This window comes from Arvicola amphibius, chromosome 10, assembly GCF_903992535.2.
Source record: "Arvicola amphibius chromosome 10, mArvAmp1.2, whole genome shotgun sequence".
NCBI classification, from domain to species: domain Eukaryota; kingdom Metazoa; phylum Chordata; class Mammalia; order Rodentia; family Cricetidae; genus Arvicola; species Arvicola amphibius.
In genome coordinates, this window is record NC_052056.1 from 82,361,356 (window position 1) to 82,485,937 (window position 124,582).

At 44.9% G+C, this 124,582-nt stretch overlaps 3 protein-coding genes and 2 pseudogenes across 3 annotated transcripts; 2 read left to right on the forward strand and 3 right to left on the reverse strand.

Moving 5' to 3' along the window:
• Positions 1-6,563: 6,563 nt before the first annotated feature.
• On the reverse strand, positions 6,564-72,588 carry Mphosph9 (M-phase phosphoprotein 9; the record flags this gene model as incomplete). The annotated part of the gene is given in 27 exon segments (XM_038344455.2): positions 6,564-8,258; positions 11,451-11,519; positions 12,632-12,879; positions 13,485-13,588; positions 15,027-15,147; positions 16,200-16,346; positions 18,239-18,414; positions 19,300-19,434; positions 27,303-27,407; positions 36,958-37,022; positions 37,828-37,875; positions 41,548-41,577; positions 41,579-41,764; positions 43,224-43,311; positions 47,232-47,387; positions 48,280-48,463; positions 48,466-48,670; positions 48,672-48,740; positions 52,479-52,582; positions 54,599-54,643; positions 54,646-54,694; positions 59,010-59,136; positions 61,988-62,514; positions 62,861-62,953; positions 69,147-69,300; positions 72,508-72,551; positions 72,553-72,588. Coding segments are annotated over 27 exon segments (3,417 nt in total), but the record flags the coding sequence as incomplete, so codon positions are not given.
• A 2,551-nt stretch (positions 72,589-75,139) lies between these two features.
• Mtrfr (mitochondrial translation release factor in rescue) lies at positions 75,140-89,301 on the forward strand. The gene is made up of 3 exons (XM_038345281.1): positions 75,140-75,276; positions 86,472-86,780; positions 88,187-89,301. Exons 2-3 carry the CDS (start codon positions 86,499-86,501, stop codon positions 88,448-88,450), a joined length of 546 nt encoding a protein of 181 aa, XP_038201209.1. The 5' UTR covers positions 75,140-75,276; positions 86,472-86,498; the 3' UTR covers positions 88,451-89,301.
• LOC119824802 lies at positions 78,708-78,960 on the forward strand (annotated as a pseudogene).
• Positions 89,302-99,659: 10,358 nt separating the features above from the next.
• Positions 99,660-108,702, reverse strand: Cdk2ap1 (cyclin dependent kinase 2 associated protein 1). The gene is made up of 4 exons (XM_038346816.2): positions 108,546-108,702; positions 104,551-104,645; positions 103,103-103,229; positions 99,660-100,389 (listed from the first exon to the last, which is right to left on the reverse strand). The coding sequence occupies exons 1-4, from the start codon at positions 108,598-108,600 to the stop codon at positions 100,322-100,324; spliced, it is 345 nt and encodes a 114-aa protein (XP_038202744.1). The 5' UTR covers positions 108,601-108,702; the 3' UTR covers positions 99,660-100,321.
• Positions 108,703-112,826: 4,124 nt separating this feature from the next.
• Positions 112,827-113,249, reverse strand: LOC119824331 (annotated as a pseudogene).
• Positions 113,250-124,582: the final 11,333 nt, after the last annotated feature.

The following is a 124,582-nucleotide window of genomic DNA, read 5'->3' on the forward strand; positions in this document are numbered from 1 at the left end:
TAGCAGGAAGTGTGCCGCGTGTACGTGGGCCCCGCGTACAAACTGGGTGGTGCGGAGGACATAAACAGTACAATACTGCCTTCCCCACGGCCCTTCTTGTTATCAAAGAAAAAGCAGCCTAGTTTCCCAGGGAAGACAAAAAAATTTCCCTGCATTCTAAAAAAGCAAAAACAAACAAACCCACCGGGACTGGAAAGATGGCTCAGAGGTTAAAAGCACTTGCTTCTCTTCCAGAGGATCCAGGTTCAAGTCCCAGCACCCACATGGCTGCTCACAGACATCTGTAACTTTAGTTCCAGGGGAATCCAATGCCCTCTTCTGGCCTCTGTGGGCACAAGACATGCATATGGCACATATGCAGATATGCAGGCAAAACACCCACAGACATGAAAAAATTAAATACACCTTTATAAAAGAACCACAAACATAATTTTTTCGTGTGAGACACTGTAAGATGCTGTCGATAGATGGGTAAAGTAGGTTTTAGAACAAATCAGGTGAGAATCTGGCCTGGCTCTAGTCAAAAAGATCCCTGGGTACCCAGTAAAATTTTAATAAACATCAGTCACTTGACCTAAAGAGAAACTGTGCAAAGACCACCTGGCTGTTGGGGGACTAGAGGTTGGGGGTCCTGGGAAGCAGTTTCAAGGTGACTGTGTGCAAAGGGATCAAACTCTTCTCTGCAAAGCTACAAACTGACCTGCGGACACCCAATGGATCCCTCAGGTGGCCTGCCTGGGCATCAACATCAGCCTCTCCTGCTGGTGGCAAATGGCACTGCTCAGGAGCCTATCCTTGCCCTTCAGACAGGAGCCCATGGTGCCTGGGCTCTTCCCAAAGCAACAAGGCAGAGATCTCGAAGCAACAGATGCTTCCTCTGCTAATCTCTACAAATAACTGCACATACTTCATTACTGGCTCTTCTTAAAGATTAAGTTGAGAAACCTCAAATGGATGGGCTGTTTAGGAAATCTGCCTGGTAGGAAAACAGGCTTCTGGACACAGAGGAAGGCAGTGTGAGAGGGAAGAGGCCAACGTGAACTATAAAAAGGAGGGCTCTTGGAGGTCACTATCTCACCATCTAGACAATATTTTCCTAAGTGCCTACTGGGTGTGAAACACTGGCACAGAGAAATAGGATTTAGCCTGACCATCTGGGAAGTTACAGTCCAGCAGGGAGGCCTGTGGAAACAGAAGCCTCATTTCACCTGAAGTCAGATTAGGCCAAAGCAAAGCTGGAGGGCAGGGATCAAGCCCAGCCAAGTCCTGGGAAGACAGATAGCTCAGCCTACCACAGGGAAGAGGTGAAAAGGCGCAGAGACTAGGAAATGCCCAAGGGAATCTAGCAAGCTGGAGGAATGTGTGAGCAACCACAAGTCAGAGAGGAGCTGGGATAACTAGGAGCCAGATGCCCAAGAGCCATATACATGCTGAGGAGTGTCGATTCCACAAGAAACGTTCAAGACCAACTTTTTAACTCACACAGCAAATTCAGGGAAAGCCAAGCACGGGATCCAGACCTCTGGGCTCCCCAACTCCCATTCTCTACTCTTGGAAGCTCTCAAGCTCACAGGCAGGGAAGGGAAGCGAGAAGAGAGTTAGCTGTCCGTGCAACATTCACCTGCTGGAGAATCACAGCCAGGCCTTGGTCATCTCCCCAGCAGGGAATGTGCTGTCCCAGTCATTTGGCAAAGTCACTCCCTCCGAGATCAGCCCTTCCAAGTCACTGTGCTTCTCTGCAGTGGGAGTGGTCTGGGCATCTCGTCCATTCCCAGAACAGTCTCTGCACGGGACAACACGAGCCTGACTACAGCAGTCCAGAGCCGGACAAAGCCAGGGTCTGTCAGGGAGGCAAGTGTCAGAAGGAATTCTGTGCAGGAGGGATGCTGGCTGCACACAGTGGAGTTGAGGGAGTGGGAGACCAGAGGGAATCAAACTCCACCTGGGAGCACGCAAGTCAGCAGGGGAGATAAGCTGCACACAAAAGTAGAAGGCAGACAGGGCTAAGAGTCAGCAGATAAAAGCGCAGTGGGGGTTCACAGCTGAGAGAGGAGCCCAGGGGCTGGGTGGTGGCCGCCAGACGCCTGAAGAGGAACACTGGCTACCTGCGGGAGGGCTGCCCTATCAGTTGGGGCGGCGGTGAGAACTGGCAATGGACAAAGGCCGATGCGTGGTTGAGGTCTCTTGAAGAATCTAGAACTGGGAGGCAGGTAGGCCCAAGAGTTCCAGAGATACAGAGGGGAAGAAAGGGAGGGATTTCAAAGCAAAAGCAGGAAGGCTACTTTAAAAGGGGACAAAGCTAGAGGCCTTGCTTAAAATGACATTTGTACAGAAATTTTTCTTAGGATAAGCATTTAGGATGGGGGGGGAGGTGAAAGCTGTGTACATTGCGGGGAGGGGAACATTGTTTCCCTCTGGCAAGCTCCCCATCAGTCTTTCCACTGGTGGGAAAGAATATGAGGTGGTGGAAGAGGAGGCCTCCCTCCCCCCCGCCACACACACACCTTCAGAATCTAGCATCTCTCAGGACATCCAGAAAGGGAGTTTTGGGATAGAGAAGGGCCACACCCCATCCTTAGGCCCCAATGCCCACCCAGCCAAGCAAGGCTGCAGGGATGTCCCGCTGTACGGATGCAGGAGAAGCCCAGACCATGGCTCTGCCCTGCACTTCCTGCCAGCCCCAGGGAGTGGTGGTCTCCTGGGGCAAGCCCTGCCCTGGCACTGCAAACACACCTGCTCCGTGACCTGCTGTGACACTTGTCACTGGGGGAAGGGGGGTCGGTCCCTCCACAACCGAGGAATTGAGGAATCAGCATTGATAGTCCGAATGGGGAGGCAGGGGTCCCGAGCCTCACACGCTTCTCCCGCGCGGCGTCCCGAGGGCCCAATAGGCCGCGCGCACCGCTGCCCGGCACTGCGGGCTCCCCCGGCCCCGGAAGGGCCGCCGTCCGCCCGCCGTCCTCCCGCCCGCCCGCCACCGGCTCACTCACCCCGCTCGGCCGGCCGCACTCCAGGCTCCTCGGCCGCCGCCTCAAGCCGCGTCCCGGGTAGCGCGGGCCCCACGGCCCGGCCCGGCCGGCTGCACCCCGTGGCCCCGCGCGCCCCCGCACGCCAGCTGGCCCCGCGCGAGCGTCCCGAACGGCAGCGGGCATGCTCCGGGCCGTCGGCGGCGGCGCACGTGCTGGCGCGGGACTCGGGCCGCCGACCGCTGTGGCCTCTGGTGAGCGCGGGCTGAGGGGGACGCGGGCCGGGCCGGCAGGAGCGCCCTGAGTCCTGGCGCCGCCGTGCCCCACGCGCCTCAGCGGCCGCTGCCTCCCGCGCGCGCCGGCCCGGCTCGCATTCCCTCAGTCGCGGCGGCGGCGGGCGGCGCCTCCTCAGGCCGCGCGGGGGAGCGGCGGGGGCGCAACGCGGAGGAGCCGGGCCGCCGCCTGCGCCGGAAGAGCCGCTCCGACTCTGCCCCGCACCGCCGGGCCCGCGCGCGGGAGGTCGAGAGGCGACCGCTCGGGGAGGGACCCCGGAGCTGGCGGAGCTAACGGCTTCGGGGGTTTGTTTCTGACTAAACTCCTCAGGAGTCAGACGACACACTTAAGGAAACAAGCTGTGGCGACAGCCATGGGGCGCTGGGAATACAGGGGCAGGCCCCGCGCCGAGTCCGTGTGGAACCGTGGTCTTTGCCTACAGCCGTCGAGTCCTTTGCACAAGGCTCCGGGCGGGAAAAAGCCATCAGCGGCGGGAGTAGTGGCCGCCTGACAGCGTGTGCAGCTCAGGTCCCCACCTCCCAGAGAGCAGGCTCGGGTCCAGAAATAGCTTCATCGTGATGCACCTCTCCCATAGGAAGCTCTGGTTGCCACATTGAGTCAAAGAAAAGGTTACGGGTTTTTGTGGGTTACACAAGGACAGCCCTGCTTGCCAAAAGTTTATGTCGTGGACCTAAATTAAAGCACACACCTAACACCTAGTGATGGCTGACTATACGGGCTAGAGAGAGGAGCCCAGTGTCCAGATAAAAGCCGAGGAGCAGGGGACCATACTATGTATTCATCTCCTCGGGCCGAGTAGAGACTGAGAGGGCAAGAGATGCAGTTTACAGAACGTGATGCCCACACCCAGACAACTGAAGGTGTCCATCAAATACTCCAACCCTGGAATCACCAAAAGGTGCCCTAAGGTGCTTTCTAATTTTTTAATTTTTTTTTTTTTTTTTGGTTTTTCGAGACTAAGGTGCTTTCTAGACACACCCACATCTCCAGGGTGCTATTGATTGCTTGGAATTGACTTCCTTTATTAATTTTAGAATCTCCATGACTGCTAACCGAACAGACAACTCCTGGGAATTAAGACCACCATTAAAAGCTGGCTGTTACTGACACCATGAATAAACTCACAAATACCACGAGACAGCTCAGATCCACAAATATTTATTGAGTGCCTAGATGCAAGATGACATGGTCCCTGCTCTCACGGAGCTTACAACTTCATTATTCCAGTGTTTGACCAGATTTTAAAGAACAACCATGACAAGCACTTGCCTGACCAACAGCAGCAATGTATAAGCAACTGTTTTCCACATTATGGGTTGCAGTCAAAGTGTCCAATGTAAGTAAAATACAATTAACCTTTGAAATCTTATAGAGAAGGCATGGCAGGTAATGTTCAGCAAATGCAAAGTTATGGCTTGCTTGGTTCCTCGTGTATTTGAGGTCTCCAGTGAAATAAAGGGCGAATATGTGGGGAAAGGGTTTTAGTGAGGTCCTAAAGCACTGGACTAGTTCGACAAGGTGTTAAACTTCCGTGTTGCTCTTGGCAGAGCAGGAAATAACTCCTGTCAAAATCTGTGCAATACCAGGGTTTAGCCAGGCTTGCAACATCCAGAAGTGTGCATGACCCATTGATGAATGCTCTCCCTTCATTCCTAAAGGTCTCTACGTGCCACTTATTTTAAGGGTTTTAAAGACCTGCAGTACAAAGTGGCACATTTAAAATTAATGGAAACTGTTGAGTCATGTGATACTAAGATGATGAAAATGTCTGATTTCACTACTAGTTGGGTGCGGGCTTCACAGGACAAGCAGCGTTTTGGCAAAGCACCTGGCTTTTATATGTTAAAAGATTCCATTAGTCTCTCGATGCTTGTAAATCCATATAAATCTAAGGCTTGGTGGCAGGCACTTCTTCCAGGTGGTCCATCCTCTTTAGAGGTCTAATCATAAAACATTTGAGGGAAAAATTATTTTGGTTAAACTTGCAGTAAACTATAATGGAAAAAGCCAATATTTATGCCCAGTAATACCCTTCCATCCATTAAGATCAAAATGCTTTCTGAATTTACATTTGATGGGTTAACGTTTTATAATTTTAGTCAACCAATAAATAACATACCAAGGAAATTCATTTACAATCCAAGAAAACCCTTGACTTTTATCAAAGAGCAAAGACAACATAGACCACCTAACACAAATGATAACCAAATGGAGTGACTGGGACAAAACCCATCAACTTAAAAAAAGAAAAAAACCCACTGGGTTGGGAATATAGCTCAGTGGTGTCGTTAGCATGTGCCTTTAAAAAAAAAAAACCACTACCTCAAAATCCCAGGAACTGATGAATCTGAAACACGCTATTTGGTACACACTTAAGGAAGCACTGGCCTATCGGCCCCCCTCTGCTGAAAGGGACAATCCCCTATCATTTGGTCTATAAAGCGAGGAAAGCCAGCTTGAGCCAGGGTGTAACCAGGTCTGTCTGGCTCACCTGGAGCCATCCCTCCAAGCTCTGTAGCTGGCCTCTGAGAAGGAAGGGCAGATCTCCACATTTCAAAGGCACTTCCCAGAAGCCTCAGACTCACTGGGGTTCTTGGTGGTTTGTTTTTTACTAGCTGCAGCATAACCTCAGCACAGAAACAGTTTGCCTCCCTTGGGCAGCAGATGCTCTTTAAGACTGCTACCTTCCCCACTTTGAGGCAAACGATTGTTATTCAAGTGTTCTTAAGATATGCATTACTAAGGGGAAAGGCGGCTACAAGAATTTTCCTTGGTGTCTTGCTTCATAGCTATGAAGAATAAAATTTCTTCTTCAAATAAGTAATTGATAGTTTAAATCTATTACACACTTCAAAAACCAAAGCATATGCTTTCTGAGAAGCACAGAAGATGTTTTGATGGAACTTAATGCCTTTTTTGGAATAAGCCAATTATAGGCACCTAAGAAGATAACTCCTTGGCAAGATAAAGCTACCATCTCTTCTGAAGTGACAATCTCCTGCTTCTTGAGAATATAGTAGACTGTACAATAAAAGGAGAGAACAATGAGATAAACAAAAACACGGTGGGCTTTTTCGAGTTGTCTTGTTTGTTGACCTCACATGCAAGGCAAGCACTCTACCACTGGGTGTACTATACTCCAGCCGTGAATGCTGCATGTCACCTACAAGGACATCTTAAGAAATAGTCTATCCCCTTTTATAAGCTCTAGACACAAGCTGTACAGGAGCTTGATTAAAATGAATCTTGTTTTACTGTAACATAATTTTTAAAAGGCTAAAAGAAAAACCAAGAATAAAGGCATCTTGATTATGTCTTCAATTGGTTACTGAATGTGAACTCCAAGGTTTAGTCCTATCCCAAGGATGCCCCTCCTACCTGAGAGTCCCCACAAGTAGGACAGGGTCCAGGCCAATCGATCACCAGGTAAAGCTTTGATCAGAAGATGCATGAAGACCACCTGATGTTCTGCTGAGGCATACACACCTTAATGGGATTGCTGGCATGTCTTGGTTCGATATAAATATATATGAAGAGCTACATATGTGGAAAGAACTCAGAAGCAAACCAAAATCAAAACCTTGAGCACTAGCCCTGGAAATCAACTATGAGAGCTCAGATTCCAAGAACATGGGTGTTGAGTTCGGACTGGTCACCAGAAGTGAGGGGTGAGCAGTGCAGATATTACCAACAGTCCCAACACAAACAGATACGTGCTGCTCCTCGACCAGAAAAGCTTCTCCTGCCACACAGTGCTCTCAGAGAGAGCTAGGGAGTGCCACCCATATGGTGGGCTATGGGCCACAGCAGGGCCCTGGGAAAGACACCAGGCTCTATCTTGACATAAACCCTGTCCTTTATCAGGCAGAGCAGAGTACTCTGAGCCCAGACCAACAGCTATCACAGCAGCTACTATGCAGGTCTTTTTCTTTTTGGCAAGGGTGGAGTGGTAGGTCAGTGAGGTTAAGAGGGTGATGGCTTTGGGAGCTAAAGCTTTATGTTTAATAGAAACTGGAGCTACCCTGGGAACTGTCCAAGCTGTGACATAACTTACATCCTGGATGGGGGCAGAAAACCCCAGCTCTCCACCTGCTGCTCTCCATCTTTAATTGTTTTCTTTCCTTAAAAATATTTTCAGGGAAATCAAACAAGTTATGTGTAGTTTTTAAACTCTCCAGTGTTCAAGTCTTATTAATTTTTATGTTCAATTATTTATTGGAGTGTGAACGTGCTGAAGTGTATATGTAGAGCTCAGAAGACAACTTACAAAAGTCATTTCTTTCTCATATGTGGGTCCTGGAACTCAAAATGGTCCTCAGGCTTGGTGGCAAGCACTCTACCTGCTAAGCCATCTTGCTGGCTTAACCGTTCTACTATTCACTACAAGGCATAAGTTTAACATAGAAACTGTGTTATCACTTCTAAAACACTTCTACAGAATCTAAATGCAAATTGTACTATAATTTTTTAATATTCAACATGTTAGCCTATCCTTATGGAAGCTGTGAAGCCTTTATTTTAAAAATGAATTATATTTACAATGTAGAACAAGTTTATAAAATCGGTGTGCAAAGTTCATTGTAAAAGGATAACACTATTTCCTTAGCAACAAGCCACCTCCTGTTTACATTTCCTTATTGTTGACAGAAATTGAAGACATACGCTATTTAAAAATAATGCTTTTTAAATAGTAAAATATACAAGAGGTTCCTGAGCATAACAAAAATATCTTGAAAATATGTGGCCATCTGAGTATAAAATAGCAAGTGTAAGAATAACATGATTGTAAAACTACTGTTTGAAGTCTTATAAACAGTACAAAAAGCTTGTCTTTTCTGAGTGCAGAACTGTACATCAGTGCAAACAAAAACGTCTCAGATTTAATGGCTACCAATCTCAAAGGTTTGCAGAGCTGCGCAAGATATGAAACTTCTTGAGTGTCATTCGAACTGAACCCAGTTCACGATTGATCCTTTCCAAACGATCTTCCAAGGCTTCCTAGGTAAAAGTAATGGGAAAGGTATCATGAGAATCCACACCAAGTCTTCTGGTCTACAGCCAACTGCCACCTACAGACCTCTGATTGGAGCATGAAAGCAAGTATAAAATCAAAACAGCAGATTTTTCTTTCTATATAAATCATCATACTGACATTATTATTCTTTTTGTTTGTTTTGAGACAGGTTTTTCTCTGTGTAGCCCTGGCTATCCTGGAACTTGCTATGTAGATTAGTCTACCCTTTAACTCAGAGATCTGCCTGCCTCTGCCTCCCAAGTGCTGGAATTAAAGGTGTGCACCACCACCACCTGGCCAATACTATTTTTCTTAAACTGAACAATGAATTGGCTTCTCAACCCTTCTAAAAAAGCACAGCACTTTAACCATCCTTGGTCTGTTTTGGCACTCTTGGCATATGGGAATTCTGCAGTGCAGCCACAGGCAGGGGTGGTGGTAATGACTTGAGATCAGTATTTTGAAGCCTAAATGTGCTCTCCATGGGTCACCAGAGAAGTGTGCATACTGAGTGCAGCTGTAGCCAAATAATCTGACAAAACTTCTCCCTTAAAAACATTATTGAAGCTGGGCATGGTGGCTCAGGGCTATAATAACAGTTCTTGGGAGACAGAGGCAGGTGGGTTGTGAGTTTGAGGCCAGTCTGGTCTACAGAGTGAGTTCCAGGACAGTCAGGGTTGTACAGAAAAATCTTGTCTTGGAAGAGAGAGAGAGAGAGAGGAGAGAGGAGAGAGAGAGAGAGAGAGAGAGAGAGAGGAGAGAGAGAGAGAGAGAGAGAGAGAGAGAGAGAGAGAGAGAGAGAGAGAGAGAGAGAGAGAGAGAATAGTAGAGACTTCAGGAGAAAAGAGTTCACAGTTATAATGAAGAAGTATAGTTAATGATACCTGGAATATATATTTACCATTCTAGATCATTTATTCTGTATTGACACAAATGGCATCCCAAACAGAACTTTATCCTCTGGCCCCTTGAGACAGGGTTTCTCTGTATAGCCTTGCCTGTCCTCAAACTCTGTAGACCAGGCTGGTCTCGAACAAGAGATCCGCCTGCCTCTGCCTCTTGAGTGCTAGGATTAAAGTCATGCACCACTACTGCCCAGCTTAGAACTTGAAATTTTTATATTTAACAATTTTAGTAAAAGGATTATATATACATTATGAACACTGAGAAGATAGAGGAGCAATGGGAAGGACCAACACCCTCTTCCCTGTTTCTCTTACATATATGCATATCCTTTTTAGAAAGGAAAAACTCAGAATGGAATATTTCAAATAGTTTCCTTTGAACTTTCTTGGCATATTATAAAGTATCTTCCAACAATATCCTCCTAAATTAATGCACAATATTCCTTCACAAGTAACACGTTTAACCAGGAATCTTTCAGTAGAAATTTAGGTTGCTTCTAATTTTAGACACTATAAATAAGGCCGCAGTACATTTCTTAAACATATCTCTTTGCAGTATCTATAAATACTGACTTTGCAATCACTGGCAGACAGAAAAAAGAAGTGCTTCAGTTCAAAGAAATGCAAAATAAATTCTGCATTCCAGAAAGTCTATGTTAATTTCTACTTGCATCTGCATTGTCTATACCCTACATGAGTTGTTTTAAAAACAAAACACCTGATAATTGGACATGCTGGTGCACACTTATAATCCCACAACTCCTGAAGCTGAGACAGGAGGCTAATGAGTTCAAAGTCAGTCTAGAACCTATCTAAAAGACCAAAACCAAAACCACTAATGTAGAGGGAAAAAAGAAAAGAAAAAACTTAAAAAATTTATTGTTAGCAGGTTATTTCTCTTTTCATTAACATAATCTTTGTAGGGATGAAAAAATGGCTCAGTAGTTAAGAGCATTTCCTGCTCCTGCAGAGGACTTGGATTTAATGCCCAGCACCTACATGTTAGTTCACAATGAGTTTTAACTCCAGTTCCAGGGTATATGATGCCCTTGTCTGGCCTCCTTAAGCACCAGGCACACATGTAGTGCACAGACATATGTGCAGTGCACAGACATATATATAGGAAAACATTGGTACATATGAAATAATTTTTTAAAGGATTAAATATAAATAAAGTCTCGAGTAGTCCATGCCAATGTTGAATTCAATACATGGCTGGTGATGACTTTGAACTTCTGATCCTGTCTCCATCTCTCAAATACTGGGACCATATATGTGCATCTCTATATCTTATATTTCAATTTATTATTACTGTGTGTTACTGGGGAATGAACATGGGCCTTGCATATGCTAGGAAATGCTCTGCCACCACTGGGCCATACCTTCAGTCCTTATACCCAGTTTTGTGTGGCACTGGGAATGGAACTCAGGGTTTTATATAACAGGCAAGTACTCTCTACCTAGCTAGATCCCAAATCTGTTTTATTTTTTGAGACAGGATCTAACAGCCTAGCCTGGCTTCCAAATTGGAATCCTACTACCTCAGCCTGCAAAGCGCAGGGATGGCATGTGTTGAGCCACAATCTCCACTTCAGTGCATGATTCTTTGTTTTGTTTTGTTTTAAAGAGATGTTATTTATTTATTATGTATACAGTGTTCTATCTGTATGTATGCCTTTATGCCAGAAGAGGGCACCAGGTCCCACTGTAGATGGTTGTGAACCACCACGTGGTTGCTGGGAATTGAACTCAGGACCTCTGGAAGAGCAGCCAGTGCTCTTAACCTCTGAGGCATCTCTCCAGCCCCCAGTGCATGATTCTTAATAACAGGATGGGTGCTCTTTTTGTTTGTTTGTTTTTTGAGATGGTCTCTCTGTGTATGTAGCCTTGGCTGTCCTGGAACTTGCTCTATAGACCAGTCTGGCCTTGAACTCAAAAGATCTACCTGCCTCTGCCTCCTGAGTGCTGGGGTTAAAAGTGTGCACCACCACTGCTCAGTGAAGATGGGCCTTCTTTAATCACTGGGGCAGGACTAAAAGCCAGCACCTTGTGCATGTTACACAGATAACTACCACCTTTCACTTTGCCATCACAAACTAACACTCTGAACCATAAGCCAAGATGAATGCTTCCATCTATAAGTTGCTTTGGTTGTGATATTTTATCACAGCACTAGAAACGTAACTAACACAGTCCACCGTGCCCTACGATGCTTCTTAGAGCACCGAATCTATCTAGTCCCTAATGCAGCTCCCAGCTAAACTGCCTCACCTGATTTAGTCTTGTTTGTAGAGTGATTCTTCCTCCAGGAGAAGGCATCCGGCTTAATGCTGCCTCAATCTGTTAACAAGACAAAGTATTCAAATAAAAACAAAAGAATTCTAATTATTGGCACTGAGCTTTCTGACACAGAAGGGAAAGAAAAGATTTCAGCTTAGCATTTTCTTGTCCATCTTGGCTTAACATAGTTCCCTATGTACTCAGTTAATACAATCGTGTGGCTCAAGGGCATGTCTAGTGGAGTTTTGGTGTTCAATGTACAAGGCGAATTCCTTATGACAAGTCTGACACAGTGATGTCCTTTGTGGTGCTTTGAATAAGAATGGCTTCCACTGGTAGTGAAGCATGCCTTTAATCCCAGCACTCAGGAGGCAGAGGTAGGTGGATCTCTCTGAGTTTGAGGCCATCCTGGTTTACAAAGTGAGTTGCAGGACATGCTCCAAAGCTACAAAGAAACCCTGCCTTGAAAAAAATGACAAAAAAACCCCCAAAACACTAAGAAAAAAAAAAAAAGAATGACCCCCATTAGGCTCACATATTTGAATGCTTAGTCTTCAGGATTGGCAGTACTTGAGAAGGATTAGGAGGTGTGGGCTTACTGAAGGAAGTGTGTCACTAGGAAAGGGCTTTCAAAAGCCCAAGCCAAGCCCAGAGTTGCTCTTCCTGCTGCGTGCAGATCTAAATGTACATAGAACTCTCAGCTACTTCTCCAGCACCTTCCTGCTTTTTATATGCCCCCATGCTCCCTGTCATGATGACAGACTAACCCTTTGAAACCATAAGCAATCCCCAATTGTTTTTTTGTTTGTTTGTTTATCAGAGCTGCCTTGGTCATGGTATCTCTTCCCAGTAATTGAACAGTAACAGGATACCTTCCTATAATTTGACTTTTTTTCTGCTAGTGGTTTGTGGTTGTGTGTTTGATTTGTTATTTGTTTTGGAGACAGGGTCTCACCATATAACCCAAGCTGTAACTTATGATCCTCATGCCTCAGCCTCCCAAGGGCTGAAACATAGGCATATGCCACCACGTCCAGATCAGTAATTTCCTTCTGACTATTCCCTCTAGACATAAGCATCAGGTTCAGGAAAAGTTATATATATATATATATATATATATATATATATATATATATATATATATATATATATATATATATTCTTAGTTTTACCTGGTCTTTTTCTTTGGTAAGTTCATCAAAGAATCGCTCCGTTTCAGCTAGGGTCCTAATTTTTGCTGTATATTCAAAATCGTTACCCTGTAGTGCTGCTGGCACCGGCTTACACTGCTCAAGGCTAACTGATTTACTCTTCTCCCAGGCTTGTCGTGCGGACACTTTCTTCACTCCGCTTGGCAAGGGTTCAGGGCAAGAGCTATGATTAACAGGGTTGTCACTGGCTTTTTCTGAATACTTTTGTTCTGTCAGAAAAGAAAGAAATTTCTTATGTTTCTTACTAATTTTTTTAATAGACTGAATACATATCTTGCTCAACCTCACTTCCTGAAAGGAATTGCTATATGGCCTATATCTTTTCTTTCCTCCCCCATGCCAGTTTCTTGAGACAGAGTCTCACACTAATCCAGGCTGCTCTAGAACTCACTAAGTAGCCCAAAATGACCTCAGAGTCATAGTAATCCCCCTGCTGCAGTCACCTGCGTGCTGGGATAAAAGATGTGTGCCACCACCCCCAGCTGAAGAATATTTACAGTTAACATTATTAGGACCTAACCAAGTGACTTTATACACCTTATAAATTTATTCCAGGTTTGAAGTTGTTAAATGAAAATTACCCACAGCCTGAGTAGCTTATCAGCTACACAGTGTGAGGGGAGCTGAGTAGCACTGTCCTGCTGATGACAATCAGCACCCCACACCTCTGCTTACCATCCTGTCCATGAACACACACACAGCAAGCACACTGTGAGTGCGCAGGCACAGGGAGTCTTCAGAGCTATGCAAAGACACTCGAATCTTGGAAAACAAATGCCTCTCACTCTAACTAGTAATTTTTAGGAAAAGATACCTTCCGAGTCATCTAGAGGAAGAAACTGGAGCTGTTTCCTTGCACTGGTTTGTTGTAGTGTAGACACAGGAACAGTATCTAAATCATCCAAAAGGATATCAAATCTAGTAAATGAAGCAAGTTACTTGTGAGAAAAGCATGAAGTAAGTTTTCCTGCCTCACTAGAGAGCTGAGCTGGCTCATATAGTTACTCAGTGGCCTATATAGTTACACTTTCTTTTATTTTTTTAGCTTTTTTTTTTTTCGAGACAGGGTTTCTCTGTATAGCTTTGGCGCCTGTCCTGGAACTAGCTCTTGTAGACCAGGCTGGCCTCGAACTCAGAGATCCGCCTGCCTCTGCCTCCCAAGTGCTGGGACTAAAGGCGTGCGCCACCACCACCACCTGGCTATCACATATTTTCTTTAAAAAAAAAAAAAAGCTACTTGTGTGGTTTTCTTTCTTTTTTTTTAAATTTTACTTATTATGTATATAATGTTCTGTCTCCATGTATGCCTGCAGGCCAGAAGAGGGCACCAGATCTCATCTCAGATGGTTGTGAGCCACCATGTGGTTGCTGGGAATTGAACTCAGGACCTTTAAACGAGCAGGCAGTGCTCTTAACCGCTGAGCCATCTCTCCAGCCCTACTTGTGTGGTTTTCAAAGCTGAAACTGAACGTCTTTCCTGACATGAAGTTCTGTTTCCACATTAGAAACTGAAGGCACTGACTACCGTGTCTCATCCAACCTCTCTGGAACAGCAGGAGAGGTGCTCGGAAGGGGAAAGTGAGGCTCTCCGTGCTTAGGCCACTGGGTCTAGAACCAGGAGGCGGTTCTTCCTAGTTCATGCTCAGTGCTGGGCTACTTCAAGAAGGGTTCACTGCATCTTGAGACAGGCACCTGCCACCCTCACACCCACCATCTGGCAACAAAATGTCCCTGTATCACATGCCTTGTCAGAAGCACAAAGAACCCTTCTACATCTAAAATCTGAAGATATGCTGAAGCAGCATTTAAGAGCTAGCAGTAGCAAGTTTCCATAGTGAAAAACTATTTTCTCCAGGCAGTTGTGGCACACGCCTTTAATTCCAGCACTCGGGAGGTAGAGGCAGCTGGATCTCTGTGATTCAAGGCTAGCTCTGGTCTACAGAGAGAGTTCCAGGACACTCATAGCTATACTGAGAAACCATGTCTCAAACAAACAAACAAACAAACAAACCTATTTTCACATATGATACTTTATGTTACATATGATATTCACATAAATGACCTAAGGCCACAGATTCCCAATGACAACTGAAGAATCAGTAATAGCTAAAGCTATATTGATGGTTCAAAATCAATAACAAAGCCAATAGGATGACTCAGTAGGTTGCCTCCAAACCTGATGCCCTGCGTTCAATATCTGAAACCCACATGTTGGAAGGAGAAAATCACTCCCACAAGTTATCATCTGACGTGCACACATGCTCACACATGCAAACACACACAGTAAATCAATGAAATGTTTTGAAAACGAATAATTTTTTTAAAATTTAAAATTCAACAACTTTACAGAACTTACCGAATAGGACTGCTTTCATTTTTGCTAAGTAGATGACTAAATCCTGGGGACAAATTTTCTTTAGGGGATCGCTTAGGACTATAAGCCACAGTCACTGGTGTTAACATAATCTCTCTTTTTGCTAAAGAGGAAAACAGAGAAGAAATATGATTTTCACCTATATTTGTGCTGGCAGAACTTATTCCTAATTTTAAAAATAATGAAATTTGCCAGGTAGTGATAGGGCAAGCCTTTAACATCAGCACTCAAGAAGCAGAAGCAGACAGATCTCTGCAAATTTAAGGTCAATCTGGTCTACAGGGCAAGTTCCAGGACAGCCAGGGGGACACAGAAAAACCCTGTCTCGAAACACCAAAAAAAAAAAAGAAAAAGAAAAAGAAAAGAAAAGGAAAAAAAAGGAAGAAAGAAATTCCTTGGCAAAACCTGATGGTACTGAAGAGGACAAAAAGTGAAAATAAAACCACCCATAACTCTACTATCTACAGGCAATCCCTGCTGACACTTTAGTATCCAGACTACAGTCTCAGCACTGTAGCTCAAAACTGGTTCTTCAGGATTTTAGAAGTCAAGTGGAAATAAGACAGAAACGTGGTGCAGCCATGCCTGCTCCTGAACACAGGAGATACAGACTCCCCTGAGCGGGTACGAAAGGGAGTATGAAAAGTCGATGCTTAAGCTTTAGAACAGCCTGGAACTGTGAGGAGGAAAAGTTAGGGAAGACAGACACATCAGATATGTAAGAAGCATCTTCTCACCTCTGTAATTGTCTCAATTAGAGCTCAAAAGAGATCAACCCGCTCTAAATTTCAAAAGCAACTTCTTATGGAGCTAAGGACCACATCCATGCTAGGCCAGGGCTCCACCACTGAGCTACATCCCAAGCCCTTTCTACTTTTTATTTTAAGTTAGGGTCTCGCAAAGCTGCAGGCTAGCCTTGAATTTATGCAGTAGATCAGGCAGGCCTTGATCCTTGATCAAGATAGCTGGGATGACAAACCTCCACCACAACCCTGGCATAAAATGAAGTATCTGTACTCTGACAATCTCATTCTCTGGTTGTTCTCAGGGACCCTGTACTCAGACATCCTCTGTTGGGGCGGAAAGCAAACTGAAACCTGAAAAGCGCATGGGAAAAGCCACTCCCCCCCAGCCCAAGGCACACACATCTCTTACTTGGAGTGTTGGCTTTACGACTGGAGGGTGGGAGAGACGACGATCTTTGTGATGCTGAACTCTGTCTCTTTGGTCTCTGCTGGGCACATTTCTCTGGGGAACAGCCTGTATTGACTGAAGGTTCAGTTTTCCGAGGATTCACTAATTCTGTATCAGAGAAACACAAAAAAATAAGGCAGACCTGGTTTCCACCATCTGCTCTGTCACAGCTGTCACCCTACAAGCCCTCCACTGAGTGCACGCTCAAAGCACTTCTTCTATCTAGGCTGTAATAGGATCTGCACATGTCCCGCACTGTAGTGGTAGCAGTGCTGGAGGGGAGGCTTCCTGTCACAGCTGCACTCAAGGTGAGTGCTCATGGAGAGCTTATCTTTAGGAAGCAGGGTATTAACTTATTTACTAGGGGACCCGCTGTGGGGTGCAGCACCACAGATCTGAGGGTGTGCCTGGCAGGTCTGAGAAGCGAGCATGGCAGGAAGTAGAGGAACAAGGGAGCAAGGCACAGTGTTCAACACCTGTCAGCCCAGCACTGGGGAGGGGAGGCAGATCAGAAATCAAGGTCACCCTCAGCAACACAGTAAGTCCCAGGCTATGTGAAATCTTGTCTCAGAGAGAGAGAGAGATGGAGGGCAAAGAGAAAATGCTGCAGGGTGAAGAGCTAGGGATAGAGGGCAGAAACAGAGAGAAGCACCTAGACCTGGGGGAAAGAACACCTTGAAAGATATTTCTCTTACTCTCTAGAGATGCTCAGTAACCAGGAAAAAGAAGGAAGATAGGAAAAATTTTTGGTTTTTTCTCTATTTTTGACACTCTGGATCTTGCTGCCTCAGCCTTTGAATGCTGGGACAATGGGCATGCACCCCCTGGCCATCTTACTCCCTTGTTTTATGAACATCAAATGACTGCCACAATTTCCCAACACGTACAAATTAGACAAAGAGATGCAGACAAACTCACTCTGTAGCCCAGGCAGGCTGTGATTTCAATTCCCCTACCTTAGCACATAGAAGTGAGATGATACGCCTGCACGGCCCAGCTCACCTGGACCTTATTTTCTTTATTATTTTTAATTATATGCAGATGTGTATATCAGCATATGGGTATGTGCATATGACTGCAGGTGCCAACAGATGCTAGAGGCATCAGATCCCCTGGAACCGAAGTTAACAGTTGTAAGCTACCATGTAGATGCTAGGAACTGAAAAACAAGTGCAGCTAACCACTGAGCCATCTCATTAGGCCTTTTAAATAATCAAACACAATATGCAGTTCGCTTCGTATGAAAGGTACATGATATGCCAGGACAAAGATAAATTATTATTAAGGATCAGTTATCTATGAAATGGGGTTGGAGCAGTATCATAAATCAGGACTTAATTTCATTACCTGAGAATTTTATCTTATTTTTTGAAGCAGGTTCTCACTATGGAACATGTAGACCAGGCTCAAGCTCCTGCCTCTGCCTTGGAAGTGTTGGGATTAAAGATGCACACTGCCTTGCTTGGCTGAAAATTTAATTTTAAAGACTATAACATAAATTAAGGAAAGGGGGCCAGATGGTGGTGGTGCATGCCTTTAATCCCAGCACTCAGGAGGCAGCGGTAGGCCTATGAGTTTGAGGCCAGTCTGATCTATAGAGTGATTTCCAGGACAGCCAGGGCTATTACTCAGAGAAATCCTGTCCCAAAACACAAAACAAACAAATGTACAACAAAAAAAAAAGAAAGAAAGAAAAAGAGAAATTTTTAAAAATTAAGGAAAAGGGCAGATACCTCTTCCAATATCAAATAAGGAACAAAATACTACTTAGGGGGGTTAGAAAGATGGCTCATCAGAAGTACGTACTGCTCTTGTAGAGGGCTTGGGTTCAGTTCTCAACATCCACACAGCGGCTCACAAACATTCATAACCCCAGGTTCAGAGGATCTGATACCTGCATGGGTACCAGGTTTACATGTGCACATTCAAACATGCAGGCAAAACACTCATTGATGTAAAATAAAATCAATAAATCCTAAAATTAAAAATAAAATACTTACTACTTGAGGTATCCTCTTTTTCTGTCTGTGTCCCCCAATTCTTAAATATTCTTTCATCATCAAGTTCCTTTAAAGCTTTCACGATTGGTGCGTCTGGAGCATCCCTCTGCTTTTTAATCAATAAGCTTGAAGGTGAACATCCAAGGGAAGAGTCCTTTTCTGGAGGAGAATGGTATCTAAAACAGTAGCTGCAATTTTAACTGCTGTGGACTGAACATTTGCATGTCCCTATCCCATAATGTACAGATAACAGCCTAACCTTAGCTGGAAGCACTTGGAATTGGGGGCCTTTAAAAAGAAATGAAGATCAGACAGGTCATAAGGAGGTGCCCCACAATGGGCTGGTCCTTATGAAAAGAGGGAGTCAGGCCTGATGACACACACATGCCTGCAACCCCAGCATTCAGGAGGCTGAAGCAGGAGGCCTGGTCAAGATTTTGAGAGTACACAGTTGAGCTTGCTATGTCAAGAGTGACAGGATTATCCCACTGTCCTAACAAGCCTGCACTATGCCCTGGGCATACAGAGAAGCACTGCAGAACCTATGAAGGTAAACATCCTAAAAAAAAAAAAAAAGCATAGCCTCTCAGGGATGGGGAGATGGATCCACTGCTACAAGTGCTTTCTATGCAAACAAAAAAGAAATGCCTAAACCAGGCTTGAAGTTAAAATAGTAAAAATTAATGGTCCTAGAATTCCAGCACAGGGTAGGGGTGGAGTAAAAAGCGGAAAATCAGGAGTTCGACCAAGGCGTCCTGTCTACCCTCACAGCTGAGCTTTGCTGGAAGACAGTCACCCAGCTGCATCTACTATTCAACACTATCTAGAGTGGGGCCCCCCTTTCCACAGCGGGGAAGCCCTACTTCTGAAAGACAGTTGAGTTGTCCACTCTCCTAATCCAGGAAGAACTCAGGTCCATCTTCAAAGAGAAGGCAGAAACCCGAAAACAACTGTTTCTTGACCCCGCCTCCTCCACAGCCCAACTTTTGACTAGTTCCTTTACAGAAGACAGTTCTGTCTCTATGAAAGCACTCCTCAACCGACCTCAGCGGTTCTCTCACCCAGGAAAACGGGATTCCTCCAGCTGATTATCTGTCTTCCTGTCCCTGGTCTCCAGAGGCTGCCCAGTAAAAATGGAATACTCTGCTCCTGGAATCAGCCACTTCCTCCTACTGACATCTGAGGTCGCCAGTGTGCTGTAAGGATAGAAAACATTCCACGGCATCACAAGTTTGCACTTCAATTTAAAGAAATTTATGTATATAAAACATGGGTGGATGTTTTGTCTGTGCATATGTGTGTGTGGTGCCCAACAAGGTCAAAACAGGGCATTAGATGCCCTGGGACTGGAGTTAGAGATAACTATGAGCCACCATATAGGTGCTGGGAATTGAATTCAGATCTACTGGAAGAGCAACTAGTGCTTTTAAACCACAGAGCCATCTCTCCAACCCCCTTGCACTTCAATTTAGAATGTTTATATCAGAACAACCCATTTCCAAGTTGACTTACAATTTGCACAGTGACTTAGAAACCACATATGAATCTTATTTTAAAGGTTTCTGGCTGTCTTGGAACTCACTTTATAGACCAGGCTGGCCTTGAACTCAGATCCATCTGTCTCTGCCTCTTGAGTGCTGGGATTAAAGGCGTGCGCCACAACCTCCCTCGATTTTCACTTTAAACCCCCAGGTCACTCTTGTCCTTTTAAAAAAGATCTCTGGGTGAGCTGGGACCTGCCCCAGGGCCTTGTGCACTGTTAAGCAGGCTCTCGGCCACAGCTATACCCCAGCCCCTTCCCTCAATTTTTAAATGAAGAAACATTATGAACATTCTTAGAAAATCACAGAGAATACAACAAGCACCCACCTACCTACTCTCAGTTTTAACAGATGCTTAGATCTTGGCCATATTTGTTTTAATTATGAGACATAACATTGTATACATATGTATAGCTGCTTTTGTTAAACAAGGGCACACTATCCACACCCTTCAATACGTCTTCTCGGCAACAGCATGTTCATGATTTATTCATGTTTGCATGCAGAGCTGTCAGTCATTTCTCCAGTCTGATTGTGTCTCCTGATGGTAGATGCTGTTCCAATAATGCTACAATTAAAATGTGGAAGAAGTGACCTAAATTTCTAAAAACACAACCATAAAATGTGGGGTGCAGCCATCACCATCAGTCCTTCTGACAAATCATCCTCTAGACAGCCCTATAGCCTGCAGTCGGCATTGGTCTCTGCGTTCCTTTCTTCACCTTTGCCAAACTTTGGAACAAATTAAGTCTGGCCTGTCTAATGATGGGAATGGTACATACTATTACTTTAATTGGCATTTTCCTGGTTTCTTAGGACAATAAGCATCTTTTCACTGCTATTGGCTGTTTTGTTTTCTTTTCCTGTGCAGCTTCACATTCCATCACCATTTTTCTGTGGAGGAAATTGTCTCTTTCTTACTGAATTGTGATAGATCTTTTTTTTTTTTTGGTTTTTCGAGACAGGGTTTCTCTGTGGTTCTGGAGCCTGTCCTGGAACCAGCTCTTGTAGACCAGGCTGGTCTAGAACTCATAGAGATCCGCCTGCCTCTGCCTCCCGAGTGCTGGGATTAAAGGCGTGCGCCACCACCGCCCGGCCATGATGATCTTTTATATTCTGAATACTCATCCTTTATTTTTCTTGTTCATTAAAATAAAAGTCACACACAGGCACAGAACACACATACGAACGAGCCAGTGAGATGGCTCAGTAGTAAGAGTGATTGCCCACCAACCCTGAGACCTGAGTCTGATCCCCATGTGGTGGAGGAAGGGAACTAACTCTGGAAAGCTGCCCTCTGGTCACCACACAGAAGCAGTGCACACACAATTTTAAAATGTACGGATTTCCTGTAAAGGTTTCAAGCATGTATGGACACACAGGTAATGCTCAGCATGGTCTTCACTCTGCTCCACACCCCTTAGATTTTTACTACAAATACAATTAAATCCTGCTGAGCCTCTTCAGTCCTGTAGTTCCCTGCTCACAGAAGCTACTATTCTCAACTCGTCCTTAACACTCCCGCACACGATCTTAAGACTGCATTTGTAAGTTCCCAAGAGACACTCAGAGCTCTTGTACATGCTGAGTTGGTATTAGCTCTTTCCTATCGGGGGGTCAGGAAGATGCAGCTCATTAGTAACACTGGTTATCAGCAATTTCCAGGCCCTAGGTCTCATCACCAGCACTTTAGTGATTTTGCTGTAATATTTTCAGGTTACTTTACTAATAACAGAAGAAACAGTTACAGCTTACCTGGAAAGCATGCCAACTTGACTTAGTATAGACTTAAAAGAACATGTGGTTATCTTATAATGTGGGAAGATCACTGACATACAAAAACCCTAGTAAACTGTGTTTCCCGAAACAATGCTTGTGCATTTTCTTTTTCAGGAATTTACTTTGTTTATAGATGTATGTATTGGGGAGGGTATGCACATGCCATGGGGCACTTGGGAAGCTCAAAGTACAACTTCCAGGATTCGGTTTTCTCCTTCCACCATGTGGGTCTGGGGTTCAAATTCATTTCAGGCTTGGCGGCAAGGGCCTTTAACCCACTGAGCCATCTCGCCGACCCCAGTCACCAGCACTTTGAAAAGAAAAAAAGTATTCTATTTCTTCCTCAACCAGTTTTTTATTGTTCTATATTATACTCTTAAAATTAATACAAATTGATAGTCCAGATAAGATATTTGTAACACCTTTTTCTACAGAAGGCAAAAGAAAAAATATTATTCTAGGTTTTACAGGACAAACAATATTCATCACCATCTACTCAACTTCATTGTTGTCATGCAAAGGCAGAAAGATATGTAAATGAATCAATTTTTTTCCTTACGTCAACATCAAAATATAGATAGCTCTTTAGGTTGACCTAGAAGCTCATGATATAGATCAGGCTGGCCTTGAATTCAGAGATCTGCCTGTCTCTGCCTCCTGAGTGCTGGGATTAAGGACGTGCCCCAAATATTCTTTTTCTTTTTTCTTCTTTTTTTATTTTGGTTTTTCAAGACAGGGTTTCTCTGTGTAACAGCCCTAGATGGTCCTGGAACTAGCTCTATAGACCAGGCTAGCCTTGAACTCACAGAGATCCGCCTGCCTTCCAAGTGCTGGGATTAAAGGTGTGCACCACCACTGCCTGCTTCCCAAATATTTCTTATGCATGTATGTATATTCACATGGATGGCAAGGACAACCCCTGATGTCATCCTCAAAAAGGCTTGTTCACCTCCTTGAGACAGGGCCTTCATTGGCTGAGAATTCAATTAGGTTAGAGCGACAGCCAGTGAGTACCAGGGATCTTCCTATCTCCAACTTCCCATTGCTAGAATTAAAAGATACACTATCACATCTGGCATTTTTAAATTTTATTATTTTATTTTATATGCATTGAGTGTTTTTGTCTGCCTGTATGTCATGCACCATACGCATGCCTGAGAAAAGGGTGTCAGCTCTCCTAGAACTGAAATTACAGACGGTTGTGAACCATCATGTGGATGCCCAGGTCCTCTGAAGGAGATGCCAGTGCTCTTAACTGCTGAGCCCTCTCTCCAGCCCCACACCTAGCATTTTCATGTGGGCTCTGGGGCTCTAACTCAGGCCCTTCAGCTTGTAAAGTAAGTGCTTTACCAACTGAGCCACACAAGTCCCAGTCCTGACCAAATACTTAAAATTCCTCAGTCATACACATCACAAAAAATGATGGTGTAGCCTGGCTTTCACACATGGCCACCCTGAATAAAGCATATCACAGCATATGCACTTCCAGCTGCTCCATGTGCAGGCTGTCTGCAATACACCTCAAACACTTCTCCACTATCCACACTCTCCTGAGTCACAGAAGCCCCCAGCTTGTGAATCCAGAGGCCTTTCCAGTCCTTGCTCTCACTGACGGCTGCTTCAATTTCCCTCCTCACCCCCAGCAGCAGTTTCACAGGCTCCTTTGCCAAACTCCTCTACCCAGCACAGAAGCAGGATTCCTGGGAGCTCTGTCCTGTGCCCACTCCACTGACACTCAGTTCCTATCAATCCTGTAGCTGTAAGCACCACTGGCAAATAACTGACTCCAACATTGTACCTCCAACTTAGGAATCTGGATCTCCAAGCCTAAGTTTACTATTGCCCACTTGATTTCTGCTTCAAGTCTGTGGGAATCCCAAGCAAAAATTCCCATGCCAGGCACTCTGATCTTGTCTTCAGTTCAACACATGGCAGCTTTTGTGTTCTCAATCTCCCACCAGCCAAGACCACAACAATGTTCTGTGGATTACAACCTCCAAAAACCTTTCAAATTCTTTTTTCTTGTAATTAAAAAAAATTCTTATTACATTTATTTATTTTGTGTGTGCAATAACATGCCACGGTGCGTGTGTAGAAGTGAGAGGACAACTTTTGGAAGTTGGCTCTCTTCCACCATGAGGATGTGAGACCTGGTGGCAAGCACCTTTGTGTACTGAGCTGCCCTCCTTGGCCTCATCCTTACAGATCTAGATACCCAGAAACCTGCTCTCCTCGCAATGAAATGGCCTAACTCATCTACTGTTTCCATGCTCTCCTGTTTCATCTCTTTCTCATGGCAAGAATTTTAAGAAAGCAAAAGTCAGATGGCATTGTTTTCTAATAAAAACTTCAGGGACCAAGGTCATAGCTCGGTACATAAGGTCCTTACCTCAAAAGACTAATGGCCTGGGTTTGAGCCCCGGAATCCATGTACAGGTAGAAACAGAACTGCTTCCAGAAAGTTATCCTCCAGCCTCCATATAAACAATGGCAAGTGGACACACACACACACACACACACACACACACATAATATAGATCTTTAAAATCCTTGTCAGATACAATGGCACATGCCTTTAATTCCAGCACTCAGGATAAAGAAGTAAAAGGACCAGATTGAGGCCAGCAGCCAAGTCTACATAGTAAGTTCTAGGATAGCCAGGACTACACAGACAGACCCTACCCCCAAAAATCTAAATAAAATAAAAATCTTTGAGAGGATTCTCAATGGACTTTGGGTAAAATCCACATGCCTGACGGTGACTTAGACAGTTCACGGAGGGCGGCCTAACTTCCTGCTGTGGCTGTCTGCGCCATGCATAGTGGCATAAATATCAACACCCTACAGGGTCATGTGCTTTCACAGCTGGTCCTGAGATGCTGGCACTGTGTGGGAGATTATGGAAACTCAGGGGTATGGGGCCTAGCTGGTGGGAAGAGTCACTGGGGTCAGGCCTTTGAAGGCCTCTCACTCACTCTGCTTCCTGCCTGTAACAATACGAATGAACAGTGCCCACAAAATCCTAGCATCTTGCATCCCAACCCACTGAAGGACTCTCCTCCTACCCAACCTTATGCCTCTTCTTTTGCTTATTCTCAGAAATTCAGTTTTTACCTTTGTTTTCGTTTGGTTTGGTTTATGCTTTTATTTCTTTGAGACACCGTCTTACATAGCCCAGGCTTGGTATCAACTGGATGACCCTGAACTGCTAATCTTCCTATCTCCACCTCCCAAGAGCTGGGACTGCAGTGTATACACCACCACATCTAGCTAATTTTTCTGTTTTAACACTTATTAATTTTTAAATTGTGAGGTGGGTACAAATGCATGTAGTGGCTCACATGTGGAAGTCAGAAGGCAACTTCTAGGAGTTGGTTCTTTCCTTCCACCATGTGGGTTTAAGCTCAGGTCATCATACTTTGTGACAATTGTCTTTACCTGCTGAGACAAACCATAGAGTCCAATATTTCTTTCCTTTGTGTGTATATGTATGTGTGTGTGTGTGTGTGTGGTTCTTTGAGACAGGGTTTCTGTGTAGCTTTGACCCCTGTACTGAAACTTGCTCTGTAGAACAGGCTGGTCTCAAACTCATATAGATCTGCCTGCCTCTGACTCCCGAGTGCTGGGATTAAAGGCGTGCACCATCACCATCTGGCTATTTCTTTACTTTTTAAAAAAAATTTTAAAATATAGATTTAAAATAAAAAATTAATTTTTTTATTATAGATATATGAATGTAGGCTCATGTATATGAGTGCAGTTCCCACAGGAACTCAGAAGAGGGTGTCATATCTCCCAAAGGTGGAGTTACAAGCAACTGTTTGCTGCCAACATGGATGTTAAGAACTCAGGTTCTTCTGGAGTTGTGAGTGCCCTTAATTACTACATCATCTCTCCAGTACCTAACCTTTCTTTTAAATATAAGAATCCATTATATTCTATTATAATTGCTAAACAAAGATCTAGATAGTGTTTTAACAATTATGGCTTAGAAAGGCTAGAAATCACAACTTAATTTCTTTCTGACAGATAATTATGAAATAATGATCTACTTGTTAATATAGTTTACATAAAAATCATAATTAAAAACCAAATTGTGCTAGTTAAAACCCTTCTTCTGTAAATGCGTCATCCAGGTAGTGTTGTGCTAGGCAGCATATTCCTGTAATCCTAGCATCTGGAGGCAGAGTGAAGAGCATCACTGCAAGCATGAGGCCACCTGAGCTACAAAGTGCGTGCAGGGCCAACCAGGGGAAAATGAGCACTAAACCAAAGATTACAGTAAAGCTAATTCTGAAAGAACTAACACAGAAAAACCCCAGCTTAATAAAGATCCATCCTCAAAGTTCTCTCCACTAGCAGAAGAAAATCGTGCGGGGGGTTTTAGTGCTAAAGCTTTAAAAACGCTCTCTAGTCCAGTGTCCGTGTTCTTACAGGTAAACTGTGCTCCCTCTGCAGCTGTGGCCATAGGGACAGCTGCCAAAATGAAGTTCCACCCTGCACAACTTTGAATGAAGCAGAAACCATAAAATAAACCAAGGCTACGTCCCACACTTGAGGGTTTTTCTTCGTTTTTCTTTCCTTTCCTTTCTTCCTTCCTTTCTTTTTTTTCTTTCTCTCTTTTTTTTTTCTGAGACAGGGTCTCTTATGTAACTCTGGCTGTCCTGGAACTCACTATGTAGACCAGGCTGGCCTTGAATTCACAGAGACCCATCTGCCTTTGCCACCCAAGTACACCACTATTCCCAACTACTTCTCTTCTTTTCAAAGATCTGGGAGGCAGGGCGATGTCTTTTACATCCATCAGAAAAAAATGATAGGGTTCAGGTTGTGGGGAGGATACTACAAAGGTCAGCAGATTAGCAAATCTGTTGAGTTTATAGAAAAAAAAATGCTATTCACATTGGTGTTTTGCTGTTCTGTTTTTGAGACAGGGGTCTCTCTATGTAGCCCTAGCTGGAATGAAACTTGCTATGCAGACTAGCCTCAAACTCAAAGAGATCAACCTGCTTCTGCTTCTAAATACTGAGATTAAAGAGGCATATGCCACCATGCCAGCTGTCATCCACACTGAAAGGGGACAGTGGAGAGTAGGTTAATGGCACAGCTGTCCATATGGGAATTTACCTCAGCAAAGAACAAGGAACACAAAAAGATTCTGGAACGGAGAGCCAAATCTCACCAAGCAGGAAAATGATGGAAAGCAAATATAAGGAAGAAACACTTGAAAAGACATAGAATAACCTCATCTATAACTCTCATTAAAAATGGCTTAGGGCTGGAGATATGCTTCAGAGGATAAAGGTGCTCATAGCTCTTTCACAGGGACCTGAGTTTAGCTCCTAGGACCCATGTCAGGTGGCTCACAGCTTCCAGGAATTCCAGCTCCAGGAACCTGTCACCTGCTTTCGGACTCAAGTTCATATACCCGCACAGACACATAATTAAAAACAATAGAAATAAATCTTTTTAAAAAGTTGCTTACATGGAAAAAGAAGGTCTTTTTAAAAAGTAAGAGATGTGGAGAGCACTGGAGACAGCATCAAGAACACAATGCCCACCTAACTCTGTGCTTTTCTAAGCCTTGAAACTGCTTCTTTGTAGGGCTCTGAATGACATCCAGCACTGTGACTTTAATGCACATCTAAGACCATAAGGATATTTAGCTCTGGCTTCCTAATTAACAGAGGGCCTCATTAGAGGTATGCACTACTTCTTGTTGCAAGGACACTATGTGAAGTCACTTACTTGCCCGGGATGGCCTTGTGGGAGCTTCAGCGCTGTGACGAAGACGCAGCGTATTCTCATGCTCTACTTGTTTCACCTGAAGCTTCGGTTTTGAGATCATCCTAGATCAAAACAGTAAGACAAACACATCACCACAGATTGAAAATGGAGCTAAACTACCAGGTGTTACTTAATTGTCCCTCTTTAGGAAGGCAATAATAGCCTGCTCTCCAGAAACTTCCTTCACAGTAAAATGGCACCATTAAACTTTGAAAAAGCTAAAAGAAAGAAAAGGGGGCAGGGGACAGGGGAATAAGCAGGACAGCAAGGACACTGGCCTCTGCAAAGCCGCATTGCCTAGACTATCACTAAGGAAGGAAGCATTAGCAGGCATCTATGAAGTATGCAGGACAGAAATTAAATTTAAAAAACAGCATCCTAATTTTTATAAGAGACTAGACTATTCCTAACAACTCTCACCCCAGAGATGAGGCAGCAATTCATCTCATTTACTCCATGTTCAGAAATAAAAGCCTCCCTTCGATTCTCTCACCAGATTAACTACCCCAAACAACTGTTTCCAATTAGCATGGCCCTTGCTTTTCTTTGAATGTATTAATTTGATTCATTTATTTCAGTTAGTGTGTGAGTGTGCGAGTATGTGAGTATAAGCTAGTCACTGTGGGTATGTGGAAGTCAGAGGCCAACTCTCAGGAGTTCTCTCCTGCTACCTTGTGGAATCTGGGGAGTGAACTCAAGTTGTTGGGCATGTGTACAAGTGCTCATCTGCCCCTCTTTTCTTGCTTTAAACTTATGTATGGAGGCCAGCAAAAGGGACTTCCACTAAGCTTGAGAAGGAATGGCTCTTAACATGACAGGTAATCCCTCCAACATGGCAGGCAGGGTGGCACATCTAGACACTCCGCTATTCTGCTCTGTGTAAATTCTTCACATTGCAGTACATTTCTAAAATTAGGGTATTATTTGATCCAAAACATAACTATTAAAAAATATGTGTGGAAATTAATTTAGATATAGATATCCCTTTTAAAAAAGATTTAGTGTTAATAATGTGTATGGATACATGTCTTTGTGTAAGCATCTGCTGTGGGTGCAGGAACAGAGGCTAAGAGAGGAAGCTGGATTCCCTGGAGCTGGAGTTACAGGAGGTTGTGTGCACCTTACATGGGTGCTAGAAACTGAACTCATGTGCTCTGGAAGAGTGAAGTGTGTTCTTAATCACCGAGCCATTTCTCCAGTCCAAATTAAGACATTTATGATCATTTGCAATATAGATCATATCTGTAAGATAATATGCTAGACAGTTTGAAACCAGAATGGTTAAATGGAGAAGAGATCTAATTTAGATGTAATTTATGTAATTTCAATTGTAAACATTATCAGCTTTATCATTTTTATTGTATCACTAAAGAAGTTGGTTAATTTGAGGGCTAAAGATACAGGCCTTCAAAAAACTTAATAAAACAGATCCCAGAGATATTCAAATCCAGACAGAGGAATTTAATGAAAAAACCAATTTCAGCGTTGCATTTTAAGAACAGAGAGGAACATCCTAAGGTTTTCACACCAACTTTAATACATCCAGTAACTTTACAGGAACTGACAGTGACAGAGGCTCTGTAAGAGCTGCATGGACTCTGTGCCGATGTCAGAGTTAAGGAGATTCAGGGAAGCAACAGTCTCATGTGGCAGGCATTCATCTTTTGTGAAGCAAATGTTAAACTCACAGTCAATTTGTAATAGAATTATCCCTAAAGACTGAATAGAATTGGTTAAACATGTTTTAGAGGCCTGGTCCACAATTACAATGGGCATACCTGGTTCAGAGAAGAAGCTAAGACTATTAACAGAGTAAGCTAGAGGTATGGAAATCTCCAAAGATCAAATTCTTGAAGAATGAAATTATGCTACTGTAGAAAGACAATCTCTCAATGATGGTCACAATGCTGGCTTATGCCATGTAGCAGTTTTGAATGCTTGGGACAGAACTAAAGAAGCAGAAAAAAAGACTGAATCATTTATTAAAATCATACATGGCCCCAAAAGAAAACCTTCACAGATTCTTATAAAGATTGACATCAGCAGTAAATAAAATGATACCAAATTCAGAAGCTAGACAAATAAATATTGAATCTCTGGCTTTTGAAAATGCCAGTTGTCTATACAAAAAGATAATTAGGCCATTGAAGGCAAGACCAACATCTTTGAAGAAATGGATTCAAGACACAATTAATATTAAATCTCATGAACATGATGATACATGGATAGGAGAGGTGATTTCTAGAGATTTGAGGAAAAATAGAAATGTCAAGTGTTATAATTATGGCACACAAGGTCACCATAAAAGGGACTGTAGACAGGATGTTCCTAGAAACAATGTTTTTCCAAAGAATGAACCATTTAGAAGACCCCTTCCTTCTGGATTATGCAGAGGTGTGACAAAGGCAAGCACTGAACTAATGAATGTAGGTCAACAAGGAACAGTCAAGGTAGTCTTTTGTTGTTGTGGAAGCTCTGTGTAGGGCCTCTTGCAGGCTCCCATGTCAAATACAGTTAGCTTACTTACTGCCATTGTAGAGGAAACTACTTGCCAGAGCAATTAAAGAACCTAATGTCTATTGTAAGAAACCATATTGCTCTGGATGATAGAACAGCTATAGAAGAGAAAACAAAATATTCAAGAGAAACCATAAAGTGAGTATTTTGGCAAACTTCTATAAATAAACAAGACCCAAATTAAAATTACGAATAATAATGTTGTCATTGAAAGTCTGATAGACACAGGTGCGGATATAAAAATAATTTCATCAGACTCTTGGCATCCAAACTGGCCTCTTCAGGATCTAAATGTTCAGTTTGTAAGGGATCAGAACTTTATCTCAGGTAAAGCAGAACATGAAATGGGCTGAATGTATGGGGCCAGAAGGTCAGAAGGAAATTAAAACCATATGTGGCTAACATAGCAATGAATTTGTGTGGATGTGGTTTGTTACAGCCAATGGGAACACTCACATTAACATTACCCCCCATATTAGAAACAAACTATTAAATTAATGTATGCTTCTGGGAAAAATATTAGAAGACTTAATAAAGAACAGTCATTGACCATTCAGGGTTGCACAAGAACAGGGCACAACAGCTGCTGATCTTTCAAAGGCATCAACAGCCCCTCCTTTAAAATGGTTGACAGAACAAGGTCAAACTCTACCACTAGACCAGTCGCCTTTCAACGAATTAGGTAACTATAGCCAGATATGGTGGTACAAACGCCTTTAGTCCCAGCATTTGGGAGGCAGAATCAGGTGGTTCTCTGAATTTGAGGCCAGCCTGGTAGGTCTGAGGCAGGAGGACTGAAGACTGAAAACAGCCCAGGCTACACACTGAGACCTTCATTTCAATAAACAAAACAATGCCAGCAAGAGAGCTCAGCAAGTAAAGGGGCTTTACTGCCAAGCCTGGAGAGACCTCAGCTCATGACCAGAATCCACATGGTGGAAGCAAAGAATTGACTCTTGCAAGTTGTTCCCTAACTGCCCTGCCACTCTGTTCCCACCCCAAAATAAATTTAGACATATTAAAAAATAAATAAATAAAACAAGGGGCTGGAGAAATGGCAAAAAAAAAAAAAATAAAATAAAATGGTTGACAGACAAACCTGTATGGGTTAAGCAATGGCCTTTAACAATAGAGAAACTGCAGGCTTCAGAACAGCTGGTACAGGAGGACTAGATGCCCAGCATATTGAATCTACCAGCTCTTAGAATTTTTCTGAATTTGTTGTTAAAAAGAAATCTGGAAAATGGAGAATGGTGACAGATCTAAGAGCTTGTTAATAAGGGTGATTCAGCCAATAGGCTCTCTACAGTCCGGCATTTCTTTGCTTTCTCTATTGCCTAAAGGATGGCCCTTACAGGTATTGATTTAAAAGATTGTTTCTTCACTATACCTTACAAGAAAAAGACCAAAAAAAATTGCCTTCATAGTGCCTACTTAAAATAATTCCTCGGCCAGGCGGTGGTGGCGCACGCCTTTAATCCCAGCACACAGGAGGCAGAGGCAGGTGGATCTCTGTGAGTTCTAGACCAGCCTGGTCTATAAGAGCTAGCTCCAGGACAGGCTCTAAAGCTGCAGAAAAACCCTGTCTCGAAAAACCAAAAATAATAATAATAATAATAATTCTCAACCTGCTAACAGACATAAATGGAAGGGTCTCCCACAGGAAATGTTAAATAGTGCCACCCTGTGCCACTATTTAATATTTTGTAAGTCAGCCACTGGAAATGATACATAAGCAATTTTCTCACGCTATAGTTTACCATTACATGGACAGCATTTTGCTATCTGATTCAATTATAGATACTTTAGAAAAAATGTTTGAAGAAGTAAAAAAAAAAAAAAATTGCCTTGCTGGGGATTACAAATTGCTCCTGAAAAAATACAAAGAGAAGATTCTATTAATTATTTAGGCTATAAAATAGGTTTACAAAAAATCAGACCCCAAAAGATACAAATTAGAAGAGAAAGACTGCAGACTCTTAATGACTTTCAAAGACTGCTAGGAGACATTTCCCATCTACAGAGCCCTGTTGGAATAGGTCCTGACGACCTGATTAATTTAAACAAAACCTTAAGTAGTCCCAGGGAATTATCAGCTGAAGCTGAGAGAAAATTGGCTTTGATTGTAGAGAAATTACAGAAGACACATATGGATTGTGTGAATCCAAATTTTAACTGCATTCTGATCATATTACCCTCCAAATATTTCCCTACAGCAATTTTAATGCCGAGGGAAGACATTAGCTTAGAATGGATCTTTTTAACCACATACACTAAGTAAAAAATTAAAAACTTACATGGAAAAGGTCTCTGAGTTAATTCTGAAAGGAAAACTGTGACCTTGCCAATTAGCAGGAATAGACAAATGGGTGAAATTCACAAAGTGCGGGAAGAAAGGGAGCCCTGGTAAAGAGCTTCTAGTAATTTTTTGGGAGGGATTAACAACAACTATCCCAAAAGCAAGAAAAATCTGACTCATAAAAAGAACTAATTGGACAATTCCTTACATTGTAGGGGACACATCAATAACTGGAGGCCCTACACTCTATCCTGATACAAATAAATCAGGAAAGGAAGGTTATGAATCAGAGAATCTAAATTAAGCCCTTATGATTCTATACAATTCAGAATTATATGCTATTCTCATGATATTAAGGGATTTTAAAGAACCTCTCAACATAGTTAACTGATTTGCAATACTCAGGAGTTGTTTTGCATATTGAAACCACTGAATTTATATGAGATACAGAATTGACTTCATTATTTATTCAGTTACAAGATATAACCAGGAATTGGCATCATCCCATATATATAACACACATCTGATCCCATACGGGTCTGTCAGGTCCTCTAGCACAAGGTAATACAGAAATTGATCGATTATTGATTGGAAATGTGCAGAAGGCCTCAGAATTTCATTTTTAAAAACTGTCAATAACAAAGATTAAAAAAAAAATACTTGTTCTATCACACGGCAACAAGTCAAGGAATGTCCTACTTGTTCTTTATACAACCAAACACTTCTACCAGTCGAAAGTAACCCAAAGGATACTGGAATGAAATCTGGAAGATGGATGTATTCTAATTTGTAGAATTTGGAAAACTAAAATACATACACCACACCACTGATTACTATTCAAGTTTTCAACGGATAACTTATAGACAATGCTCCAGCATATATCTCTAAGAAAATGAAACACCTTTTTGCTTATATAAAGTATATTATAGGTATACCACACAATCCTGCAGGTCAGGCAGTTATAAAAAGATCAAATCAAACTCTAAAAGATATGTTAAATAAACAGAAAGAGTGGACAGAAAGGTCAAATCGAACTCTAAAGGCCATGTTAAATAAACAGAAGGGGAGGATAAATACTCCTAGAAATAGAATGCATAATGCTTTAGAAACTTTGAATTCTCTAAATGCTAATGAGAAACAAACAGTAGCCACAGAGAGACACTGTATAGTAAGAAAAATCTATGGAAGGAAATCAGCCGATATACTTTAAAGATGTATTGACCTCAGAATGGAAACCAGGAACACATGTTATGTTGGGGAAGAGATTTTGCTTTTGATTCCCCAGGAGAAAAATCAGACACATCAAAATTGATAAAGATTCGATTTGAACAAGAGACACCTCTTAATTAGAAGAGATGATAGTCCATCAAACAACATGGCCATTTAATCTAAACTAACATATAAAACTAACAAGTGCATTTCATTTGATCAGATATAACTTGCCAAAATAGAATCTTCCCACAATTAGGGTTAAGAAAGATTTTCTTTTCATCTTTTCAGGGAATGAAGACTCCAGCTAAGGAATCTCAAGACCACTGGACAAATGAGACATCAAAAGGACAAATCATCCCAAAACAATGTCTGAAGAAAGAGTAAATTGGCCTATTGATATATCACATTTTCAACAGAATAATATTTTATAAATCTTCCCAATTATTTGTTTCTGCTGTTCTCTACAGATATATAATGCAAACGTTCTTCTTTGGAGTTGGAGGGTGGCTCTCTCCTTCCCTAAACCCAAGCAGGCTTATTAAAATGAAATCTAAAATCTCTGTCTAATGTCCAAAGAACCACCTACTATGGGACAGAAGAAAAACAAATATTTAAGGACTATTTTATTGCCACTAATCTCATAATTGTTTGGTTTTATATTGACTCTTTGAGGTATAAATTTTCTAAGATTAATACATATATTCTAAATTTTTGTCATGATATTAATGGTCATATAGGTACTAACTAATTCTAGAAAAAGGTTTCATCTGCCTTCCTGTACATGATTTCAGGTTTGAGTCTCTATCAGTTTTCTGCAATGAACCATGAGCATGCCTAACAGCGACCTTTGAAGTCTCCATAAGGGGGATGGTGCCCCACAATGACAATTCCTCCAGGACCATGATAACACCACTAAGCTGAAAAACACCACTTAAAGATCAGCTTTGGACTACAAACTGCTCAGAATAATTCAGGTGGGTAGCTGAGACAATCCAACCTAACAGACTACTCTGAGCCCTGCACGTTCCTATTACACACAGACTAGATAGCAAATGATACAGCCACCTCTCCCAGGACTTGACAATTGACACAAATTTCTCTTTTTAGGATCCCCTAAAGATGCTGTCACCACCAGCAGCAGGAAGTAAATTTAATATGCTGTCTACATTCCCAAGAGGTGGGGTGGTAGTTTTTGGTCGTCAGTGGGTTACAGATATTTGTCATTTTTAAGGGGATTGGTTACAAGTTGCTATTGGTAATGGTCAGGAGCAGGGAAAAAAAGCTAAACAAAGGAAATTAGATTCAAGGTTCTTGTTTGAAAAAAAAAGGGGAGGACATAGATATGGTAAGATAAAAAGGTATATTACTGAATCTACTTTTAAAAAGCAATTACTAGTTTTAAAGGTTTTGTATACTGTGTATCAATTTTGTATATTGATACAAATTTGAGATTAATTTTGTTAGAACATACTATACATATATTTCTACTTTCTCATTGAAGGTATTGTACTTATATAACTCATTTAGCAATGTAATGCAAATTTCTAGTCCTTGAAAATTATTATTACCAACTGTTTAGGGTAATAAGGAAATGCAGGTTAGTAGTTAAATCACCTATAATTGAACTTTTAGCCGGGCAGTGGTAGTGCACACCATTAATCCCAGTACTGTGGAAGCAGAGGCAGACGGATTTCTGTGAGTTTGAGGCCAGCCTGGTCTACAAGAACTAGTTCCAGGCCAGGTTCCAAAGCTACAGAAAAACCCTGTCTCGAAAAAAAAAAAAAAAAAAAAAAACCCTCTGAGATTCCATCTTACAGCTGTAAGAATGGAAGATCAAAAATACTGATGACAACTTATGCTGGAGAGGTTATGGGTACCCTCTCTAGTGCTAGTGGGAGTGCAAACTCGTACAGCTGCTTTGGAAATCAGTATGGCGATTTCTCAGAAAATTAGGATACAACCTACCTCAAGACCCAGCAGGACCACTTTTGGATATTCACCCAAAGGATGCTCAATCATGTCACAAGAACATGTGCTTAACTATGTTCATATAGCATTGCTTGTCATAGCCAGAACCTGGAAACAACCTAAATGCCTCTCAACTGAAGAATGGATAAGGAAAATGTGGTATATTTACACAGAAGAAAAAATGAGGCTATCTTGAAATTTGCGAGCAAATGGATTGATCTAGAAAACATATTGAGTGAGGTAACACAGATCCAGAAAGACAATTATCCTATGTACTCACTGATAAGTGGCTTTTAGATATAAACAAGGAAAACAAGCCTACAATTCACAATCCCAGAGAACCTAGACAACAAAGAGGACCCTAAAAAAGATATACATGGATCTAATCTACATGGGAAGTAGAAAAAGACAAGATCTCCTGAGTAAATTGGGAGCATGGGGACCATGGGATAGGGTAGAAGGGGAGGGGAGAGGAAGGCAGGGGAGCAGAGAAAAATATATAGCTCAATAAAATCAATAAAAAAATTTTTTTAATTATAAAAAGAAAAAAAAGAATATCCTGCTTCACAGAGAAGTGTATCAGCTATGCTAGGCCTGCAGGCAGAAAATGGATGCTCTAACATTGCAGAAGAACTTTGGGTGACTGTCAAGGGAGCCAGCTGTTTCTGTCAATTCTCACATATTTTGGAAGTAGTTTGCTTGCACTTTCTGCTTACTCAGTTAATATTATTTTCTTCTTGGGTCTCTGAGGGAGTTGAAGACTAGAGATTTATAGTTTTCCTTGTTTACCAGACACTAAAACAAGTTAAGATATAAAGTAAATTAGGTACAAGACTTTAGACTCACCAGGACAGGATGGATATGGTGTATTTTCTCTGAATTTGTAAAACCCAAAAGTACTAGACGTTGTTAATATATTTATTGGCTGTATATATTGTATATAGTAATTGGACTTAGTGTATGTATTTTTTCTTATATTAGTTATAGCCTTTTTAAATTTTAGACAAAAAGGGGGGAATATAGTGGATATTTCATTTGTATTTTAATAAATAAAGTTTGCCTAAACATCAGAACACAAAACAGCCACACTAGTCAGTCATACAGGTCAGGCAATGGTGCCACACCTTTAATCCCAGAAGCCACACTAGTTAGCCATAGGAGCCTGGCGGTGATGGTGGTGCATGCCTTTCATCCCAGCACTAGAGAGTAATATAAGGCAAGATGAGACAGGAACTCACTCTCTTTCAGTCTGAAGATTTTATAGAGGTAAGATCTCTCTAGTGTTTTTTTTTTTGTTTGTTTGTTTTTTAATTTTTTTTTTCTCTAGTGGTTTTTTGCTTTGCTTTTCTGATCTTCAGCTTGAACTCTAATATCTGTCTCTGGGCTTTTATTATTCGTGCTACAAACCACCAATATATTCTAATCACTTAAGTATCTCCTGAGCTAAAATGTAATGTATTTCCATGTCCAAGGATTAGGATAAAACTAGCTGTCAATTTTAAACACCCTCAAGAGAGTTTATTTTCCTCATTATCAATACAAACATAAAGGACGATTAGCAGCATATTTTATTATTGCAGTAAGAATTTACACAGAAGAATAAAAAGGACATTTACCTTTTCAAATCAGAAATCTGAGTGTGTGCATCAAGCAATTTGTTCTCAGTTGTGTTTAATGTATCCTAAGGGGAGAAAAAAATTCCGTAACTGAAGAGAAGCATGCAGATGGAAACTTTTACTTCAAAGTGTGTAATAGAAAGCTAATGTAAGGCTAAACAACCAGCTGTCAATCACCATGAAACTCAGCAAGGATGGCATCAGTGTGGAACCAATCCAGGCAACTCAAGGGGGAAGTGATAGCATGAACTCTGGCCTATACCCGGGACTCTAACAGATGCGACCCATTGCCTGCTTAACTAGAAACAACCCAACACTAAGAAGGATCTATTTTAGCTACGACCGTGACTGAAGGCTTAGCAGAATGGCATAACAAAAACCTGAAGTGGTGTTTCAGACACTGTGGTTTATTTCTGAACCCAGTCTCAGCTGTAGCTTTTCACTAACCTTACAAGTGCACGATCTCCTCCTGCATGCAGCACACTGGCTGGAAGCACTTCCTGCCTACTCCCTGTGGAGCTTCACTAAGTTCAGCTATACACCTGCAAACAGTGCGTCAGCTACCATCAGACGCAAAGGGTAAATCCTTACAACTCCATTAAAGAATAATGCTTTGAAAATGTTAACTTTATATGTACAGGGATTACAACCTATGCATTACTTAAATTCTGCCTAGTTTCATCTCAACTCACATCAAATATAACAGCCATTCAATAATATTTGGCAAATTAGCAGATCTCACAAAGGTTCAGCCAAGTAGGGCAGACATCTGAAAATAAAGGTATTAACTCAGGAAGGGTAAATACATGAACTGGTTCAAACTGCTCCAGACAGAGAGATGATGAGGAAGGTCAGGTCTTTGCCCATTACCTTTACACGCCCGTGCTCTTTTCCGAGGGACTCGTACTCGCCTAAGAGCTGCAAAGAAAACAGAAGAGTTGTACCACAGGACTGAACAGGTAACAGAGGAACAGCACCCTTCAACTGCCAGTGTCAGGAAAGGAAGGCCAACACAGAACCAGTGGTTCTGGAAAAAGGAATGGGACAAACCCTGATAAAATGTTTGAAGGCACTTTAAGTACGAAACAATTTTAAAGGTAAAACAGAGGGCTGGAGAGATGGCTCAGCGGTTAAGAGCATTGCCTGCTCTTCCAAAGGTCCTGAGTTCAATTCCCAGCAACCACATGGTGGCTCACAACCATCTGTAATGACATCTGGTGTCCTCTTCTGGCCTGCAGGCAAACATGCAGACACAATATTGTATACATAATAAATAAATAAATATTTTTTTTTAAAAAGTAAAACAGAGCAATAGCAAATCGAGTCCTCAATGTACTAGTAAAATGTATTTGTATTGTCTTTTAAAAATTTATTACATAAAATTCATATTATGCTTTCCTACATTTATTCTATAACATAAAAATGTGATGCAAAAAAACCTAGTATTATTTAAAAATATATATGATGGTACACCCCGCAATCCAGTATTCAGGGGCTGCAGGAGAAAGACGGCAAATTTGAGGCCAGTCAGACCTCCATAGTGAGAAACCCAGAAAGGCCCAGGATGAGGACAGAACACACTGCTATGGCAGAAGGTATAGGAATGGTTCTTAAAATAACAAAAACAAGTTGGGCGGTAGTGGCACACACCTTTAACCCTAGCACTCAGCAAGCAGAGGCAGGTAGAACTCAGTGAGTTTAAGGCCAGCCTGGTCTACAGAGAGTTCCAGGACAGGGAGGACTGTTACAGAGAAACTCTGCTTCAAAACACCACCCCCCCCCCAAAAGAAAATCTATAAAGAACAGAAAGAAAAACAAACTTACAAAACAAAATTCCCAGAGTGAACAGTCTCTTAGGTGCTGCAATGAACAGAGAACCAAACTGCATCATTTCCAATGGGGCACGGCCCCAAAGCCCCCAGAGTGGGGGAAAAAACGGTGACAAAGACCAGCTGACCATAAGAGCACTGCTGGAAGGCAGAAGTCACAGGCCATGACCAAACTTATTAGAGCAACTAGAAGCTGTGGAATTAGTTACTACAGTGTCTGAGAGTCTCACCACCAGCCCTGTCCTCATTCAGACTTGAGGAACACTTCTATTTAACTCCACGACAATAAAGTCTAGGAACAAAGGAAGAAGCACAATCAAAGCTACCAGAAAGACTTCAAGACAAAGTGACTTCAGATCATTTAAGTAACATAACTTAAGAATCCAGATATTAAAAAATAATAACAATCTTAGAGAGCCAGCAAGATGGCAAGTAAAGCCCCTGCCTAAAAGCAAGACAACCTGATTTTGATTTCCAGGACCCACAAGTTATCCTCTACACATGTGCCATGGTATATGTGCATGCATGTATGCACACACAGATAGATAGACAGATAGATAGATAGATAGATAGATAGATAGATAGATAGATGATAGATAGATAGATGATAGATAGATAGATAGATGATAAAATAGAAAAAGAAACCTTATTAAAAAATACAACCTAGAAACCAATCCATTATCAATGTTTTATTAATCCAATTTCAAGTGAAATTAAACCAAAATAAAAAATTCAAAGCTAGGGTCTAGAAAGACAGCTCAGTGGCAAGAACATTGGCTGCTCTTCTAGAGGATCTGGGTTCAACACCTACACTCGCTGGCAGCTCACCACCATCTGACTGCAGTTCCAAGAGAGCTGACGCCATTTTACAGCCTCTGTATATATTAAGCTTGCACACCGTGCACATGCATGCAGGCAAAATACTTATACACCCAAAATAAAAATAAATAAATCTTTTTAAAAAAATTCAAACCTGAGTTGAGCAGACAGCTCAGGGAGCAAAAGCTTTTGATATGTAAGCCTGAGTTCAATCCTTGGAATCCACAGTGGAAGAAGCAACTCCTCAAAATTGTCTTCTGACCTCCATACACATATCAACACTCACACATACACACACATAATAAAGTTTAAAAAAAAATCGCCAGGTGGTAGTGGCGCACGGCTTTAATCCCAGCACTTGGGAGGCAGAGGCAGGCAGATCTCTGTGAGTTTGAGGCCAGCCTGGTCTACAAGAGCTAGGTCCAGGATAGGCTTGATAGTTACAGCAAAACTCTGTTTCAAAAAAAAAAAAAAATCAAACAGTACTGGAAAGATGGCTCAACGGTTAAGAGCATTGTGTGCTCTTCCAAAGGACCTGAGTTCAATTCCCAGCAACCACATGGTGGCTCACAACCATCTGTAATGAGGTCTGGTGTCCTCTTCTAGCCTGCAGGCATAGATGCAAACAGAATATTGTATCCATAATAAATAAGTATTAAAAAAAAAAAAAAAAGTACTGGTGCTATTCCAGCGAACCCAGGTTCAATTCCCAACACCTACATGACAGCTCATTACTGTAACTCCAGTTCGAGGGGATCCGATACCCTCACACAATATATGCAGGTAAATACCAAAGCACATAAAATAAAAAAAATTTTAAAAATCAAACTGAACTGGGAAGTGGTCACACATGCCACATGCCTTTAATCCCAGCACTCAGGAGACAGGCACACTCAGGAGGTTAATCTCTGAGTTCAAGGTCAGCCTGGTCTACAGAGCAAGTTCTGGAACAGCCAGGACTACACGGAGAAACCCTGTCTTGAAACAAAGCAAACAAAAAACAATCTATCTCTAAAGGACCATGGACACAGCTCTATTGGTAGCATACCTTGAACATTGTTCTAGACTCTATCCTAGCACCCCGGGCAGGGAATAGGGAATGGATAATAATGGAACACCACAGACAGCACACACACACACACACACAAGCAATGATACCATTAGGGTTCTAGACTATAACTGCAGAATGGAATGTGGGGAGGGGGCTGGCAACACTTAAAAACAATAACAAATAGCCAGGCATGGGTATGAACACCTATAACTACAGCACACAAGAGACTGGGACAAGGGAATTACAAGTTCAAGACCAGTGCGAGCAATAAAGCAAGGCCCTCTCTCAAAAAAGCCCTGTCCTGAATCTGGCTTATATCATTTTACCCTATCACCCACAGGTGCTATGACAACTCAAAAGGTGACACACTAGAAAAGAAAAGTGAGGGACTTCAGCCATCTTTCTACAGCTCTGACGCAAGGTGCCAGGGACCGCTGCCACCAGTAGGGTATGCGGAGCTACAAGCAGCTTAGACCAAAATGTACCTAGAAAGTCACCACAGCTTCTGAGGGCACACTAGCTTCAGACGTTACTTTTGGCCAGCTGTAGTTGGGGAAAAATGGCCCCCACAGGCTTCCGTTTGAACACTTGGTCCCAAGCTGTTGGCATTGTTTGGGAAGGTTGTGGAGACTTCCTAGAGGAAACGAGTCACAAGGGCTGGGCCTTGAAGTTTTATGGCCTGAAAGAACTTTCTAGTCACTCTGCTTCTCGTATGACGTATGTAATGTGACCACACAGCCTCCTACTCCTGCCACCACACTTCCCCCGCCTGCAGCCATTCCCATGACAGAAGACTGTCCTTCTGGAGCTGAAGCCAAATTAACCCTGTCTCCTCAAGCAGCTTTTGTCAGAGGACTCAAGACAAGCAGCCACAGTGCACTGGGTACTTACATCCTGAAACATTTTGTTTTCTTGTTTCAAGCCTAGCTTCTTTATCATCTGAGAGTTTGTAAGCATTCTCAAATGCTTCTTCCAGATCCTGCAGCCGACATTTTAGCCGAATGATGGTGTTATCTTTTTCTTTATTGCTTGTTCTCATTTCCTCAATTCGTTCCTGCAAAATTTTGGAGGCACTGCTGGCTGCACTGAAGCGTTCTCTCAAATCATTCTACACAGTAAAGACAGAGATAAATCATTCCAAGTGAAAACAGTGCTTCCGTATTAGCTGATCAATTATGGATATTAAAATTAAAAAAAAACGCATACAATGGAAATAAGCTATTTGACATCCTGTTGTGTCCTGGGACAAAGACTAGAGAGGACCACTCTAATGGAGATACTCCATGAGATTATCCAAAGGTGGAAACAGAAAACAGCACATAGGGGTACAAGGGTTCTAGGACTTGCATAGACAGCACTGTCTGTGGATCAACCTAATGAAGAAAAAAAACAACTACAAGCATGAGAGGAATTCTGAAACTGTGACTAGAATCAACTGTTTAATATTCATATGCTGAGGGCTGGGGATTCTCTATACTCTATAGAAACACAAAATTAAAAATGTACCTCATGTGTTAACATTCGTTCAATGGTGATTTCTGAAATACCAAATAGGTGCCATGCCACAGGATGCCAAAATGTAAGATGAAGGTTGAGCGCAAAGCCTCCTGCCTGCAGTCTAGCTGATTAGAAGGCTGAACTGCAATGGCTGCTTATGCACAAGTCCAAGACCACCCTGAGCTAGAACAGAGCAAGACCCCATCTCTAAACAAAGCAAGAAAGCAAGATAGCCAAAATACTAGTCCCTAACTTCATGGTAGAGTTTATCATTTAGATAAAGCCAACAAAATGACTCAATTATTAGACACTGGCCTAGCTTGGTTAGGACCTAAATTCTACTCAGAAGGGAGCTAGGCATCAAAGCAGAGGCAATGCATAGAACAAAACAGGTATTTTTCCCCAAAATTTTGCTTATAAGGTAATATATAAAGAATAAAAAGAAAAAGAATAAAACTTATTGCTGGGTGGTGTGGCACATGCCTTTAATCCTAGCACTTGGGAAGCAGAGGCAGACAGATCTCTGTGAATTCAAAGCCAGCCTGGTCTAGTGAATAAGTTCTTGGACAGCTAGGACTAAACACAGAGAAATCCTGTTTCAAGAAAAACGAAAAAAAAAAGAAAGAAAAAGAAAAAAATAACATAAAAGTATAAAAGTTTAAGTCAGGCCGGGCGGTGGTGGCGCACGCCTTTAATCCCAGCACTCGGGAGGCAGAGGCAGGCAGATCTCTGTGAGTTCGAGACCAGCCTGGTCTACAAGAGCTAGTTCCAAGACAGGCTCCAAAAGCCACAGAGAAACCCTGTCTCGAAAAACCAAAAAAAGTTTAAGTCAGGCATAGTAGTGCATGCCTTTGATCCTAACACTTGGAAGGCAGAAGCAGGTGGGCCTCCATGAGTTCAAACCCAACCTGGTCTACACAGCAAGTTCTAGGAAAGCAGGAGCTACACACTTTTTAAAATAAGCTTTTGCACAACGCGCTATACATCCAGTAAACAAAATTAAAAGTTGTGATGATACATACCTTTTAGACATTATGACACTAGAACCAGCCATATAAAACAATACTTACCACTTCTACTTCTAGCAAATTATTCTTGTTCTCAAGTGATCGCATACGACTAGTAGCTTCATTCAACGCACTGTCCAGCTGGCCACATCTAAAAAAGGCAAATTTAGAATCAGTTAGGAAAGAAAATAATTTCTCTTTTTTTGTTGGTTTTTGTTTTTCTGGTTTTTTGGGACAGGGTTTCTCTGTGTAACAGTCCTAGTCCTGAAACTAGCTCTTGTAGACCAGGCTGGCCATGAACTCACAGATCCCCCTGCCTCTGCCTCCTGAATGCTGGGATTAAAGGTGTGTGCCACAACCACCAACAAAGAGGAAATTCTAATACCATGGACCAGTCTTGGGGATGTGCTGAGTGAAATGAGTCTGCCACTACATGTCAGTAGCAAAATACATATCCCTAGTCTCTGCAAGAGCCAGGGTTCCATTCCCAGTACCAAAAGAAGAAAAAGAAAAAGAAAGATAAATACTGTGATTCCACTTGCAGAGTATTTGTTCAAATTCATGGAGACAAACAGGACAGAGGTAACCAATGTCAGGGGAAAGGTGGTGGAGTGGGGATAAGGGTCTAATGAGAACTGGGCTTCAGCTCTTAATTGCTCTTTGTATTTCATTATTCTTTTCCCAATATTTATCTATTGACACTGAGTGGGAAGTGCCTACTGGGGACTGAACCCAGCACCTCACACATGCTAGGCAAGCCTTCTACTAACTGATCTACATCTCCAGACCAGAATTTCAGGAGTTAGTTTTATTCCCATGTGTTTGCTTGTTTGTTTGGTGTGTGTGTACAGACAACTTGCAAAAATCTCCTCTTTTCTTCCTCCACCACGTGGGTTCCAGGAATAGAACTCAGGTTGCCAGGCCTGGCAGCAGGCACTTTTACCAGAGTTTGTTTACAAGAGGAGATGGTTCTGAAGACGGACGGTGCTGGACGGCTACACAGTAGTGTTAATGTATTTCAGCTGCTGGACTGCACACTTACAACAGTGAATTCATTATACACAATTTGATATTTAAATCTTTTTTAAATAGAGAAAACTGTACAAAATAGCTTGATGTTAGCATGGGAAAATCTGGTTGAACACACACGTGTCCAGGATATATAGAGCTGGGCTATATGGAGTCAGGGCACAGCATCTTTCTGAACTGTTTCAAACTCAACATTAATGCACTGTTCTTTTTATTAAATGTATACATGTGTGTAGACGTTCGAAGGATCAGCTGTCACATGTAGGAACAATACCTGCTTCCTCTGAGAAATGGTATCTTTGGCCTGGAGCTCACCAATTCAGCTAATAATGAGCCTTGGGAGCCTTCTGAGTCCAACTCCATGGTACTGGAATACAAGTGCCCAGCTCTTTTTCACACAGGCCATGGGATCAATCCCATGTCCTCACACTTACAATTGAAGTGCTTTGCCAACTGAACCATCTCCCCAGCCCTGAAATACTATTTTTTTTTCATTTCTTTTTGAGACACAGTTTCTCTGTGTACCCTGGCTGTGCTGGAACTCATTTTATAGACCAGGCTGGCCTCAAACTCAGAGATCTGCCTATCTTAGCCTCCCCATGTGCTACAATTGAAAGTTTACGACACCATGTCCAATGTTTATTTTTTTTTTTTTAGCTAAACTCTTCTGAGATTTTATTTTTGTGTGTGGGTATTTTGCCTGCATGAGCATCTGTTCACCACGTAAGTACTGCAGTGCCTGGGAGGGCACTGGCTCACCTGAGACTAGAATTACATAGAATTGCATAGACTTACAGACAGTAACTAGCTGCTGTGAGATTCCCTAGAAGTGCTCTTACATGCTAAGCCATCTCCAGGACAATGGTTTATTTTCTTTTTAATCGTGTGTGTGTGTGTGTGTGTGTGTGTGTGTGTGTGTGTGTGTGTCTATACCATCAGAGACCAGAGGTAGGAAATCTCAGGAGCTAGAGTTACAGGCAGTTATGTGTTACCTGTAATGGGTGCTGGGAAGTGAACTTGGAATCTTCTGGAAGAGAAATATATGCTCTTAACTTCTGAGCCATCTCTCCAGCCCCTAAATTACGATTTCTTTAAAGAATTCTTTGCAAGTTATCGCAGACCTCAACAAGGTCCACAAAATTCAGCTACCATCTGACTCAGTGTTTAATGATAAATCAGGTTAACCGATTTACATGCCAGGTCTACATTAAACACTTTACATTCAGTCTCACAATCTTTCTTTTAAAATGTATGTGTGTGTCTGTGTGTGTGTGTCTGTCTGTGTCTGTGTGTGTGTGTGTGTGTGTGTGTGTGTGTGTGTGTGTGTGTGTATGTGAGGGAGAGAGAGAGAGAGAGAATCACACATGTCCACAGGTATCCGCAGTTCATAAGCAGGCACCAGATTGTGAAGGGGAAAGACAGTACAGAAGTTCCTCCATCTTATATTCTTCCAGAGGCTGTTTCTAGATTTAACTAGAATCCCATGGAAAACTACCCATCTCTATGTCAGGATGTACTAGCTAACTCATCTTAGCCTATGTTAAAACTGCTTGTTTGTATGGAACCTCCTTCACCTAATTGCTTATGTTAGTTTCTGCTTCACCAGACAGCAGTGGCACATGCCTTTATTCCCAGCACTCGGGCAGCAGATCTCTGTGAGTTCGAGGCCACAAAAGCTAGTCCCAGGATAGGCTCCAAAGCGACAGAGAAACCCTGTCTCAAAAAAAAAACAAAACAAACAAACAAAAAAAACCCCACAAATCCCAGCACTCAGGACTGCACTCAGGCAGGCAAATCTCTTTTGAGTTTGAGGTCAGCCTGGTCTACAAAGCTAGTTCCAGGACAGGCTCCGGAGAAACCCTGTCTTGAAAAACAAACAAACAAAACAAAAAAGCAAAAACTGCTTGCTTCAAACTGCCTATTTTTGCAGCTTCCAAAAGAGATTACTAGATGAGGTCTCTGCCCTTAAAAACCATGTTCTGGACACTTGGGGCCTCACCTAGGTCTATGGACACTTTGGATGTGGTTCCAGCCAGTTGGAATAAAGACTTTCAACTGGCTATACTGTATCCAAGTGGTTATCTCTAGTGGGCTCCCCCTACCATTATTCCCTGGAGCTAGAATTAATGGCAACTGTAATCCACCTGATATCAGTGCTGGGAACTAAACTCAGGACCTCTGGAAGAGCAGTATGCATCTCTTCAGATGGTTATTTAAATTTGTTCTTTGCCTGTACCATACATGTATATGATATAGTCTTTACCCGTCCCTTGTCTGCCCCCCCTCTACCACACACAAAAGTTGTCACATTCTCTTTCTTTCTTTTTCGTTATAAAGCTAGGGTTAAAACACAAGGTCTCATGACACTAAGCCCAATACTCTACTAATGAGCTACACTCCTAGCACTCAAAGTCCCAGAATTCTTCATCTTCCCCGCTCCCCCCCACCCACATACACAGGGTTTCTCTGTGTAGCCCTGGCTGTGCTGGAACTCACTTTGTAGACCAGGCTGGCCTTGAACTCACAGAGATCCGCCTGCCTCTACCTCCTAAATTGTGGGATTAAAGGCATGCACCACTGCCTGGCTAGAATTCTAATTTTGTATGTATACTCCTAGTGTGTATGTGAATGGATAGTGTGAGTAGAGGTCAGAGGACAACTTTTAATGTCAGTTTCCCCCTTCACCATGTGAGTACCATGGATCAAGCTGGGCTCACCAGGCTTGGTGGGAAGTGTGCTTCCTGTTTAGCTATCTCACCAGCCCACATCCCAGGACTCCACAGTGGTAAAGATCCACAAACTATTCTTCATTTGCTGACTTCTACTCCTTCAGAACTTTACCCACATAAAAGGCATGGCTTGTGTCAGTTACTCGAGAATTAACCCCTTGTGTCTCCAGACATGTCCTAGTTTACACGTCTGTATGGTAAATTCTCAGATACAAAGCACGCGTTTATCACAGCATTTTATACCACACCATGATATACTTTGTGGAAGCAATCTACACAAGGTGGAGAAACACTAGCTCCATGGTAGCCTTACCTGTCTATAAGAATTTCATTTTTCTTCTTCCACTCTTCAACGGCAGAAGTGTCTTTTGCCTCCAGTTTCTGTTTTAAACTATTTATCTCTGATTCATAGTAAGCTCGAAGATCTGCTATGTGTCGTGCGTGCTTCTCCTTGAGGTTCTGCCGGATTCTGTTGGTGAGAGGGAAGATGTTCTAAGGAAAGACAGTCACGCCACATGTTTCAGGGCTAACTGAAAGGGATGGACCTGAAAGGGCTAACTGAAAGGGATGGCAATTAATCTTCACTGGCAACTTGACAGAAGTCACCTAAGAGAAACAGAGGTGTGTCTGTTAGGGTGTTTCCAGAAAGGTTTAAGCGACCCACTCTGAATGTCCATGGGCTGGGGTCCCAGACTAAAGAAAAAGGACAAAGAGGTTAAAGTAAGCTGAGCACCAGTGTCTTCTCTCTGTGCCTCAATTGCAGATATGGCGTGACCAGCAGTCTCATGTCTGCCGCCGGCCACCATCCTTCTCACTGTGCTGGACTGTACCCCTCAAACTGTCAGCCAAAAACAAGCCCTTCCTTCCTAAGATGCTTTTGCCAGGTGTTTGGTCACGGGATGAGAAAAGTAGCTACAAACCACACCACAAGCCATTCTCACAGCCAGAGTTCAAACTGTTCCTCCATCCACCCTGGAAAACACAAACAGACGTCCCATATGCTCCAGACATAGAAGCATTCTACTTAGCTCCATTTGCTTCTGATTTTAAGACAGGGTCTCTGCATAGCCTTGGCTGGCCTGAAAACTCCCCTCTGTAGACCAGGCTGGCCTTGAACTCACAGAGATTCCTCCTGCCTCTATCTCAAAACGTACTGGGACTACAAGCATGTGCCACCATACCCAACCTTTATCAACATCCTTCACTTCAACATAGCTGTCAATAGTGAAAAACACACATGGTTATATTTCATTAAGATTTTATATTTTACTGTGGTCCAATAAAAACCATTTTCATCATTCAATCAGACATCACAAGTCTATTAACAATTAGCAGTATAAGTCAGTTGCTGAAATACATACTTAGACAACATCACAGGATCTTCCAGAGAAGCCAATGAAATGCATTCTGGGACACTGTTGGCTGTACCTGGAAGCTGGGACTGACTGACTGAGGCGGAAGCCACTGTGACAGTGTTTTCTTCGTCTACAGTTCTGACTGAGATATCGTTGCTAGTGATGGTGCAGAGTGAAGGGACCGTGGAACCGTCCTACTTTCACTGTGGAATGCATGGCTTTTCCAAGTGTCCACAGGTGACGCTTTCGTAGTTGAAGGATATTTGGGGAAACCAAGATAGCTGAGAAGCATATGACTTGCTTGTGAAAACAAGTCACGGTCAGAGTGACTGCACAGGCTTGGCTCCAGAACAGAGTCTGGAGAAAAGGATATTCTGTCGTCAAGAGCACTCAAAAAAGCCATGGGGCCGAATCCCCGCAGCCTTCTCCATTGGCTTCATATGTATGGTTGGATCCAGAGTCAGGACCTGGAAGTAGATGGACAAGCATCAGGTTGAGGCCTTGGTGATCAGGCTGGGTTGCTGGCTATCAGGAAAAGTGGGCTTAGCTCTCAGTCTTTGAGGGACAGTGAGGCTGAAGAGAACATCCTACTGTCACTCATCAGGTGACTGGGGACTGAAGCCAAGGGTGAGGTCCCCCATCAAAGAAACTTGCTTTGCTTTCACTTTGTTTTCTAGGATAGAACAGTGACAGTCACTTTCATCTCATTACTGGCGCGAAACTTAAAGATACGAAACAAAATAATTTAAACGGTATTATTAACAATGAAAAAATCTGATATCAAGATCAGCACCTTAAAAAAAATCTGTGGAAGATTTTTAAATAAACTGAAAATCTAGACTTTCGAATTAATAATATCAGCTTTGAAGACCTTTCTGGTGCTGCCTCCTTCAGAATGGAAACTTGCTTATCTCCTAACAATAGGGACTAAGAGGACATTGGGACCTGGTTAGCGGTCCACAAATATAATCCTCGGCGGTCCTTGACATGGTCTGGAGCCTCACCGTCCCTCAAAGACTTATGTGCTGACAGTGACATCAGAAAACACTGGATCCTTGAAGCGGTGGAGCCTAGTAGAAGGAAGCTAGGCCACCAGGGACATGTCCTTTCCAAGAGACAACTCTGGTCCTTTCCTCTCTTTTTTCTTTACTTCACGGACCGTCTTCTCTGCTGTCTGTCCATGACCTTTGGCCTCACTACAGACCCCAAAGCAATTTGAAATAACAATGAACTGAAACTTTGATGCCATGAATAAGTCTCTTGTCCTTTTTGATACATTCTCTCTCACAACAATGGAAAACTGACTAAAATTCTGTCTCCCTACTCAAAAGAACAAGTGTTTGAGGGCTGGAGACATGGCTCAGCAGTGAAGAGCACTGGCCAGTCTTACAGAAACCCTACTATGTGTGGGCTTTCTTTCCTTTTTTTTTTTCTAATGTGTATCGGTGTTTTGCTTGCATATATGACTGGCTACCATTGGCATCTTTGGGGGTCCTGAGAAGGCCAAAACTCAACATCAGATCCCCTGGAATTGGAGTTACGCAGTATAAGAATTGTACCCTGGGTCCTGTAGCATGAATAATAAAAGCCCAGAGACAGAAATTGGAAGTCAACCCAAAAACCAGAAAAGACAGGCAAGCCCCTAGACTAGACGTATTACCTCTACCAAGGCTGGGCAACAGCAAACTAAGCCATTTTGGGGTTGAACTCCAATTTTTGTCATTGGGCTTTTATTATTTGTTTCTATACGGTCTTCTGGAAGAACAGCCAGTACTCTTGAGCCATCTCTCCAGTCCAAAATACTGTATTTTAAAAAACACCAAGTTTTAGCTGAGCAATACCTATAACCCCAGAACAGAACAGGGAACAGTGGGAACAGGAAGATCAGGAGTCAAGGTCAATACTGAATGCCAGGTCAGAGTAGACTACATAAGACAATGAAAACAAGAACAGAGGCTGGCAAGATAGTTGAGCAGGTAAAAAAGCACTTGTTCTTTCAGACAACCTGGCTTTTAGTTCCCAGAAACCACATGGTGGTTCACAACCACCCTTAACTCAAATCCCAAGAAATCAATACCCTTTTTCTGGCTTCCACAGGTTCCTAGAACCACACAGTACAATACAAATATAGGCTTCGCTCTCTCTCACTCTCTCTCTCTTTGTTATTTAAAAGAACTTTAAAATTTGTATTACATTCATGTATGATCTTATGTGTACCGTGGCATGTGCCACAGCAGCTTGAAGAGTTGAATTCAGGCTGTCAGGCTTGGTGGGCAGGTACCTTTACTTGACTGCTGAGCTATCTTCCCAACCATCATATATTTTAAAAACTTAGACCCTACTAAATCCCACAAAGGTACCATGGATTTTCTTGTTGGGGGTGTGGACAAGGTCCCTCTGTTGCCTAGGCTAGTCTTAAACTCTTGGACCTATGTGATCTTCCCACTGTAGCCTCCCAAGCATAGTACTATAAGCATACACTAATATACACAATTTACCAGAAATCATACTTGTGTGTTCATGTTTGTGGGTTCGTGTATGTGTGTAAATCAGAGGCAAACTCTGGTATCATTCCTTAAGCAATCTTCTCCCTTTTGCTTGAGACAAGTCTCTCATTACTGTGCTACAGTTCTGCCAAGCAGGCTAGACTAGCAGTCACTGAGCTTCCAGCAATCTACCTGTCTCTACCTTATTGCCACACTAGGCTTTTCTTATTTTTATTTTATCTCTCACCCTTTCGTGGTGTGTGTGTGTGTGTGTGTGTTTGTGTGTGTGTGTGTGTGTTTACTTCTTCTTGTTCTATTTCCCTGTTTTATTTTGGGGGGGGTCTTTGTTTTGTGATGCTGGGGATCAATTCAAGGGCGCTGCAACTTAAGAGCTCCACGTCTGATCCGTACCCCCAGTGCCACTGCTTATAAAGCTTGCATTTCCCCAGTGCACTCTCCTCCTTACGTCATCAGCGCATGTAAGAGAAAGAAGGCCTGGGAGGATTAGCATACACCTAGGATCCCAGACCTGGGGATGGCAAGGCAAAAAGATCAAGAGTTCAAAGTCACTTTCAGCTACACAATGAGTTGAAGGTCAGGTTGGGACTACCTGAACGTTGTCTTTAAAAAAAGTAAAAGACACAAAATATATTTCTTAAAGAAAATACTGTAAGTTAAAGGCTTCATAATTATGTTATAAATGCATCAAGTAGAGTTTTGAAAGGACACACATCAGTCAGGCCTAGGAAAAGGGAAAGGGAAAAAATTAATTGCCAATAAACCTACTACACCAGAGGAAAAAAAAAAAAGAGAAAGAAAAGAAACAGTAGGCAAGAAACATTTAATTCCAAAAAACATCAGCTTCCACATGTTTACTTGTTAGTTTTTAATATCTGTGTGGTCTATGTCTGTCCGTGTTGTGCATTTGTGTGTTCAACAAAATTGTTTATCTATATGAAGGCCACAGGACAACCTCTTCCTCATTCACCTTTATTTTTGAGACAGACGCTCTCACTGGCCTGGAACTTCCCAGCTAGTACAAACTGACTGACCCTAAAACTGCCTGGCTCCAGCTCCAGCTGCCTGGGGCAGTGTGAGAAGCATGTGTCAGCACGCAAGCTTTTCGTAGTTACAACAATCATGGGGATTAAAAGCCGGGGCTGTTGACTGTAAGGCAAACTCCGTGCTGACCGAGTTCGTTCTCCCCAGCCTTTATTTTTCACTGTTGTTTGTTCTGCTTTTCTTGAAACTAGGATCTCACTATGTTCCCCCAGCTGGCTCCAACTCACAGTATCCACCTGCCTCAGCATACTTAGTACTAAGAATAAGAAATGAGCCAGGCAGTGATGGCACACACTTTTAATCCCAGCACTCAGGATGCAGAGAAAGGCTGATCTCTGGAAGTTCAAAGCCACCTGGTCTACAGAGTAAGTTCCAGGACAAGGCTCCAAAAGCTACAGAGAAACCCTGTCTTAAGAAAGAAAAAGAAAAGAGTAAGAAAATGTACTACCACCCCCTAGCTTAATTCCACTTTAAAGTAATCTTTTGCAGGAAATGAGGTGAGATCTAGTTTGAAAAGTCAATCTGACTCTCAAGCCCTATGCTTTCCCCAGAATTTTGGAACTGAAACAATGCAAAAAAAAAAAAAAAAAAAATCTATGATGACAAAGTTATCTCCAATCATAAAAACAAAAGCACACACGCAGTACCCTGCATTACCTGGCTCAGTGGTCTGTCTAGGGAGGACGGTGCAAAAGTCTTCTCCAAAGTGTCAGGCAAAGAGTGATACATGTCCTTCTCCTCCAGCTTCCAGTACGTCAGCCCTGATGTGCACACACAGAGAAACAAAACGGAGTGAGGAAAGGTTCTACACAGACAGTTCAATCACGGGTCAGTGAGAGGGCTCAGATTAAAGATTCTTGCTTCCAAATCTGATAACCTGAGTTCTGGTCCCAGGATTCACATGCTAGAAGGAGAGAACTTCACACACACACAACGGTATGTCCCCTTGTCGCCTAGCCCAAATAAACAATAATAAATGTAGTAAAAACTTGCTTCAAAATATAACAAACAAAATGAATTAGTAATAGCTAAAAATGTAACTTAAGAGAATGTTATTTACAAATTACAGACTTCCATATAATCATGTAAAGAGGTTCAAATTCTCCATTAAATTCTGTGTATAATGGCATATATCTGTAATCCTAGCACTTAGAAGGCAAAGGCAGGGAGCGTGACCCTAGACTAAAGATAGCCTGATCTACATAGTGAGTTCTAGGCTAGCCAGGACTACATAGTGAGACTCTGTCTCAAAAAATATAGATAGCTCCTAACAAACAAACACCCTAGGTTGACCTCTGGCCTCAACAAGCATGCACATACATGTGCTTGTGTGTCCCTACATGCAAGAACATGCATGTATTGCAAATATACACACACATACATAAGGACGTAGATCAGCTGGAAGAGTGCTTGCCTAGCATGCATGAAGCCCTGAGTTCCGCATTAAAACATGCTGACACACTGCCATAATCCTAACACTGGGAGAGGCAGAGGAACAGGAGTTCAAGTTCTCATCAGTTAAACAGCAACTGGGCCAATCTGGGATACACGGGATCTTTTCAAAAGAAAAGAGGTTCACATAAAAGGTGGGTGGGGTTCTGGGGGCAGGAACTATTTTCAAAAGGATGGTAAAGGCTGGTTCACTAAGAAAGTAACTACTAGGAGAGTTTCCTCCCATCAGTAGGAAAATATTTGAGTGGAGGAGGTGGTCAGGCAAAGTCTTCAAAAAAAAAAAAAAAAAAAAAAAAAAAACCTCAGGCAAAAGTGGACAGAGTCTCAATCACAGAGGAAAAGGCAATCAGCTCCATCCTGCTGAGCCTTGTGGGGTTCCATAAGGATGCTGGCTGTTTACTCTGAGGAAATGGGAGTGCTGGCAGCACTGACTGAAGAAGGGTGGAGTAGAACGGCGGCAGGAAGGCAGGTCCCGAAGGGGGCAGAAAGGGAGTGCACAGCTGTGGGAGCAGGGGAACAGGAAGAGAGGCACTGGATTCCAGTTTCTGTTCAAGCAAAGCTAATTCAAACTGATAAGTGGATGTGCCATGTGGGTAAAGGAGCTGAAATAAGGGAGTCAGCAAATAAAGCCAGAAGACAGAAGAGCTGGCCACGATTTGCAGAGGGTCTGGAACTTGCTGAACCCTGTGGACAACAGAAAACGTCTGCAATGGTTTCTGCAACTGTCTGGAGCCTCTGTGGGGTGCACTGCCTCACTCCATTATTGTAGAATTTAACACAAACTAAGGCAAACGGGAAAGCTGTGAAAATGGTGGAGAGAAACACAAGGTGCTTTTGGTGAAGTCAGAGGATACTGCACACACTTCTCATACCACAGTGGAAAATGAAAGCAAGCTGGTGGGTAAAATAAACTCTGTAAGTTCAGGGGGCTAGGGGATAGCTTGGTAGTAAGAGCACTTGTTGCTCTTACAGAGGACCCAGGTCCAATTCCCCAGCCCCCACATGGTAGGTCACATCTGTAATTTCAGCTTCAGAGAACCTAACATCCTCTTCTGGCCTCCCACTGGCACCAGGCATGGACATGGTATACAGTCACACATGTCAGCAAAACACTCATATACATAAATCAAAATAAAGGTTAGATTTTTTTTTTTCTTTTAAATTTAATAGTTCCAAGCCATGTGCTGAAACACCTTTAATCTCAGCACATAGGGGGGCTTAGAGATTCGAGGCCAGACTAATCATATATTGGAATTCCAGGACAGCTAGATCTACATAGTGAGACCTGTCTTGAAAAATGTAAAAAATAGTTTAAGTTCCAATACCTGTTCCTGAATCAGACAAGCAAGAACTTGGGCTTTCAGTTGGTTACTGAGGTAAAAGGCACAAGGATGTGTGGCAGCGGCGAGCAGCAAGGTGGACTGAAAGAGAGGAAGAAGGACAATTGGGGGCAGTTAAATGCAATTGTGGCACACACTGTTGACCCAGGACAGGGGCCTCAGCAGGCCACGAAGAGCAGAGTGTTGAATCTCCGCAGCTGCAAGAATACAGTATGAAAGATGAACAGTGCAGCTTCTTCCCTGCACCATCTGTCAAAGCTGCTGCTGCTGCTGCTGCCTGCTTCTTTTTTGAACACTATGGAACTAGAGGGTCGTTAGAAGGAACTAGAAAGCTAGAGAAGGTGGTAATATATGAGTTCAGAACTAAACTGTATTTATAGTCTACTATCGATTTCTGACAGTAATTGAGAAATCTAGAATTAGTCATTTAGTAAAAAATTAGTCAGGCATGTTGCACATACCTTTAATCCCTGCACTTGGGAGGAAGAAGCAGGAGGCATCTCTGTGAGTTTGAAGCTAGTCTGAGTCTACAGAGCAAGTTCCAGGACATCCGGCTACAAAGAGAAACCCTGCGGGGGGGGGGGGGGGGGGTGTAACCTACTAATCTAATCTGTTTATATCATCACAACGTCAATAAATCAAATGACTCAAAATCACAAATCAATATGAAACCTCAAATAACAAATTAATTTTGAGGTTGTTTGTGAACAACATTAAACCCAGGGCCCCGGGCACAACTAGGCAAAATGCTCATACCTCTAAGTTACAATTCACACTTCCTTCTGTTTGTGTGAGACCAGGGGTCTTGCTAAAAGCCCAGGATGACCTGAAACTCATTACCTTCAATATCCCCAGTAATAGACTCGTGTGTGTGTGTGTGTGTGTGTGGTGGTGTGGTGTGTGATGTGTGTGTGTGTTTTGGTGACAGAGATCAAACCAGGTCACTGGCCAGCTAGAATAAGCACTTTGACCATAAACTAACATTTCCTAGCCCGTGTGTTTGAGGGTTTTAATTTTTTATCATCATCATTATTATTATGTTATTTGGGTATTATGCCTGCGTTGTATGCCCATAGGACCATTTGTGGTGCTTGGTGCCCAGGAATGTCAGAAGATAGTATCAGGTAATCTTGAGTCTAAAAGTTACAGATAGTTGTGAGCTACCATATAGGGTTGGGAACTGAAACCCAGATCCTCTGAAAAAACAGCCCATAGCTCTTAACATTAAGCAATCTCTCCAGGCCCAAACCGTTGTTTTGCTGAGACAGAGACTTGCGTATGTAGCCCAGGCTTATCTGGAGTTCACTATGGAGTCCAGGCTGACTGTGGACTCATGATCATCATGCCTTTTACCCTCTAAGTGCTAGGATTACAGGTGTATGGCACAGGCTCTCAGCCTGTGTATTTCTCATATAACAAATAATGGTTGCTAGTCACAGCAAAGAATAAAAGTGCTTATTACCCCTTCTGATTAAAAACAAAAAACATGGCGTTCAGAGGGTGACCCAGCAGCTAAGGGGTTAAGAGCAAGTAGTTCTCTTGCAAAGGACCTGATTCAGTTCACAGCCCTCACTCACATCAGATGGCTTACAACCACCTACAACTTCCAGCCCTCCATAGGTGCCTGCAGGTGTTCACACACACACACACACACACACACACACACACACGAATCCTAGTACCCTCTAACACTGTCCGTCACACAAGAATTATTTTCTGGGGATGGGCAAGCAAATGGTGGAATGCTGGCTGCACACAAAGAGCCTCTGCTAGGTTTCCATGCTTACCACTACAAAGAAATGAAAAGCTGTCTCAAACAGAGATGTTTAGCAAGGACATTTCTTTTTTCTCTTCCTTTTCTTTATTTTTTAAATTTATTTTTGGTTTTATGAATGTATCGAGGTTTCTCTGTGTATCCCTGGCAGTCTTGGAACTATTAATTCAGGTATCTGCTAGCCTCGGCCTCCTGAGTGCTGGGATTAAAGGCGTGTGTGCCAGCCACACCCGAGCAACACCTTCACCCAATATCTTACTAGGTGCTCCTCCTCTTTTCATCCTCCACAAGTCAAAGACCTGGGCAATACTTTATTAGAAGAAAAAGTTAATCAACAAGTCTGCTGTACAAAGGTACCATTCCAACCTCTTTTTATCAAGATACAAACTGTTTCTTAGAACTCCTGACTGTTCTAGTCTGGAAAAAGTGATTATCAAGGACCAAGTCAAGCACTCCCAAGTAAAATATTTAGAACTCACACTGCTTCTGAGGTTCAGTCCCCAGGCCAGGAGCAAACACACACCATGCACTAGAACACTGCTATAACAGCAAATGGCTGGCTGCAAGCCTCTGGGCAAATAAATCCCTTCCCTCCCACCACCACCATTAAAAGGCCATCCACTGAAGAAAGGGCCACTTGAAATAAAGTACAGCATGATTCAACCAAAGGCCTTCTAATATAAGCCCTCTTAGCCAAAGATTGCTGGCCTGAGCCCAGCTCACAAGGGACCTACTCAGGAGCATAGTCGAAGGGCCCATGGGAGAAAACTCAAGTCCTTCAGTTCATGAAATGGAAACAAATGACCAAAGAACAGAGCAATTAGGCCTGGAAAGTGCTTGTGCCACACATGCACCAAGTCAAGACGGACTTCAAAGTAGCTATTTCCCAGAATAAACCAGCACTGTGCAAGAGGAAAACCCCATCAGAGGAGAATTCTGATAAGCAGTTCCCACTGCGGAATAAAAACTAAAAACACTGGGCACAGAGAAGGCTCAAGAGTGTCCAACTTCTGTGAATCCAGAATTCTCCAACAAAGAAATGCATCGGGCATGCCATCCCCCCGTCACCATCCAGTAACTACCTCAAAATCACCTTCTGTGGAGTGCACTCTGGAAAGGTCCTTTTAGCGCTCTGAGTGGGGCTCTCACTGTGAGCCGCTGTGCCATCAATAGTGGGGTGTTCATCTCTTTGGAATGGTGGTCTGAAACTCTATTTGGAGATTAGGGTAGAAAATTGCTACTTTTTTGTAGTAGTTTGGCAATAAAGGGAGAACATTCTTCTACATAACAGTTTTTCCTGTTTTATAAAACTTCCACTGAAATTGCGGTCTCACTCTCCACACATCCAAAGATAGGGTCACTGAGTTCCGGGCCAGACCTGGGGCTACAGAAGTGAGTTCCAGATAGACAGGACTACAACGTGAGATCTAGACTCAAAAAATAAATTTTTTTTTTTTTTTTGGTTTTTTTCAAGACAGGGTTTCTCTGTGGCTTTGGAGCCGGTCCTGGAACTAGCTCTTGTAGACCAGGCTGGTCTCGAACTCACAGAGATCCGCCTGCCTCTTGCCTCCCGAGTGCAAAAAATAAATTTAAAGACTGGGGGACAAGGATGGTGAGATGGCTCAGAGGTGCAAGTGCCTGTTACCACCTGACAGCCTGCGCTCAATCTCCAGTGCTCTGAACGTCCACATCTGAGCTCAGTTGTGTACACCCACACCCAAAGTAAGTAAAGAGTAAACAGATAATGAAAAAAAAACAAAAAAACAAGACTTGGGAACACTTATGAATGTTTCCTAGGGTACAGCAAGCCCCACGCTCAGGACAATCAGGACTTAGTTCTTGAGGCACTGGGCCTCTCAGCTTGTCCAGGACTGATCTGGGAAACGTCCATGTGGGGCACTGAGTGGTACTATCTATCCCATTACAATTGAGGCCATTAATGAGCAACAACAGGACACTGGAACGTTGTGTCTTATGACCCTTTACTAAGCAAGTCGCTGGGTCAGAGTGTAAGCACTTTCAATCTTGCAGAGCATGGTGGTGTACTGCCACAGTCCTGCCTACTCAGGAGGCTGAGGCAAGAGGAAGAGACGGCCTGGGTTAGACAGCAAACCCAACCACAGACAAAAATTAATCTATTACCAATTTATAATTCAGATTATAAAATCAGAATTGTCTAAATTTCAACAGTTTTAAGAAAGGTATTTCAAAGGTGCTCAGTACGTACAGTACTACTTTGCTGCAATGTACTAGCAAGAGATACTATTTGAAGGTATACTTTGCCATGCTAGAGAAAAGACCCAGGTGCTCATGTGCACACATCAGTCAAGTATTCTATCACTGAGCTACACCCCCAGCCAAAGCTTTTTTGGTTTTTTAATGAACTGGGGTTTGGAGGATTGTTTTTGTTTTTTGTTTGTCTGTTTCTTTGGTTTGGTTTGTCTCCAAAAAGAAGAAAGAGGAAGAAAGGAAGGAAGGGAGGGAGGAAGGGAGGGAGGGAGGGAGGGAGGGAGGGAGGGAGGGAGGGAAAAGACAGACAGACAGACAGACAGACAAAAAAGATTTGTAAATAAACAAAGGAGTAAAAACACAGCAACCCCAGTGTGACCACTTATCACCTACTGTTTCAACTGGAGGCTTCCGGTTTAACTCGCTCCCTGGCTTAGGTCTTGAGTAGCCATCTTCTGTATGTGCTTGCTTTTGCTGGTTCTGCTTCAGCTTTTGTGCCCATGATGTTATAGACTTACTACTTAAAAGGAGAAAAACAAAATTAGTTTAAAAGCCATTAGTCAGCACAGTACCTAGTGCTTCAATGGGCAGTGTTTTGCTTTTCTACTAGTAGTAAAACGGGGCAGGGGCAATGGTGCACACCTTGATTCCAGCACTCAGATTCCAGATCTCTGTGTGAGACCAGACTAGTCTTTACAGCATGTTCTGGGAGAGTTAGGGTTATATAGAGTCCCTATCTCAAAGAAACAAAAACAAACAAAAAAAAATGATGTTTTACTGATTCTCCTAAAACTCTTTCATGTAGTAATATTTTGTTTGCGTTTTAACAAATAAAGCTTGCCTGAAGATCAAAGTGCAGAGCTAATGCACTAGAGGACAGGAAGTGATGGCTCACGCTTTTAATACTTGCATTAGGGAAACAGAGGCAGACAGATCTCTGTTAGTTCAAGGCCACACTGGGCTACACAAGATTGAATCTGTCTAAAAGAGAAACAGAGTTCACACAAGCATGATCCCAGGACCTTGAGAATCACTACACTTTTAATCTCAGCACTGAAAGTAGGTAGACAGGAATGATATAGCTGGACAGAATGAGGAATATAAGGGGGAGGAGGCAGGAGCTTAGTGCAGTCTGAGGTGTTTGTAGAAAACAGTGCAGTCTGAGTATGAAGTCTGAGAAGACAATCTGAGGACCGGATGGCTCCTTCAGTCTGAGCACTGAGAGGGGTAAAAGAACTCTCCAGTGGCTAGCTGCTTTTGCTTCTCCTGATCTTCAGCAATTGACCCCTGTATCTGACTCGGGGTTTTTATATTATTAAGGACCAACTAGAATTCATGCTAAACTTTCTTATTTTAAAGATTTATTTTTTCTGGGGAGATGGCTCAGAGATAAAGAGAAATGGGTTCAATTTCAAGCACCCACATGGCAGCTCAAACTGTCTGTAATGCCAACTTCCAGGTGATCCAACGCCCTCACAGAGGTATGCCTGCAAGCAAAACCCAATGCACATAAATAAAAAGTAAAAAGTGTCTCTTTTTTTTTCCTTTGAGACAGGGTTTCTCTTTGTAGCCCTGGCTATCCTGGAACTTGCTCTGTAGACCAGGACGGCCTCAAACTCAGAGATCTGCCTGCCTCTATCTTCCAAGTGCTGGGATTAAAGGAGTGTACCACCACTGCCCAGCCAAAAAGTAAAAAGACTTTTATGGATTCAAAGGTTTTGCCTATGTTTATTTGTGAATGCTACAGGCCTGCAGAGGTCTGGTGCTTGCAGAGGCTAAAAGAGGACATTAGTATACTACCCTTGGAGCCACTGTGTGTGTGCTGGGAGCTCAGTCCTCTGGAACAGCAGCAAGCACTCTTAAACCACTCAACCATCCCTCCAACTGCAAATTTTTCCGAAATTTTTATTCCTTCATTCGTTGATGTATTTATTTATCCCTGTATCTGAGTGGTGTATGTGTGCCACAGTGGGCACATAAAGGCCAGAGAACAAGTCTGTGGGATCAATTATCTCTTTCCACCATGGTCAAGGGAGTAGAGTTCAGGTCATTAAACTTACAAGGCAAGCACCTTTATCCAGGGCCATCCCACTGGTCCTGCCTGATTCTCCTAACTCTTTTTCTTTCCTTTCTTTTCTTTTCTTTTTTTCTTTTTTTTCTTTCTTGAGAAAGAGTCTCTCCATTATACAGCCCTTGTCCTGGAACGTGCTATATAAACGAGGCTGGTCTTGAACTCAGAGATCTACCTGCCTCTGCTAGGGTTAAAGGCATGCACCACCATACCCAGCTTCTAAAACACATTTCAGATGTGTAAAAGTGAAAACTTATGGGAAACCACAAAATTTCATAAGATTTATTGTTGTTTTTGACTTTGAAGTATTTTTGGTTTTTATTTTTTTCTTTTCAGGACAGTCCTGGATGTAGATCAGGCTGGCCTCCAACTCAGGGATCCTCCTGCCTCTGCCTCCCAAGTACTGGGATTAAAGGCATGTGCCACCACACCCAGCCTAAATTTAAGAGTCTTTTTAGCCAGGCTGTGGTGGTGCACACCTTTAATCCCAGCACTCAGGAGGCAAAGGCAGGCAAATCACTGTGAGTTCGAGGTCAGCCTGGTCTACAGAGTGAGTTCCAAGTCAGGCTCCAAAGCTACACAGAGAAACCCTGTCTCAAGAAAGAAAAAAAAAAGTCTTTTTAAAAGTTGATTTTGTTTATGGGTGTGTTACTTGCATGCTATATATATATATATATATATATATATATATATATATATATATATACACACTGCACTACACATGTAAAGTGTCCTAGGGGGTCAAGAGAGGGTATTAGATCAACTGGAACTGCAATTACAATTGTTGGCCACCATGTTTGTGCTGGGAACAGAACTCAGGTCCTGTAAAAGAGCATCCAGAGCTCTTAACTGCCAAGCATTCTCCAGCCCCACATTTAACAGTCTTAAGCACTGAACATGGGAAAAGTCGGGGGTCATTATACACTGGATCTGTTTATTTCAGTTCTCCACATGCAGCTCCAATGTAAGAGTCAGATTTTAATGGAAAAGCTGATTTGTGTCCAAAAATATTTCATTCTACTGTGGACCAAATAAAAAAAGTATTTAAGCCGGGCGGCGGTGGCGCACGCCTTTAATCCCAGCACTCGGGAGGCAGAGGCAGGTGGATCTCTGTGAGTTCGAGACCAGCCTGGTCTACAAGAGCTAGTTCCAGGACAGGCTCCAAAGCTACAGAGAAACCCTGTCTCGAAAAACAAAAAAAACAAAACAAAACAAAAAAAAAAAGTATTATTTACTGTATTCTAAATGTCATTAATAAACAAGCAAACGCCGCTTAAAATTACTGAGAAATTCTACTTACCTATTTGCTTTTCCACTGTATGCTTCTGAAATCTTGTTTCCACTAAGAAAACAGTGTTCAAATTCACCAGGAAAAGTGGAAGCATCTTCCTTTAGAGGCGCACAAAGCTCTTCGGGGGTCTGTGCACAAAAGTTCATGGCTGCTGTGCCACCTGCAGGGGCATGTGCCTGCATCACAGGGGCTGTGTGCTGCCCCTTGGAAGCCTCCTCAGGCTCCATGGGCTCTGGGGGCTCCTTAGCCTTGTGTGTGTTCATCTCCAGGATGCAGAAGGTGCCGTAGCCACTGCTCACTGAGCTGCTGTCCACACTGCAGTCTGGGTGGGACGTGGAGAGTTCTGGCTGTGTCTCGGGTTCCTTAGACTCTGGGTAACTGGTAACAGACTCATTTCTTTCGCTGTTTTCAGAAAAGCAGCCCATTTGGCTTTCTAATGGCACCTGTTGTTCACTGACGGAGCCACTGCTCCAGGAAGGCCAGGAAGCAGCGCTGAGCTGCAGTTTCACCAACTTCTTTATCTCCTCCTGGATGCACTGAGAGCAAAAGTGTAGAGAAGTACTTTCAACAATTTTTTTTTTTTTTTTTGGTTTTTCGAGACAAGGTTTCTCTGTAGTTCTGGAGCCTGTCCTGGAACTAGCTCTTGTAACCAGGCTGGCCTTGAACTCACAGAGATCTGCTGCCTGCCTCTGCTCCCGAGTGCTGGAAGTAAAAGGCTGCGCTGCCAACACCTGGCTTATATTAAACATTTTTTAATGTTAAGAAAAGTCCCAATTCTATTACTCTAAAATGTGATGTCTTATCCTTCAAAACGAAAATTACTGCATGAACTGTTTGTCTGCCATCTCATAAATGCAAAGCATCCATGTCTGAGGGACTCACCTGGATCTGGCTATGAAACTGCTCCTGCTGGGCAACAATCTGCTCCCGGCACTGTCCGCTCAACCACACTCAAACAGCTGCAAGCCACGGGGCCTATGGAGTTATAAAGAATCTGCACGGAACAATTTTAACCTAAGACGCCACAAGAAAAATGCTCTAGTGAGAAACAAAGCCCCCTTCTTTGTCTGACTTTTTTAGACAAGGTCTCACTCTGGAGCCTATGCAGCCCAGTTTGGGCTCAAACTCGCAGCAATCCCCCTACCTTAGCTTCCTAAATTATGGGATTATAGCACCAAGCCTGGAAAAAAAATATGTTTGATTTTTGGTTTTATTTTGGGTTTTCTTTTTTTATTCAATTCTTATTTATTTTATTTATGTATTTATTTATTTATTTAATATTTATGTATTATATAATAGTTCTGTCTCCTGTGTATGCCTGAAGGCCAGAAAGAGGGCACCAGACTCCATTACAGATGGTTGTGAGCCACCAGGTGGTTGCTGGGAATTGAACTCAGGACCTTTGGAAGAGCAGGCAGTGCTCTTAACCTCTGAGCCATCTCTCCAGCCCCTCAAACCTTGTTTTTTAATTATTATTTTAATGTAAAATTTATAGGGCCAGTTTAAATAATGCAAAATACATATTCAGTGCAATACTACAAAGGCAAAGTAAGTATCTTTTATGTAATCTGCAATCTGGAAAAAATCTGCCAAAATCTTGTTTTTAATAATCTATGCCTTATAAAGAATAATCTGTGCCTTATTTTTCAAATGTAATCTTTTTAATATTTACTTTTATTTTATGTGCCTTGGTGTTTTTGCCTATATGTATGTCTATGTGATGGGTGCTGAATGCCCTGGAACTGGCCTTACAGACAGTTGTGAGTTACCATGTGGGTGCTGAGAAATAAACCTAGGTCCTCTGGAAGAGCAGTCAAGTGCTCGTACTGCTGAGCCATCTCTCCAGCCCCTCAAATGGAATCTTAAATTGTCTTCTTTTGTTGCCCAGTACGGAGGAGGCCAGAAGAAGGCATCAGAAATCCCTGGAACTGGAGTTACAGGTGATAAGCATTCTGTGGGTGCTTGAATGGAACACTGGTCCTCTGGAAAACAGCCTGTGCTCTAAACCAGCTGAGCCATCTCTCCAGGTCGTTCCTATATTCTTTTAAGAACTTATGGCAGGGGCTGGAGAGATGGCTCAGCGGTTAAGAGCATTGCCTGTTCTTCCAAAGGTCCTGAGTTGCAATTCCCAGCAACCACATGATGGCTCACAACCATCTGAAATGAGATCTGGTGCCCTCTCCTCTTCTGGCCTGCAGGCAGACACACAGACAGAATATTGTATACATAATAAATAATTTAAAAAAAAAAAAAAAGAACTTATGGCAGGCAGTTCTTTCCTGTCACCAAGTGGTGCCCAGGGTGTGAACCCAGGTCATCAGGCATGGAGGCAAGCATCCTTACCTACTGAGCCATCATCAGCCCCGTTATTTCTGAATAACAAAGTACTACCAAGTGCAACAGTATATACCTATAGTCATAGCACTCAGCAGGAGGGAGACTGGTCTAGACTACACATGGAGACAAAAGACCTAATAGCTGCACTTTGTCTGTGCATGTGCATATGTCTGTATGCATTCATGTATGTGTGTACACATATGGAAACCAGACAGAAATGTGCGAGCTAAACACTTTGTTTTTTGAAACCGGGTCTCTCTCTGGGATCTGAGACTTGCCAATTATGTGAAGCTAGCCTAGGAACCCCAGTCCTACCTTGAGAGCATTAGGGTTACCAGAGCCACCATCCTACCCAGCTTTTTATGTGGGTGCTAGGGATCGAAGTCAGGTTTTCATACTTATGTGGCAGGCACTTTGTCAACTAAGCCATCTCCCCAGCCTCTAGATTTGTCTTCCGTTCCTCATCCTTTCTCCTCATAAAAGCTAACAATCTCCTTAAGAACTGAAATGTACCCAGTAGACACTCACATACAAAAATAAAAATAAATTAGTAGAGTGCTTTTACTTTTACTGAAGTGTTCCAAACACTGCAGAGCTGACGTGCAAGGAACAAAAAGCTGATTCCTTGGCATGCTGTGGAACTGGCCTTGACTACCTTTCAGAGCCCACATTAAGGTCATGACTCCTCCTGACTACCAAGAGCAGTAAGCACTTCCCTAAAGAGACACAAAGCCAGACTAGGGCACAGATTCTCCAGAAGGATGAATCCCATAGTAAGTCTGGTGCCGACCTGCTCAGCAATAGATGGTGTGTAAGTGGCACACGATATCAGTGAAAAGCATCCTGCACAACAGCTCTGCTCTTCGCCTCTTACAGCCTTTCCAGCCTATCACTGCTGTCTGCCTCGTACTACCTGGCTGCACACTCCTCCAACTTCGCCCCTGCCCCCCCGCCCCCGCACCTCTTCCTGATCTTTGGGCCTGTAGAAATGCCTTCACCTCCCAGCTTTGGAAGCTCCCTGCCCAGCTCTTCATACACACTGCTGTCAGCCTACAATCCCAGACTATCTCCTTCTCCCACCATCCCAAGCATTTTTCTATTTTTTGACTTGTCTCTGTTTTATATTTAAAAAAAAATAGTAACTACTTTTGTGCAGTTTTGTGCATATTGCCCCAAGCACACTGAAGTCTGTTTCAGAGATGAACCTGGTCACTAGCTCAGAAGAGAACGTTACTCTAGTCTCAGTCATCAGGGTATCAATAGTAGATTCCCTCTTTAGCTGATCCCTCACAGAGTCTATAAACTGCAGAGACACCAGAGAACTTCACAGACACACTATCAACATGGATGTGGCACTTACATATTATAATAGTCTTTGCTATAAACAACTTCCATTTCCCTTATATCACAGTTAGGTAGGGGTGTGATGTGTGTGTGTGTCCATGCACACCAGCAGGCACGCATGGCTGCAGACTGACCTTAGGCCTAGGTGAATAATAAGCAAGCACTCTGTTACCTATACTATTTTGTTTGTTTGTTTTTCGAGACAAGGTTTTTCTCTGTAGCTTTGGAGCCTGTCCTGGAACTCACTCCGCAGACCAGGCTGGCCTCAAATTCACAGAGATCCACCTGCCTCTGCCTCCTGAGTTCTGGGATTAAAGGCATGCACCACCACCGACTGGCCTGCTATTTTTTTTTCTCTTTTAAACAGGGTTTTTCTTCGCAGTCCTGGAACTTTCTGGTTAAACCATGCTGGTCTTAAACTCACAGAACTCTGCCTGTCTCTACCTCCTGAGTGCTGGGACTAAAGGCGTGTGCCACCACCTACACTAATTTTTAAAAGCTAGTACAAATAGGTTATTTTACCTATAATTTTCACTTCAGAATAATATAAACTAATTTTACTTTAAAAAACAAAACTACTGAGGGAAACGCATTAATAAATAGATAGATGGATGAATGAAGTTTAAAAAAACTATTATAAAAAGAGGCCTACAGGCTGGGTGGTGGTGGCGTACACCTTTAATCCTAGCACTCAGGAGGCATAGGTAGGCAAATCTTTGTGAGTTCGAAGCCAGCCTGGTTTACAGAAGGAGTTCCAGGACAGTCAGAGTTGTTACACAGAGAAGCTCAAGGCAAGGGGGGTGGGCACAGGTCTAATAAAAGCAAGTGCTACAAAGTGTAGCTACACTACCTAGCAAAGAGACAATAAATTGTAAACACCTTGCCGGGTGGTAGTGGCACACGCCTTTAATCCCAGCACTCAGGAGGCAAAGGCAGGCGGATCTGTGAGTTCGAGGCCAGCCTGGTCTACAAGAGCTAATTCAAGAACAGGCTCCAAAGCTACACAGAGAGTCCCTGTCTTGAAAAAAAAAAACTGTAAACACCTCTTTTCTTTTCATCTTATAACTGTATTATTGTACACATAACACAAAGTGCTAAAGGCTAAAAACATCTAGCTGAAGCAAACTAAGGATATTGTCACTGCGCACTCAGAATATAAGGAAGGTTTTGTGTTTAGCAAAGTAGATTAGTTCTACTAATTGGAATACACACAATCGTATTCCAAAAGGGACATGAACACCAGAAACTCAGGGGGAAACCATCAGACTTTAAGGCTTGCATAACACCTGACCTTTCTGATCCTAAAACACTACTACAAAATATTGGCGGTTTCTGTTGTTTTCACACAACTACAAAAGCACACTAAATAAAAGCAGGAAGTCCTATGGAAGTGACCAGAGAGTGCACTGTCCTCTCTGAAAAAGCAGTAAGTGGCTCTTCACTGAGTAGACAACCTTGCAGTCAGGTGGGAATTCACAAAACATAACCTCAGTGAAGACACACAAACAAAAACATGCTTTTAAAACTTTAGCCCAGGGCTGGAGAGACGGCTCAGTGGTTAAGAGCACTGGCTGCTCTTTCATAGACCTGAGTTCAAGTCATAGCAACCAAATTGTGGCTCACAACTACCTGTAATGACATCTGGCGCCCTCTTCTGGCCTGCAGGCATATATGCAGGCAGGACACTGTATACAATTGTGTACAAAAAACCAACCAACCAAACAAACAAACTCTAGCCCAGTCTCCTCCTCTTCAGACTTCCATTGACTCTGCATCAACCAAGGTTGAACTCTGCAAACGAGAGCCCAGGGCCAGACTATGAGCCTGGAATCATCCACAAGGAAATCCAGTCCCAATCATTTTTTTAAATCAATACATTAAACTCGGAAATACAGTCTCTCTCTAACTTCAGGTGTTAATTCAAAGTACTAAAGTAACAATTTCTAATCAAAAAAAAAAAAAACAATTTCTAATCAAACACAAGTTGTCAGAAATAAACTGTGCTATGGTAGTTGCTCTTGGTCCTATTTACATGTTACTAGTCACAGGTTAATGAATAGACACACAGGAAAAGTAGTTCATCAAACTTGTTTTCCCCAGATGCTGAATTAGAACCCAGGGTCTCATGAATGCTAAACATGTACCATGCCACTGAGCTACATCTCCAGACCAAGCCACCCTGAGTCTTAATGGCATCGTACACAATATGGGTCTTCCACATTGGTTCAATGATTGCTAGGTAAAAACATAAAAAACCACTGGAGAAAAATGAAAAGCTGTCAACTACTGAAACCCCACCCCCAGTGCTTGGGAGGCTAAGGCAGGAACACTGCCAGAACTGAAGGCCAGGCTGGGGCAGAATGAGTCCCAGAGTGAGACCTGGGCTAAAGTGGAACCCTGCTGCAAACGACCACAACCACCCAAAATTCTGAAAAGTTCATTTTAAATGCAAATTCTTTGAAGTCATTATATTTGGGGTAACGCTACTAATTCTTAGGACCAGGAATATCTTCTTCTTCAGTTTTATATTATAAAAACCCAAGTTATGGTTCTAAAGTACAATTAATGTTAAAATCTACTGCTTAGAGTTTGATAATTACGTTTGCATTTCTATAAAACATTACAAACCTTTTATGTAGTCTAAAGAGCAAAGAGTCTGGCATGGTAGAGTCCACCTTTAGGTCCCAGCACTCAGGAGGCAGGGTTAGAAAAATCTCTATGAGATTGAGGCTAGCCTAGTCTACACAGTAAGTCCAAGTCAGACAGAGCTACGTAAAGAGGCCTGTCTCAAAAAACAAACGAACAATTGAGAAAAGGCCATCTTGATTATTATTCTCCAAAACAAAATTTGTAAGAATCCTTTTTTTTTTTTTGTAAGAATCCTTTTATGTGTCAGTCTTTAAGTTTGTTTCTGTGATTCTCCTTTTTCCTGGCTGTTTCCCAGGGCTAGGAGCGCACACCACCACCAACCTCCCATACTTCACTGGGAGATGTTCCTAAGAATTAAATTTCCATCACGTTTAAAACCAAAGAAGTCACTTCCTCCGTTGAAAAGCAAAGGAAAGGTCAGTGCATCAGAAGAATGTGTTAGGCACAAAACACAAAATAGAGGCCTTTAATTTATCATAAGAGCATTCAAAATACTCTCGGGTAAGAAGATTTAGGTTTTGAAAATGAGGACAACTTGAAGAGTCACTTAGAAGACTGAATTAGTAACAACTGTAACAGTCCCAGGTGTGCCTCGGAACAAAAAACTTCGGTCCACAGGGAGTCTCCAAGTCTGCCTCTGTGGCCACGGTGTCCCCTCCCTTTTCTTGTTCCTTCAGTATCAGTTATCTTATCTTATGCTTGGTCATTGACTAGAGAACTAAGGTTAAATATCATGCTTTTCTGGACATAAATTTCTATTTCTAACAATTCAGTAGAGCCACATTTATTTAATATGTAAAGAGCACCACAACCACCCAAATAAAACAAAATGAGATACCTCATAGTTCTTCCAAAGCTCTGAGTCAGTCCGGCCACTGTTCTGCAGCTCTTGTGTTAAAGCAGTGAGGACTTCGACTGTGCCTTGAATGACAGGTGGTCCGGTCTTCCCTGAGAAAGAGGATACCCCATTTGTACTAAGGTGGGGACTACTTCTGTTGAAACATAAATAATTCAAATGGTTTTCTTCATTCACACTGAAGAGTTGACTAATTCAGCAGTTCAAGATCTAGCAGAGCAGTACACCAACCAGACACCTAATCCTCCTCATGGCACCTCCTTAGAAAACCTGACCACACAGGGACACCACATCTTTATGAGAAGCCTTCTCCAGCACCGAGGGAACGCCCCAAAGCCCAGCAGAAACTACAGGGAAGATGTCACAGCTTCCTTAATTATCCTAGAGGCTCATCTGGCCCACTTTAACAACAGCCCTCCATTGTGCACTAAGCAGTCCTCTCTGCTGCCCAACAGTCAATCCCGTAACCAGATCCTCAGATTCCATGTGATAAGCTTGTGCTTATCACTGAACTGCCTTTGAATGAAAGCTCTGCCAACCCAATTAGCAGTCAATAGATAGGATTTATTGAGCCTGTATGGTGTGTAATGGAACACTAACACTTTCCACAAGACTTCCAAATGTGGGACGACTTCAGATTTGTTTATGAACACCCCAAATACAATTCAGAACATTAGATCTGTGTGTAGGCTAAAAGGGCATTTTTATTGTTTTTTTTTGTTTTGTTTTTTGTTTTCTTTTTATTTGTTGTTTTTTTGTGTTTTTTTTTGGTTTTTTCGAGACAGCGTTTCTCTGTAGCTTTGGAGCCTGTCCTGGAACTAGCTATTATAGACTAGGTTAGCCTAGAACTCAAAAATATCCACCTGCCTTTGCCTCCCGAGTGCTGGGATGGAAGGCGAGCACCACCACTTGCCCAGCCAAATGTTTTCTTTTTTCAATGATTTATTTTTATCCTATGTGCATTGGTGTTTTGCCTGCATATATGTATCTGTGAGAGTGCTGGAACCCCTGGAACTAGAGCCACAAACAGTTGTGAGCTGCCACGTGGGTGCTAGGAATTAGGCCTGGGTCCTTTGGAAGAGTTAGTCTGTGCTCGTAGCCACTGAGCCATCTTTCCTCAATTTACTCTTATTATTTTTCAACCACATGTATGTAAGGCTGCCTCAAACTCACTACATAGGAGAAGATGAGCCTGTTCAGGCTCTGTTCAGTTCTGCTATTCTTCCTACCTTTTTCTTCAAAAGCGTAGGAATTACAGGTATGATTCCTGATTTTCTGCTGTGCTAGGAATGGAACCCAGGCTTCCTGCATGCCGAATAAGTATTCAACCATTCATTCCCAGTCCCTGAGCAATTTTATTTACTTACTATGTAGATCTGTTTTGTTTCACACACACGCACGCACACATGTGTGCATACATGCACGTGCGCGCGCGCGCGCGCACACACACACACACACACACACACACACACTAACCAAAATGAAAATACTAAAATAATAAACTTAGGAGCAGAAAAAAAATTCAAGAGCAAGACTACACTAAGCTCTTTAAAATATATGTTGTACATAAGAACTTTACAGAGTTGCAATAATCTAGTTTCAACATGGTGGATTTAAGTGTCAGTCACAAAGAAAGGAGATTCAAATTCAATGACATCAATTTCATGAGAGTACATTTAGGTTCGACAGGCAATTAAAGTACTAAAAGGAATTTCTTCTAGAAGTAGATTTCAGAGGGGCCACCAAATGACACAGGAAGTAAACATGGCCAGAGTTCAGCTTCAAGGTGGAGCACTGCAGCAGACATGTCTCGGGCGTTTACATCTTTCTCTCATACTACCTTACCCGTGGGATAATTACTACTTCAAAATTCCTCACAAGGAAGGCAGAGAATGAACAGTTTTTAAGGTAGTTAATTTATAATACACAAATTCATCAAAATCTTTTATATTTAAAGCTATCTGACCCTTACCAAGTATAGTGGTACACATCTTTAATCCCAGAACTCTAGAGGCAGAGGTAGATAGATCTCTATGAGTTTAGAGGCCAGCCTGGTCAAAATATGAGTTTCATGAGAGCTAAGGTTATATAGAGAGGCCCTGTACCCAAAAAAAGAAAAAGGAAGGAGGGAGTGGACGGAACAGGAAAGAGGAAGGGAAGAGAAGGGAAGGGAAGGGAAGGGAAGGGAAGGGAAGGGAAGGGAAGGGAAGGGAAGGAAGGAGCGAGCACCCAAATGTGTGTGTACATGTGTCTTCACAAAGCCATAATCCCCAGCTTGGGAGGAAGAGTCAAGAGACTACTACAGGTTCCAAGCCAATCTGAACTATATAAATGGGCAGCCAGGGACATAGAGACCCTAAATAACTGAATCAATAACTAAATACATAAAGGATTTTATTGGCCATTTTGTCAACTCAATCTGTTTTTTGCTTTTTGGGATTATTTGGGGGTTTGTTTGTTTGTTTTTTAAAGAGTTTTCTTTGGTAGGCTTAGCTATCCTGGAACTAGCTCTGTGGAGCAGGCTGTCCTGGAATTCACAGAGATCTACCTACATCTGCCTCCCAAGTACTGGAATTAAAGGCGTGCCGCCACCACTTGTCCAGTCCTAATACACATTTTAAATTACCTGTTTCCCAGATTGGTGTGATGCTTTTACAATATAAAATATTATCTATACTATTAATTTAGAATGTAGAAATAATCCAGGTATGGTAGCTCACATTTGTTAACACCAGTACTAGGAAGGCTAAGACAGGAGGACTTCCTTGAGTTTAAGGCCAGCCTAAGCTACACAACGAGACCGTCTCTTTAAAAAAAATTAAAAAGATTAAAAAAAAAAGAGAGAGAAATAACTAGGCAATTATCCAGGATGTAGAGAATCAAAAGATCAAGATTATCTCTGAGTACATTATGAGTCAGGTTAGCCTGGCTATAAGAGGTCTTACCTCAAAAAATTATTTATACACACACACACACACATATACACACACACACACACGTATATATAATATATATAGGCTATCAAATTTAAAGATATGCTTGTAAGTTACAAAATTAAAAAAAAAGCATAATGACAGATCTCTCAGTCCAAGGCCAGCCTGGTCTACAGAGTGAGTTCCAGGACTGTACCTAAACAGTTCCTCATTAGAGATGGGTTGTTTGTTCTTTAAGGCAACAATGACACTGATTAGATCAACTGGTCAGTTCTGCAAAATAAAGTTATTTTGGTTATTAACACATGAAAATAAGTCTATAGAGAGTTCCAGAACAGACAAACACAGAGAAATCCTATTCTTGAAAAAAAAAAGAAAAAAGAAAGGAAATAGTATCTAACAATTCTTACCTATTAGCACGCAAGCTCAATCCGAGAGAATGGGGAGTACTTTTTGATATCAGAGTCTGCAGAAGATGAAGATTTTTGTAAAGTTTCCGCCAATCAAATCTTCCATATCGTACAGAAATTGTTAAGCTCTGTCATCTGGAAACACTCTTGCTTCTCCTGAAGGAGGGAGGCTGCTTCCGGCTCCTCTTCAGCGCTTCATCGTTCTACCGGCATCCTCAGCAGCTGACATTCAGAGCTGTGAAGTCTGCTAGGCTTCCAAAGAGTCTGAAGATGAACAGGGAAAACTATGGAAAAAAACCATTAAATTTACAATTTACACCACTATCTTTTCATGGCTTTGGAGACCTTGAAATTCATCTACATAAAGAACAGCAGCTAGGCCGAGCAGTGGTGGTGCACACCTTTAGTCCCAGCATTCGGGAGGCAGGGGCAAGCGGATCTCTGTGAATTTGAAGCCTGGTCTACAGCGAGAGTTCCAGGACAGGCTCCCAAAGCTACCCAGAGAAACCCTGTCTCAGGAAAAAAAAAACCTACTACTCTATGACTTTCATTTATATGAAGAATCTAGCACTGGCAAACCCACAGGCAAAGCAGACTACGAAGCCTGAGGAGGACAGGAGAAAGGAGGCCACTGCAGTGCACTCGCTTTTCACCTCAGGGTGATGAAAGTTCTGGAGTTATAGCATGTCTTCTTCTAAAACCCCTAAATCACATACTTTCACTTTCAACAGGATGCAGTTTATGTATAGGAACCATTATGTCTTTTTAAGGTAATTTGTAACAATCACATTATCTCCTACAGGCAATATTTCAGAATTTTGTGTTTAAATAATCAAGGTTTCTAGGTGCTCTCTATTACATAATAAATGGAATACTTTCAGGCCTGGTTCACTTATTTAGTAAGTCCTACACTGCAGAAAGTTTGTTAACTTATGTAGCCACTAACAGGACTTAACTATTTAGTCTTTACGTTTGCGTTTAAGAGCTATTTAACTGTTAAAAATGACTGGAATGTACAAGTCCTTAAAACTTTGTACTCTGAACAAGTTAACTAAAATTTTACTAAATCTGGATATACAGATTTAAACTTGCTGTCATAAGCCCAACCTTATGACTCATCTTTCAGAATCCACTGATTTCAAAGAGATGGGGGAAGAGAAAAAGATGAGGGAGAACAACAAAAACCAAACCAAAACAAACAAACAAAAAAAACATGCTGCTTATAAATGAGAAGTTTAGAGACTGCATCGGAAAGAACTTTCTCACATTCCTGTTCCACCCAACTCTCACTTTCCAGGACTTAAAGAACACAATCAGTTCATTGAAGTTAAAGAAGCCATTGCCTCCAGGACAGGTCCAGAGGCAAAGGATGACCAGATCTAACCAAATGGATTTGACTTCCGCCACCTTCCCACCCCAGTGTCTGGCCCATCACCAGTGACAAATGGGGTATTGAAAAAGCCAGGGGCTGCTTCTTCCAACTGGCAACGAAAATACGTGGATTCAAATGACCACAAATTCTCCAGAGAGGTAGATCTACAGTTTCCATCTCTTCTCACGGGCCCTCCCCTACATCCACCTCCGCTAAGGTAATCCGGGGATGCAAGATTCAGATAGAAACACCACTAGAACCTCAATGACACCTCTCCCGGGACAGGGAAGGGCGAGGAGAACAGGGGGAAACCGCTATGAATCTGAAATAAACTTGATAGAAACTGAATACAGGAACAGACATTTCTAAGTATAATTTTCACACACCAAAAAAACGATGCTCTGTCCCTCACCCTACAACCCTTTGGAGTCGGAAGCAGGAGGGACGGAAGTAGCATTAACAATTTGAAAGTTCACAGGGCTTCCTCTGCGGGGAGGCTGAAAGGAACCAGTACGAGGGTGGTTTCAGGGGCAGAAGTCAGACCCTAGTCGCGGGTAGCGGCTATCGGTTCAAGACCGGAGGCGAGGAGAATACAAGGCAGCAGGCATGATGGAGAGCCGCTCACATCACTGTCATTTCCAATGGAAGCGTGGGTACCACTACCGAGGGGGGAGGGGGCGAGCACCCACGCCTCTTGCAAAGGCCGCCCTCCGATTGGGGCCTCGCTGATGTCACTCAAGGGCGCGAGTCTAGAAAGAACGCCCGCAATAGCGGACCCGCACACGCAAGCGGGTCCGGCTAGCTCTGCGGTAGCCACAGTCCCTCAACCTAGCCTGTCAACGCACCCAAGGGGGTCCCCTCTGATGGGATCGTCTAGGACTCGGTCCTCAGCCCTCGCGGCACCGCAGCTGCCCACAAGCCGCGACCGCTTACCTGGCCTCCTCGCCTCTGCCTAGCCTGGCCCGAGAAATTGGCCTCACGCGACCGTTAAATTCCAGGAGGCGTGCGCGCGCTCGCGTGCCCGGCGGCTCACCGGCGATTGGCTGCTCGGGAGAGGGACGAGCCGCCGCAGACAAGCGCCTTCCCTCGTTTCTCTGACGCGCAGCTCGCGCCAAAGAGGGGCAGGGCGACGCAAGCGGCGTGAGGGTGGGGCTTGAGGCCAAGGGCCCCCGCCGATTGGTTCTCTAGAAACTGCGGGAAGACGCCTCGGTTTCTCGCATGCGTAGTTAATGAGAATGAAGCCTCTGGCAGGCTAGGGAAGCCGCCAAAGGAGTAGGACGCGTGCGCAGACTGGTGGTTGTTGGGGAGTGGGGGAACCAACGCTGACTTCACCTTTGATTCTCCCGTGGTTTAGATTCTTGCTGAATGTTTCCGGCTGGAGGCCGGTGCAAAAACAGGTAAGCGTCTGCAAGGCCCGGCTCCGACGAGCCTGGTTACTACTGTCACTGGCTCTGGGACGAGATCTTGAAGCTAGAACTCCTGATCTACTTCCGACTTGCGTCACTTACTTGGCCTGACTCCTGAGCTAAGTTGTCTGGACTCTTTACCCTAAGTTTAGAGAGACTGGCTGTGTCTCTCTCCAGTCTCCAGCGAGGAGTGGGGGAGAGTTGGCTGCTCTGGAGAAGGTAGCTCTTCGGAGGCTCAAGGAGAAACGTGTCGATACTTAGGCAGTGGATCGTGTCTTGCAGCAAGTGCAATACTAGGAGTAGCACGTAATATTGCCCAGGCAATGCTTGGGCAATGTCATTCAAGTTCAGGATTGCTACTGCGAAGTCAGGATGCGGGAGATGTATTTGCCCTTGAAATGGCAGACCTACAAAGAAACATCTCCTCCTCTCCTCCTTAAAACCCCACCACCTGTTTTTATTAGTAATGTTTTAGACAGCTTCACTGTATAACCCTAGCTACCCTAGAACTCACTATGTAGATCAGGCTGGCCTTGAACTCACGGAAATCCGCTCTCTTCTGTCCCTCAAATGCTGGGATTCTGGGATTAAAGGCCTATGCTTTCAAGCCTGGCCAGACACATATCAACAGTGAAATTAAGTAGCGACTCCAAAATTACAGGTGTATGCTAGATCTAAAGTGTACGTGGATCAAAGTCTCCACTGATTCACCCACTCATCAGGATCATGACCATACCTCAAACCAAAAGCAGATGTTTAAGCACACAGATGTTTTCAGTGACTTCATATTTCAACATGTTTCTCACTTATTTCAGTTGGTCCAGATTTAATCTAATAGACTAACAATTAGAGACACTAGAATCTTGCATTCAGATAAGTGAGAATTAGGAATTCTCAAACAGCTCCAACAGATGAACATTAACTCCAAAGGCAGCTACTACTAGCTACTAACCACACAGAAGTCATGGCCACAGACCAGAAATGCTCTGTAAATTTGGGAGAGGTTTTTGTTGTTGGATTGTTTTGTTTTCACAGTATCGTTTGAGTAGTAGGATTTTCTTGAGTTCTGTTTTGCTGCTTAAAAGAGGGTCTCTCTTTTTTTTAATATTTATTTATTATGTATACAATGTTCTGTCTGTGTGTGTGCCTGCAGGCCAGAAGAGGGCACCAGACCTCATTACAGATGGTTGTGAGCCACTATGTGGTTGCTGGGAATAGAACTCAGGACCTTTGGAAGAGCAGGCAAATGCTCTTAACCACTGAGCCATCTCTCCAGCCTGAGACGGTCTCTCTTATAGCCCCAGTTGACCTTCTGGTATACCTACTCAGTACCAAGGCTAGCCTTGATTGCTTGATCTTCCTGCCTTTACCTCACAAATTCTGGGGATGACCAATCAGTGTGTACCAACACAGTTTCAGTATATTCATTTTAGGTAATTTTTAGAGAATTTGTTTTTAATTTGTTGATGTGTTAAGTCAAATGTTCAGGAACTAGCATTGTGATTAAAACTGGCTTTTTTGGTTTTGGTTTTCGTTTTGGCTCTTTTGTTGTTGTTGTTTTTGTTTGTTTTGTTTTATTTAGAAACAGGGTTTCTCTGTGTAGCCCTGGCTGTCCTGGAACTCACTCTGTAGACTAGGCTATCCTCGAACTCACAGATCCGCCTGTCTCTGTCTCCCAAGTGCTGTGATTAAAGGCGTGCGTCTCCACCGCCCAGCTAAACTGTTTTGTTCATTGACACAGATAAGGTTGTACATGCCGTGTTTCTTACCTTAGGTAAAGCTTTTTGGTAAGGTCTCATTCATTCGTTAGTTCTTTTGCTGGCCTAGAACTCCTGCCACTCGTGTGCTGGAATTGGCTCTCCCTCCTGTTTCTTGGTGTGACTTGCGGGTGTTACTTTGTGTTCCTGACGTTCTCTAGCAAACGGTTTGGGGAGGGACATCCTTCACAGCAAAAAATAAAAAGCAATAAACCAAATCTAGCTTACCTAGTAAACATGGAAAGTTATCAGGTTATATTTGTGTTTGATTCATTTTGTGGTGCTGAAATCCATAGCTAAGCAGTTATTCTTCTAAGAGCCCACATTTCCAACCCTATGTTTAAATTTTGGTTTTTTTCTACTATATTCCATACTTTCTGAGGTTATTTCAGCCAGGACTTGGTTCAATCAAGGCAGCTTGGTGTGTCATTGTGAACCTGCAAAGAAGGCAGGCTGGAATTTTGGCATCATAATGATCTCCTTGGCACCATGATCTCACCACACCAGAATTATGATCTGAGCAAACAGCAGCTCTTTGATATTCTCATGGTTTCCAGATACCTTGTTTGTTTCGGTTTTCAAGACAGGTTTCTCTGTGCAGTCCTGGCTCCCTAGGACTCGCTCTGTAGACCAAGCTGACCTCAAACTCAAAGCTATCCACCTGCCTCTGCCTCCCAAGTGCTGGATTGAAGGCATACACTGCCACCACCTAGCTCCAGGTACTTCTTAAACTGGACCAAATCAAACAAAATAACTTTCAGGTCACTCTTCTGGATGCCGTTTCACTTTGAGCTTTAAAATACCCATGAGACAGTTTTTGTTTTTTTTTTTTTTTTTTTCCAGGCTGGGTATTATGCTATCAGACCACAGCTTAAATGACTGGGAGTCAAAAGCTCCCCCAGTTGTGCAGTTTAAGGGTGATGTGCTACCACCTAAAATGCACTAAAAGCTTTATGTCTGTGGCAACAACATACATGGCTTTGTCCTCACCCTACATGGTAAGATCTTCCCTTTACACATGAGGAGACATGGCCATAACTGTAGAGTAAGTAAATCACAACTCTAGGCTTGAGAACTACATAGTTATACTTATTCTCCATGGTAACATAACACAGGCCTGTAATCCCAGAATTTGGGATACTGGAGGCAATAGGATAATAGATTAAGGATAGCCTGGGCTACATAGGAAGACTGTCTCGAAATAAAGTGATGGGCTGGAGAGCGACTCCGCGGGTCGAAGCACTGGCTGCTCGCATGTTGGGACCAGAGTTCGGGATACCCAGAACTCACATGAAATGCCCAGTGACCAGCCTTGGAAGTCAGGTGGGGGAATCCCAGAGCAAGCTGACGAGGGAACTCTGAGTTCAGTTAAGATCCTGATTCAATGTGTAAGGTGAAAGAGCAATGGGGAGGGGTCCCAGCATCATTGTGGACCTCTGCAAGCACATATTCACACACCCAACATGCAAATGGAGAAGGAAATGAAAGAAAGCTTATTCTATTCTGTGGTATAGTCTCTCTGTGATAAAATGAGAGACATACTCAAAGAGAAGGTTAAGGAAAGTGAGCAAACTTTTTTTAAGGAATAGAAATAAAGAGCACATTGGAGATGTTAAGAAACATGCTTGGAGCTTTCTCTGGCGGTGACGACCGCCTTACGAGAACATGCCTCTCGCAAAGGATCTCCTTCATCCCTCTCCAGAGGAGGAAAAGAGGAAATACAAGAAAAAGCGCCTGGTGCAGAGCCCCAATTCCTACTTTAGGGATGTGAAGTGCCCGGATGCTATAAAATCACCACGGTCTTTAGCCATGCACAGGCGGTAGTCTTGTGTGTCGGCCGCTCCACTGTCCTCTGTCAGCCTACAGGCGGGAAGCAAGACTGACAGAAGGATGCTCCTTCAGGAGCAAGCAGCACTGAAAAGCACCTGATTCGAGATGAGTGGGAACCATCCCAATAAACACATTTTGGATATAAAAAAAAAAAAAGAAGAAACATGCTTGGAAAAAGATAAATTTAGTTTCAAACAGTTGAAATCAAAGCACATACCTTTAATCCTAACACTTAGAGGCAAATCTCTGTGAGTTTGAGGCCAGTCTGGTCTACAGAGTGAGTTCCAGAACAGCCAGGGTTACACAGAGAAACCCTGTCTTGAAAAACAGTGGGGCATGGTGGCACACGCCTTTAATCCAAGCTCTTAAGAGACAGAGGCAGGAGACCAAGTTCCAGGCCAGCCAGGGCTTCATAATGAGACCCTGACTCAAAGTTGAAAACAGCTGGCCTGTACTCCAACTCAGTAGGAATATCAGAATTTCAAGACCATCTTAGTCTCTGTAGTAAGTCTGAGGCCATCCTAAACATACGATCCCCTGGTTTTTTGTAAACCTCAGGACCTTCCACAATGAGTCTACACAGTGTCCCTTTTTTATTTTCTTTATACCATCATTTTTGGTTTAGCTTTTTTTTTAAGGGAGTTGGGTCTGTGTAGCCTGGCTAGCCTCAAAGGTGCTGAAATTGCAGGTTTGCACGACCAGAGCCAGCTCACTACTATATTGTGAAGGGTCGATGAAGACATTTGAGTACTAAACAAATACTGAACACATTAATGCTACGTAGGCTTTAAGGAGTTTCAGATAGAGGGTTGTGTCGCTAGTTGTGCTTTTGTAGTGTCCTGTTGTGTGCTTACACTGTTGCTGATAGGTGAGAAGATTCCTGTGAGATGCCATGAATAGAGGCGTAATTCTCGGTGCATTGAAAGTGTCTACTATAAAAAGAGGAATAGAATGTTGGTATTGTGAAAAAAGGATACTGGTTCTTTTATATATTTCATTAGTTCTCTCTTGACCTAGGTAGCAACAAACCTGTTAAATTCAGACCAGACCCAGAGTGGTCTCCACTGCCACTGTTCTCCCAGATCAAAGCAGGGTCCATGTAGTCCCAGGCTGACTTCAGCTTGCTGTCAAACTGAGGATTGCCCTGAATTTATGATCCTCCTGCCTCCACCTCTCTAGTGCAGGGATTATAGGCATGTACCACCAAGCCTGTTTATGCTCTGCTGGGGATAGACCCAGAGCCTCATGACATAGCCACAAAATGATGTTATGGTTGAGGGTCACCACAACCTGAGGAACTTTGTTAAGGGGTCGCAGCATCAGGAAGGCTGAGAACCACTGATCCATCACACTCCTGATCCGCTTCACTGCCATCATGATTCCAAACCGCTCATCAGTCTTGCCATCCTAAGTGTCAGGGTGCAGACAATACTGCTCAAAGCCCTTCGGAATGCCACTCAAGTGCAGTCCCTGAACCAATAGTAACGGCCTTACCGTGGGGGCTAGTTAAAAAAAACAGTCTGCCAGGCATGGGGCATATATCTTAAATTCCAGCACTCAGGAGGCAGAGGCAGATCTCAGAGTTCTTTGAATTCAAGGCCAGCCTGGACTACATAGTGAATCCCAGACCAGTTGGGACTTACATAGAGAGGCCCTGACTCAAAACAATAATAACAAAAAGCAGAGATTCTGAAAACAGAGTCTGATTCTCTGCTTGCCCAAGTTGCATGCTGAAGAATGGCCAGACGTCCTGAGAGCATCTCTTCTAACTGCCCTGTGGAGTTCTCTCTACAGGGGTTCTCTCTGCTTAGTATTGATGAAGCTTCTGCAAGGCTGACACGCCGTGGCAGGCTGTGGCTCCGGAGACTTCTGAGCACCTTACTTTTTTTTTTTTTCGAGACAGGGTTTTGCTGTAGTTTTAGAGCCTGTCCTGGAACTAGCTCTTGTATACCAGGCTGGCCTTGAGCTCACAGAGATTCCCCTGCTTCTGCCTCCCGAGTGCTGGGATTAAAGGTGTGCGCCGCCACCGCACAGCTGAGCACCTTACCTTTCTAAAGAAAACTAAGCGGTACATTTTTAAAGAAACAGCAATTCTAGATTGAAACCCATGGGCTTTCCTAATTGAAACTGAAATCAAATTCCCTTTCCTGATCTGGGTATAATAATCCCAGCACCCAAGTCTAACACAGGATTAACACAAAATTATGGACTAACCAAATTTTGGGTTAAAGCCTCTGACTGTCTGAGTCCTAACTTGGTCAAGTGTAGAAAGAATGGTCTGCTGGAATTAACCATTAAACAAAGCAGTCAGTCACTGAATACTGGGAACCTTCTTGAACTCATACAGACATATTCTTCATGGGTTGTTTTAATTGCGTGTGTGCGTGTACAGGTGGAGGGAGAGACGCGACTTGTGAGAGTGGGCTTCAGGAATTGAACACAGGTCTTCAGACTTGGTGACAGGCTCCTTTACGGTTTCCGTGCTGAGCCAGACCACTAGTCCCATTGGTTTTAAAAATCTGCAGCTTGACTCAGTTATTGCAATGCTGGGAAATGAAACCCAGGGCCAGACTAAGCAAGCAAAACTCTACCACTGAACCCCCAGCCCGAGTCTTCATGTTTCTCAAGAGATATAAAAAGGCCCCCTGCTTCCATTCACAGCATTCAGGATGTGGAAACATCTCATTTGGCCCGGGATAGCTCTGTCGCAGACCATCCCTGCAGCTGTACCCTCCCAGATTTGGGGTGATTTGAAAATGTCTGTGATCCAAAAATGGTGACAAGAGCGCTGTGGGGATCTGGGGCCTACGGCTGGCACAGCCTAGGCTGTAGCATCTGTTGTATTTATACATGCCTTCGTGTCTCTGTGATGGGCAAACAGCCCATGCTCCTTGAGGCCTTTGCCTGATGCTTAGCAAGTATTTAATCAGATTTTCTACCAGACAAATTCAGTCCCTTGTGGAAGATCTGACAGGTCTATTCTCTCTACACTTGACCAAGTCAGGACTCAGACAGTGGGAGGCTTTAACCCAAACTTCATCGGCTCATGAATGGCTGAAGCCATCATCAAAGAAAAAGGAGGGCCAGGGAAGTCAGGTACAGAGCCAGCCCCACATTAAAGCCCATATTCCCAGACAGGAATTAGGGCAGAGCTGCCGGCTGCCGGTCTCCCCTTACTAACACTTCTTTTTGACATTTTCTCTCGTATTTTTCTAATGTCACAATGAGCTAGAATTTGAGCTGTTTCTATTGTCCCTGAAGACTTTGGGTTGCCCTGTGGTGACACAAAACCTGAAATCCAGTCTGGCTTTGGGGAAGCAGAGCCATAGTGTATTTGTCATTTTTAGCAGTCACTGGAGTGTCTAGCATTGTCTGATTGGCTGCTGGAATTAGCCATTAAACAGAGCTCTCAGTCACTGAACACTGGGGGCCTCCTTGAACTCAGCTGGGTGGGAGATCTTCCAGGGTGCCCGTCAGCTCTGAACTAAGACAGAAGGGCAGAGATGGGGCCGGTAGCTGTGACGGCTGCTGATGAAAGCACTCTCCCTGCTGTCCTTTGTCTGGGAGTCTGGCCTGTCTTTGTCAGGCGCTGTATTATCACCGTGTCCTGTCCGGTCTGCTCACTAACCTGCGGAAGAGACAGTCGGGAGAGACCCTGGGCTCCTATTCCATGGTCAGCCTCCCGAGGGACTCGAAGCCTTCTGTTACACAGAAGAATCTGTTCCGTACACTGAGAGCAGAAATAAGGAAAGGCAATTCTGGACATGAACTTAGCCCTGTCCCTGATTATAGTGTCTGGGTTTGTCACATTTTCTTTGTTATTTGGGGATGTTTTTCTTTTGAATTACATTTTATTTTGTCAGGGAAGAGGTGCATGCCACAGCACATATCTGGAGGTCAGAGGACAAGTTTTGGGAGCTAGTTCTCTCATCTTATGAGTTCCTTGGAGAGAACACAGGCCATCAGGTTTGGTGGCAAGCATCTTTACCCACTGCACCTGCCCTTGGTTATTGTTCTTTTGAGACTAAGTCTTAGGACTCCTGGCCTGGCCTTGAATTTCAGATCCTTCTGCCTCTGCCTCCCAAGTTCTGGGATTTCAGGTGGGGACCACCACATCCTGATCACTTATCATTTCCTTTTTTTTTTTTTTTTGAAACGGTTTCTCTGTTTAGACCAGAACTCACAGAGATCCGCCTGCCTCTGCCTCCCAAGTGCTGAGATTAAAGGCGTGCACCACCACTACCCTGCTCACTCATGTTTTCTTAAGGATAATTCTAAAATACTTCAGACTCATTGAACAAAACCAGTATTTTTATTAGTGCTTTTAAAAAGTATTTTTAAACATGTTTTTGTGTGTTACATGGTGCTCATGTGGAGGTCAGAGGGAGTCAGTTCCTACCAAGAGTCCCAAGACCAAACTCAGATTATTGCATTTGGATTTAATTATTGTGTGTGTGCTTGTGTGTGTGCAGTGCTTCAGAGGCCAGAAGAGCACATTGGATCCCCTGGAACTGGAGTTAGAAGGAGTGACCCCATGTGGGTGCTGGGAACTGAACTCATGTCCTCTGTAGCAGCAATAAGCACTCCTTTTCTTTTCTTTTTTTCTCTGTAGCTTTTGGAGCCTGTCCTGGAACTAGCTCTTGTAGAGCAGGCTGGCCTCAAACTCACAGAGATCCGCATGCCTCTGCCTCCTGAGTGCTGGGATTAAAGGCGTGCACCACCACTGCCTGGCGCAATAAGCACTCTTAACACTGAGCCATTTCTCCAGACTCCTCCCCTGCAAAATAGTTCTTAAAGCACCATTTTCATTGCTCTGGATTTTGATTTATGCCTCTCCACATAAGCCCCTTCCACTGTTGTCTTAAATATCACCCATGACTATGGCAGGACACATTAAATTTCACAAAATGACCCATATCATAGACTTGAAAGCAAGCAGTAGCAAGGCTTGAGAAGACCGTGAGTTACTGTTCATCATGTTCGTTTCCCACAGAAAAAGAGGTTCAGAGACACCCAGCATCGCAGCTGTCAGCTCTTCTGGCTGCTCAGAAGCTTGCATTTACACCGAAAGGCTCAGTCTTAGGTCTATAGAGTGCCAGGCCAGCCTCAAAATACGGAGAGATGGATGGAAGGAAGGAAGGGGAGAGAGAAGAAAGGAGCAGGAGCTGTGCACAGTGTTGCACACCTGGAATTCCAGAACTTAGGAGGTGGGTGTCGGGGGGCGAGAAAGTCCAGCCTCAGGTCCAATCTCAAAACAGACGAAAAAATTAAGTAGGGGCTGGAGAGATGGCTCAGCTTTTAAGAGCTGGGGTCAGATCCCAGCATACACACACACACATACGGTGGCTCACAACTGTCTGCCACTCCAGTAGCAGAGGGTTTTGGCCCCGGTGGCACCAGGCATGCACATGATACACATACATACATGAAGGCAAGACACCAAATACAGAAAAATTTTTTAAATATTTATTTATTATGTATACAATATTCTGTCTGTGTGTATGTCTGCAGGCCAGACCTTATTACAGATGGTTGTGAGCCATCATGTGGTTGCCGGGAATTGAACTCAGAACCTTTGGAAGAGCAGGCAATGCTCTTCCACTGAGCCATCTCTCCAGCCCAGAAAATTTTAAAAGAGCATGGTTGCACATGCTTTTAATCCCAACACTCAGGAGGCAGAGGCAGGCAGATCTCTGGGAGTTTGAGCCCAGTCTGGTCTAGACAGCAAGTTCCAGGATAGCCAGAGCTACATAATAGAGATCCTGCCTCAATAATGATGATGATGATTAAATAAAATAAGTTTTAAAAACCTACATAAATAAAGTTAAAAAAATAAACAAGCCAGGCAGTGGTGGCACACACCTGTAATCCACCACTGGGACAGGCACTCTCTTGAGTTCGGGCCAGCCTTGTCTGCACAGCAAGTTCCAGGACAGCCAGGGCTACAAAGAAACCCTGTCTCAAAAAAATAAAATAAAATAAACCAAGTGAAAAGTAAAGCTCCAGAGTACAGTGTGCCTTCATCAGGAGCCTCCCTTAAAGCTCCAGAGTACAGTGTGCCTCATCAGGAGCCCTCCCCAGTACTCACCTGGGTAGACACAGCAGGAATCAGCAGTCACAGGTGGTTGAATGCAGCTTGGGCAGTTCTGTCCTGGAGGTCTGGCATCTTAGAAGCTAGCTCCTCCATATGTCACAGACCAGCTGCCAGGACTCTGTCACCAGGTTTCGGCTGCTATTGAGAGCCTCAGGGAGAGCTGTGTGAAAGTAGCATCCCTACGCTTGGTGCCTGCACACCCTCAACAGACGCACAGTCCTCAAATAAGCTATGATTCTGAGATTACCTGGCTGCCGAGCCCCAGAATCATTAGGAGAGCCATCCCCAGAATACTTTCTCCTTTGCTCTTTTCTACCAAATGTGAGGTGTGTGGAGAAAAGCAAATTCACAAGGAGTCTTAGCAGCTCATTTTTACCGTTGACCCCTTGAAAGCCTCAAAAGCCTGTGGGTTGACCATGTCCTTGTAGCTACAATGCCCTGCCCAGATCAGTTGCCAGCTAAGTGATCTCAATGTTGTGCTGTCTCTTGAGTTATTAGTTAAATCTTAGATATTTAGACCGGGTCTTATAACCTGGCTGGTCAAATTCCTGGCAGTCCTTCTGCCTCAGCCTCCTGAGTGTTAGGATTAGCTTTATTTAACTCTTTCATTGTTTAAAAGCAGACTTTTCTGACCCTGGGGGTGTAACTTGTTAAGAATGGGTTGAATGTGCATGGGTGCTCACTCCCCACATAGTCTTGAGTGTCTTCTCTGGCTAGCTCATGGGTCACACATCCTTGGTGGTGTTTAGGCCTAACAGGCGCCTTAGTAGAAACTGCTTGATTTGCTAACAAGGCCAGGTGGATCACATTATTGGCAGTGCATCCCAGGGCAGATGTTCCCATTCAGATCCGTGAAACTGCCAGCATTACAAGCCAACAGTCAGGGCACTGATTGACAGTGAAGTTTTGTTGTGGGTTTACTATGTCAGACTTTAAGCTCAGCTATAAAATAGACGGATACTGTCATCTTTGCACAAATATAGATTTCACATTTAAACACTGTCCTTGACTCAGGTCCTAATTCTTCCTCAATGTGCTCATTAATGTCTTTACCAAACCACAGCCCTGCTCCTTTAAATGTCACACTCAGTACTTCTTGCCTAAGGAGATGGCACCTCCAGGTGCTCAGAAGATATTTTTGGTGTGTTATTAAGAAAATGTGTAGTCTGTGGCCATACCCCCCGCCCCCGAAAGCACTGATCTCTGAAGCTAAGCAGGGTCAGGCCTGGTCAGTACTTGGATGGGAATACCCCATGCTATAGGCTAAAAAAGAAAGGAAGAAAGGAAATAATACATGTATTAGCTGACAGGGCATGGACAGTTAGAACTCTGGGCAACTCGAGCCCAGAGAGGCGTGCCTTGCTGAGTAGCCTGCTTTTGCTTGTCCCCTACGTGCCCTGGACATGAAGGGCTGTCACGGAGGCTATATAAAATGCTGTGTTTGAAGCCTGGCTGTCCTCTGGAGAACAAAGTGAAAAGATGGCCTCATTCTTTCTCCATCGCAGGTCCTGCCACACCGCCTTGTGTCCACGATGAGCACCTGGGCTTTGCTCCGTTTTCCTGCACCGCTGATCAGGATGTGCTCTGGGAACTGGGGACTCGGGCTTCAGGAGAAGCCAGCACTGCTCTTCCCAGGAATGGCTGCCACTGCAGTGCAGGTGGCAGGCAGGAAGGACTATCCTGCTCTGCTTCCTCTGAATGAGAGTGAGCTTGAAGAACAGTTTGTGAAAGGCCATGGCCCAGGGGGCCAGGCCACCAACAAAACCAGCAACTGTGTAGTGCTCAAACATGTGCCCTCCGGCATTGTGGTCAAGGTAGAGAGTGGAGGGGGCGGGTAGATGAGAGGAGCCCAGGTCTGCAGCCACAGCAGGTTTCAGTAAGGGGCATGCCCATTCAGGCACTGGCCTGCTCTGCCAACCCAGTATAATCAGGGCACTGCAGATGTACCCAAACCCTGAGCTGTCTGTCCCTCCGGAAATGAACCTCCTGCCCAGTCTCAGGAGCCAGACAGTCTCTGCCGCTGTCCTTGAATTTAGCTGTGTGTCACCAGCAAGGGATGCTGTGGTTAAGCCCGCTGCCCCCAAAGCCACCCCTTGCCGGCGCATGGAACTATGCTTCTGGCTAACTATCTCAGTCCTCAGTTGGTAGGGCAGCTCTCCATGTCCCTCTGCCCTGCTTTGCAAACATCTCCAACACTTGCCCTTCCTAGGAAAAGATGAGGTGGAGGGGAAGCAGAGGCAAAGCGCTCTTCACAGCTGCCAGTGTAAACCTTCCTTAAAGAAGGCAGTCTCTGGTCAAGGGCGGCGCAGCCCCTAACAAGCCACAGGTGTAGCAAGTGGCCGAGAGCCTTTTAGCCCAGAGTGCCGCACCGCACTGCCTCTGAAATAGGAGTGAGGCCTGTAGAGCTACCAGCCAGCCACGGCCACTGCTGTGCGTGTGTCCATCACTAGAGGGCCCCAGAGCCACACAGCCCTGAAGGAGCATGCAGGCAGAGCAGCTTTGCCCAGGCTCAGCCAGTCTACCAGCAGGTACTTCCCCACTAGGGGCAGGCACTGTGTGTTGGCTCTGAGGCCTGAAAACAGTGCTTACTGCCTGACCAGACAAGGAACTTGCTCACCCACAGTCCTTCAAGGGGAGTCCAGATGCACAGTAGCTAGCTGCTTCATGGCCAGTTTCTGGGACCAAGAAGACAGAAGTTAAAACCCTCATTCATAACAAAACTCCAAAAGCATTTTTTGTTGCACTTGCCACTGGCTTCATTTTCCTTTTGGAAACTCCCCCCCCACCCCCCCCCCTTGCCACAGCATTTCCTCTGCCCCTCAGCTCTGCTGGGCCCCGGCCACCTCACTTTCACAACAAGCTGTTACCCAGACAGATGCACGCTTGTGAATGACATACGGATTGTCCACAGGGGTCGCTCCCTCACCACAAGCTAGACTCCAGTCAATGCTTCCATTATTACTTGGAAACTGCTTAAATTAATTAAAACCTATTGTTGGAGGTGAAAAGATGGCTCAGTGGTTAAGAGCACTGGCCTGCTCTTCCAGAAGACCCAGGTTTGATTCCTAGTACCAACATGGCTGACTCAAGGGGCTCATGCCTTTGCCCTCCTGGCCTTTCCCTCTGTGAAGAATGGGTGGATTGAGGGACTAGGGCTTCTGAGTTCCTGCCCGTCTCCCCACAGCCATGGTTTTCACGTTCCTGCTATGATCTCTTGCAGTGCCACCAAACACGATCAGTGGATCAAAACAGAAAGATAGCTCGGAAAATCCTCCAGGAGAAAGTGGATATTTTCTACAATGGTGAAAACAGCCGTGTCCACAAAGAAAAGCTGGAGGCTGGGAGGAAAAAGCAAGCGAGGAAGAAAAGAGCAAAGGAGACCCTAGAAAAAAAGAAGCTGTTGAAAGAACTGTGGGAAGCAAGTCAGCACGCCCCTGAGGAAAGGACCGGTGCTGACGGTGTGCCAGGGGGCTTTCGGGAATAGCGGTGGTAATGCCTGGCACCAGTGTTGCAACATCTAAAGAAAGCGTCCTGAAGGCGGGAGTGGTGGTACACACTGCGGTCTCGGCACTCAGGAGGGCTAGGGCTTGAGCAGAAGCACTTGCCCCACAAGTGAGTTTAATCCTCAAAATCCACATAAGGGTGGAAGGTCAGAACTGACTCCAGAGTTGTCGTCTGACTTCCTGATGTACACTGCGCCATGTGTGCCCACACTTGTCACACACAACAATGAACAAGCAATACCAGGTTGAGATAAAAACAGTGGAAAGAGTACTGATACTAGTTAACCCCACTTTTATGGCAAGTTGAACCAAACAGTAGCACTTAGTGGTATCTTGTCAACTCGCGGAACATTGCTGAGCCGCCTTAAGGTGTCATTTAGCCTTAGTTTTTGGTAAAGAAAGCGAACTGTCAGTGAAGTGGCACTAAGTTACCTGCTGTGCTTGCTGGTTTTAGCAATTCACACGAGCTAGAATCACCAGGGAAGTTTAAGTGAGAAGTTACAAGGATGTCTGTGGGAATTATCTGTATTGTTAATTAAGTCAGAAAACCCAGCTCATTGTGGGCAGCATCATTCCCTAGGCAGGAATCCAGAATACAAGAAAGCTAGCTAAGAAAAGCAAGCAACGATGCTTTTACTCTCTTGACTGGATGTGGTATGATACTGCTGGAGTTCCTACCTTGACTTCCCCCAAGATGACTTACTGTAACTTGAAATAGCAAGCTAAATAATTTTTTTTTCCTAGACAGGGTTTCCCTGTAGTTTCTAGAACCTGTCCTGGAATTAGCTCTTGTAGACCAGGTTGGCCTCGAACTCAGAGATCCTCCTGCCTCTGCCTCCCAAATGCTGGGATTAAAGGCATGCGCCACCACCGCCCGGCTAAATAAATTCTTCTTTCAGGGCTGAGAGAGATGGCTCAGCGGTTAAGAGCATTACGTGTGGGGCTGGAGAGATGGCTTAGCAGTTAAGAGCATTGCCTGCTCTTCCAAAGGTCCTGAGTTCAATTCCCAGCAACCATATGGTGGCTCACAGCCATCTGTAATGAGGTCTGACGCCCTCTTCGGAAGACAGAACATTGTATACATAATTGCGGCGAGCGATCCCCGACCAGCAGGGAAAGATCACCACCGACACAGGATTCTTCTCTGATCACACTTTATTGAAGCGCTGCTTGGTTGAGGGAGAGCTGGAAGCAGGGCCCCCCCCCCCCCCAGCCGGGCTGGGTGGCGGCTTATATACAGGAGGACGGGGCGTGTCTACTGATTAGGTGACGTGGCAGAAAAGGATTGGTGGAAACCTGTTGCTAGGCAGATGTGGCGCGAAAAGTTCGCGCCACATACTTGTTTACTTCAGCACTCGGCGCCATCTTGTAATGGCGAAATGTAGGTGTGACCGCCACAGTTCCCCCCTTTTAATTTTATGAAATTTAAAAGACAGTCAAGGCTGAGGTCAGAGGACCTTACCCTGAAAATGTAGACATGTCCCGTTTTTCTCAGGGATGGGAAAAATAAGCGGGACTACCCATATGCATAAGGTCATGATCTCCTGAGTGGATCTACTCAGTGCACTCTTAGGTGCAAAACCTCCTGTCCAGGACAACACATCCCCAGATTCAGGGGAACCTCATTGATCCCTCTTTCCGAGTGCAATGGCTCAATGGCCTTCGGGTGCAAAAGCAGGGATTAGGGTCAGGAGTCCTGTAAGATGCTGATCCAAGCTTGGGGGGAGTTGCCGGCCTCCAAGGCTGCGAGGGCACGTGCAATGGCCACCTTTTCCTGTTTCCTTACCCGAATCAGCCTTAGAATCAGAAACAACGCCAATATCACTCCCGAAGTTAATATTAATCCTAGCACGCCAACCCTGCCCATTCCTTAATATATGAAAATGTATCTACCAGCCAATCTGTAAATTCCCCCAGCGAAACCATAGTCGCCTGGGTTTGATTCAAAGCCAAAATCTTCAAACTAAAATTGGCTTGCAATTGTTCCAATTCCCTTGTCCAATTGCCATTTAGATATTGAGAAATCGCTCGGGATTCATTAAGGGTAGCAGTATAGGGGGTAACACACAAGTGCTTAGTACGATCCACACAACCAAAGGTAACTATATCAAACATTTCTAACATATTTCTTTCCACCAAATCAACTCTCTTATTTAACAATAAAATACCTGACATTAATTGATGGTTAATCTTTTCTTGTATATACATAGCGTCCGAGGTTTTTTGAACCACGGAATTGATAATAGTAACTGTCTGAACTTGATTGGCCATAGCTACTCCTGCAGTAACAGCCGCCGCAGCAGACACTGCAATAGCCGTCACAATAGTTGCTGTAATGCCAAAATCCCTTTTCCGGCGAACCAGGGTGGCTAATGGGAAGTTCTTAGAATTGGCTTTTACAGGCAAAAACACAAAGGTAGGGATGCGCATAACAATCGCACCTGAATGGTAGAAATTCCAACATTGTGACAGAGAGCAATTATCCTTCTTGCAATCAACTGCAGTATTATTTGAACTCCCTGTAGTATTAAACAAAAGCCAGACAAAGGGAGGATCCAGGCAAACTCTGGTTTGCCGTAGAGTAGTATTATGCTTTTTCTCTACACTAGTTATATTAATTTCTTTAGAAGTGTGATTCATAATCCCTGTATAATTATTTAACATAATTATTCCAGAGCGAACAAATGTAGCAAATGGAGACAACTCAGTTATAGCTCCTCTGGAATTCATAAGTATCCACAGAGTAAAGAGTGATCCAACCTTTATCATAAGTTTTCTTTTAACCTTAAAATGGTTAAGATTCCTAAGAACCCATCCAGAATTATTGTAAAACTTATCATATCGTCCTCTGCAATCCACAAATTCAGGGGGATAGCTCAAATCATTACCAGAGCATCTAGGGACAGACCAAGAAAAAATATTATTACTAGTATGATTACTATTGCCAACCTGTGAATCACTATTATTAACCTTGCTAACCTGTACCCAATTGGGCGTTGTAAGGTTGCAACTGATCCCATAAGTGGTAACATTAACAGTATCATTGGAACCGGAATAGGAGCCAGATCCAGATTTAGCTCCAGATCTAACCTGAGGCAGGGCTACGCTAATGGCTTTTCTCAAAAAATTGGGGGTATCTTCTAAAAATGGATCTCTAGCTACAGTAAGATTCATAGCATCTAGCAAGATGCAGTCTGAGATAGAAGTGCTCTGATTTGTGGTAAAACATAAAGTTCCTGCTAGGGGCACTACAGTTTGATTAAATTTTTGTTCCTGTGCATCCACCTTTTTGCAAACTAAGTTCAATTGGCAACTATCAACAAAAAATTGTGGCAATATTGTGGACTCATTGTGAACAGGAATTGGAATGGGCCATGTACGGGCCACAGCCCAGAAATAAGATTCTTCAGATTCAACTGGAACCGGTAGGTTCACCAACAGGATCAGGAGCAGCAACATCTCCTTGCTCTTCGTCAGGCTGTTCCAGTGTTGTCACGATTCTTGTCAGTCTGGTAGGGATCCACACCGGGTCTGGCCGATTCTGAGGAAAGACACAAACAGCTCCCCTGGACCTCTGTATCACAGGGTCCGGTCCATACCATTTATTATCAATTACATCCTTCCATTTTACTAATTCTGTATTTCTGTGTCTGTGGTCCATATGTCTTTCCGCGGCTGAACGGCCATTGGAATCCAAGGTGAGAAAATTAAATGTAAAGAGAGCGAGAGATATTCTATCTCGCGGGGATGCGCCCTCGGCTATTCCCCCTTTTTGTTTTTGAAGCAATTCCTTAATGGTGCGGTTAGCCCTTTCCACGATGCCTTGTCCTTGTGGATTATAGGGCAAACTAGTAATATGATTAATTTCAAAAATAGAGCAGAACTGTTGAAAACTTTTAGAGGCATATGCCGGGCCATTATCAGTTTTTAAAGAATAAGGCTTGCCCCAAGCAGCCCAGGCTTCTAGGCAATGGGTCTTTACGTTAAGGACCTTTTCACCACATAACGGGGTGGCATGTATAACACCTGAACAAGTGTCCACGGAAACATGCAAATATTTTTGTTTGCCAAATTCTGAAACATGAGTAACATCCATCTGCCAAAGGGTAAGTGGCTTTAACCCACGTGGATTAACCCCAATATGAGGCGGATGATGAAAAATCACACAGGAGGAACATTGTTTAACTATCTCACGCGCTTGGTCGCGAGTAATATTAAACTTAAGGCGAAGGGTATTTGCAGGCACATGAAACTTTCTATGAAATTGTTCAGCCGATTGCATAGGATCCAGGGCAACTAAAGCCATTTCCCTGGTAGCCCTATCAACCATATCATTAGCTTCAGTCATAGGTCCAGGAAGACCGGAATGAGCTCTAATATGACCAATAAAAAATGGTTTAGCACGTTGAACTATACAACTCTGAATTTGTAATAACAAAGATGCAACCATGCTACTAGGTTTAACATATGCAGCCACTCCCAGATGTTTTACAGCATTAACTACATAGCATGAATCAGAATACAAATTAAAAGGCTGATGGGGAAAGGCCTTAAAGACCTCCAATACTACTTGACACTCCACGACTTGGGGTGCTCCACAGCGAAATTTCAGAGTAACAGGCGGGGAGCCATATACCATATAGGCTCCAATTCCAGTTTTGGACCCATCAGTAAAAATAGTCAAGCCATTATTCAAAGGAGAAGCACTGGTAATCTTTGGAAAATATACAACATTCTGTGCCATAAAGGACAGCAATTTATCAGACGGATAATGATTATCAATAACGCCTGAATATGAGGAAATCAATACGGCCCAATCATCAGTAGTCCCTGTCAAAACCTCAATTTGATCTTTGGTATAGGGCAATATTAACTTTTCTGGCATTTTGCCAAAGGAGGTCAAGCTGAACTTCACTCCCAATAAGGCCTGTTGTGCCACTAAATCAGGATAATAGCTTAACGTGCGCGAACCAAGTGTATGACCATGTATCCACCAAATCGGGCCTGTCTGCCACAATACTCCAGTAGGATGACCAACAGTGCGCAGAATGCAAAGCAATAATGGTTGTTCTGGATCAAACCGAAGAACCTGCGCTTGTTCTATGGCCTTTTCCACTATCTTTAATGCTTCTTTTCCCTTGGGTGTAAGTTCTCTAGGTGATGTAACATCAGGATTTCCTTCTAATATTGAGAACAACGGCTGCAAAGCTTCACGGGTAATGGGGAGATATCCTCTCAGCCAATTTATATCTCCGAGCAACTTTTGAAAATCATTTAAAGTGCGTAAATGTGATGTACGAATGCAAATTTTCTGTGGAAAAATCTGTTTTGGGGTAACACGGGCTCCTAAAAACTCTATAATACTTGTCTTTTGAATCTTATCGGCAGCAATAATCAGCCCCTTTTGTTTTAAGGATGCCTCCAGGGCAACTAATGCCCGTTCTAGCATATGCTCTTGTTTTGCTGCCAATAGGATATCATCCATGTAATGGATCAGCCTAACTTTGGGAAAACTACGTCTCACTGGTTGTAACGCCTGATCCACGTATAGCTGGCACATGGTGGGACTGTTGGCCATACCCTGTGGTAAGACCTTCCATTGATAGCGTTCATCAGGCTGTTCATGATTTATAGAGGGAACAGTAAATGCAAAACGATGTTTATCTAAAACATGCAAGGGTATAGAAAAGAAGCAATCCTTAACATCTATGGCAAAAACAGGCCAATCTCTTGGTAAAGCACTTAAAAGAGGCAACCCTCTTTGGACAGATCCCATGAGTTGCATCTGTGCATTAACTGCTCTAAGGTCATGCAGCAGCCTCCATTTTCCTGATTTCTTTTTTATGATGAAAATAGGGGAATTCCAAGGAGACACAGAAGGTTCAATATGACCAAGCTGAAGTTGTTCTTTAACTAATATGTGTGCGGCCTGGAGCTTTTCCATAGACAGGGGCCACTGAGGCACCCAAACGGGTGTATCTGTGCCCCAGGGGATGCGTAACGCATCATCAGTGGCCCCTAGGAAAAACCCAAGCCCTTCCGATCAGATTTGGGAGTGGGCAACACGGGGTCACTTCGACCTTGAAGGCGAGCCCCCAGCCCTTTTCCTGGCACAAAGCCTTGTGCCTTCATGACATCTTTACTCACTTGAGAATAATCATTGGTAATTATCAATTTTAATTGTTGTTGTACATCCCTTCCCCATAAATTTAAAGGAAGGTCTATGACAAAAGGCTGAAAAGTGCCTTGACTGTGTTCCATCCTCCAATGCAATTGCTTAGCACTCATATCTGGAGTATTTTGATATCCTAGACCCTGTAAGGTTTGTGCAGCCGTCTGTAACGGCCACCTCTTCGGCCAATCCTGTTTACGCATCACACTTCTGTCCGCTCCGGTATCCAACAGGCCCGTAAAGAGCTTTCCTTCTACTTCTAGGGTACACATGGGGCGATCATCAAGTCCTATAGACAAGCATGCTAGCTCAACCCCAGAGGAGCCGAACCCTCGCTCGCCCCTCTCTTTCTCACAAGCGGGAAATTTTTCATGGTCTGATCGAAGAATTAACAATTGTGCAATACGATCTCCGGGTGCAATCGAAATGATGCCAAACGGAGAATGACACATTACCTTAATAATGCCTTTGTAGTCAGGGTCGATCACTCCAGGTAGCACTAATAACCCTCTAAGAGTACTGGAGGATCTTCCAAAAACTAGTCCCACTGTTCCTTCCTCTAGAGGTCCTGACATATCTGTGTCTATAGCTTGAACACCCATACTCTGAGTCAGTACCAATCCGGTGGTGGCACGGAGGTCCAACCCTGCGGAGCCTGTGGTGGCCCTTCTGATGACTGGGGTGGTCTCATGTTTGGCTCCTGAATTGCCCCATAAATTCTCGGGCCCTGGGGTAGTGGGCCCTTCTGCCCGTTTTTTGACATGGCTGATGTGGCATTGGGTATGGGCTGTCCATTGATATCCTTTACGGATCGACACTCATTCGCCCAGTGTTTTCCCTTTTTGCACCGCGGGCATGTGCCCGGCTGTCTCTGACCTTGGCTCTTTTTATGTGTGCCTTGGGGGCAACTTTTTCGTACATGCCCCGGCTTCCCACAATTAAAGCAGGTACCTGATCTTCCCTGCCCCCTGGAGACTGCTAGCATAGCAGCCGCTAGACCAGCATTAGTTAGAGGGCCGCCTATCTCTCGGCAGGCCTTGAGCCAAGCATCCAGTCCTTTATTTTTCCACGGCATGATGGCTCTCTTACATTCTTTAGTAGCCTGTTCAAACACTAACTGCTGAACCAAAGGCATGGCTTCTTCCGCCTCACCGAAAACTTTTCCTGCAGCTTCCATCATGCGAGCCACAAACTCCGAAAATGGTTCAGTAGGGCCTTGAATAATCTTCGTAAGATTGCCCGTTACTTCACCTCTTTTTGGTATCATTTTCCATGCTCTTGTATAAATTTCATTAATTTGTTGATAAACCTCCACTGGATAGGCTGTTTGATTAGCCGTCCATTGCCCTTGCCCTAATAACATGTCTGCATTCCAGGGAGCTCGATTTGGCGTTTGCGCATTTACTCGAGCCTGAGTGTGAGCAGCTTCTACCACTATAGATCTATAATCTAGATATTGACCTGTAGAAAGGCATGCTCTAGCAATTTCCCACCAATCTGTTGGTGTCATAGCTCTGGTGGTCAACCGAGTCAGTAATGTGCGGGTATACTGCGCATTAGCTCCATAAGTCTTTGCTGCTTCCACTAAATCTTTTAACTCTTTATAAGGGACTGGCTCATGATATCTTTGTTGATTTTGATCCTCAAAGACAGGAAATACCACCACTGAAGGTGGATAATGCACAGCTAACTGCGCAAGAGTGCCCCTGTCGATGAAATGGCAGCTACTCCTGGGCTGCACGTAAGGAGGGGGAAGCTCTCTAGTGGGCGCTTTTAGAACTGGCCCATATCTCTCCTCCTCATAACGTGCATCTTCCTCCTCTAAGCTCTCCTCCTCTGCCTCTGACAGCTCCTCTTCAGACAGCCGCAAGGCTGCGAATTCATCCAGCACCGGATACAGGGGAGGTGCTGAAGGTTTATTTATCTTAGGATCCTCCTTTTCTTTTATATCTTTCTTTTCCCCTTTTTTGTTCCTTATTACCGTGCACTTTTCTTCAGTATCCTCCTCTGTCTTTGAACCTGCTTCTGAAAGGCTGTCCTGGTGTCTTGCCAACATTTTCCTTCCTTCTCTTAACTCCTCTACATTTTTTCCGTCTTTCAAGCAGGAGTGTACTAATCTCCAAAAAGGATAAGTTCCCTTCTTTAATTGCCCCTGTTCCTTTGCTGCCTCCAAATCTTTGCCTAGCTTTCTCCAGCAATGCAGATTTAGATCCCCAGACACCGCAAACCACGGCGCCGTGCGATCAATATCCCCGACAATCACCTTTATGGTGGATTTCGAGATTTTCAATCCTCTCTCCTGTAGTAACCGCTGTATAGGATCTACAAAATCGCATGCACAGGAGACAGACTGATCGTTGCCCATCTTTGCTTACTTTTCTACAAGAGGCTTACAAGAGGGCAGAAAAATCGCATTATCTGCCACGGACTTACTTTCGCTTTAGATGTTGCAGCAGCGACACTCCTCTCCTGGTCTATGACAACGGATAAAAATGCAAAAGGCATAAACCACTACAGCAAAAACAACCACTGCTAATGCAAACCACAAAGGACTAATTCCTCCAAGAAGCATACCTGAGGATACTTACCGGCGCCGACCGCTTTGTGTGTAGAGTTCTGAATCCTCTTCGACCCCCCCGCGTGTGTCCGCCAAAGTTCCCGGGTTTCGGCACCAGCTGCGGCGAGCGATCCCGACCAGCAGGGAAAGATCACCACCGACACAGGATTCTTCTCTGATCACACTTTATTGAAGCGCTGCTTGGTTGAGGGAGAGCTGGAAGCAGGGGGCCCCCCCGAGCCGGGCTGGGTGGCGGCTTATATACAGGAGGACGGGGCGTGTCTACTGATTAGGTGACGTGGCAGAAAAGGATTGGTGGAAACCTGTTGCTAGGCAGATGTGGCGCGAAAAGTTCGCGCCACATACTTGTTTACTTCAGCACTCGGCACCATCTTGTAATGGCGAAATGTAGGTGTGACCGCCACACATAATAAATAAATAAAAGCATTACCTGCTCTTCCAAAGGTCCTGAGTTCAATTTCCAGCAACCACTTGGTGGCTCACAACCATCTGTAATGAGATCTGGTGCCCTCTTCTGGCCTCCAGACATACAGACAGAATATTGTATACATAATAAATAAATATAAAATAAATTCTTCTTTCTTAAGTTGCTTTCTTCCAGGGTATTTTATCACAGCAACAGAAATGGTTGTGGATTTATCTGTGGAGTCATCAAGAAAAAAAAAAAAAAAGAAATGGATGTGGAACTTGCCAATTGGACCTTACAGTCTTTTTGGTTTTGGAGTTAAGGTCTCATGTAGCCCAGGCTGGCCTTGAACTCCTGGTCTTCATGTCTCTGCCTCCCCAAGGATTACTGGCATGCACCACCACACAAAGCTACAGGTGGTTTTTCATTTGTTTGGTTTGCTTTCCCTGTTAGAATCCAAAGGTGGTCCACATCTTTAATCCCAGCTGTGAGCTCGAGGTCAGCCTGGCCTACATAGTAAGACCCTATCTCAAGCAGGGGAAATGCCAAGACAGGTGTGCTGATGTCACTTTAGAGGGACAGGTGTACCCTGGCAGAGGAGGAAGCAAGGAGAAAAATAAAACCAGAGAAGGATAAGGAGGGCAACGCCAAATCAGACTTCCAAGTAAGACAATCAAGCCGCGAGCAGAAGACTTGAACTTCCCGCCGGACAGGCAGGAGTCTGCATGCCAGGTGACTGTCTTATATGTCTTCTAGAAGGGGTATGTGCATGACCTCTGGTCAACATCAGTTACTGTATGAAGGCTTCACATATGGAGGCAGGCTTTGTGATTGGTAGTAGACAATGGCAAGTCAGGCTAACTGGCATCACCTGACATGGAAACTTTGATGTTCTATATCTTCTATCTGGTGAGTCTTTGACACCTCCAAAGTACCACTCCCTCCTTTTTAATGCACCATATGTGTCTGTGCATTATGAGCTGTTTGGCCATTAAGCCGCTCAGAAGGGACTCTGGGATGGGGCAGGACAGAGAAACCTCTGTTTACATGTGGCTATAGATCTACAGATAGGGAGAAACAGGCTCACTGTTACCTGCCTCACCTAAGGGTTGGGGAGCACAGTTCATTAAGCTGCTCTAGGCTGGACACTGCATTACATACATGTGGAAGCTGCTCCCTGGGACACTCCAAACAGGGATCCCTTTGTTGTAACAGTAGATCCTTCCTATAATCAGGCTCCCTTGAATAGGGAGCTATGGAAAGAGGCAGAAGAAACTCACAGGAAGGCAAATTTAGAACTGTAGCTAGGAAGGACAGCTTCTGTTTCCTTTTACACACTGATGTTCTGCCATGGAGATGCTGCAAAGCCCAGGGTCCCCTCCACTAGCCTTTGAGCACTTTGTGAATGGGCTCTTTGCTTCTCACCCACAACACTGTACATCTGATACTTGTCTTCAACCAGCTCAGAGCCAAGTCTTGTACAGGGCCAGTTTTCACACGGCAGAAACTCCTTGTCTGGGTAAATACTGTGGAGACCACAGTGACTCAATATATCCAAGCACGACTCGTTTTCCTCAGCACCGGAGCATATAACATTATTAATTTTTTTAAAGCAATGTTTCACCATGAAGCTCTGGCTGGCACAAAGTATGTGTTCTGGGGCTGCAGGAGTGAGCACACTGCCCAGGAGATCCCTGAAGCACCCACCTGCTGGATAGTGGAGCAGCGCCCCATGGCTCACCGCTGAGGCCTCCCTCCCACAGGGCCACATGTGGGCCTGTTATCCCTGAGACTCAGGCACACAGTTCACAGCCTGCTGTGCTAGTGAGATGTCTCTGAGTCGGACAGGAAATGCCTTAGCAGGTATCTTCAAGCCCTCTGTCTCCGTCAGGAGCTTCAATAGTGACCCCAACCCTGGGGAAACCAAGGCAGGATTGTGAGCTCAAGGCCAGTGTCGCTATAATTAGCAAAACTGTCCTTCCATAAAGAAAAACGAGCACTGAAGACCCAAGGATCCCACATCTTAATACAAACTGTTAATGAAAATAACTTTATTACATCACGTAATAAATACAAAGATGCAACAGGTGCAGTCGTTGTCTTCCGGATGTTGTGACCGTCTCACAGTAAACACGGAACTGAGATCCACAGTCTCAGGATGGACATTTGCAGGGCGCGTGGCAGGTTGGGTAGATTGCTCTTTCTTCTGTATTTATAACTTGTGCATGTTTAAGATTGACTTCAAAGCACTCAGTCATGCAAAGGCTTAAGCAGAGCAGCTCTGTAAAGCAGGGTCTACACTGTGCACAGGCAGGCCAGCTACTGAGCAGATGTGCTGTGGTCTGCACAAGTCCTCAGAGGCAGGTGAGCTCATGGAAAGGAAGTCAGCTGGGGCGAGGCAAATGGCAAGTGTATCCAAAGGGAGATTTTAAAGGGGACACTGGTATTTGGGGGCAAACAATAGCTTGCTGTGAAGTGGCTTCACAAACATCTTTCAAATCAATGCTTGGAAAGAAAAAAGGAGCTGGATCATTTCTAACTACTTAAAATGCACATCGTCAGTAACTGCAAAATGTCTTCCCAATCTTCTGAATGTGGGTTCAGAGCTTAATGATCATGGCAGGAAAACTACTGCCATTTTGAACAAAGCCTCATCTCCACGGGGTAGCGAGATGGGCCTTCAGACTGGCCAGGGGCTAGGACCTGGCATTACGTTCCGTTTCAGCCAAGCACTCCCGAACCAGGCTTCGGGCATGAATGATACCTGCAAGAGAAGCAGAGACGGGCATCAGCCCATTCACAGAGCAGGAAGAAAACCTGTTGGTTAAACCCCAGTCATGAAGTCCTCACTCTTGAGGGGAATAGAGGGTCTCTATCCAAACACCTGCAAAGGCCAGGCTGCTAAGGAAGCTGTGATGGGAGGTCATTTGAGCCTAGGAGTTCAAGGCCTGTAACATCCAGTTCTCTCCTTTTTAAAAAAAATCACAATGGGGCTGGAGAGATGGCTCAGAGGTTAAGAGCACTGGCTGTTTGTCCAGAGGTCCTGAGTTCAATTCCCAGCAACCACATGGTGGCTCACAACCATCTGTAATAAGATCTGGTGCCCTCTTCTGGCATTCAGGCATACATGCAGGCAGAACACTGTATACATAATAAACAAAAACATAAATAAATCGCAGTGCCATGCCCAGGTTGCTCACACTGCAACCCTAGTACTCTCAAGACAGCCTCAAATCTTTTCACACCGGTGTGACGTGCTTGTATGGGTTCAGCAGCTGGCTAGGGTGACAAGATCTTTCTCATTCTTGTAGGGCCAACAGCTCCCTCAGGATGTATCCTGCAATCGCCACTTGGTACATCCATATATAATTCAATCCACTGGCTTTAGGGGTGAATGCAAATTTGCTTAAGACGTCACAAGTTAGCATCTTCCCAGGAATCTCTATCTGGAATCAGCTCTCCAGTTCTCAGAATTATCTCACTTGCTCTTGTGTGAGCAGCAGTATCGATGCCACCGGGGATCCTGTCTCACTGCCGGTGGCCATCCATCTCCATTCCTGTCCCCATGCGTACTCAGTCTAGTCACCTTCACAGAGACTCCACAGATTCAGCCGATCCGGACCTGGCCTAGCTGTGGTTGGCAACTCCGACTTCAGTGTGGCCTTTTGGCACAGACCGGGGACCTCCAGGTCCAGGCCATCTCCATTCTCTCCCAGGTTCATTCTGTAATGTTTTCATCAACCAAGTACCTCCTGGTCATGAATGAACCTACAGCGCTGGCTCCTCTGATAACTTCTAAATAGAGTGCCTGTCCCCTCGCCTCAGCAGCTTTGTCATGAGGTAGCACACTGCTCAGCATCCTTCACACCTCACACCTGATTCCCTTGCCTTCTGTGACATCAGTCTCCCTTTTCAGACACTAAAGAATCTCAAGGGCAGTGGGGACCATTTGAATTAATAAGCAGTTTCAAATTTGTATGATAAAAGGTTCTGGATACACACAGTGTAATGGTTATACAATAATACGAAAAAACTTCAGCCGGGAGGCGGTGGAGCACGCCTTTAATCCCAGCACTCGAGAGGCAGAGGCAGGCGGATCTCTGTGAGTTCGAGACCAGCCTGGTCTACAAGAGCTAGTTCCAGGACAGGCTCCAAATCTACAGAGAAACCCTGTCTCGAAAAACCAAAAAAAAAAAAAAAACTTCAGTTGTTAAGATGTTAAATTATATGTTACATATATTTTGCCACAATTTAAAAAAAAAAGAATGGGGCCAGGCAGTGGCGGCGCACGCCTTTAATCCCAGCACTTGGGAGGCAGAGGCAGGCAGATCTCTGTGAGTTCAAAGCCAGCCTGGTGGTCTACAAAGTAAGCTCCAGGACAGCCAGAGCTGTTACTCAGAGAAACCCTGTCTCGAAAAACAAAAACAAAACAAACAAAAAAATCAGATGAGCAATGGTGGTTTATGCTTTTAATCCTAGCACTCAGGAGGCAGAGATAGGTGGATCTCTGAGTTCAAGGCCAGCCTGGTCTACAAAGCAAGTTCCAATAAAGTCAGAACTATACAGAGAAACCCTGTCTTGAAAAAAAAATTCAAAAACAAACAAACACAAAAGGAACTCTCAAGCTGCTCCCTATCCTGATCAGGAGAGCCTCTGCTTTTCTTTTTTTCTTTTTTTTTTAAATAATTTTTTAGAACCCAGTAAATTTTTAATATTTATTTATTTATTTTATGTATACAATACTCTGTCTGTGTATATGTCTCCAGGCCAGAAGAGGGCACTAGACCTCATTACAGATGGTTGTGAGCCACCATGTGGTTGCCGGGAATTGAACTCAGGACCTTTGGAAGAGCAGGCAATGCTCTTAACCACTGAGCCATCTCTCCAGCCCTCAGGAGAGCCTCTGTAGTCACAGCTACCCACCCTCCCCCAGAGCACAGATGGGGAGAACACTCCATTAGGGCCATAGAGCCTCTCTGACAAGGTACAGGAGTGAGGGGTGACCCCTTCTCAGAAACCCCACGAGCCCCTCAGACCCAACTGCTACACCTGCAACAGCACCCGTGTGCATCACTAACCTACCTCCAGTGCATCCTCTAGGAGACCTCTTTACCTCCTGGGCTCAAACCATCCTCCTGCCTCAGCCTCCCAAGGAGTGGGACTACAGGTACCCCACCAGCATGCTGACTTCAGAAGTCTTCAACAGCCGGGCGGCGGTGGCGCACGCCTTTAATCCCAGCACTCGGGAGGCAGAGGCAGGCGGATCTCTGTGAGTTCGAGACCAGCCTGGTCTACAAGAGCTAGTTCCAGGACAGGCTCCAAAGCTACAGAGAAACCCTGTCTCGAAAAAACAAAAAAACAAAACAAAACAAAAAACAAAAAAAAACAAAACAAAACAACAAAAAAAAAAAAAACAAAACAGAAATCTTCAACAGTGACAGGCAACCTTAAGACCCTTAACCATGCCCCTTGCTTACCTCGTTTTAGTCTCTCCATGGCGCTTTTGCTCCCTGCATATGTGGGTCTGATCTCTTTCCCCAACTCTTCAATGATGGCCAGCAGCTCTGCGTATTTACTCTGAGGCACCTGGCTATTTCCAGTTCCCTAGGACCAGAAAACAAGGGTTTGGCTGGACGGATCCACCCCAGTGGCCACACATGGGTGGAAGGAAAGAGAGCCTTGGGGTCTCAGGACTGCCCAGCCAGGGCTGTCACATAGGTACACCTCTAGTATAGGGCAAGAGGCCCTCAGTTGCTGTCCCCATCCAGAAACCACTTTACCATCCACACAGGAAGAAAGATCTGGCGTTAAAGTGACAAGTAACAGGGGACACCTGAATCCATGAGGAGAGGGGGTGTCTCCTAGGAGTCAAGCATCCACAATGGGTGGAAGACAGAGGTCACCACTGGAGGACCTCAACCATCGCTAAGGACCCAGGATGGGGCTAAAACTTAACAGACACACCACATCTTCCCCACAGACAGTCTCTGACTCCAGGCTATGGCTTAAGCAAGCACCCAGATCAACGAGGGCCTTGGCTCGGTCCTCTCCTCCTGTCGCAGCTGGACCGTGGCAGCCAGCTCTCTGTCCAGGGCCTTGGCCTGCTCCTCTCGCCTCTGCGGCTTCCACTCCCAAGCCTCGCCACCCGGCCTGCAAACCAGGAGCTCAGCCTCCTGGCACATCCGCCTCCTGGCCTCCCGCTTCTCCCAACGTCGGCGCCGCATAGCCAGGGCATTGCGCTGCCGCTCCAAGCTGCGCCTCAGCCCGTCCTCCCGCCGCCTCCGCTTCTTCAGCCTGTCCCGCTCCCGGGCCCTAGCCTCCTTCTCCTCCTGGGATAGGACAGGCTGTCGGGGCATGGCTAGAGGTTGTGCCAAGGAGAGACCTCCATGGCAACCCCAGAACACTGGCTGGGGCTTAGCCCACAGAAAGAATTTTCCTGTTGGCAACCAGGGTTGTAAAAGACTTCTATGCATAGCAGCCAGTTGCCCCCTGATCACAACCCTAAGGTCACCGCAATGAACTGATAAGAGATCTGGGTCTCCAAGAGGGTCATGGTCTAGAAAATGACTTGGGACCATACTCATCTCCAGCTCCCAATATGCTGTCCCCTCTCTGTCACAGCATGGAGGTCCAACACCAGGTGAACCTTATCTGCCCAGGAAACGAGCTCCTGGTGGCTGGAGCAGCACGGTGATCCCTGGCCCTTTCCTGTGTCCCCGCATCCCTCAAGTCCCCTGGACAGTCCCAGTTGCCCTGCATCCTAATGCATCAAATGAAGAATGGGAGCAAAGTCCCAGCAATGGCTAAGGACATGCAGGAGAACACGGGGACTGCTCTGATCCACTTCTGTCCCCTCAATGCCTCCTACCAGCAGTGGAATGTCTCGGCTGCCCCCAGAGCCCTCCCATCACCCACACTGCCATACCTGGGTGTAGCCTAGTGATGGTGGCCCATAGTCACTCAGCAGCTGGCGATACTGGGAGGATGTCGCCATACTAGTAGAAGGCGAGTGGACACTTCCTGCAGTAAAGAGGAGGGAGGAGTCAGAGCTACAGCAAAGGGCACTGGGTACTGCAACAATCCCCCTATCTAGGCCCCCACTTGTAAACTTTTGATTTACAGGACAGAGACCTCAGTTCAACCTCTAATGGTCAGAGCCCAGACAGTAGTCTAGATGCCCGGAAGGAAGTATATAAGGCAGACACTCCCTACATACCTCGCAACTCAAAAGACAGCCCTCCCCAGCCCGTGCACGTGACCCCTAGAGACCACTACCAAAACTGAAGCTGGAGGCTGTGTTCAGCCTAATCCTTGCTGACCCCATCCCAGTCCCCACTCAGAACCAGAGCTACAGCCGGTGACTGGCAACTAGCAAGGTTCTTATACCTCTGTGTTCCTATGCATCCACCTGTGCTGGACAAATACAGCAAGACAGACTAGCAAAGGCCTCAAGGCACAGAACCCCAGAGGGAGACAGGTGCCCTGCATGCACACAAAGCAGGGTCTGGAGAACAGCCTTTGTGCCTCAAACAAGCCCCTCAACCCCTCTGGGCTTCTCATCCCCTCTCCAAAGAAAGAAAAGAACTCCCGACTGTCTATGCAAAACACACACACATCATGCACTCTGCACTCCAAAAAGAGGGGCCAAAGACCCCATGTCTGGAATCCAGCCCTTGAGAAACACTATCCAGGTGCAGCAGCAAGAACAAAGCAGGGCCCAGAGCCCAGTGCAGACTGTCATCCCCTGGATGTGGAATGAGGAGGCCCCTGGCTGGAGCATGCAGACCCATAATGGCAACCAAGTGGCCATTAGGCGGGTAAAGGATGTCCTTCGAATTACAAACAGCAGTAACCATGGAGAATTTACCTAGTCCTGCTCGGCAGCTGCCCGACCACCGCCCCCAGAGCCAAATTGTCTCTCACACACACAGCAGGCTCTGCAGACTTGGCCCCAGGGATGGACAGCTGGTGCCAGGCTGGCCAAGTCACCAGCTGCTCACTTGGTGTGGGCGAGGGGAGGGACAGGAGGAAGGAAGTTCAGGAGCTGGGTTTGCTGGGCAGGCGCTGGGAGGAGCAGTGAATCCCAGGGCCTGGCTGCAGGGTGAGCCACACTGCATGGGAAGTGGCTATGCAGCAAGCTGGCAACCCCAGCACCTGCCTCCAAGCAGGCAACAGCAGGGAAGCTTTTCCTAGGCAGAGTGTACACCCAGGTTTAGGCACCAAGTATGGACGTGGTTCCTGAGCAGAGCATACTTGGGACATGCTACCCAACTAGAGCGACCCTAGCTTCCTCACCACCATGGCCAATTCCATTTCCCCAGCCTTTAGAGATGGCTCCTTCCAGGAGGTGAGTTCCAATCCTGCCCACTACATGTAGTCAAGCCCTTTCTGGGCTCAGACAGGCTAGAGGGGTAAATGCTGAAGGGTGGCGTGGGTGAGAGAGTACTCAAGGCCTTTAGAGGACCCTGGCACCACAGTCGAAGTAGAATGCCTGCTGGCAGGGCACCTCTTCTGCTTCCCATGCTTTTCAAGCTGTCACCTCCCTGTCCCATCGTCTCTCCTGGACAGAGTTGGGGGTCTGTCCCAGCTGTGCCACTCCTGGCTGTGGGACCTCTGTCAAGGCCCTTGCGGGCCTCAGTTTCTCCGTCTGTTTGAGGCCATACTCCATCAGCAGATTTATCTATCCTACAATCTGATGACGTGGGGTGGGATTAGGGGTCTGAGGGGCAGGCAGAGGAGGACTAAGAAACACCCGCCTATGGGTGGAGGGCCTCGAGCAAAACCTCAGAGCTTGGTTTTTCCATCACCCCAGGAGTGGAGATGAGCTTGACTGAGTCAAACCTGCCTCACATCCGATCAGCCCCACCCCCGGAGTCGTGGCGGAAGGGTCCTCCACGCCACTCAAGCCCTCTCCTTCCCGAAGACAGGCACCTGGGCTGAGGGAGGCCAGGAAGGCGGCTCCACGTCAGCACAGCCGTGTGGAGCATCTCAGACAATGAGCACAGTGTGCAGAGAGCCGGGAGGGCTTGGCAGAGGCCAGGAAGCTCCTGGGGCCAGGCGCAGCTCCCCGCCCCCACGCCAGACAAAGAGCGGCCTGGGCCTGGGGAGCTGGCGGCCTTCCCGCCACTTGGGGCGCCGGGAGTGGGGGGAGCGCTCTCGGGCGGGGGAGGCGGGGGCTTTGTCTAACTCCGCCACTGCCACTGCCGGCCAGGCCGCAGCTTGGCAAGTCAGTGAGCAGGAGGCAGGGCTGGAGGGCGTGAGGGATGATGACAGGGAAGGCGGAGGAGCCACTGTGAGAGTCCATCTTGGATGCAGATGGCAGGGGAGAGCAGGGCTTTCTGCGAAGTAATACTGGCAGGCGGGCGGGCCCCCACCAAAATGCCAGCCACCTGGAGACCCCGCCGGTACGCCTCCTGGTATGCCCCATTAGAAAAAGACTTGAGCTGACTACAGGTGCCAGCAAACCCAGAAAAGGGCTTCAAAGTCCCGGGGGCTGCCTGACGCTGTGACCCACAACCCCAAAAGGTCCCAGCTGAAGACCCTGGGGTAGCTAATCCCAGATCAAGCTGTCTCTGGCTTCCCACAGCCTGGCAATGCAACCCACTGCCCTTCCATCCTAGACACTGACCAAAGAGACTGGAGACAAAAATCCTACCTGCCAACAAAGCCTGTCACTGGGGGGGGGGGGGGTAATGGGGAATGAAACCATTTGAGGTGAAACAGTGGCTGCGTGCTTTGGGGTGGGCTCTGCACCCACGTGGGAGCGTTTCAACTCTCCCAAGCTGGCACCCTAAATCTCAACCTTTTCTAAATCCCACAGAGCAGTGTCCAAGAAGTTTAAACCACATGGCCAGGGCTTTTAGAGGTCCCTTGGGGGATTTTTGGAGTTCTGGGCTCAACATTTCAACACAAGACCCCCCCAGGTTGTAAGTGCCAACATGGGTGGTACGTTTGGCACACAGCTACCATAAGCAACTAAGACCCCACCTGTCCCAGGGGGCCTTAGTTCTCCTGACCCCCAACCCCCCGACCTCGCGTCTGTTTTGGGGAGTGGTCTGCTCACAGCCAAATGTCTAGGGGTACTGAGAGGACACAAAGCTGGGCATCTACGAATGTCCCCGGGGCCCGGGGCTAGCCCCTGGGCACTACGGAAAGCTGCCTAGGAACTTCGCAGGAGTTTCCCGGCGGCGCCCAGCCCCACAGGGTCTCCCGGGCTTCTGCGGCGCGGTCCTCCGGGACCCACGTGGGGACTCCGGGATGGAGACCCGCGGGACCCAGCGCGCCGCACGCAGGGCCCACGAGGTTCCGGCACTTCAACTTCTTCCCAGGGACTCCCGAGGGCCTGGGGAGCGGGAGCCACTCCCGCCCCCGGGCCACCCGCCGCCCGCGACCCCGGCCAGGCTCCCTCCCGGCCCGCGGCCGTCCGGCCTTCTCCCGCCGCCCAGCACGCGGCCCGGCCCTGGCCTGTCCCGCTCCACCGACCCTCGGCGCCCCGCGCCTCGCTCCCCGCGCAGCCCGGCCGCTCCCGCCTCCCGCCGGCAGGGGCCCTCGCCGAGCCGCCCAAAAATCCTCGAGGGGGGGGGGGAAGGAGCTGAGGAAAAAGCCTTCTTCGCCCGGCCGCCCGCGCTTCCCCGCCATCCCCGGCCGCTCCGCCACTCGCACCCGGACCCGGGCCGCAGCCCCGCCGAGCGCCGGGCGCACCGCGAACTTTGGCGGCGCAGGCGGCGGAATCATGGCGGCGGGGTGGCTTTGACGGCGGCGTCCGAGCCGCCCCGGCCCGGGACATCCCCCCCCCACACACACACCCTCGGCGAGCTCGCCGCCTCGGGCACCGCGAGTCGGGGAGCCCCGGGCCGCGGTGGGCAGCGCGAGCCCCCAACTTGGCGGCACTTAGGGCGCGCGCGGCCCGCGCTCACTCACCGGCGTTGAGGGCGGCGGCGGGCATGTGCGCGGTCAAGTTCGGCTTGTACGACATCCCCGCGGGCGGCGGGCGCGCCGGGCAGAGCCGGGCCAGGCCGCGAGCGCGGCGGCGAGGCCGAGGCCGAGGCCCGGGCCGGGCGGCCCCGCGTCCCCGCGCCCGTCCGAGTGCCCAGCGGGCGCCCGCGCACTTTTTGTTGTCGCCGGCTCGGGCCGCGCCGGCAAATATGGCCGTCCCTCACCCTGCCGCCGCCGCCGCAGTCGATCACCCATCCATCGGGCGCGCGGCGCAGGGGCGGCCGCAAACTTTGAGCCCAGCCGGTGCTGGGCCCGGCCCGGACCGGGAGGGGGCGGCGGGCGTCGAGGGGCGGCTCCTCCCGCGGCCGCGCCCCGCGCTGCGCCGCCGCCCGCAACTTGCCAAAGTTTGGGGGGCTGCGGTCCCCGCGGCGCCCCCGCCGCGCCCGGCCTCCCGCGCGCCGCTCATTGGCCCGCTCCTTCCTCTTTCTTAAACAGCCAGGCAGGATGGAAGAAGTACTTTTTTTTCCTGTGTCTCTTGACAGTGGGGGCAGGGATGGAAAATTACCTGGAGAAAATGGTGGCGATTGGGGTTTTTTTGTTTTTCGGTAGTTTTTTTTTTTTTTTTTTTTGGTTGTGGGTTTTTGTTTTTTTTTTTAATGCACGTAGATCATTCCAGATGCCCACGTCTGGCTCTGTCCCAGAATTAGAATAACCCATTCTTGACATTTATTTCGAGAAAAAAAAAAATGTCACGTCTCTGCCTGAATTAAGTGGGCTTTTTTTTTTTTTTAACCCTTGGGAACCCAAGATTCCTTTGAGACTGACAAAAGCTGGATGGAGACGCCTCCGCCTCAGCAAATTCGCCCTCGCATCCACAGCATTTGGCGCACGAACTCTTTGGAATATTTCAAGGGAGCACCTACTGTGTGCCAGACACGGTTCTAGATGCTAAGGACGCAAGAATGAACTTGGCAAAGTTTCGACTCCCCGGAGTTGACGCTCCATTTTTTTGGACCCCCTCTTCCCCGCCCCACCTCCACCCCGCCCCATACACGCCCCCACCCATCCTAGGAACTGACTGAAACGTCATCACCAAACGTATTTGGGCTCTGATGAATAACCTTCCGAAGGTACTATATTTTGGAGTTCTGCCTGAATAGTAATGCTCATCAAATTACATAAAACGCCCACCCATTTTTGTTTTTAATCGCCATGGTTTGCAGGTTGCTTGGGTTTTTTGTTTTTTATTTTTTAATTAGTCTTATTTAGACATGATCTGTGAACCTGGTGACAACGGCGTCAGCTTCTCCGCTAGAGAAGAAAAGGGACCACCACCAGGGTCTTACGTTCCCTCCCTCCTTTTGGAACTAAGGTGCTGGGGAAGGGACCGCCTCTTCCTCCTACCCCCGCTCCACCAGCACCCCTGCCATCATCCTTAGGCTTGCTTTGGCAGACGCTTCTTGGTAACATTTTATCGTATAAAGAAATGAATGCTACCCATTCTCTACAATGGCTGATAAAAATATAAGGCGAGCCAAATACATAATTTTGAATGTTTTAGTAGTCAATTTTTGAAAGCAGAACGTGGCGTAAAATTAATTCTAATAATGTATTTAAACGCAAGAGGATCCAGAACAGGACAATTTCAATTCATAATGAATGAATACATAGAAATTCATCAGTAAGATCCTTGACTTCTTTTTTAACGGGATCTGACAATGTGTCTGTGGCTAGCTTGTTATGTAAACTACGCTGGCCTGGAGCTCACAAAGATCCACCTGCCTCTACCTCCAGGGCGCTGGGATTAAAGGCCAGCGTAATGCCTAGCCTGGTTTGGTTGTTGTTGTTGTTGTTTTGTTTGTTTGTTTGTTATGTTGCCCTGGATAGCCTTAAACTTCTAGGCTCTGGTAGTCTTCCTATTTCAAATTCCCAAGTAGTTGAAACAGCCAGCATGTACCAAAGTACCAAATATCATTTGCTTGACTTTTTTTTTCTCATGTTGGCCTGGAACTTGAAGCAATCCCCCTGCCTCAGTCACTCTGCTCAGAGTCATAGTCTCATGTTCTTTAATTCAAATACACAAAAAGAAGTTGTTAAAGTATGCTTTCTTTGGCGGTGTTGGGATTAAACCCAGAGCTTCACAGGTGCTTAGCATGTGTTCCTACACTGAACTATACCACCCCAATCTCACGCTTTGCTGGTTTTCTTCTGTTTATTTTTTAATTTTATTTATTTATTTTATATACATTGGTGCCTTGCTTACATGTCTGTATGAGGGTGTTGAATTCCCTGTAACTGGAGCTACAGTTTTGAGCTGCCCTGTGGGTGCCAAGAATTGAACTTGAGAATTAAGAGGCTGCTCTTAACTTCTGAGTCATCTCTCTAACCCCTGTTTGTTTATTTTTAATTTTTGAAACAGAGTGTAATGTACCCCAGGATGTCCTCCAGCTCAGGCGAATGGCTGGAAATGACCCTGAACTTTGGGATCTTCCTGAGTGTTGGGATTACAAATGTGTACCATCACATGATCCTGGCATGTTAGACAAGCTTTTCTGAGCCACTTAGATCCTGAGATGTAGGCTTTGTGGCTCAGATGGAAAGGGATCTTGGCAGTCAGGATCCAAGGAATACTGGGTGCTACAGCTTGGGTGGAATAGTATTCTGGCAGTCGGGGGGTGAGGGAATAGCTTAGGTCACAGTTTACAGCCCTGCTCTAGGGAAAGGCTTCCCCAGTGTAATGGCTCTGCTCTGGCAGGAAAGAGCTTCTTCAGCAACATTGTTACAGCACAACTGCTAGTGGGAGACTTCCCCAGTGAAAGTATCACAACCCTGCTCTGCTCCCTTGCTGCTAGGACAAAGGTCTTCACTCAAACCTCATTCAAGAGATTTATAGGGAGGGAAGAATCCAGGAGAGTGGCTGCCTCTGACAGGGTAAACTGAACAGGTCTGGGTTATACAGGGGGCTTCTTAGGAGCGGAGTTTTTCCAGGGAGAAGATCTTCAGAGTGGGAATTGGTCAGATTTCAGTCCGTTGAACAGATTGACTAGATCTACTCAGGAATTGCCTGATTTTCTGCTTAGTTGACAAATCAGGGGCAGATTTTGCTCTGGTTTCAGGGCCAAAGTGTGTTTCTTTCACTGGCCTTTTTTTTTTTTTTTTTTTTTTTTTTTTTTTTTTTTTTTTTTTTTTTTTTTAAGCTTTTTGGCTCTAGTTTTGGGGCCAGGGCATATTTCTTTCACTGATTCTGATTCTAGGGCCAAAGTGTTTCCTTGGCACTGGTTTCAGGGTCAGGGTCAGGATTCTTTGGTTCTGGGTTCAGGTCTAAAGCATTTCTTTCACTGGCTCAAGTCTGAGCCAGGGTGTATTTCTTTCACTGGCCCTGGTTTCAGAGCCAGATTGGGTTTCTTTGGCTGGCGCTTTTCCCCTACAATATAATGTGCATGCCAGCGCATAAGCCTACAGAGACCAGCAGAGTACAGTGAGACTCTTGCTTTGTCCCAGTTCTTCTTACTCTTTTACTGACTCTCTCCTTGGGCTCACCTTTTATAACAGGCTGGCTAGCTATCTAGCTCTCGGGATCCACCTGTTTCTGCTCCCCAGTGCTGGAGAGCCAAGCACATATGCACACAGGAAGCTTTGACCTGGTGGTGGAGATCAAACTCTGGCTCTTACGTTTGCATGGTGAATTCCTGCCCACAGAGCCCTCCACTAAACTGCTTAGGGTTGTCGAGTTGGTGTGGTTTTTGTTTGTTTGTTTTTGTTTGTTTTGGTTTTTCGAGACAGGGTTTCTCTGCAGCTTTGGAGCCTATCCTGGAACTAGCTCTTGTAGACCAAGCTGGTCTCGAACTCCACAGAGATCCACCTGCCTCTGCCTCCCAAATGCTGAGATTAAAGGCGTGTGCCACCACCGCCTGACTTTGTTTTGTTTTTTGCTTATTTGTACAGGGTTTCTCTGTATAGCCCTTGTCTGTCCTGGAACTACTCTGTAGACCAGGCTGACCTCAAACTCACAGAGATCCACCTGCCTCTGCCTCCTGAGTGCTGGAACTAAAGGTGTGTGTCATTGTTGCCCAGCTTCTTTTCCTCTTTGTGAGGCATGGTCTCATCAAATGGCCCTAGCTGACCTAGAACTTGCTATATAGCCCAGGCTATCCTTGAACTTATGTCAGTCCTCCTGCTCCCATCTCCTAAACGCTGAGACTGCAGCACCTAGCTCAGCTATTTCATTTTATTGTGAGGCATCATTTTTTTGCAGTTTTTGTGGTTTTATTTAAGCACAAATGAAACATGCATGCAAGCCATCTCCTCATTCCCGTCGCTGCGGGGCCTTGCGCTGGGACTGGTGACTCTGAGGGCAGGCTGTGCTGCTCTTTTGGTTCTTGGAGGAAACATTGTGAGCAATCTCAGCACAGTAAGATTTGTGCACATCAGCAGCACCTCCAGCTCCTTGACGCTGTGGACTAGAAACTTCCAGAAGCCACTAGTCAGCATGTGCTTGGTTTTCTTGTTGCTCCCATGACCAATGCTGGACATTAGAATCTGGCCCTTGAATCTTCCCCGCACCCTGTTGTCAGTACCTCTGGGTTTCCGCCAGTTTCACTTGACATATCGGTCCGACTGGTGCCGGATGAACTTCTTGGCCATCTTTGTAACGATCTTGGGCTTCACCAGAGGCCGGAGGGCAGCCATGATGCCGCAAAAGATGTGGCAGCCACCTCACAGGTAGCGCCAAGGAATAATTTTTTTTTTTTTTATCTAAGTATAAGTTAACTTGAAATTCTCTATATAGCCCAGGATGGTTTTAAACTCACAATCCTCCTGCCTCACTCTCCCAAGTGCTAGATTATAGATATGAGCCACATCTGGCAAAGATGCCTTTCCATTGATTTCAAACTTAATTCCTTTCATTTCAATATCTCAATGAGCTTTTCTTTTTTATTTCTACAGGTTTAAGTGTTTGAAGCTATTTATCTTTAATTATGTGTTTGTGTGCTGTGTGCTCATATGGATGTGTGTACACAAGGGCAGGTGTCATGGGAAGCAGTAGGGAAGGCTCTCCTCTTGTGAGCTGCCTGACGTGGGTGCTGTGAACCACACTCCAGACCCCTGAGGGAGTGAAAGTTGTTTTCGCCACCGAGCCAGCTCCTGAGTCACTATCATCCTTGTTTTGGGATTTGTTTTGTTTTGATTTTGCTGTTTTTGAGACAACATCTCACTGTTTCTCAGGGCAGCCTCAAATCGCAGACATTAAACCTCTTCTGAGCAGTGGGCTAGACAGCCAGAACCGCACCCACTTAGCATTTCCTTTCTGATATTATAAGTGGAATCATCTTTTCTTTTTAAGACTTATTTTTGGGGTTGGGGAGATGGCTCAGAGGTTGAGAACACTGGCTGTTCTTCCAGAGGTTTTTGAGTTCAGTTCCCAGCAACCACATGGTGGCTCGCAGCCATCTGTAATGAGATCTGGTGCCCTTTTCTGGCTTGCAGGGATATGTGCAGGAAGAACCCTGTATACATAATTAATAAATAAGTCTTTAAAAAAGACTTATTTTTGGGCAGGAGATGGCTTAGTGGTTAAGAGCATTGGCTGCTCTTCTAAAGAACGAAGTGTGATTCCCAACACCCACATGGTGGCTCACAACCATCTGTAACTCCAATTTCAGGGAATCTGATGCCCTCTCCTGGCCCCCACTGGTGCTGCACATAGGTGGCAAATGCAAACACCTGTATATAAAAACTGAATTTTAAAAAGATTTATGGGGGGCCGGGCAGTGGTGGCGCACGCCTTTAATCCCAGCACTCGGGAGGCAGAGGCAGGCGGATCTCTGAGTTCGAGGCCAGCCTGGTCTACAAGAGCTAGCTCCAGGACAGGCTCTAGAAACTACAGGGAAACCCTGTCTCGAAAAACCAAAAAAAAAAAAAAAAAAAGATTTATGGGGGGTTGGAGAGATGGCTCTGAGGTTAAGAGCACCAGCTGCTCTTCCAGAGGGCTTGAGTTCAATTCCCAGCAACCACATGGCAGCTCCCAACCATCTGTAATGAGGTCTGATGCCCTCTTCTGGCCTGCAGACATACATGCAGGCAGAACACTGTATACATAATAAATAAATCCTTAAAAATAAGTAAATAAATAAGATTTATGCATGTATACATGTGTACAGGTGCTCATGAGGCTGTAAAGGGGCATTGAATCCATCAGTGCTGAAGTGGTAGGCGTTTGTGAGTAACTGGTATGGGTCCTGGGAACAAAACTCCAGTCCTCAGATTCAGCACTGTGTGTACTTGGCTACTGAGCCATCTCTTGACCCCTTTTCTGTCTTTCTTTAGTCTTTTTCCCAAGGCAGGGTTTCTCTGTGTAGCCCTGGCTGTCCTGGAACTAGCTCTTGTAGACCAGGCTGACCTCAAACTCACAGAGATCCACCTACCTCTGCCTCCCCAGTGCTGGGATTAAAGGCGTGTGCCACCACTGCTGGGCAACCTTTTTTCTTTAAGAAAGAGATTTTTTATTTTTCAGTTATGAACGTGTCTGTGAGTGCAGGTGCCTGAAGAAGCTAGAAGAGTCTGAGATCCCCCCGCAGCTGGAGTTACAGAGAGTTGTGAGCTAACTAGGATTGGTGCTGCATCTGAACCCTGGTCCTCAGCAAGAGCAGTTAGTGACCTTAACCTCTGTCCCCTGGAATTGTCATTGTAGGTTTGAATTTCTAAAGAGTGTATTCTTGTGTATGTAAGCAACAAGTGTTCCACAGCACAGGGGCAGAGAGCAGAGGACACTTCATGAATTGTTTCCCTCTACGTGGGTTCCAGGTACAGGATCAAAAAGATACATAATGGAGTTAGCTGAACTTCAGTTACCATAGCCTAGCCTGGCCTTTGTGTAGAACCTGCAGCTGCTCCATCCTTGGAGCCATCTTGCCCATCCTGCACGACTCATTTCTGGTGCATAGAAATACAAGCAATTTTCATGTGTGCATTTTATATGCTTCAGCTTTCCCAGGATCACTTATTAGCTCTAATAGCATGTGGCTAGAATCTTATACATATGATATGTATAAGATCATACCCTAAGCTGGGCAGTGGTGGCACATGCCTTTAATCCCAGCACTCAGGGAGTAGAGGCAGGCGGATCTCTGAATTTGAGGTCAGTCTGGTCTACAGAGTGAGTTCTAGGATACCCAGGGTTACACAGAGAAACTCTTGTCTGGGGGGAAAAAAACAACAATAAAAGAAAAGATCATGTGCTATGATAATACTTTTACTTCTTTTTTAAAAAAAATATTTATTTATTTATTATGTATACAATATTCTGTCTGTGTGTGTGTCCACAGGCTAGAAGAGGGCACCAGACCTCATTACAGATGGTTGTGAACAATCATGTGGTGGCTGGGAATTGAACTCATGACCTTTGGAAGAACAGGCAATGCTCTTAACCACTGAGCAATCTCTCCAGCCCCCATTTCTTTTTCTTTAATGTGAGAATGTGCATGCATATGCCACAGCCTTCCATTTAAAAAAATTATTTTTAACTGTGTGTATTTGTGTGGAGATAGGGAGAGTATGCACACACGATGCAAATACCCCTAGAGGCCAGAAGAGGGCATCAGAGCACCTGGAAGGTGTGTTACAGGCTTCTGTGAACCCTTTGGCTTGGGTGCGGTTTCCGCAGCCCCTCCCTTATGGAGGGAGTGTGTGTGTGGGTGCCACAGCACTCACGCGGAGGTCAGAGGGTGTGACAAACTTCCTCAAGTGCAGTCGGACTTTACCGTTAGGACTGCCAGCTCCCCAACAACACCACAGAGACTTCAGTTTTTGTTTTGTTTTGTTTTTTCAAGAAGGGTTTCTCTGTGTAGCTCTGGCTGTCCTGGAACTAACTCTGCAGACCAGGCTGGCCTTGAACTCACAGAGACTCACCTGCCTCTGCCTCCCAAGTGCTGGGATTAAAGCCATGCGCCAAAACCTCACAGTGAGACTTTTTCTTAATTATGAAAGCTTGGCTATTATCTTAGGCTTGTCTCACTAGCTCTTTGTGTGTGTGTGTGTGTGTGTGTGTGTGTGTGTGTGTGTGTGTGGAAAGGCTGTTTATTAGGGAAGGGGGTGTTCCACAGTGGGGTGAAAGGGCAGGGGGGGCAAGGAGAGAGAGAGAAGAGGGGAGGGGAAGCAGAGAAGTGGGGAGAGAGGCAGAAGCGAAGCTGCCTCTCCGAGAGGAAGATGGAAAAGCCTCACTAGCTCTTAAAACTCTTTAAACCTGCTTTAATTCATCTGCGTCTGCCACGTGACTCGATTGCCTCTACTCTGTGCTGTCTGCCTGAACTCTGCAGTGTCTCCTGCACCTAGATTCCTTCTCTTCCTTTCTTTTCCTGGAAATCCTACCTATCATCTCCTTCCTTGCTATTGGCCATTCCTCTTTTTATTATACTAATCACAGAAACACATTTTGTTTGTTTTTTGAGACAGGGTTCTCTGTAGCTTTGGAGCCTGTCCTGAACTGGCTCTGTAGCCCAGGCTGGGATTAAAGGTGTGCGCCATCAATGTCTGACCACAGCAACACATTTTCACACAGCGTAAAATGTTATGCAATAGAGGACAACTTGTGGGAATTGGTTCTCTTCTTCTACCATGTGGGTCTCAGGGAACTCAGGTCCTAAAATCTGGCTCCAGACACTCTCACACTACTGCAGCGCCTCATCTTACTGGTCCTCCTACCTCAGGAATGGTTTGTCCTGCCATCTTTACAGTGATGCGTGTTCCAGGCTAGCTGTCACATGAGCTTCTCATCATTCCTCCAATCAATGGCTCCCAGTCCGAGTAGGCTGGTATAACAAATTGGAGCCACCACAGATTTTTTAAAAATATTTATTATATATACAATATTCTGTGTGTATGCCTGCTGGCCAGAAGAGGGCACCAGACCTCATTACAGATGGTTGTTCTTCTTTGGAAGAACAGACAATGCTCTTAACCTCTGAGCCATCTCTCCAGCTCCCGCCACCACAGATTTTTATCCAGGCTCTAGTAACAGGACTCAAGTTGTCAATCTGCATGACAGTTAAGCCATTTTGTTGATCCTTAGTTTTTGGAGAAATATTATCATTAGCTTCAAATTCCATGTGCTCCGAGATAAAGAACAAGCATGACCAGAATACCTACCTCTGTGGGGGATACCAGTTCCCTCCATTTTCTTCATCTTTAAAATGACGTGTGTCTGTCTGCACGTGGGTCTGTGCACACACTGAGTGCAGATGCCCACGGAGGCCAGAGTCATCAGATCCCCAGCACTGGAGTCACAGATGCTTGTGCACCCCTGATGTGAGTGCTGGGAATAGAACTCAGGTTCTCGGGGAAAGCAGAATGGTTCTTAACTGCTGAGTGGTCTCTCCAGCCCCTCCCACTTCTTCCAAGGGCTCTCCACATCAGATGTTTTGCTTCATCGGGGCTGTTCTGCCACTACTGCTGCCTTGGTAAGTAGCTTCTTCTCACAGCTTTGGAAGCCAGACTCTGGTCTAGGCGTTGGCAGGCCAGGCCTTTTATTGAAGCTTCTAAGGAGTGTGGCTTGTGGACATGCCACTCTGATCAATGCCATATTCAGATCCTTGATTACATCTGTGAAATCCTGTCTCTTCAAATAAGGTCACAGTGGCACAGACAAGAGACTCTTCATATGCTAAGGGCCTGGGTTCCTTCTATAGCACCAAACAAGAAATTGTGACTCCCAGCAGTGGTGGCAGGCACCTTTAATCCCAGCACTCAGGAAGCAGAAGCAGGCAGATCTCTATGGGATCCAGCCAGGTCTATATGGTGAGTTCTAGGCCAGTTATATAGCATGTACTTACATAGTAGGACCCTGTCTTAAAGGAGAAAGTGTGCAGAAACTATATATATGCATGTATTTGATTATGTATATAAAATTAAACAGTACTATATGAAACTCACTCCAGTCTTATTATCTAGGCACTTATGACAGTGTCTCTCTTTATAGAATGGTCTAGAATGTCTACCTCCCGAGTTTGATGGGCATCTCAGTGAAACGTCTGGGGCTGGGTAGAGGAGGTGACTGGAGAGAGCGGAGTGCAATGAGGGAACAAGTGGACAGGGGAGACAAGTCAGAACCCTCTTGGCCTCAGGTGGCTCTTCTGAGCCTGCCATGCCACCCTGCTGTCTTCTGGTGACCTGGAACTAGCCACATCAGGCTGGCTTTCAACCCGGGTGAAGGAGGTGCATGCCACTAAAGCCAAATGTTTGCCATTTCCTTACTGTGCAGATGAGAAGGGCATTGTGGAGACCACAGGACAACTCTCCTAGGAGTCAGTTTCCAGACATGAACTCAGACCCTTGGGTTCGGTGGCAAGCCCCTGAACCCAGTGAGCTGTTTCTGCCCTCAAAGCGTAGAGACTAGGGCTGGAGAGATGGCTCAGCGGTTGAGAGCATTGCCTGCTCTTCCAAAGGTACTGAGTTCAATTCTCAGCAACCACATGGTGGCTCACAACCATCTGTTATTGGGTCTGGTGCCCTCTTCTGGCCTGCAGGCATACACACAGAGAGAATGTTGTACACATAATAAGTAAATATTTTAAAAACTAGTCTCTAGTCTAGAGACTAGAGAAACAAAACGACACTTCCTGGGCTGCTGCTTTGACTCTGGGGCACACCTTAGCTCTTCCAGAACCTAGGGCTGCATCCATCCCATAACGAACTGGCATGCTCTTCTCTGGGGAAGAATGTTCCCCCACTCGGTGTTCCTCAGCGCCTGCGCTCCTCTGGATAGGGTTGAGGCCTCATGAGCGTCCCCTACAAGACAGAAGTCTACACATCTGCGCTCCTCTGGATAGGGTTGGGACCTCATGAGCGTCCCCTACAAGACAGAAGTCTACACATCTGTGTTCCTCTGGATAGGGTTGGAGCCTCATGAGCGTCCCCTACAAGACAGACGTCTACATATCTTCTGGACTCCCTGCATCCAGAGCAGATATATTTGACTTTTTTTTTTCAATGAAAATTTCAACCTTGAGGTAGAGAGATGGCTCAGTGACTCAAAGTACCTTCGGCTTTCAGAGGACCTGGGTTTAGGTCGCAGCATCCAGCTCACCAAGCTTGTAATCTGTAGTTCCAGATGCCCTCTCTGACCTCAGCGGGTACTGCACTTGCATGCACAGACACCCACATATATACCTAAATATAAATAGGAAATTTAGTATCTTTTGACTAAAGCAAACAGCCTAGAAAGGCCTTCCTATCGGTTGGAATCATTTCCAGCACAAGACAGCCCTCTGGAGTAGTCTGTGGTGCCAGCCTAGCACAGGGAAGAGGAAAGGGGACTAGAGAGAGAAAGGAGTAACCAAAGTGGTCCCCTAAGAGGAAGGGCCTACTTCCAGGTCTCTAGACCACTCGGCAAGGCACATCTTCAAAGGTGGCTGCAGACTGACGTTGCCTTCTCCTTAAGACTTACCTACATTTGGTGTGCATCTGGGGGCACCATATACAGTACAGGCTACTCAGAGGCCAGAGGCATTGGGTGGCCTGAAGCTGGACTTAAAGACACTTGTGAGTCACCAGATGTGGGTGCCGGGAACCCAACGCAGGTGCTCTGGAAGAGCAGCTAGTACTCCTAGCTAGAGTGTCTCTCCATCCCAGCAATAATTTGCGAGTATTTCCTGACTTCCTGTAACTAATTATCCTGTTGTGGGTTTCTCTGGTGACTTATGGCACACACTTCAACTTTTGTGAAATTCAACCTCGGGCTGGAGAGATGGCTCGGAGGTTAAGAGCATTGCCTGCTCTTCCAAAGGTCCTGAGTTCAATTCCCAGCAACCACATGGTGGCTCACAACCATCTGTAATGGGGTCTGGTGCCCTCTTCTGGCCTGCAGGCATACACACAGACAGAAATTGTATACATAATAAATAAATAAATATTTTTAAAAAAAGAAATTCAACCTTACCTGGAACCAGAGGTGACCAGGGGTTGGATAGAGCATTCTGTATCACATCAAACTGTACCTTCTGAAGTTCCCTCAGAACTTCTGAAAGTGGAATGTCAGCATAGTCAGGGGAACAAGGAGCCTGAAGAGTAGCCTTTCCTGGGTGTTCTCACCAGCTCTCGTCTATCAAGAACAAGGGCTGGAGGAGACTCCATGGAAAAAGCGTTTGTGTGCGAGGCTGAGGGCCAGTATTTGAATTCCCAAGATCCACAAAAAATGCTGTGTGAGTGAAACACTTTCCTGCAGTTCTACCACATGGGGGTACAGGGGCTCTCAGGGACTGAGCTGGCTTCAGTGAGGGACTATGCCTCACAGAGGTGGAGAGCAATGGAGAAAGACCCATTGCCAACTTCCGACTTCCACAAACCCCTCACCATGTGCCCTCCCCAGACACACCCAATCAAAAAAAAATTCAATATTCAGGACTCATGGAAAACTTCCCTAGCCAGCCATCTTATCTTGGTTGATATTTATTTAACACCACTCTGTAAGTTACTGGCCTTTTTGGGGCCAATGGTGGGCTGTCACTTCTCCTAACCTAGAGAGCACTCACCACCCCGAGTGGGCAGCTTTCAGAGGAGAATTGGACTCCAAAAATAAGTATTTTGCACATTTCTTTTAGCTTCTATCTCCATAAAGGCCTCCACAGATGGCTTCTTTACATCATGCTCCCAAATGACTAGCTGATAAATATTCATACTTATGGAAATTGTATTGTACACATTCCAACCTTCAGTAGAGAACATTTGTTTTATTTTGTCTCTCAGGGGTGGTGCCCTTTGTTCAGGTTTGTCCTCTGTGAATGCACACCCTCAAGTGCTGGTACACACACACACACACACACACTCTTGCTTCTAGTAGGCAGTGGCTCATAAGCAAGGGTGATCTTGTCCCTCGGTAATGTCTGTAGATATTATGGGCAAACTACTGAGGCTGAAGAAGTCACTCCTGAGATGGCCAGCGAGACGAGGCATGCTGTTGAACAACCCACAATCACCAGGTTGGCCACTATCACCAAGAATGATTAGAGTCAGTAACAGTACTTAAACCAGGACACCCAAAGTGCGGCTGAAAGTAGAACGTGGAGAACACAAACAACACTAAAAGGGGTTAGGTCAAAGTAAACAAGTTGGCGAAAACACAAAAATGGAAAAAGCTCAATATGAAGATTAGGCTAGTTATTTTAATAAAAGTTCAAGTTAATATCATTATGTATCTTTTTGGTGGTACTAGGGGCTGAGCCAAAGGCTTCAAATATGCTAAGCAAGCACTCAATGACTGAGATACTCAGCATTTCTTTCTTTCCTTTTTAAAGACAGGGATTGTTTTTATGTAGTCTAGGCTAGCTTTGAATTCGCTATGTAGCCCATGCTAAATTCCAATTGAAGAGCTTCCTGGTTTGACCTCCCAAATGCTGGAAATCACTTGTGTGTAATTGCTACTATTTTTCTTCAAAGGAAGTTCAAGGCCAATTTTATTAAAATTTGAAGGAAGCCCCCCTCCCCCGCCAAGTAGGCAAGCTGTCAATACACACGATGTACACAGAAAGCCATGTCATTTAGCCAAATGGTGGGCAGGGGAGCTTCTGCAAAACAGTGAAGCTCAAAGTATCGGGTGAAAGAAACATGCTTATAAAACAGAGACAGAGGAACAGTTTGCTTTCCTAAGCACAGCAAGAAGCTCTACAAGCAACTGGGCTGGGACGCGAGAATCCAGAGACAATTATTCCTCTTCCTTCTTGGCATGGATTAAGGTATCAAATCTATTAACTACATTTAAAAAAAAATCTTAGCCGGGCAGTGGTGGTGCACGCCTTTAATCTCAGCACTCGGGAGGCAGAGGCAGGCGGACTTCTGTGCGTTCGAGGCCAGCCTGGTCTAGTGTGAGTTCCAGGACAGGCTCCAAAGCTACAAAGAAACCTCAAGAAAAGAATTTTTTTTCTTTTTGGTCTTGACACAGGGTTTCTCTGTGAAACAGTCATGGCTGTCCTGAAACTCACTTTGTAGAACAACTTGGCCTTGAACTCATAGAGATAGATCCACCTGCCTCTGCCTCTTGAGTGCTGGGAAGAAAGGCGTGCACCACGACTGCCTGGTTTAAAAAAATTATTGTATGACGGATGTGGTCACAAGCACACCATGTCACATGTGGATGAAGCAGGCTCTCTTCACTGTTACACAGGCTCAGAATTGAACTCAGGCTGTCAAGACCAGCAGTCACTTTTGTCTGCTGCCCACCTCACTGGCCCCACTTTTTAACTTTTCTTAAAAGTTTTTTTTTTTCTTTCTGGGCTGGAGAGATGGCTGAGGTTAAGAGCACTGGCTGCTCTTCCAGAGGACCTGAGTTCAATTCCCAGCAACCACATGGTGGCTCACAGCCATCTATGAGATCTGGTGCGCAGTCAGGCATGTATATAATAAATTAATAAAGATTTTTTTCGAAGATTTATTTTATGCTGGTCAGTAGTGGCTCACGACTTTAATCCCAGCACTCGGGAGGGAGAGGCAGGTGGATCGGTGGGTTCGATGCCAGCCTGGTCTACTGAGCAAGTTCCATGACAGACAGGGCTACACAGCAAGAAAACAAAAAAATAAAACCAAAAAATTAAAAAAAATCTTTACTACTTGTTTTGCTTGCAAGTGTGTAAGTGTGCCAGTACACGCTTGGTGGATTCAGGTCAGAGGAGAGTACTGGGTCCCCTGGACCAGAAGTTACAGGTGGTTGTGAGCTGCCATGTGGGTGCTTGGAAACACCAGGTCCTGCGCAAGAGCGACCGGTGTTCTTGGCCTCAATCAATCTCCCCAGCATCACATTTTAAACTGTTTAAAAATTTATTATCATTTGGTTGTGTGCACATGAGGACGATTTTCTGGGGACTCAGTGGCATGCACCTTTACCTGATGGGCCATTCTTGGCTTTACTAAGAACAGACAGTCTCATTAGTAGCCCTTGGTGGCATGAAACCAGCTAAGTAGACCAGGCTGGCCTGAAACTCACTGAGATTCACCTTCTTGTGTGGAATTAAAGGTATGGGCAACCATGCCCAGTCTGTTGAGACTCCACATGGTATCTTCATGAACTACACAGACACACACACACAGAAAATGTTATAAAAACAATTTTACATCAGAATTTCCTGTCTTGGGCTGGAGAGATGGCTCAGTGGTTAAGGGCATTGCCTGTTCTTCGAAAGGTCCTGAGTTCAATTCCTGACAACCACACGGTGGCTCACAACCATCTGTAATGAGGTCTGGTGCCTTCTTCTGACCTGCAGCATGCACACAGACAGAGTATTGTATATATAATAAATATAAAAAAACAGAATTTCCTGTCTTCAAATTCACATTAAAGTTTTGAGTAAAAAATTTAATATTCCTTTTGCCATGTTCAATTAATGCTGTGATGTGTACATGTCAGATCAAATTCCCCTAAATACATCACAACATGTAGAAATTTAAAGTCACACATACTGCCCAGGCTGCCCTCTCACTCAGTCGTCCCTCTGGAGCACTACGATCACAGCCAGCCTGTACCACTGCACCCAGATTGTGTGCTCCCATCCCACTCAGAAAAGCCATGCTCTAAAGCACTGGCTTCAGGACAGGGTTATACTATGTGGCTCAGGCTGGCCTTGAAACCTCAGCAATTCTCCTAAACCTTTTGAGTGCTGGGAATATAGGCTTTTGCCTGAAATCTACCTAGACTCTAAAACCCCGCCTGTGAGGTGGCTGGCTGGCTGGCTGGAGGGAGGGAGAGAGGGAGAGAGGAAGGGAGGGAAGGAGGAAGAGAGAGAGAAAAAGAGGGAGGGAGGACAAGTGAGAGCCAACGCTTCCTGCTCTTCCAGTGGACTGGCACCAACACCAGACCGATCAAAATTGCTTAACACCAGACCCTGGGATCTGACACCCTTTTATAGCCTATGGGTACTTGTATGGATGCATGTACACACTCAGATGAGTAAAAAATATATATATAGCCTTATGAAAATTGGTGTTTTGCCTGCATGCATGTCTGCCTGAGGGCATCAGATCCCCTGGCACTAGAGTTACAG

Excerpts from the sequence above, each read along its gene's own strand:
- Mtrfr (XM_038345281.1), top strand. The coding sequence starts at position 86,499 with ATGAGCACCTGGGCTTTGCTCCGTTTTCCTGCACCGCTGATCAGGATG. Across the intron at positions 86,781-88,186 it reads CCTCCGGCATTGTGGTCAAG|TGCCACCAAACACGATCAGT; the intron begins GTAGAGAGTGGA and ends GATCTCTTGCAG.
- Cdk2ap1 (XM_038346816.2), bottom strand. The coding sequence starts at position 108,600 with ATGTCGTACAAGCCGAACTTGACCGCGCACATGCCCGCCGCCGCCCTC. Across the intron at positions 103,230-104,550 it reads CATCACTAGGCTACACCCAG|GGAACTGGAAATAGCCAGGT; the intron begins GTATGGCAGTGT and ends TTCTGGTCCTAG. Across the intron at positions 100,390-103,102 it reads CATGGAGAGACTAAAACGAG|GTATCATTCATGCCCGAAGC; the intron begins GTAAGCAAGGGG and ends CTTCTCTTGCAG.